This window comes from Ixodes scapularis, unplaced genomic scaffold (assembly GCF_016920785.2).
Source record: "Ixodes scapularis isolate PalLabHiFi unplaced genomic scaffold, ASM1692078v2 PGA_scaffold7__128_contigs__length_106722199, whole genome shotgun sequence".
Classification (NCBI taxonomy): domain Eukaryota; kingdom Metazoa; phylum Arthropoda; class Arachnida; order Ixodida; family Ixodidae; genus Ixodes; species Ixodes scapularis.
This window is the reverse complement of record NW_024609882.1, coordinates 105,313,435-105,457,613: the sequence shown is the minus strand read 5'-3', so window position 1 is coordinate 105,457,613 and position 144,179 is coordinate 105,313,435. Positions and strand designations below refer to the sequence as shown.

Below are 144,179 nucleotides of genomic sequence, written 5' to 3'. Positions count from 1 at the left end.
ATGAGGGTGAGTGAGGGCCCTCATGAGTGAGGTTTGCCGAGGTATGCTGCTAAGTCTGTGTCCGTCACACAGTATCCTCTGCCGTTTCCAATGCCGGACCAGGCAGAAGAACTGACAGGAAATGCTGAAATGAGGCGTCATTGAGCAGTCGACTTCAGCTCATAATTCCCTCTCGTAATGGTGGAAAAGCCCAATGGTTCCATAGGCTGTGTGTTCATTTAAGAAGCCTAAATTCGGTATTGATTAATGACGATAAACCAATACCAAGTGCAGACATGGTACTCACTAAGGGGGGTAAAAATAAGTAATTCTCAAAACTAGACATAGCGAAAGGTTACGGCTTACCCGTGGCAGAATCGTCAAAAGAAACGACTGCCTCTTTCACAACTTCCGCTCTGTATCAATTCAAATGCATGCCTTTTGGTTTAAAGACGACAGCTGCCGTGCTCACAAAGTTAATGATACATGCCCTTGGGGGTGTCCCTAGCGTATACCATTACATAAATAACATATTATTAGCCACAGATCCATGGCAAGAGCACTGCCAAACGCTAAAAGAAGTGTTTGCACCTCTCAGAAGTAACCAGCCCACGGCAAAACCAAACAAATGGGAGCTGGATTAGGATTCCATAATATTCATCGGCCATAGGCTCGGTATGGGACAAAATGTTCCAAAGCCAGAGGTACTAAAAAGATACAGAAGGAATCGATGCCGGAAACAAAGACAGAAGTGAGAGCCTTCGGAAACGCTCATTCACACTGGAAGCGAATCCGCGTTCGCAAAGCGGTTGCCAACGCGGTTGTATAAAGATCCAGTACAATTGCACGCGCACTTGATGTCATCGAGTGCGCGTGCAATTGTACTGCATCTTTACACAACCGCGTTCGCAACCTCTTTGCGAACGCGGATCCGCTTCTAGTGTGAATGCGTGGTAAGTCTCGCTGGATATTACAGACATGTTGGAGAGCAAGCGCGTGCGTGGCCGAGTGGTCATTCCACTTCCGGCCGCCGTGGCGAAAGGACGTGAATCAATGAGCTCCTCCGGAGCGGCGATAACGGCCCTTGCCGGCCGTGGTGACTCGGCTGTTTTCGATTCCAACGAATACAGGATGATACTGCCCCAGCTGCCTTCAGGGGAAGCCATGAAGCGAGCCGTCGTGTTGCATGGCGATATCGCCTGTCGACCGTACAGGATTGAAGATTTTCGTCAACCGCTCGGTGAAGCAGGCGTACTAGGGGACGTAGTCAGGCTTGGGGCGTTTCAAATGTCCCACGTCTGGCTGCTTGATCTTCGGACCGACGCGGCGAAGCAGAAGCTGCTGGAGATGGGGCGGCTCACAGTCAAGGGCCGCACGTGTGTCGTCGTGGACCCCTTCCGGCAAGAGGTACGGATCAAGCTCCATTGGGTGGCTTTCGGCGTCACGAATGACACCATCCATCGGGCGTTCTCCGAGTACGGGGTCGTCAAAGAGGTGGCGCACGAGCGGTGGAGGGTACCCGGTTTCGACGGCGTCGAGTCTACCACCAGGATTGTGCGTCTAGTTCTCCGGGAGGGCGTCGCCCTTGACCGCCTGCCACACCAACTGCGGCTCGGCGGTGGCACGGTACTTGTGGTCGTGCCGGAGCGTGCCCCCATCTGCCTCCGGTGCCGCATGACGGGCCACATCCGTCGGGACTGCCGGGCCCCCAGGTGTGCCGAGTGCCACGCCTTCGGGCACGAGCGGGACGACTGCGTTCGCTCCTACGCCAGTGCCGCCGGCCGAGGGGCAAGCGACGTCAACAACGACGAGCTGATGGATGAAGAGGAGGCTGAGAAAGCGGCTGCACCCGCGGGAGCCCTGCCCGAGCAACCGAAGGAGGGGAACGACGCAACTAGGACCGTCTCAGCAGAGGTGAACGCCCCGTCGCCGCAGCAGCCGTCAGCAGCGGCTCCTGCCTCCCAACAGGTAGTTGAGCTGGTTGAACCCAAGGCGGCCATAACAACGGTCAACAACGAGGAAGGCGCGGCCACGGCTCATGACGCCGAAGAAAATATGGACGACGAAGCGGGCTCCTCCAAGCGCCCACTCGAAGATGATTCGACCGTCTCCCAGGAACATCGGCAACACCAGCATGAGAAAAAATGGAAGATGGTGGCGGGCTGGACGTGCGTGGATGGCAAGCCTCGACCTTCGGCGTCGAGGAGCCGTGACAAGCTGACACCGTGAACTGGTGTGACGGAGGGCGGCCCCGTGCGATGTCGGCCTGCGAAGGTAAGCACCGTGCGCTTGGTCTGGGTCTTTTAACCCATGGTCTCTACCGAAAAGCCTGTCCGACTAGCGACTCTCAATGTACAAGGGCTCGCGGACCGTAGGAAGCAACGGCAATTATACCGCCTTGTAGTTGAGCACGACCTCGACATTGTCACGCTTCAGGAGACCAAGGTCGATGGGGAGGACCAGACCGAGCGCATGGTGCGGCCGTTCACTACCCGTTACGACGTTTGCGTGAGCCACGCCGTAGGGACTTCGGCGGGGTGTGTCCTGTTGGTACGCCAGAGCGTAGGGGCAGTTGCACAGTCCGTCACCACCTGTGTCTCGGGACGTCTCGTGGTGTGTGATTTTTCTTTTTCTTCCCTTGAATGGCGGGTAATCTGTTTGTACGCGCCTACCCGAGTTGAGGAGAGGAGGGCATTTTTCGAGGGCGTACGATAGTATTGTAACTGCCAGCGACTAGTTATTTTACTTGGAGATTTTAATTGCGTATGCTCGGCTAGCGACAAAACAAGCCCTACACCTTATGTTGATTCAAGTACAGTATGTTTAAATAATTTAATTATTGAATTCGGCTTAGAGGATGTTGGCGACTGTTTACGCAACGGGCGAGTCGTAAATTTTACCCACTTTCAAGGGGTCAGTCACGCCCGTTTAGACCGAGCGTATCTGTCGTTAGATTTAATACCCCTTTGTCGCGATTATCGGGTATGTCCTGTATCATTCAGCGACCATTGCCTAGTTGAGTTTTCTATTCGCAGTAAAAATGAATCAAAAAAAGTGTTCATTTGGGAACTATGGAAATTAAACGCAAAGCTTCTGAAAGATGAAAACTTTATGGATCGAGTTCAAGCTGCGGTAGAACAAATTAAAAATGAAGACAAATCAGTTGCGTATGGGCATAAATGGGAAGTATTTAAGCAAGCCATCAAGATGACTGCCCTGGAAAGAGCTAGTGCAATTAAGTATGAAGAAAAGAAAAATGAGAAGTTAATGCGCTCAAACTTGCAGGCGATGGTGGAAGAGGAATGCAGATTGCCGGGTGCGTTCAAGGACGATATTTTATCTTTAAAAGGAAAACTCGGGTTGCTAGATAGGGAACGTTATCGCGGTGCCCTGATACGAGCTAGAGCCGTCAGACTGATAGCGGGTGAAGCGCCTACTAAGCGAGCCCTGGGCATGGAAAAAAAGCATGCACGTCATAATGAAATTGCAGAAATTGAAAAGGACGGGACAGTCACAAGCGACAGTGTGGAAATCGAGAGGGCTTTTTTCGATTATTACAGCACGTTATTTTCTTACAATCCCGTTAATGTTGAGGGGTATAAAAGTGAATTTTTGTTTCGCATGCCGCGTTTAGACGATACAACAAAATCAGCTTTAGAAGGTCCCATCACGTGCGAGGACGTTAAGACGGCAATAGAAGCTTTGAACCCCGGGAAGTCCCCGGGGCCGGACGGACTAAGTGCAGGGTTTTATAAAGCTTTCAAAAATATATTGTCTCCTAATGTATTCAACGAAGCATTCGACCTTAACATTCTTCCGCCTTCCTTCTTAACGTCTCATACCGTCCTCATTCCTAAAACGCAAGACGCAGATAAACTTCGGCATGTTGCATCCTATCGACCCATAAGTCTAACTAATGTTGATTACAAAATACTGATGAAGATCTTGGCCAGCAGGCTGCAAAGCGTCATAACTAAAATTGTTGGTTCTCATCAAACCTGCGGAATAAAGGGAAGAACTATTTTTACTAATATTCATAAAGCGCGGAGCGTCTTGGAGTGTTGCGATGCCATGCAGAGTTGCGTAGACATGTTGCAAGTAGATTTGGAGAAAGCTTTCGATCGGGTTCCACATGATGTACTTTTATCTGTTTTGGATCATATCAACGTCGGATCAGTTATACGGGAGGGTGTGCGCATGGCGTACAGTGGTTGTACTACTAGGCTAATAGTAAATAAGTCGGTAGGGAAGCGTGTTCATGTGCAGCGATCTGTCCGCCAAGGGTGCCCGTTATCACCATTGCTTTTCTGCATTTACATAGAATCATTTTGTTTAAGTATCATAAAAAATAGTAAAATAAGTGGCTTTAGACTACATTCATCCGAAGTCCGTGTATTGGCTTATGCGGACGATATTGCTATGTTCTGTGCCAATCTAGAAAGCGTCGTCGAAGCAGTGGACACTGTTAAGCGCTTTTGTGGTGTTAGTGGAAGTGCCGTTAACTGGAACAAATGTCTTGGTTTCTGGCATGGGGACTGGGGTGTAACACCAAGCATGTTTGCGAATATAAGGTGGATATCCACCCCTACTAAGTATTTGGGTGTACCTCTCGAATATTACCGCGATAGCGAGCCTTACTGGCGTAGTCAAGTTGGTGAACTCCGCGACAAAGCCGAGAAATGGAGGGGCTGGGGTTTTTCTATTTTCGCGCGCACCACAGTTTGCAATTTGTTTCTTGTAAGCAAGCTGTGGTACGTAAGGCAAGTGTTGCATTGTTCTAGAGTGAACGCGCAGAAACTTCACCGTGTTTTTGCAGTTTTTATTTGGGGCTCGTCGTGGGAGAAAACGAGCAGAATGAACCTTTTCCGGCGCGTCCGCGAGGGCGGACTCAGCTTGTCGCACATTTTTTTGCGTCAAGTAGTAAACCGTTTTCTTTTTTTTCGAGATGCTGGCGATCCTTTTTTACGAACTGTTTTTCAAGTAAGGCTGGGCCGGGTTTTGCCCGAGTTTGTGATTTCTTCGTCCTACTTGCCTGGGGATATTCATGGGTACTTTAAGGAAGTGGTGATGTCATTCCGTTTTTTATTAACTCGTTTTTCTCACGGATATCTGAGTGAAGTGACACGCAAAAGATTGTACAAAGATGTTTGCGACATTGTTTTTCCTGTTCCTATGTACAGAGCTCTGTACTCTGCTGGCCCGGGTCAGGATGTTTTAAAAAGGGTGAAAAGAATGCTAGTGCCACCCGGTGTTAAAACGTTTTTCTTTAAACTGCACTCCGGTACTCTACCGGTGAAGACGTGGATGGAGGATAAGGGCCTCTTAGTCCCATGGGGCTCTCACTGTTTTCTTTGTAAGAAACCGGAGACCATTGAGCATGTCTTCCTAGAGTGCTGGGATGGCGTCTTTTTGTGGGACGTCCTCCAGCGCACATTGAAAAAAGAGTTACCGCTTGAGCCCCACGGGATCAGGTATCTATCTGTGGAGAACGATGATGGCGTCCCGTTTGATCTTGTGATGCTACTGTGTCTGCACGGAATTTGGAGGTCGCGGATGGCCGTGCGCCACGCTGACAGTGACGCACGAGAAGCACAGGAGTACTTCCGTGAGAGCATTATTTATTTTCTTGAACTCGTCAAGGCTCGTGAAAGTGTTCCCGAGTGGCTTCCGCAAATTGAAGTACTCGTAACCATGCGAAAAATTTAAACCCCAGGACGCTTGCCATAGCATGGCGGGCCATTTGTTCCTCGTGTATGTTCTAGTGTGCCTATTAGTGTGTTCTTTTTCCCGGCAATAAAGAAAAAAAAAAGTGCGTGGCCGAGTGGTTACCGAGTTTGACTGTCGCGCGAAAGGTATAGGTTCGATTCCAGTCAGCACACTGTCATTTTATTTATTCTTTCAACTTAGCCTTCTCGTAAGTTCGAGAACGTTGTCGCCTGATCGTGTTCCGATTGTTCTACGCACCAAAATTTCTACGCCGAATGATCCAGAAACCAACAACGGTATATAAGGGACTCCGCAAAGTGCGCGTGGTCAGTCTCGCCCCAGCATTCGACACTGCTGTTACGCCGACTTCGACGCACGCGACGCTCTGTTATCATCTTTGATACCCTTTTATTTTGGGCACAAGTTCGCCACATTAAACATTTATTTCTTCCTGTTTAGTTATTATTATTTTGGTCACCATCCGTTAATCGTACCCCTCCAAGGACATCCCGGCCAAGCGACGTTCTCAGCCTCGGAAGGCTACCCTTCGCTGAAGACGCCGAAATCCGAAGAAGTCGTTGTACCAGAGGTCAGTCCCCTGAATTGGGTCTGCTGCCGGACAGGCCCAGGCTGAAGAAGACTACAATGGTCAACCAGTCTCAGACCCCGGCCGCTTCTGCCGTCATCTAATTGCCCGTCACAGCCCGGACTCCGACGCCTTTCCACGGGGACGGCCACGAGGACATCGCAACACTATGAACGTGTGGCCCTTCATAACCGGTTGACACCTGAGCAGTGCTTTCAGAACATCTAATTCTCGCTGGAAGGTACTGCGAGGTAGTGGCTGGAGAACCACAAGACTTTTTTAACTTTGTGGGAGGTTTACAAGCAAGAGATAAAGAAGACGTTTACCAGCCAACACCGACGCGAGAAGGCCGAAGACATCCTTCGAAAAAGGACCCATGGCCCGAAGGAAAGCACCACCAGCTTCGTCGAGAATGTTCTTCGCCTGAGCGCCGCGCCGATCCTCAGGCTACAGAGAAAAAGAAGCTGCGACACCTGATGAGGGATGTGAAAAGCGATATATTTGGAGGTTTCTTTCTCAATCCTCGGACAACTGTTGACGGGTTCGTCACGGAGGAGACGAATAAGGAACGTGGCCTACTAGCACGCGCCAGACACTACGAGCGACACACTGGCGTGACTACTCTGGCGACATCTGGATCCTACCTTGGTACCGACCTCCCAGGCATCCGTGACATCATCCGTGAATTGTTCCGGGAAGAATTCCTCAAGATGCTCCCCGCTCCGGATCGCCCGTCCACACTGTCACTCGCCGAGGTCGTGCAAGAGGAAGTTTACCGGGCCTTCCAACCCTTAGGTTCCGATCAACACGACGACGCCAGAGGAAGCGACTTTGAGTTACGCCGCCATGGCCCGACGGCCGCCGCAAGCTAACCACCAGGCCACGGCGCCACCCCAACAAGACCCTCCGATGCCGCAGTCCCGATGCCAGGAAGATGAGGTGCACGTTAACCCAGAGCAACCTGCGCCGAGGAAGACAGACGTCTGGAGGACGGTTGACCGAAGCCCGCTGTGTTACATCTTGGTTTTAACTACCAACTAGCCCAACTTTCCACCCTACCGCTGTGTTACCACTGCGGGGAAGCTGACCATGTGTACCGCCGATGCCCATACCGACGACTCGGGCTGAGCGGATTCCACCAAAACGACCCGCGCCCCCGGTATGGTGAACGCCTTCGGGAGAACGATGAGGACTTGCGACAACCCCAGTCGCCCGAGCCTGCGTCCCGCCAAGAGTTCCGGTCGACGTCGCCGCGACGTCCAGCTTAGCCGATGCACCGACCCCGACGTGAAAGCCTGTCACCCCTCGCTCCTCGCCGGGAAATCTAGGCGCGGCAACCCCTGGAGGGGGATGTGCCGAAGACGACCGACGCCAAGATCCTCCACGAACATCTGAGGGCCCCCACTCGAACGCTACCAGAGACCCAGACGACGCTCCTGCAATAATGTCCAACAGTGTTGGCCGTCGTCATCGACGGCCAACACTCATCAGCACTCGTGGACACCGGAGCAGACTACTCAGTCTTGAGTGGGAGGCTCTCTCGCCGTCTGCGAAAAGTCATGACGCCGTGGGGTGGACCCCAAATACAAACCGCCGGAGGACATCTTATCAGGCCGTGGGGAGATGCACTCCTCGCGTCGAGATCCACGGTGAAACGTGCCCTGTGAAGTTCGTCGTCCTGCAAGACTGTTCGAGAGACGTTATTCTCGGAATGGACTTTCTCTGCGACTATGGCGCCGTCATCGACCTCGGGGCAAACCAGTTGACGCTGCGAAAACCTGTTTTACCGACGGTGGAAACCAACACGACGTCAACTGCGATCCGAGTTATCGCCGACCATGTGAACCTACCGCCGCGGTCGAGTGTTTTCGTCACCGTTATAACCGACGCAGCTATGCACGGTGAAGCTCTCCTGGAAGGCAGCGTCCAACTGCTCCTAGAGAAACGAATTGGCGTCGCACGAGACGTAACGAATCTCCAAGAAGGAAGTACAACTGTTATTGTGACAAACTTCCGAGAGGAGCCGCAGCACCTAACGAAGGGTACCACCGTGGGCCACATCGAGGAGCTTCAGGCGCCAGATGTGGTAACCAGAATCTCCGAAGAAACGTCGTCGTCACAGCACGTCGCCACCGCCGATCGACATCGACCCCGAGCTCCGAGCTCCTAAGCGCCGGTAACTGGTTGATCTCGCCGAAAACAGTGACTGTTTAGCCACGTCGTCGAAAGTTCGTCAAACACCAATAACGAAACATAGCATTATTACAGACGACGACGCGCTCCCTGTCCACCAGTCCTCGTATCGAGTCTCCTAAACGGAAAGGAAGGTGATTCAAGATCAAGTACAGGAAATGCTCGACGACGACAACATTCAACCCTCAAGAAGTCCGTTGGCGTTTCCAGTCGTTCTTGTAAAGAAGAGGGACGGAACCCTGCGGTTCTGCGTGGACTATCGTCGACTGAACGCTGTGACGTGGAAGGACGTATATCCGCTCCCCCCGCATCGACGATATGTTAGACGGACTGCGCCACTCCCCGATATTTTTCGTCGATGGACCTGAAGAGTGATTACTGGCAGATCGAAGTCGACGAACGCGACCGGGAGAAAACTGCCGTCGTCGCTTCCGACGGACTGTACCAGTTCAAAGTGTTGCCGTTTGGACTTTGTACAGTGCCAGCCACCTTGTAGCGTATCATAGACACCGTGCTGGCAGTTCTGAAATGGCAGAGCTGCCTCGTCTGCCTCGACGACGTCGTTGTATTTTCACGAGATTTCGACGAGCATCTGAAACAACTTCGAGCCATTCTTCAAGCCATCAAGACCGCCGGCCTGTCACTCAAGCCAACAAAGTGTCGATTCGCCTATGGTGAACTTAGGTTCCTTGGCCCCGTCGTCAACAACAATTGTGTTTTCCTAACTTCGAGAAGACACGCGTCGTAGCCACATTTACGCCGCCGTCTGACAAGAAGGCCGAGAGAAAATTCCTCGGACTCTGTGCATACTACAGACGATTTGTTCGGGACTTCGCCAAGCTGTCCGCACCGCTGACGCACCTCACGAAGGACGATGTAAAGTTCGAATGGACAGAAGAACACCAGCGGTCATTCGAGGAGCTGAAACGAAGACTTCAGACGCCCCCGATTCTCGGTCATTTCGACCAGTTCGCTGATACAGAGATCCACACGAACGCCAGTAACACCGGACTTGGCGCAGTGCTAGTTCAAAGGCAGGACGGGGCAGAGCGAGTCATCGCATACGCGAGTCGGACGCTGTCTAAGGCGGAAAGAAACTACTCTACAACTGAAAAGGAGTGCCTTGCTGTCGTCTGCGCAATAAGAGAGTTTCGCCCATATCTGTATGGAAGTCCTTTTCGCGTGGTCACGGACCACCACTCGCTCTGCTGGCTCGCGAATCTGAAAGACCCCTCCGGAGGCCTCGCTCGGTGGAGCCTACGACTGCAGGAGTTCGACATGACCGTTGTGTACAAGTCCGGCCGGAAGCGCAATGACGCCGACTGACTGTCAAGAGCTCCTGTTGAGGCCGATCCTGCCTGTATCGAAGACAACGACGATGAGTGTTTCCTCGGCGCTTTGGACGTCAGCGACGTGGCAGCACTCCAGCGAGGCGACCCCGGACTGCGATGCGAGAGCTCATCGAGCACTTAGAGGGACAAGCGAGTATCGTTCCTCGTGCTTTCTTAACAATCCTGCATACCTTCTCCAAGCGGCAAGGGGTGCTGTACAAGGAGAACTTCGTCAACAACACAGCATGGCTGTTGGTTATTCCTGCCAGCATTCGAGATGAAATCTTCCAAGAATGCTATGACGACCCAACGGCTTGACCCCTTGGCTACAGCAGGACGCTCGCCAGGATTCGAGAAAAGTACTACTGGCCGAGGCTACTGAAGACCGTTCACCTCTACATTCCATCATGCCACGAGTGTCAGCGACGCAAGAAACCACCGGCGAAGCTGTCAGGACTTCTGCATCCAATTTCTTCCCCGTCCTGCAGATCAGAATGGATTTACTTGGCCTTTCCCGCCGTCAACGTCGGGAAACCACTGGATAATCGTCGCCACCGATTATCTCACACGGTACGCCAAGACGAAAGCCCTTCCAGCAGGCACGGCTGTTGAAGTCAACGAGTTTGTCAACGAGTCCATTGTCCTCCGGCATGGCGCCCCTGAAGTCCTAATCACAGACCATGGATCTTCGCTCATGACCCAGCTGACGCAAGAGATCCTTCGTCTCAGTGGCACCGGCCATCGTCGAACCACTGGGTACCATCCGCAGACAAATGGACTAACAGAACGGCTAAACAAAACTATCGCCGACATGCTCTCTATGCATGTCGACGTAGAGCACAAGACTTGGAACGAGGTGTCACCCTACGTCACGTTTGCTTACAACACGGCGGTACAAGAAACCGCAGGAGTAACACCGTTTCTCCTGGTGCAAGGCAGAAAGGTAACGACCATGCTCGACGCGATGCTAACCCACGGACCAGCTGACGATGGAAGCCCCGGCGCCCAGGATGTTGCTCAACGAGCCGAGGAAGTTCGCCAGCTCCGAATTCAAGATCAACAACGTGTCAACGCTACCCGGTACAACCTTCGCCGGATCGACGTTCACTGCAAACCCGGAGACCCTGTGTGGATTTGGACGCGATACGACGACGCGGCCTAAGCGAGAAACTCCTGAAGCGCTACTTCGGACCCTCCAAAGTGCGTCGTCGACTTGGCGATCTTAACTACGAGGTGATGCCCGACGGAACATGGACTTCATCACGCCGCCCTTCACGACCGGAAGTCGTCTACGTCGTGTGCCTCAAGCCGCACTACGATCGCTAGGACTGTGAATTGTGTTTTGTAATACGCTCGAAAGGATTGTGTTGCACAAGTTTACGTAGTTTGCCATCATTTTTTTTTTTTTTTTGCAGTTTTTGTTTCCTGGCACGTCACATCGAGACGATGCCCTTTTAAAGGTGGGGAGTGGGAGTAACGCCACGCACGTTGGAAAGCAAGCGCGTGCGTGGCCGAGTGGTTACCGCGCTTGACTGTCGCGCGGAAGCTATAAGTTCGATTCCAGTCAGCGGGCTGTCATTTTGTTTATTCTTTTAATTTGGCCTTCTCGTAAGCTCGAGAACGTTCTCAACTGATCGTGTTCCGATTGTTCTACGCACCGAAAGTTTATCGCCGAATGATCCAGAAACCAACGAGGGTACATAAGGGACTCCACAAGGCGAGCGGGGTCAGTCTCGCCCCAGCGTTCGACTCTGCTGTTACGCCGACTTCGACGCCCGCGACGCTCTGTTACTATCTTTTGTACCCTTTTATTTTTGGCACACGTTTGCCACATTAAACGATCATTTCTTCCTGTTTACTTATTATTATTTTAGTCACCACCCGTGAAACTATCAGGCTACTCGGAAGTAGCAGCACTGCTGACCAAGCTCACAAAACAAGGACGAAGTAATGTTGTCATGTGGACTGCAGAAAGCAATGCCAGTTTTGAAGAACTGAAGAAGTTGGAGAGCCACAAATTTTGTTGGCGCCTGATCTGTCAAAATAGTTTGTTTTGCGGACAGACGCATATGACATGCCAGCAGGAGCAGTGTACTGTAGGAACGTGAAGCTATGCTCCCTCCTGTATCATAAGCTAGTCGTAAGCTAAGTGCAAGTGAGAGAAGCTCCGCAGCCATGGAACGGGAGTGCCTTGCGCTAGTGTGGGCAGTAGGTGAATACGCCGTGTGTCTTTATGGGAAAGTGTTTTCTTGTCGAAACTGACCACCAGCCCTTATATTATTTGAACAAGGTGAAGTTAAACAACTCTAGGGTGATGACATGGAGTTTGACATTACAGGAGTTTGCATTCCACGTAAAATACATAAAATAAAAAAGTGACCCCATCTCCACGTGGTGAATGATGTTGATTGGAGCGAAGCTCTGGTGGGGCTGATGATACTGATTTTATTGTTTGTTGGTAGTGCTGATGGTGCTGATTTTTTTTTAGAGCGCAGCTCTTAGGGGCCCGTTTCCAGCCTGAGCGGCGTCGGCGTCGCCGTCGCCTTCGCCGTCGGCGTAACCGCACGTTGCATGCAACCTGTTGCATACTGTGCAACCTGTTGCATGCAGCTCAGAGAAGATGCAACAGGTTGCATGTAACCTGTTGCATCTCACAAAAAACGTCGCAACGTCGGCGTCGGCGTAACCAAGGTCACCCAAGGTCACGTGACCCCCAAGATCACCACAAGGTCACCCCAAGGTCACGTGACCCCCCAAGGTCACCCCAAGGCCACGTGATTTCCCGAGGTCACGTGACCCCCAAGGTCATGTGACACCCAAAGTCACGTGACTCCCCAAGTCACGTGACCCCCGATGACGTCATCAGTGACGTCACTGATGACGTCACCGGCATCCGCATCGTCACTGATGACGATGACGTCACCGGCATCCGCATTGTCATCGTCATCATCACTGATGACGTCACCGGCATCCGCATCGTCATCGTTACTGATGACGTCATCGGCATCGGCATCGTCACGTGACCCCCCAGGTCACGTGACCCCCCCAAGGTCACTTGACCCCCCCCCCAGTACCCTTCCCTCCTCCTCCTCAAGAGCTGCGCTCTAATTCGGCGTTACAGGCAGTTGTAAACGGCTTTCACTTTTATTGCTCTTAGGTAGTGTTGAGTTCCGGGTTGCGTTTCGACTTCATTATTGCTGCTTTAGGGTCGGTAAAATGCAGCGCCAGTGGGTCTTTTAGCAGGTCAGCTTGGATCCGCTAGAAGCCGTGGGAACGCATCTCCACCGCTTAAGTCAACGGCCCATGTCAGAAAGAGAATGTGTGTTATGGAACCGGGTTATATACGCATTTGAGCATTTGACCACAGCATCCTCTCGTCTATAAACGTTGAGCAAATGCATGCAAAGTTTAACGCGATTATATACGCATTTAACCGCAACGCCCTCTCCTGTATAGACGTTGACCGGCTACATGCAACGTTTCATCCATGATATCCCCAGCTCTTGAGTTACTACCACATCTCAGAGCCCCCTACTCGTCCCGCAGTCGTGGCCGAGTGGTTAAGGCGATGGACAAGAAATCCATTGGGGTCTCCCCGCACAGGTTCGAATCCTGCCGACTGCGCAAACATTTTTCTTTTTATGTGAGCACGGACGCCGGCCGGACGGACGGACGAACGGACGGACAAGGCGAGACCCTAAGGAGCTTCACCCCTAAAAGAGTAATATTGGGGCGGATTATCTGGGCTGGGTATAGTTAGGCATAGAGGGCAAATCAGGAGTAAAGATTCCGCAACTAATAGAATAGGTTGATTTTTGTTAATTGAAATATTAGCTTAAGGCTTTCGCTACCTCAGCGATTGTTGAGTTTGTCTTTGTTGCGCGGCAGGGAAGATGAGTGGTGTTGTTTGTGTGTGTGTGTGTGTGTGTGTGTGTGTGTGTGTGTGTGTGTGTGTGTGTGTGTGTGTGTGTGTGTGTGTGTGTGTGTGTGTGTGTGTGTGTGTGTGTGTGTGTGTGTGTGTGTGTGTGTGTGTGTGTGTGTGTGTGTGTGTGTGTGTGTGTGCGTGCGCGCGCGCGCGTAAGCTCAAGCATAAGATGTACCAAATTTCTTGGCATGCTGTTTCAAAATGTTGCCTCAGCTACTGCAATATATCTTAGTCCTAGCTCATATTTCAAAAGGGTATGTAGATGTATTAAGTGATATTGATAGTTCTGTTCCAGTACTTTATCTGATAAAAAAACCTAGTTCTTTTTTTAATAGTGTTTTCTTAATTTACTTGCGTACTCAGAGATAAATATATGTCATTAAATTTTATTTCTATGCAGGAAACCCAATGATGAAGCAACCAATACTATGCGTATATGCTATTTGGTTATCAAATTCTACCCAGCCAACAGATCCCGGAGTTTGTGACTACATCTTCCTGGACGCACTCTACCACGATAAAGATCAGGGAACGTTTTTAGACCCTACGTCAAAAGGTATGCGATGGTTCCAAAGACTGATGGCAGAGCACGCGAGCAGCAGGACTGAATTTGGACTTTTTATAGAGAACAAGTAAGTTTACAATGCTATTTTTTCTATTTCTGAGACTCAAATAACAACTTTCAAACTTCTATGTAACACGACGCCGCAATTCCCGGGCTATTAAAATAAGGTATTCTTACCCTGTACAGCGAGGCACGTAAATCAGTTTCTAAACTTAGAGCACAACTAACATAAACAATTTTAATGAACCAATTCAGCGCGCTGTCATCGTTGGGTAGTGTGCTGTGCAATGTGCTCCGAGCATGCGGAATACATTTCCACTGATGAATATAAAACGCCGCGCGTGGTTTCAGATTATCATTAGAGCATTATTTCTCCCAATCCTTCCTGTAGTCCTTGTTTGTTGGCGCTTTTTGAATCGAAGATAGACCAACTTGGTCAACCACAAATTATTTTACAAATACGTTCAGAGCACAGTCAGGCAGCATTTTTGGCCTGCGTTTTTCTTGGTGCGCAAGCAGCTAATTGTATGCGGACGACACCAAGGTTGATTAAGCGAGGCAAAACGATGACAGTTATAATAATCAACGCCACCAACCATAATTGAAGGTGCATATGTTAGCAGTAAACAAAAACACTAAAATTACCACAACCGGCATTTTAATGTAATGTATATGTAATATATAACAAAAAAAAAACAATTTCGATGCTTTGCAGCAATTTTGATAACTTAACACTTCTCGTAATAAACAGGAGAGTTTGTTGACGTAATATTCTAGAATATTTAAAGAGCGGTCATGTAGGATAGAAAACACAAGAGACACACATGACGTGCCTGTTTGCTGAACACACACAGAGACGGTGTTATGCTGTATTTTTTGTCGAACGTTCGATTAAATCGATCATGGCGTTCGACTTAAGTTCGTCCCAGCGTCTAAATCTTCAATGTCGGCGGAGGCGAAAACTTAACTTGCGGACGACGAATGGAGCAACAAGGACGGTGCCATTTTCATTTCCATACCTTTTTACCTTTTTTACTTATTTATTTTTTTGTCGCAGCCGGAGTAAAACTTTTCTTTAGAGCAAAGACACTCGGGGGGTAGTTTTGAGAAAGTCAATGCAGTTATTCTCCTAGGGTTGAAAAAATCTTTATTACTAGCATAACATCCGTCAACTGTGCTTGAGGTCAGTGTTATCTGAAGCCAACTCGAACGTTAGCACAGCTGCCGGCGGCAGCTGTGCTAACGTTCCTGATCGTGGTGCAAATTTCGAATCTGCGCGCGTGCCACGTATTTCGTTTTTTTTCTTTTTTTTTGCAAGTAAGTTGTCAATTTATTATTACTCTTTTAGTGTAGAATGTGATATGCAATTTTCAAAACTGAACGTACAATAAGAAAACAAGAAGTGCAAGTTTTGATACCCCCCCCCCCCCCCCTCCCAAAAGCTATACTATCCATTCCAAGTTTCTAGACTTGTAATGCACCCAAGACGCTCTCTTATTTTTTTTTTTATTGAATAGAAAAAGGACTTGTCTGGTTTTGTGAAGGAATGTTTTTCCTAATCAGCACGTTCACATTTTTTAATATTTATTCAAAAATAGACTTTTTTATGTGATTTTGAAGTGTCCTAACTCGGTTTTACTTAATTAGGAAGTGACGGCATTTAAGAGAATGCTTCTGGCAAATAGAGGAACTCAGCATAAAAAAAATTAAAAGTGCCACTCCACCAGTTTTTTTTTTTGTAAACATTATTTAATTGTGGTAAAATTTCAAAGAGTTCCCTTCACGCCTTCTTGGTTTCCACAGATAGCGTTCTGGCATCTGATCTAATTTGTTTTAATTGTGTGCTAGAGGTACTGGGCTGTTTCTCTGTAAGACATGGTTTTGCTGTATTTATATTCAGATTTGTTTAAAATAATTTTAAATCATGGGACTATTTTCAAGGTCGACTCTGTACGCAAGAAACCGGTTTCAGAGAAGAGGAAAACTATTGAAGCAATGATTATTTAGTTAGAGCTTTTCTTTTTCTAACTAAAATCACTTTCTTCGATTGTAATTTTTTTAAAGCATACTAATTGCCTGAAATATTAGACAGTACTTATGATGTAGCAGACGGCGCGCACTTGCGCCATCTTTTGAAAGGCGGCTGAAATTCGAGATTGAGAAGTTCAAGAAAAGTGGCGCTGATTCTGTCCCTGACGCAGAGGATTCTCGTGTGAAATATTTCCTCGCACTTCTTCCTTGTTCTTGCAGTGAATCACAGCTAGCTTTGCGAGAAAAAAAAGAAAAAAGAAAGCGAGGAGCGCTTTACAAGGGCACGAGCAAGTTCTTGAAGACATGCAGTGCCTATAAATAAGCTATTCAATGCAGCCGGCCGTGTTGCGACACCACGAAAGGTGCAAATATTGAACTACATATGATAGCAACGACGTAGGGGAATTTCTTTTTCTTCACATTAAGAATAACGAACACAATTTAGTGTAAGCCTCCAGCTTTCCAACGCGCGGGTTCTGTTTTGTCCGCCATCGAGCAGGGATTAGAAATTTTCAGTTTTAACGTTACTCTACTCTTAGATAACTTACGGAGAGTGTTATGTCGAAACCACAGTGACTGGGCCTCACGGTAAGGCAACAAACAGCTTCCCATCGGGGCTCAAATCTGAGGCTGAGAAAAAGGGTCGAATAAACTCCTTTCCCATGAAGTGCGCTATCAAAATCGTTGCACATGGGCGAAACCGTCCTTACGTCGTCTTTCTTTAAATTACACTTTATTTTAATTATTGAAGTAAGTATAATGTCAGACGATCAACTTTCATGGTGTTGGTTAAATAACGTAACGACTCCAAGCTTCCACTTTGCCCTTTACACCAACCATGACTCTTACCCTTTGCAACTAATGATAAGCAGCGAGGGCCGACATGCTAGAAACAGCGTCTCAGCTGATACCGGGGAAAAGAAAGCAGTGCCAAAGCCAGCTCACGAGCTGCGCGGGATTCAAGCCGCGTCTCAAGACACTCGCGCGCCCCACCCTTTCCAGTGCTTTCTTTCACTCAGTGTCAGCTGAGACGCTGTTCTAGCAACCCGGTCCAGGCTCACAACTCGTGAAGTTTCCTTGCGCTTCCCTTTCGTTTTTGGGAGTCCCCGCAATCAGTGTCGGGAAATAAAATCAAGCGAGATGCTCAGTGCTGCCCTGGCATGTTCTTCTATGACCGGGCTAAAGAGCGGTTTTCCTTGAGGCCTTCGCTCCCGCCTCGAAACCATGGAACTTATTTAGCCGCATTAGGGTGCGACCGTATAACATGCCCAACACCGCCTGAGCCATCCGGAACAAGCGTTTTCCGACCACTGTGATTTAAAATGTGTGCAATTATACTTGTTTAAAATAACTGTAGTGACCCAATTGAAATAAGTCTTTGTTTACGGTAATTAAATGCTTGTCAATACAAACTCCTTTCTTGAGACGAAGAGAAAGAGGTGTTCCACATAAGTCCTTGCAGGCAGCTGGCCTCATTACCTGCGGGTCTAATTACTCTCAAAACTAGCCCAACTCAACCCCAGAGCAAAGAGAAGAACACGGTGAGGAGGAGGTGCCTTTCAGAAGGAATTAAAGCGCTCTAAATGCCCTAAGGCTACAGCAACCCCTTCGAGCTGCCACAACAGGGAGCAACTACTCCCCGCGTAAAGGCCGTAAGAGATCGCGCCTGTTCATTCTAGCCCAGCCATTGTTCTTCCAACGGCTAAATGAGGCAAGCGCATGTTCATTTGGCACATTTGGCTTCAAACCTAAACACATCAGGAGAAAAACGTGGAGGGAAAACATGCGCTGCAAAACCCAGGAATCATCGACTCAAACCACGCTGCCGCCCATTTCGATCTAGATGAGCACCGTACCTGCGTGCTAAATTTCTCACCCACGTCGGAGAAACTAGGTACTTCTTAGTATAGTTTAACTTTCCACTGCCTAAACATCTAACAAAAAAAAAAACTTACGGTGTCTTTGCACAAACGTTTTCTGCACAGAAATAAGCAGACGTTATCGCGTTTCAAAGTCACGTGCGTCATATCACGAATGCTTGCTAATCTCTGTACTACTACTACATTTCGCCGAGGAGCTAAGCATTGTCTCACCGTTCCGGCGAGAAAATAATACGGCGTCGAACGAAAATTCAATGTTGCGTATAAAAAAAAAATGGTGGAAGTTTGAAGTCGTGGCCTTCTTGCACAAACAGCGAAAAGGTTGGCAATCTGATATTGGAATTTGTTTTTCCTTCATTAACCTACATAGGAGCACCGTCGGACTGTCAACTTCGGCGTTACTTCTTGAGAATGCAGCGACTTCAAGCATCCACCATGCTTTTCACAAACATCAGGAAACTTTTCGAACGCATCGTTCGACACCATCTTCCTTTACATGCCGCCGCCATGTTTCGTAACGTGCTGCCGCCATGTTCCGAAACCGCGAATGGTGCAAAGCTTGAACTACATAGGATGGCAACAACGAAGTGGAATTTATTTCCCTTCACTCTAAAATAAATAAACAGGCTTTTTTTTTTAAGATTTTAGATTTTTAACTGCGCGGGATCTGTTTTGTACGCCATCGTTCCGGGGTTTTCAACTTTCAACCTCACTCAACTCGTAGACAACTCGCAAACCGTATTATGGCTAAAACGCAGTGACTGGGCGTCACGGCAAGGCAAAGAAGCCAGCCATCGTGGCTCGAATTTGACACTCAAAAAAAGAGTGCAATAAACCGCGTTCCCGCAACGTGCGCTAGAGATAGGCCAAACGCTCATTGTGCCGTTTTCCTGCTGATTAATTTTTGTTTGTTTGATTGAAATAACATCAGCTTCCCTTTTATAACAGCAATGGCTCCGCGAGAACTTGACCCTCTAGGTCTTGCGAGCGCTGCTTGGTGTGCCCAAGAATTCAATTAAAAGAAATCTCTCGCTGTATACCTGGGTAACTAATTCAATAAACGTTTTCGGAAACTGACTCTCACAGGTATGCCGGTTTGGTGGCTCTACTAGAATAATATTTATTTGAGTTTAGAAACCTCCGCTGAAATTTAAAAAAAAGGAATGGAGTACTAGTATCTCATTATTCAAAAAAGTGTTTAAATTGCAGAATCGTTACAGCACAAGAAATGTAGTGGAGGCGTTACAAAATGTCTATAAATTGTAATTGACTGCCCGCAATCCGCACTGCGCGATCTACGAAAGGCCGCAATAGGGCCTTCTCGTAGATCCCAAACTGCGGAATGGGGGCCTAGCAAACGCGCACGTGCTCAATATGCACTCAATGTTATGGCACGAGCCTTAACTGGTCCCCGCTAGCATCGAATAGCTTCTGTGAATAGTCTAAAGATGCCTGATAGTGATTCTTCTCGGTATTTCACTTGCAAGGTCTCTCGTGCTGCAAAATAATTGTAAACGGAAACTGCGGTGCTCGACGTCGAAGCAGATCATTTCAAGCAGAATCGGATTTTGTAAATCAAACATAACAAGTTGGGGTTTTCTACCGGTTACAATGTTCAACATCACCTTGTATCTCCTGTTTACACTGAGTCAATTGAGCCTGAACCCCCGTTACGTTCATAGGTGTTTAGAGGCTTATGATTATATCATATCTGAATCATCGTTAGCACAGCGTACATATACCTTCATGTGTTCTACGGCTCTTTGTCGTTTGAAAAGAAAAGACGGTCTGCGGTGTTCTGCCTTTTGAACGAGAATGTGCAAGCGGCCATAGGAGCGTGAAGACACACTGAACTTTGGATGATTCGGGCCGCTTGGCGGTTCTCCCGTGTGTATGTTGTAAAAATACAAATAAATATACGAAACAAGCGTGCGTGAGTTGGTAATAATAAGAATCTTTATTTCCAGACATGCATGTGTCTAAAGGGATGCGGCAAAAGAACAAAAAAGAAAGTTCGGCACAGCCAGATTAGACTGCTTAGGTGTGGGCAAGCGAAAGCATTGTAGTCCCTTTGGTGAAATATTTTCGATTCATGTTTTAGACATGGCATTACAGTTCTTTCTGCTGATTCGGTGTATGACGCGCGGGAGGCAGCGCGCTCATTTTATACCCTCATGATGTGGCACCACATCCTCCCGATTGCCGGCGCCGTCACGTGCCCAATTACTCACGGAGAAGGCAACACCTTTAGACAACCAAATGGCTGCGACGTGACGTGTGCAATGGCTCAAGCACTAGGCACACCTTTAGTCATCCAGAGCCGTGGTGCCTCTGTAGCCTGGCAATAAAAAAAAAGAAAAAAAAAGAAGCCGCCGTGGCTTCGGGGAAGCGTGCCCGTCTCGCACCCCGGAAGCTCGGGTTCGATTCCCACCCTGACCGAAATGTACCAAAGCTTCTTCCCAAAGCCAATAATTCATTTTTTACAGAAACCTCCCTGAGAAATTTGACCTGAATTTGAACATTTTTTACGTATGTTGCGCTTTGCGCCGTTCTGCAATTTTGGCACCCTCGCTTGGTGACGACGCCGGCCTTCGCCGTATTGGGGCAACTAATCTTTTCGCATTAAAAAGTCTTCTGACGAGGCCATTAACCCCTTTTTACAGCAGTCAACGGTGAACAGAACCAGTGTGTTTACAAAAAGCAATTATACAAAAAATATTAAAATTTGCTTGAGCTAAGCATTGTAATCACAATAATTAATATCAAAGTCACCATAAGTTTCAATTAGAAATCATTCATGTTTACATTTTTGAAATCGTATTCATTCACACACAATGCCAGCGTTAATGTAAAATTCTCCATTTCTGTTGCATTCAAACAAAAAATATATACAAAGATACACGAAAGACATTGGCATATTTTTTTCAACACAAAACTATAAATATAATTAATTATAATAAAAAAATAACAAAAGCACTATAAAAAATACACACTTTCAAATCTGCCACCCGTTCGCTGAGCAATTTTTAAATTTAGATCACTGGGGCTAAAAAATACGTTTTTACTCTTTTCTTCAACATGCGAATTCTTCGACTTTGAAGTACTACTTCAACAATATTGAGGCGGTTAGGGATAAGGCAAGATAATTGGCAATCAAGTTTATTCACACTATCATCAAAATGATCAGTCATACAGAGCGCCTCTCTGAACACCCGTCTTGATAAAAAAATGTATTGTTTGTTTTATCATATATCAAAATGCAGTCAAAGACTACAAGGTACACAAGCGCAAGCACGCATACTAAAAGTGCGTGACCATGGTGCATGGTTGGTGCTCGATTGATTTAACCAATGACAACAAACGCACCAAAAAACGGCAATCTTTGTGACCTAGTTGTTTTTTTTTTGGTTTTTTTTTGGCTCTGCTTGATTCATTAACGTGTTATGTCGGCTGCGATTTGACTTACAGCGAAAATGAATTTAAACGTTTATGCCATGCAAAATCTATTTCGTTCACGAAACGCTGACCAGGCAACTCTATATGTTCTTTATCGTTTGATAACATTCTTCACTGATTGATTGAATATGTTTTAAATTCTTGAATAGATAAAATGATAGCTACTGGCTCGTGAGCCTCTAACGGAATCGCTTTGCCAACCATGCAGCGCGGAACAAAGCTAGTATCAACGAACAAAATTTGCCCAACTTGACACTATCGCTCGAGTAGATGAGCTAGCTGGACTCCGATTCTGGGTGAACTGGGCCCTGCTAGTATCACTGGCATGTTTGCTGGCAGATGTGTCAGCGAGAGAACGTGCTGAGCGCTGAATGTGCACGGGTGAGCTGCAGAAAGAAGGAAATTAAGGGCAGAGAAGGAACATCACTTCCACGAGCCAGTTTTCTGGCCACACGGATGAGTGCTGCCATTTAGTGGTTGAACTAATGGCTTGTTCAAGATGGCCGCCGTGGAACCGCCGCCGTAAGTCCACTGTGCACTGGGCAAAACATCAAAATAAAAAATCGGCAGCAACAACTAGAACTCTAGAAAAAACATCTTATAATAATGTATTGGCGTAAAAGAGTCTACCGTAAAGCAGTAAGACTACATGCGCATTCACATCGAAAGAAGAAAAAGAAGTGTCCTCAGAGAAAAGAGGCATGACGGCCTAGTTCTTTGTCCATATTGGGTAATCGGACGTCAAAAAATAATTTATTTTTCACTCGTGTAGTAATTTATTCCCGCATTGGACAGTGTCCGACTTGCGTAGGCGAGGACTCGCTCGGTGCTTTCTCGCCCCAAGCAGTGCGTCCTTTGCGTCCGTGTGAATTTTGGTTTGCACATCCTCATTGATCTGTTTAACAAATGAGTCTATAGTCTGCTTGTACTCCTCAAATGCGTGCTGCTGCTCCTCGGCCCATTCAAACTTCTCGGCGTCCTTCGTGAGTTTTGTGATCATTGCGAAAATACTTGCAAAATCGCGAACGAAGCGCCTTCGGACTGCCTTCTTGTCTGTTGGCGCTGGAAATGGCGCAATTGCACAAGTGTTTTCTAGGTCTGGGCTAAATCCGTCGTTGTTAACCACGTGGGCCAGGAACTTCAGCTTTTCGAAGGCAAACGAGGGCTTCGATGACTTGAGGGTGCGTCCACTCGTCTATATGGCTTGGAGAACAGCTTAGAGTCGTCTCGAGTGCATTCAAATTCGCTTGAAAACACTACGATGTCGTCAAAGAAGACGAGACCGCCCTGCGATTCAGGTTCTGCCAGTGCGGTGTCCATGACACGCTGAAGAGTTTCTGATGCCGTGCATAGCCCGATCGGCATCACCTTGAACTCCTGCAGCCTGTCCGGCGTGACGAAGGCTGTATTCTCTAAGCTACATTTGTCGACTTGATCTGCAAGTAGCCGTTTGTTAGATCCATTGATGAAAAATATCCAGAGTGGTGCAGCCGGCCGAGCGTGTAGACTATGCGGGGGGTGGTTGGGCGTTTTCCTTCGCCACCATATTCCCCTGCGGTAGTCCGCGCAGAACCTTGGCGTTCCATCCTTCTTCTTGGCCGACACGAGTGTAGATACCCAAGAACTGCTTGATAGCTGATTATGTAGTCTTCCAGCATTTCTCGCGCTTGCCTGCTGGATGACATCTCTCACTATTACGGAGACTCTCTACGGAGACCTATGCACAGGTGCCGCGCAGTCCTCGTTAACGCGGCGGTGCTTCGTAGCGGCGATTTGGCGCACCTCCGACGACGTCGCAAAACAGTCGCTGTATTGAACGAACAGGTTAATTAGCGGCCGTCGTTTCGGCGCCGGAAACTTGGAGTCAATGTTGAGCTGCTCTGGCGACGTACTTTCTTGCAGAGGAGGTGAGCATTCTCCAGCAATCTCGGTGACTTCGGCGTAGTTTCGGAGTTCTTCGACGTGGCCGACTGCGGCACCTTTTGTTACGTGTTGCGCCCCCCCCCCTCCCCCCCCCCCCCCCCCTGGCGACGCCAATTCTACTTCCCAGGAGCAATTGAATAATGCCAAAGAAAACTTCACTGGTCCCTTGCAATCGCGACGGCCGTTTTACGTGGTCGGCATTGTCTCGGACGGCGACTTACATTGTTTGTCCTTCCTCTAAAGGTGGAACAACTGTTTTTAGCGTCAATCTCTTTTCTACATGGTCGATGACGGCGCGGCATCGACACAGGAAGTCCATGCCGAGATTGACGTTTCTGGCACAGTCTTGTAGAACGACGAATTTCATAAGACACGTCTCGCAGGGAATCTCGACTCGGGCAGTGCACCTTACGACTGGCGTAATAAAATGTCCTCCGGAGGTTCGAATTTATGCTGCCCCCTCAGGGAATCGTTCTGGAGGGGGCAAAAAAGCCTCCCACTCAAGACTGAGTACTCTGCTCAGGCGTGCACGAGGGCCGATGCGTTCTGGCCGCCGATGAAAACGCACAGTTTGTTGGGCACTATTACAGGAGCGTCGTCGCGATGCGTGGAGTAGGAAAAGTGGAAGCGCTATACGCCTCGCAAGTGGGCTCATTTTCGTCTTCTGCGCATGAGAAAGGAAGTAGCGGTGACGTCAGAACACCGAGCCCTGGTTGGCTGATCGCGACCCCCTATCTCAGCGTCGTCTGCTCCTTCGCAACGTCGTCTGCGCCTGTCTTACCTTTCCTGCGACTTTCGGAAGTGCAGGTCTTTACGAGCGAGCTCGACTTCGTCTTTCAGAGAGGGCAGACGAAATAACTCGAGCGGTACGTTGTTTTTGTCTAACAACTAGCAGACGCGCATCAAGGAGAGAAATCAAAGGACTCACTGGCGAGGTGTCCCGAGGCGCCGAGGTTTGTTTGCTAAGAACCGAGAGTGAGCGTCCGCAAGTTCCCTCCCAAATACTTTTCCCCTTCTTTCGTGTGCGGCGAGACTCCTCACTCTTTAACAGCCTCGGCAGGTTGGCGCAGTTAATGTCGTCTGCTTTACGTCTGCTAATCAAAGCGATGGCTGCTTTACCTTTTTTGCGTCTGTCGGAGATTCCCTGCTTTTTCACCGGCGAGAGTCGCCGTTGCCTCGGGAAACAAGGAGATAACAAGAGGAAGAAATTGACCTCTTAATCTAAAATTGAGGTCAGCGATAAAAGTATAATACGGGAAGGGTTCACAAGGGTCGCGCGGGCATATTCCATTCAGCACGCCAGCCGGTCGTCGGCAGACGGTCGCCGAGTCGCGGAGTGCCTGCTAGGCTTAACTGCCGTGCTCGCTTGGTCGCGTTCGGTGGAATTGTGGCCGTTGGAGCTTTTCCCGGGTGTTTGTAGATCCATCGTTCTTGTTCGTCGTGGTCTGTTTCAAGTACTTTTTACTTTTTTCTTGCTGCTTGAAGTCAGGACGCGTGAGAAGCGCATGTAGAAAAATAAACGTCCGTGGGTCGTCGCGACCCCGTTGCTGTCGGCCATGCTAATTTCATCGTAAGAAGCAAGTCGTAACCTGCGCAAAACTTACGAAAATTTCGTTTCGTGAATACGAATTTGTTCTTAAGTTTTGTCTTAAGCACACTTTTGGCGTAAGATCGTTTCGTGAATCTGGCCTCTACACTTCCGAAAGTTGCAGGAAAGGTAAGACAGACGCAGATGATGTTGCGAGCAGACGACGTTGCGAAGGAGCAGACGACGCTCAGATAGGGGGTCGCGATCAGCCAATCAGGGCTCGGCGTTCTGACATCACCGCTACCCCCTGCGCAAGAAGCAGACGAACTTGCCCTCCGCATAGCGTTCTTGGGGTCAGCTTACTTCGATTGCCTTCGGCAACGCTATCTCCAGGCATTGCCGCAGTTAGTTTTCCCGGCGGCAGTGGGGTGGACACGCCTTCTAGGCGAGCCCGACGAAGGGGCGAAGCCGGATGCCATGCGCATGGCGAGCGGGCTCCCCGAGAAGAATTCTTTACCGATGTCGATGTCATTGGTCGTTCTCCCGAGCGAGGTTAAAGGTCGTTTGGCGCAAATTCTTGCAGGCCAAGCTGGTTGGGAGCACACCGGGCGTCCGTCAGCTGTGCGCCACACGTAGGTCTTTTGTGGTTTACCTTGATTTTCACAAGAAGCGTACTGCGGTACAGTGACTTCTCGCCGAGGTGCAGCTGAGTGCTGCCGGGTGACAGGAGGCTGCGGACAATGAGCAAATATGTCGTTGGTGAAATCCGGTGGTTTTGGTGCGGCGTCGCCGAGAACGTCTGGTTAAAGCGCATGATGGACATCCTCTCAAACAATCTCGGTGATCGAGAACCAAGCTGGACGTTCGTCGCCAGAGCTTCTTCAGTTCTTCACTGAAGATGCTCCGGATGACTTTGCGGATCCGCGCCATATTGAAGCTGATGGAGCAGCTGGACGGCGTGGGCGCCGCGACGCCAGGAAGTCGATGGTAGTGGGCGGCTTGCGCTTGCAGCCCGTTCAATACTGACGCGCGCGCAGCTGCTCAAGCAGGCAGCGCGCGCGTGGCCGAACGGTTATCGCGCCTTCCTCCCACGCGAAAAGCCAGGGTTCGATTCCTGGGAGCGACGCACGTTTTGTTATTCCTGCAATTTAGTTTTCTGGTAAATTCGAGAATCCTGTAGGCTTTTTCGAGGTTCGAATGTTCTACGCGTCGAACATTCTACGCCGATTATTCCAGAAGCTCACGCATGTACATAAGGGGCCCCGCGTGGCGAGCCGCAGTCAGTTTCGCCCCAGCGCTCGATTCTGCTGTAACCCCGACTTCGACGCCCGCGACGCTTTGCTTTATTCTGTTCCCTTTTCATTTCGGGGCACAAGTTCGCCCCATTAAACGTTTAGTTTCTCCAGTTATTATCGCCTTATCACTTGTCATCCGTGACAATATTGGTTGCCTCAGTCAGACACTTTTTGACAGTGGTAGGGGTACATCGCACAAGACCTCCGAAGATGTTCTCTTGGACACCGCGCATCAGGATTCGCACCTTTCTTGCTTCGGGGGCTTGAACATCAGCCGGTTGCTGTGTCGAATAACTTCCTCGACAAAGCTGACGACACTTTCGTTTGGGGCGAGTCTTTTCAGCACGTTCGCGTTGCTTCTGGGTTGCGAAGGAGCGTCAGAGCTCTTCCTTGAGATGTTCCCCCGACCTGATCAAGGCCTCATGGTTTGTGTAGCAGTGCCGAACCGTTCCTTTAGGGGAAAAGTGGACGTTTTGAAAATTTTGTTAGACGTCCAACGATTGTGTCAGGAAACTCGCTCGAACTGATCGATTCAGTCCTCGACGTCTCGTAGACGTCGTCGTGGGAGAGAAAGGCATACGAGGTGCAAACGGGCATAACCAGGATGGATGGGCGGTCGAAGCCGGAGGCGTCAACATCTTGCTCTTTTTGGGCTTGTCCAGGAGAAGTTCAAATTGGACGGTTGGTGCTTGGTGCGGCGGCTTCCTCGGGTCTCGGTAATCTCCACGTGCGGCATTTTTGTGCGTCGCACTTTGCTTGCGCTGCGAGGCCTCGTAGGGGAATGCTTCATGGACAGCGTCACCCCGAACTTGCACCAAAATCTCACGAATGACGTGGTAATGACAAAAGAATAACTCAGAAAACTGTAACGTTTAATGTGGCAAACTTGTGCCCAACCAAAAAAATAAAACAAAAGGTAACAGCAGTGCGTTCCGGGCTTCGAAGTCGGCGTAGCAGTAGGTTCGAACGCAAGAGCGAGACTAAACGCGGACCCCGCCACATAGAGCACCTTGTGTACCCGCGTTCGGCTCGCTAAAAATTCGTACCTCGATCAGACGGAAAAATCGTCAAACTTACAAAAACGCAGGAAAAAAAAAAAAAAACGTCCGCTTTTGGTACTTGAACCTGAGGCGTCCGCAGAAGTCAAGCACAGTAACGGTTCGGGCACGTACGAGCACGCTCTCCGACGCTCGTCGCATAACACTCTCTGGGGGAGAGTGCTTTCAGCGGTACCTTGAAAATGATTTTATGCAGTCTCCATTCACCAAACTCAGAAAAATTTTTGATCTTTGAGATCCTGGAGGTGAAATCAAGAAGATGAAAATGTGTTTCCTCAAATACAAAACCGCTTCAGCTTCCCTTTAACTATCATATTGTGTTCCTTAAGCTTTAATTAGTGAAAATAGACCCACGATTATAACTAGAAACTTGCTGAGCATTATCGATAAGCACTAAATCAATTCTTTTTGTGAAGATATAAGACAGGAGCAGCATTATACGGCGTTCTAAAAAATGCTCAGTTTGGACGCGTTTCCAGACTTCGGTTCCTTACCAGAGTGCATCTCTGCGCCCCCGATCCTGCTGCCTGGTGGCCGCAGTGCGAAGCCACCCCCTCGCCTCCCTCGTAGGATGGAGGGAAGCAAGGCGCACGTGTGCTGCGCGTCTAAGCCAGAGTGCATCTCTGCGCCCCCGATCCTGCTGCCTGGTGGCCGCAGTGCGAAGCCACCCCCTCGCCTCCCTCGTAGGATGGAGGGAAGCAAGGTGCACGTGTGCTGCGCGTCTAAGCCAGAGTGCATCTCTGCGCCCCCGATCCTGCTGCCTGGTGGCCGCAGTGCGAAGCCACCCCCTCGCCTCCCTCGTAGGATGGAGGGAAGCAAGGCGCACGTGTGCTGCGCGTCTAAACCAGAGTGCATCTCTGCGCCCCCGATCCTGCTGCCTGGTGGCCGCAGTGCGAAGCCACCCCCTCGCCTCCCTCGTAGGATGGAGGGAAGCAAGGCGCACGTGTGCTGCGCGTCTAAGCCAGAGTGCATCTCTGCGCCCCCGATCCTGCTGCCTGGTGGCCGCAGTGCGAAGCCACCCCCTCGCCTCCCTCGTAGGATGGAGGGAAGCAAGGCGCACGTGTGCTGCGCGTCCAAGCCCCTGGGGATCGTGGGCGCAGAGAGGCGCTCCTATAAGAAACCGAAATCCAGGCACTCGTCCAAATTAAGCGTTTTTACAAAAGCTGTAAAATGCTACCCCTGCCTTATATCCTAATAAAAAAGTTGATCATTTCGATGACTCTCGGCAAGTTTCTAATTATAACCATATGCTCATTTATAGTAATAAAAAGTTAATTAACAAAATTTTTTTTTATCTCTAAGCTTACTCCCGTGTAGTACGTACCCATGTCCGTATAACTCACCTGGACAAACCGCATAAGTGTAGATTTCACAACCTTTTTAAACAAATATGTAAAGCTTAAAAAAAAAAAGAAAAAAAGAACGCGCCCTATATAAGAGTGAAAAGGCAATACCAGCATGGTGGAGTCATGTGAGTAAATTCTCCCACATTGCTCCACCATGCTGGTATCTCCTTTTCGCTGCTATAGGATGTCCCATATTACGTTATGCCTCTATGGTTCCGCTCGACTATATGGTTTCGTGCGCCTGCATGATTCCGCCATAATCCACTACGCTGGTATTGGATGTCCCCTAATACGACACGCTTGTGTGGTTCCGTCCGCCTGGATCGTTCCGCCTTAATCTACTTTGTTGGAGCCGCTTTTTCGCTGGTATAGGATAGCGGTTACGCTCGTATGAGGCTTTTTTCATCATTTTTACATCATCACGATTTTCAAACAAGGTATAAAGGGGACACACAAACACGCTCGGCTGCGACGAAATGAGATTTACATCGAATGCTACCACCGAATTGGGATTCAATAAAAAAAACAGCGTTTTATAGTCAAAACTCGGTCTCCAGCCTGTCCGTCTCCCATCCCTTAACCCCTTACATTCAACATGCGTTCCTAGTGCAAATTGTGCACTTTGCAACTGCTCTGAAGTATAGAAAACAACGGTTCTCACGTCAAGCAAATGTGGTCTCCATATTTTTTCAATGACCTCATGTGAAATTAAAGAAAGCTGAACGCTTTCATGAAAGTATGGTGGTTGCTTGCTGTATCTTGAGATATATGTTATCCGTCCTTCTGTTTGCTTTTCTCTGATCGTGAGTCTTCATTGTGAACCTTAAGTATCACCTTTGGGAGAAATTTATGTGGTGAAAAGGAAAAATTTTGTATTTTGATTCATAAAATGAATTTCCACGGTCAATGCGGCTATCCAAGCAAGCTGGTTAAGAACAGGCGTAACCCAGGAGGACAAGGAGGGACAGCCCAAGAAAACTCTGAGCACAGCGGAACCTTTACAAATGTGATCTCCCTTCTCATGCTCAGGTGTTACAATGCCCGACGCGCATAGTTTATGGGATGAATAAGAATAAATGATAATAGTAATTTATCCACCTGTACTGTACCATGCAACTCTCAAAATACCTTTGATTGTCAGTGGACCAGAATATATCCTTGATTGCAAACCCTCTTACCACCAATTAACCACTAAGCGAACAACACTTGTATCCGTCACTCGCTACAGTGAGGCTTTGTTAAAGACCTTTCGGTAATATTCAAGAGATATTGAGTAAGCCTTTAATGGAAGAGAAGCTCTTTCCTCGAGTAAGCATCGCTCTATTTATTCCAGAGAAGCAGAGGGAGCCGAAAGAGATCTCAAGTCGCCAAAGGGCCAAGAAGAATTTCAAAAACTCTGGCAATCAGGAGTTCATCATTATGGCGTGTCTCAGATCACAATGAGGGATGCCTATATTCCAAATATAACCACACTCCTCAAAAGCTTTGATTTGATGAAGGTAGGTTATGCACAATACGTGTAAACCGCTACATTTTGGCTTAAAGCAATCCAAGTGTGCAGAATCACTTGCCAAAATATTGGCGTCGTTATAGTAGCGGAGAGCTTCCTATAACATTTCAGAAGTGAAGAGTGGGCACGTACAGCTCTCATTGGCGGTCATGACGCACAAGCATAGTTACGGCTATGAGATTTGCATTAGCAACAAAAACATTACCGCGAGAGCAGTTTGTATTTGTGTTTAGATTGTATTCAGCAAACCTAACGTGCACAAAATATTAATATATCCACCAATATTTGATATAAAATTTGTTTCATTCGGTGTTCTATGTATGAACTTGTTATTATCCGAAACGCACGTTTACGACTTTATCAGCTGGGATGAAAAAGCACACGGGTGTGGTAGTGATTATTATCCCCTCTGTCTGGGCCCTTACCCTGGTCGTACCCGCCGCATCCGCCTCCTGTGACGTCTGACAAACTGGGACACATACCGCGTCTGCTCGGTGCTTTTTTGCCTTCCAGTTTCCAGGAAACGCCTGGGCCCGTTTGCTCGAAGCGTTAAAAGTTAGCCGCAGTACCTAGGAGAGGGGTTTTGAAATCACGTGACTGGTTTCGGTAAGGGGGATGCGGGGAAGCATGGCGGTACCCCGGTGAGTTAGTGCTGCTCGCTTTAAAACTAATATGTCGTTGTAGCTGCAATATCGGACCCGTCACTCAGCAACGAAAGGTGCAGGAGGCTTTCGCTTTGCCCAACCTCACTTAAATCGCGAAGCATGAGCAATGACGCCGCACTTTTTAGATGGTATTTCGATTCTGGCCATTCCTAAGCCTAAATGAACGCGATCATTTTCGGCATGGCAACGCCTCCGGAAAGTGGATTGCCTTGACTCAATCGGCCGGGTATTGATAGCACACAAAAGCAAAGAGCGTTCCAATAGTACCGAGGTGCATGCTACAAGCGTAGTTACACGCGTTCCACGTGCTGGCGTCCGGAGCAGTAATTGTTCTAAAGCAAAAAGTCCAAAAACGAACTTTGCCTTGCACGCGCGTTCGTCAAAGCCTTATTACGATTATTTACTTCCAATCTTTGATAAGAGGAAGGCCAGTGCGCGCGGACCGTAAAATTACACTTCCAGCGTTCTCCTCGGTGCTTGGAAAATTTAGAAAAAGGCCTATTGCGACGCTGTCTGCTTTTTTGTGCTATCAATATTGAGTAAAGGCAATCCGCTTTCCAAAGGCGTAGCCATATCGACAATTATCGCGTTCATTTAGGCTTAGGTATGGCCTAAATAGAAACACTATCTAAGAAATGCGGCGAGGTCATTGCTCATGCTTTGCGATTTAAGTGAGTTTAGGCAAAGCGAAAGCCTCCTGCACCTTTCGTTGCTGACTAACGCGTCCGATATTGCAGCTACAACGACATGTTGGTTTTAAAGCGACCGGCGCTCACTCACCGCGGTACCGCCATGTTTCCCCGCATCCCCAATACCGAGCACAGTCAAGTGTTTTCAAAATCACTCTCCTAGGTGGAGCGGCTAACTTTAGCCGCGGTTAGCGCTTCGAGCAAACGGGCCCTGGTGGCCACCTGGCGCTTATACGAACCGTGTTTTCTGGCTCTAATGCGTACCCTTCGATGAAAGAGGCTTTCCTGGCACCAGGCCTCTAGCTTATTTGTCTATGAGATAAGCGTGGCCGGGCGGACCCGTAGTACATGAATGCTCATCCTTAGAGGTCTGTTCCGGCTGATGTTCAAAAGCCCAACCTCGCCTGGGCCGCTGCCTCCACGACCTGGGGCCACTTGCTGCCTGCTATTTATTTCCGATAGCCGGCGCGGCGGTGCTAGGTCTTCCTGAAGGACGTCGTGCAACCGCCCACGTAATCTAGCGAAGTCACGGACCCGAAATAATTGTTAACTTGTCCAAATAATTCATATAAAACTAGGAAGTACATGAGTTGGTCGTGCCCGCAACACACGCGTAACCATCCGACGCAATACGTAACCAAGCTCAAGAAATCATGGCCCGCGTATTGTGCATCCGCGACACATTTTGTGCTGTCCGCGTTAAAAAAAATTACCATGAGAAAAAAACATTGTTGGCTTGCATTTATTACAGACTATTCGAACGCAGCTAGACAAGCACCAAAATCCAAGTTCCTCGGGATACCTCGTTCTGGGGATGGATTTTTATGCGCCTAGATCCGGAAGACTCTACACAACAATGCTGGACCAACTAAGGCACGTTTCTTGCTTTTAAGCCCTATGTGATGAACATGTTTAATATACTTATAATAGGATTTTGAGCGCAACAAAAAAATTATGTATCTAGAGATTGACCGAATGCATAGCGTTAGAAAATGAGAAGACTCATAAACGAAGACTGTTTTCTTCCTTCGAAATAATAAATACAAAAATCAAACCCATGTCAGAATTAGTAGCTCAAAAGTAAAATTTGCTCGTGTGTCTTGATCGCATTTGGAGCGCTATTTACAGAACAAATCACGTTAATATAAAAGCTGTGAAGTCGTGGCTCGAATATGGAATGTTGGTGTTTTAATTCATATTTAATGGGGCATGTACTAAAACAAATCTCTACTGTATGAATAAAAATACAGAATTCATAAACAGCTTGTAGAAAATGCACCTGAAAGAAAACGTTAAGAGACTGTTACTTCAAGTACTATCATAGTCTTCATCCCAATCAACGACCCCATTATCACACCTAGCGCCTTGCTGAATCAGTGTTTGTATCCGACCCTTAGCTCTCGTAGTACTCTGATTAAATTCTATATTTTTATAATAATATTGCAATTAATGCAAAGTGGAAGCGAAATAAACAATACTAAATATCACAATCCTGAAGAAGAGAACAAGTGGAACGGAGGACAAACAGAAATCTCCGAACACGGCTAAGTGATTGATGCGCGACTGCAAAAATCCGCCTTGTTCTGGTATCAAACCATGGTCATCTCCATTTCCACTGGAGCGCTGTACCAACAGAGCTGAACTGTAGTTAGTCGTCAGTACAGCAAACTTATTTTAACAGCTACTATCTGTGTAACACCAACAAGGGCCAACGACCTGCATTTTAGGGTTTTGTGATAATTGTAATATTGCACAAGTGCAAGTGAGCGGGTAATATTAACGAGCGCGTGACAAAGTGAGCCAGCGAGCGAAAACATGTTCTTTAATAGGTGTATGTCTCTCTTGCTTAATGGCATCTGGTGAAGGGGAAGAGTGCTATGCGGTGTCCTGGAGACCCACCTTGCGCAAGTACACAAGAAATGAATCCAAGACCGCTTTACGGTGTGCTTACTCGCGTTTTTTTTTTTTTTTTTGTGTCATCGGAGAGCTGAGACCAGGCACAATTCCGATGCCCTTGCAGCGTCAGGCACCTCCCAAGGCGGTGCTGGAGGTTGGCAGTTGAAATCTCATTCTGCTCCTGAACACGCATTGAAATTTTTGGTTTTCGTTTTGAAGAGCGCTTGTTTGCCTAAGGTGTGTTCGCCGCCGATCCGTGTCCTCCGGCCCACCGACTGTAGCCATGCGAGGCTGGGCCCTCCCCCTCCGAAATCAGAAGCCGGAACGCTTGGCGCCGTTCCTTCCTCGCAAACTCTATCGCCTCCTCATCTCAGAGTCGTAGTGTTCTTCCAAGCCGACCAGTTTTGTGCTGTTTTCAAGGATATGATTCTAAGCTTTCCGGGCTCTGCTGTAGGCCAGCTCATTGACCTGCAAGACACGATGGCCAGAAATGCCCTTGATTGTAAATTTATGAAAATCTCGTCGAAGTTCCCGTGCAATTGCACGAATCATTCAGACTAGGGTGCCTTCATGTGCGCTTGAAGGCACCCTAATTCAGACAGACCTGCGTCCGGTAAACTACTTGCCAAAATTTCACTGGCACCCCGAATCAGATCAGCAGCGGACGTTATATTTTCATGTTTTATTGAGCAAGCGTCTCTGAACTTATCAATAAACAAACAGTAATGCCTGAGGCTCCGCTTTCTACACTTTAGGGTTGTCGGGAACTCTAAGCTTCGCTGTCGACTCAGTCATTTCGCAGTACCTTGTGATTGCAGAGTGGTCGACCAGTGATGCAGCATTAGTACGTGAACTACGCGTCGTTCCGTCGCTCACCATCACTTTTACTTATAATTATGCTAGCATGCATTTTCGTGGTGCATGCGGCACTCTTTTGCTCCAACTTGACTGGTTTGAACTGGACTTAACTGTACGCGTTTCCAACCGTGCTCTTTTGCTCCTTGCGTGTGCTAGTTAAGTCCCCTTTCCAACTTTAGTTAGGAGGAGAGAAAGTCTCGGACGCTTTTAATGAGGCATCGCTGTTGACGCGCACTACTCTTACAATGTCTCCGTGGCGTAACCAGGAGGTTTTGTTTCCTTAGTGCACACAACATACGCGACAACCTAAGTCCTAAGCGCATCGACGAAGCTGTTTGCGCGAAACCGCCGACACCCAGTAGAGAAGATCGATTCCTGAAAGGAAACAGCATGCGGACCGTAGGCCGCGATCAAGACAAGCCGTGGTTGCTACATCCAAAAGTGCCGACGCCCGTACATACAAAGTGATTCTCAAAAAAAAAAGAAACTGCAAGAACACCGTGGGCGGTGATCAGGAGAGGCGCGGTGGCAGCAGTCGAAAGCGCCGACGCCAAAGGAAACAGACAGCTTCTGCAAAGACATTGAAACCCTTGGCAAGACGCTTACGAATTTTGTCGAAAAAGCGCAAAACACAGGCAATTTAGACGTATTTTTTCGTGTATCAGCACGAGGACTGTCAGCCTTAGTAGTATAACATCAGCGGCGCCATTTGCGCGCAGGAGTATTGCATGGTGTGCAGACTTACCGTCTCCTGGTCTTCATTCCAGCGCGACAATGTCAGCCCGCGAGCGCGTTGTTCGATGTCAGGACGGAGTAGTTTTCGTACTTTTGATATACAAAAGCCTACCCACGTCCAGCGCTCCTGTGTTTGTTTTATCAGCTTATACGACCCGTGTGACGTTTTAGAAGATTTTATTAAACTATGACTATTCAGTGTAAAGACAACGACAGTAACTCTGCGAAATGTTTTTTTGAGTATTTCAGCTTACGATGCTTTTGCGTTTCCTGAAGATGTGGTTACCACAACGGAACGACATGCACCAGTTTTAATAATTTATGAAGTCACTATAATATGCCATTTTCTCTCCTTTGTATATCAGGATGCTCTTGGTCTGCTGGCAGATCAAGCTCGTCTTACTTAGGATAAGGTGAACAAGGCTAAATTTTAGCAAATGAAAATGAAACTGGGCTGTTAATCTCTATATCCAGTGTAAGACACGTGAGCAATGACAGGGACCTCGCCCATATGGTGTAGCGTGGAGCTCCTGCGATCCTATGTTAATTAGAAACGACTGAAGCAGTGCGTATTTCACGCTGGCTGCAACGCCTGGTATCCATGAAATATGGCTTGGTTAGGGGTCGCAACTCTCTTGTAGAAACCTGTGCACACCTGCTCTGTCCACATTGCGATATATGCAGCTCACGATTTCTGCCTCCCGAGCATACTATAGTAGAAAGCAGTGCAGACATATTCTTGCTTTAAACATGAATTCATAGTTTTTATTTATTATCGAAATGGTTTATTCGTCTCATTTTTTTAAAATACTTCTCCATAATGTAGCCATTAACAATGAGGAATGTAGACTACTTTTTGCAATAAAACTAACAGTTTTGTTTTTAATTCCAGCTCTTTCCACGTTGACGGAATTATAATTCGGACACACCTAGGGGTTTCAATCGACAAATACATAGATTGCAAAATGACTGGACCGACCATATATGAAGGAAGTGGGAACATCTACGAGGTTTCAATTGTGAGTAGAAGTCCTATTCAATATTTTAAACGCTAAATCAACGTAGGAAAGTCGAAAGTAGGTCAATGGTTAGCGTGCCCGAATTTCACGCAGGAGTGCCGAGTTCGAATCGCAGCCGTGGTTCTTTTTTTATTAATATTTACTTAGTTTCTGGAAATATACAGGAAAAAAACTCACTAGGGTGTTACCTTTATGTTCCGCTTATGCATAATATTATTCTAGTATTTTGTGGTTGGTACGCGATGTAGCTACCATTTCTTATAAACAGTATGGCTGCAGAGGGGCAGTTTTCGCCAGCGCTCTACCCAGCAGTCACGCAGCCATCGACGACCCCGACCCCTGTACCTCCGGTTTTGTTTTGAGCAGAAGTTCGCCCTAATAAACTCTTAGTACTCTACTACATTAGCCGTCTGTTTAAGTGTAATTCCTCAGAATATTTCCCCGCAGGGGGCACCTGTGAAAGCAGGTGTTTGGAGAGTGGCGTCTCCACGGACCCCGAGCCATGCGGGTTCGCCCGCCCACGTCTGACTGTGCGTGGCTTTCCCGTGTCTGGGGAAAAGGGCATCCTGGTGGTTGAGCCGAGCCCGGGGCAGGGTTGGACCCTTCGGGGCCCCCCGGGCGAGGCAATACACCACTTCGGCCCCCGCTTCTCATAGACGGGAGTCCTGGTAAGGCCCGGCCAGGATGATTCAGTCTAGTCGCCACATCTTCTACTATCCCCTCCCTTCTTTCACCCTTGTCTTCTCCTTCTTTTCACTCTTCTCATTTCTCTTCTTTCCTTCTTCAACTCTTTTGGCGGCAAGGGCTAACCTTGGGTGGCGACAGACCCCTTGTCCAGACCCACACATGGTTATAGTTCTGTTGTTGTTGTTGTTTGCGGTTTTTATGGCGCAACAGCAACGGAGGTCATACTGCGCCAGACTAAATTAACTGATGAAACTCCTATAGTTACTTCATTACAAAAAGATGATCCTGAAACAACTGGGATTAGATCTGGTGTATAAGGCCAGTACTAGTAATATATGATAAAACTCGATCAAGAGGAACGAGAGGGTGCTTTCCCAGCAAAAGAGCGGGATGAAATGGAATACAAGATCTAAAAAACTCAGGAAAATGAGCGCGTCGTTCAGTGTCGAATTCCGGGCAGATCCACAAAATATGAAGAATAGTAAGATTGTCTCCACAGTGCTCACAAACTGGTGGATCCTCCCCACAAAGGAGATATCTGTGTGTAAGGAAGGAGTGCCCGATTCGAAGCCGGCACAATACAACTTCGTGAAAGCGGTTCTTAAGTGAGGACCTCTCCCAAGACCCAAGGACTGGTTTGCTTACATGGAGCTTGTTATTAGTCTCCATGGCCCACTCTGTCTGCCACAAACTAAAAGTGATGACTTAATTAATGATTTGATATCCTGATAGGGCAAGCTTGCTTGATATTTAGAGAAGTTACCTGAAGATGCAGCGAGCCTGTCTGCCTCCTCATTACCCTTTATACCCATATGACTCGGAACCCAGCAGAATTTTATAATGTGACACTTACGTAAAGCTCCGTTAAGTTTACCTGGTTATAGTTCCTGGGCAGTGCTAATAGCATAACGTCTCCAGCAAAGCCCTTTTTGTTATGGTGCGTTATCATTCCCATGTTGGGCTCCGTGGTGGGCGGCACACCACAGGTTCCGAAAAAACTTCGCCTCTTATGGCAGCCCCCCAAACCAAAACCCCCAGTTCTGGACGTGCCGCTAAGAGGCATCGTCCCGAACGAATGGTCATAGTAAAAGATAAAGAAGACGAAACTTTTTCAAGATTTATGGTGATCCACTCCGAGGTCCCTGACAATCCTCTCTCAAAGATGTCACCGTTCCTTGTAGCGAAAGTTCTTGACAATCAGATAGGTGGTGATTACAAAGCGAAGAAACTGCATTCTGGTGATCTGCTCGTTGAAGTTGCAAAAAAATCCCAGAGCACTACTCTTCTAAAATTGACATCGCTAGGTGACGTGCCGGTAACAGTTAGCACCCACAGAACCCTCAACACCATTCGAGGGGTGATTTCAGAAGACGATTTTACCAGCAGTGAAGACGAGATCTTGGAAGGCCTGCGGGCATCTAGAGTAGTGGCCTTGAAACGCATTATGACGAGGCGTGACGGCGCAGAGGTGAAAACTAAACACCTTATCCTGACTTTTGAACGTCACACGCTTCCTGCACTCGTCAAAGCTGGCTACCTGAATTGCCGTGTCAGACCATACGTCCCGAACCCACAGCGATGCTTCCGTTGCCAGCGTTTTGGTCACGGGTCGCGCAGCTGTCGGGGGAGGGAGACGTGTGCAAAGTGTGCGAGCTACGACCATGTGGCCGACGTCTGTGAAGGTTCCGTTGCCTGCGCGAACTGCAAGGGTCCTCACCCTGCTTACTCTCGGTCCTGCCCGCTGTGGCGACAAGAAAAAGAGATCCTTACCTTACGAGCCAAAAAGAACTTATCGTACCCTGAAGCAAAACAAAGGTTTTACTTCATTTCCAAAGGTACCTACTCCGACGCGGTGCGCAGGGGCCCTGCACCACGTACGGAGTCCAGGGCCACTCAGTTCTCTTTTGAGGACTTAGCAGGCCCCTCTCAGGCCCCGAAACAACCTGCGGGGAAGCAGGGTGCCCCGGGTAACGCTGGGAGCACACAGCCACCCCAGTTGATTCAGGCACGACCTCCGGCTGACCGGCAGCCTCGTGCCAGTAGTTCTTTTCAGGATGGGGAGCGAGGCCGTCGTTCCAATTCCTCGGAGGCGGCCCGCCTTGTTACGGAGCAACAGGGTCCACCTGCTGCTCCATCAACGTCAAAAGACGGAAGCACAAATGTGGGAGGGTCCCGGCGTAGTACGTCGAAGCCTTCTTCGGCGGGGTCTGGCCGTGGCCGAAAACTCGTGGCTCAGGCCTCCGACCAGGTCGGAACTGGCAAACCTGCGTCCAAGGTTCAGGATGCAGTGGGAGCTGTTGACATTGCTGACTCCTCCGGTCCTTCCTCGGATCAGGAGGACATGGAATGGCAAACTGCTAAATCAAAACAGAAAGGAAAAAAGCCGGTGGTTCCTCCTTAGTGCATAGCACATGCAGAATTGCTCTAATTCAATTATGAAATTTTTTATCTTTTAAAATGGGCTCTGTAATTCTTCAGTGGAACTGCCGTGGCTTATTCACTAACCTTGCAGATGTTGAGTTCCTTTTAGAAGAGTATAAGGCATCTGCCTTATGCTTGCAGGAGACACACTTGAATACATCTCACACTAACTTTCTGAGACGCTACAGTGTGTTTCGTAAAGACCGCCCTAGCACGTCCATTTCTTGTGGCGGCGTTGCGGTGGTGCTTCCAAAACATATTCCGTGTTCAGAGGTTCCGCTTCAGACGCCACTCGAAGCTATCGCTGCTCGTCTCTTGTTGCATAAAGCCATAACTGTGTGTTCAGTGTATTTTCCACCTTCTCTTTCTCTGAAGCGACAAGATCTCGACTCTCTTTTAAGCCAGCTTCCAGAGCCCTTTCTTTTACTCGGTGATTTTAACGCACATAGTACCCTCTGGGGAAGTGATCATACAGATACGCGTGGAAAGATAATAGAATCCATATTATTTTCACAGTCATTATGCATTTTTAATACTGGCCATCCTACATATTTTAGTCCTTCATCCTTGTCATTTACATGCATCGATCTTTCTATTGGCAGTGCAAATCTGCTACCCGATTTTTCATGGACTGTTGATCAGAATCCTCATGGAAGTGACCACTTCCCCATTATCTTAAAATGTAACGACACTCCGCAGTCTTCACCTACGCGCCATCCACGCTGGAAGTTTGAAAAAGCAGACTGGAGCCTTTTTAAGCAGTCGTCACTCCTGGCCTGTTCTCGCCTCGATCAGCTTTCGATTGATGAGCTCAGCCATCTTTTAACATCCCATATTCTCACTGCAGCGTCACTCTCAATCCCTCGGTCATCTGGACAGCTCCCTAGACGACCGAAGCCATGGTGGAATGAAGACTGTAAAGAGAGTCGCAAACAGCAAAACAAAGCTTGGAGTGTTCTAAGACGTTATCCAACTCGGGATAACCTGATATCTTTCCGAAAAATGAAAGCTCGTGCTAGGTACATTCGTCGGAAAGCGAAACGCGAGAGCTGGCAAAAATATGCGTCCTCTATCAATAGTAGTACTTCTTCCAAGGAAGTGTGGGACAGGATTCATAAAATAAATGGCTCATATCATACTTTCACTATTCCACTTCTTTCCAGGAATGGAAAATGCCCAAGCAATCTTGAAGAACAGGGCAACATCCTTGGCGAGCATTTTGAATTCATTTCCAGCTCGCAGCATTACTCGCCTGCTTTTCTGCAACATAAAAGGAAAGCTGAAAGTATGGTACTGAAAACATCCGGTGGTGAACGCGAAGCTTATAATACCCCCTTTACTTTACACGAACTGAACATAGTGCTCCAAAACTCTATCGGCTCCTGGTCCAGATGGTATTCATTATTATATGCTTCAACATCTCCATCCTTCCACAGTTGATATTGTTTTATACCTTTTTAATCGTATTTGGTTTGAGGGCTACTTTCCATTGGACTGGAGAATGGCAACAATCATACCCATACTCAAGCCCGGTAAGGATCCATCCTGTGCAGCTAGTTATAGGCCTATCGCTTTGACTAGCTGCTTTGGAAAGACTCTTGAACGAATAATTAATAGAAGACTGATGCATTTTCTTGAAGTAAACAAACATCTAGATGTGAACCAGTGTGGCTATCGTTCGTCTCGGTCCACTCTTGACCATTTAGTACGGCTGGAGACAGTCGTGCGTGAGGCCTTCGTTCATAGACAACATTGCCTATCTGTATTTTTTGACCTCGAAAAAGCCTACGATACAGCCTGGCGTTTTGGTACACTGAGGGACTTGTATGATATGGGTATCCGTGGTCGAATGCTTCGTACCATTGAGAGCTACCTCAGCAGGCGCACCTTTCGTGTTCAGATAGGAACAGCTTTATCTAAAGTGTTTGTCCAGGAAAATGGTGTTCCTCAGGGAGGCGTTCTTAGTGTCACTTTGTTTATTGTCAAAATGAACTCCCTTGCATTGGCTATCCCCCCATCGGTGCAGTATTCACTCTATGTAGACGACCTTCAGATCTCTGTGTCGTCTTGCAATCTGTCACTGTGTGAGCGACGAGTTCAGCTGACTATCAATAAGCTATCAACCTGGGCGAATCAAAATGGGTTTCAGTTTTCCTCAGATAAAACAGTTTGTGTGTGCTTTTCTCGGAAACGCGGACTACTTCCAGAACCTGTTCTTGCTCTAAACAATTCCACAGTTTCTGTGAAGCCTGAGCACAAGTTTCTGGGTCTTACATTTGACAGCAAACTAACCTTTGGTGCCCATATTAAAAATCTAAGATTAAAAGCTCACAAATCACTTAATATTCTTAAAGTCCTGTCCCACCGATCCTGGGGCTCTGACCGGACGTGCCTTTTGAGGATATATCGTTCGATAGTGCGATCACGACTGGACTATGGCAGTATTGTTTACGGTTCCGCTAGGCTTTCCATTCTAAAAATGCTCGACCCTATTCATCATCTTGGGTTGCGATTGGCGACGGGTGCCTTTCGCACGTCTCCTGTGCCAAGTCTGTATGCAGAGGCCAACGAGCTGTCTCTTGAGAAGAGAAGATTTTCACTGGGCTTTATGTATTCCCTGAGAGTCAGGTCCATCTCTGATCACCCTGCGCGAATGGCTGTGGAAGACATGCGCTCTGAAAGGGTGTTTCAAAACAAAGCCACAATTGTGCCTCCCTTCTCTTTGAGATTGAAAAGTGCCAGTGAGAACATGGGACTCGATTGGAGGACCCCGGTAGTGCAGTCTACTGTTGCGGGAGCACCTTGGGAGCACCCTGTCATTAAGTGTGACCTTTCACTCACGCGATACAAGAAAGCTGATACTCCAAATGGTGTGTTTCTTCAAGAATTCTTAGCACTGCAAAGTCAGTACTCCGAATATGTAAGCTTCTACACAGATGGTACAAAGACGGTATCTGCTGCTGGGTGTTCCATGATTGGCCCAACAGTTCAACTTGTTAGGCGAATCAATTCCTCTGCTTCTATTCTTACAGCAGAGCTCTATGGTCTTCTTCTTACAATAGGCTTCATACTTGATAAAAAGCTCTCTCGCTCCATCGTATACACAGACTCCCTCAGTGCATTGCATGCACTGTCTTCACTAACACCCCTCAAGCACTTCCTACTCCTTGAACTGCGAAATAAGGTTGTTGCTGCCTCAAGACAGGGATACGAAATTGTATTTTGCTGGATTCCCAGCCACGTGGGCATTCCGGGCAATGAGGCAGCAGATCGCGCAGCAAGTACTTGTGTAAAGCGAACAGTTGACCTCCACAGCATTCCTTATACAGACTACAAAGGCCTTCTCAGGTGTCACGTTAAGTGCAAATGGCAGGCTGAATGGGACCAAGAAATCGGCAACAAGTTGCACATGATCAAACCTCTTTTGAGCGAATGGCAGAGTGCACGCCACCAGGAACACTTTTTTGAGGTTGTCCTTTGCCGGCTCAGGATCGGTCACACTCATCTGACTCATGGCTACCTCCTTCGTGGAGAAGACGCCCCCCCTTGTGAGCAGTGTGGCAATGCCTTAAGCATTCTTCATATTCTAGTTGAATGTCCTGCTTATCATGAAGAACGGCTTTTGTATTTTTCGCAACTGTATCAAGAACAAGTCCCACTACACCCAGCTCTGCTCTTAAGTGATGATTCTCTTGTGACACATACTAATGTTTTCAAATTTTTAGAAAGTATCGGCCTTCTACACCGATTGTAGCTTTCTTAACCGACAGATCATGCCCATCACCCTTTTACCTTTTGGTACCCCGTTACCATCTTTTATCTAATCACTGGCTACTAAAGCCTCTTTTTTCTCTCCAAACCTTTTCCAGCAATAGTCTCGTTTTTGGCGCTCTATGGCCTTAGTAGCTTTTGCGCCATAAACACCAAATCAACCAACCAATCAACCAATCCTCAGAATATTTAAGTCCATGTTCAATATTTTGGATGAAGCAAAACTATATTTTACAGCAGAGCAGTTATCCTGTTGAAATTATTGCTTGAAATTTACTTTTACAAAATGTTTAGCAAAAGAATAAATCACCAAAAAATTTCGATTTAAATAAGACTATATAAAAACTCTCAGCGTCGAGTGCCATTGTATATTTCAGATGGAAAAGTCTGTGAGCATATTTGTATTTTTTACGTGAAAGAAGAAAATGTAAACTGTTCATGTGATTATTCATGAGTTCGTCCCCAAGGAAGCAAAAAAATCTACTGCAAGAACCAGTATGGTTATGAAATGCGCGAAAAGTTGGAGCCGATACGTCATCATAAGCTGCTAAACCACACCATATTTTTTTGCATATTGCTTTAATGATGAACGCAGTTAGAAGTTTCAGGTGGGCGATAAAGAAATACTGATTTTATACCATCAAAGCCCAAATTTCTTCCGTGATTAAACCTTAGACAGTTGACATGACATTTGGCTTAAAGGAATTGTAAGGTCGAAACCGGAAGTACTTAAGTCTTCGCGCTCGCTACGTCGAGGGAGGCTTCATGTAGAAAAACGTAATTTTTATTCTGATATATGATCTCCCGCTATTAATTAAACCTTTTATGAGCGTATGTACGAAGCTGCACTCCGAATTTTGCCAGTTTCAATGGCTGACATCCGTAGCTGCTGCGTTACGTCACAAAACGCAAAGGTTTGTCGGATGGTCGAGATAACAAACGTTCGTCGAAGGATGTCTTGTATTTTGTTTCGAATTATATAGTCTCCTAGGCCGTACCCTACTGAAATACGGTTCTTTTAATGCAGTTCCCAAGCGTGTGCAAAAAAGTCCCGCCTTTTAGCACGATATTACTCGAAAACAGTCATAAGCTTCGAGCAAACGTATGCCGTTTCGCGCAAACACAACTGCGACGGCCACCGATCGAACTAGGAGCGCTTGCAAAGCAAAGGATACAGATTTCGCCTCTGAAGCGGCACTTAGGTACACGAAGCGGAATCTGGGTACACATTTCAGCGGATTTACTGGATCGGTGATGAGGCTGCGGGTCGTTCCCTCAGAGGCGATGTCCGCGGGTCAATGGCAAACGGCGAATCGTTCAAATGCATGTCGTCACTTGACTTGGACGAGCTTGGTGAATCGTAGCCACGCTCCATTTTCACACGCGGGTCAAACAGAATCGGGCTGCACACGTGATAAATACAACCTCTGGTATCGTTTCCAGATGGTCTCCCTTTTGGTTTCGGTTTCGCTGCATAATCAAATTGATTGATCCAATTTGGACGAGGAGTGGATGAACGTAGTTTAATATCGTTGGCACACCATCACACCTCAGCTTACGAGCCTTCTCTCCGCTTAGAGCTCAGCTCGTTCGTAGCTGTCTTCTGTGAGATGATTGCTGCATAAGCGGGATATCTATCTTGACGGAAACCCAGTCCCCACGCCACGGCGACGATCCATTTTACTCGTCACTGCAAGTCTCGCGGAAAAGTGTAGAACGTCATGTCTTGGCTTGCATATGCTGCCCGGTGCTTGTGGCACCCAACCGCGCAACGAAAATCTCACCCAACCACGAAACAAGTCGAGCACAACAACAAATACGAAGCACGCTGAGGCGTTTACTCGCAGGTAAACTACGAGACAGGAATGCTCGCACTGTCTTGTGTGACGTCAGAGCTCCAATGTTGCCACCGAAAGCAGCGTTTACGCTAGAATGCGATCGGAGCTGTATAAATTCAATAACTCATGCAGAGGGGTGTATAAAGTTCAGATATTGCACGTACGATGCGTCTCAAGGCAATAACAACAATATTCAATTGTTTTCTTGAATACAAAATTTCACCGGACAATCCCTTTAAGAGTGATCCTGGTTTACTCTAAGGGTGCTTTTGTAAGCTCGGTTTAAGATTACTACTAGCCTACATTTGATACATCTATGACTCTCTTGAAAAAAGAAAATACTAAGTAGTGACACATTCGTTCAAGCCAGTACCAATAAGATCACCGAAGAAAGGATAAAAAAAGAAACACTCAAAGATCCTGTTTAACACATAATCTAGCCTAGTCGTCCGGACACATCCTAAAGGGATGCTGAAAAAAACATTTCAGTGTCTATGATAAGTGGTTCACGATCTTTCCCCGAGCCAGCAGCCGCCGGTGTGCTCGAGCACACGCAAAGAAATTGATGTCATGCTACCCCGTTTACACTTAAGATGACAGCGAAATGTGTTGGCTCCAGGGAAAAAGAGAATAAAGACAGGCTTTTTATCTACACATTGGGGTCTGGTGTAAAAGGAAAGCGATTAATTGGTCTAGTAAGCGCGTAGCTTTCACTTGTGGAGATGAAAATCCCGTCTTTATTCTCCTTTGGCCCAAAGCCCATACCTTTCACTGTCATCTTAAAGGGGCGGTGCAACGATATTCGTTTTGAGCGTTTTTCTTTTTCTATGAGCTTACTGGCACGAGTCGGACCCAAGTACACTCGCACGCAACGCCGTTGACCAAGAAACCTCTTTGTTGCGGTGTAATTTCAAGGAGAAAAGCGAGCGTTTTCTTTCAATCTCTCCTACGCAAATTTTGATGACGTACCCTGGTGGTAGCAGCATCCTCCAGGGACGATGTTTGAAAGCGACTCATAGATTGGACCCGAGCAATGCATGAGCACTCGATTTGGGCTTGTCATAATTGATAGCTGGAGAACCATTCGGGTAGTGGCCCCTGTCCAATCCCTGCGATGACGACAATAGCCGAGGCATACAATGTCTAGAACTGAGCGCGTCTCCAGTGGCTTGCCAACCCCAGCGCGTGGCTACCGTTAACATTCGCGGCATATAATCGGCTCTAGATCAGGCGGCCGCTTGTTCTGGCTGGGAGTTGAGGAGGTGAACGCTGCTCGTTTTTCTTTAATTTTTACTGCGACTGATCCTGCGCGTGGTGAAAACGATCGCGTGTTGCATAGTTCATTGGCGTCAGGGATTCGTCCTGAACGGTATTTGCGCAAAGTACGAAAATCGCTGCATTGCCCCTTTAAGTGCGAATGGAATACTATGACGTTAATATTGTTGCGTGTGCTCGCGCACATTGGCGGCTGCTGGCTCGTCGAAAGAACGTGCGCCACTTATTATGGGTATTACACTTTTTGGTTTAGTATCCCTTTAACTCTTGTACTTCGGAAAAACAAAGAACACGGGGCGTCGGATCCATGTTGACCTCTGTCACGCGGAGTATCCAGTTTTCTTGTATATGGGTTGGTGTTTCGTTATATTATTTGGGTAGCTTTGTAGAATGTATGGGTTGAAAGTTGCCTGACATTCCGTCGTCTTCTGTTCCCCTCACTGCCGTCCCCCAAGGTTGATACACTTACGTGATCTTTAAGGGCATGCTGTCGTTTTCTTCAAATTGAGCTTCCATCTTTCGTGCATACATGGCAGGAACAGGGTCTCACATAATTTTTAACTTGCTCATATCAACACACACTACAGCGCACTATTCCAAACGCACACTCACTCCTTGGGCACGAAAAAGAAAGCAAAAATTCAAACGAACCACGCTGACTGACAACTCGTTTTGAATACTTTGTCTTCTTCTACCTCTTGCACTAACGAATTTCCCAAATCACGCGCACCAATCTCCTAGACACCTAAACATTGTTTTTTCTGCCAGGTTTAAAAGTGGCGTACTGATACAGTTTTCATAATTCCTGGCGATGTGTTCGGCTTCAATAATTTCTCTAGTTAATCGATTACTCTTCCTACCTAAATTTGTACAAGATGGCAGGTGGACCTCGCACCCACAATCACGGCAGTGTATGCCCAGGTGGCCAGAGTTAGCGGTGGTGCTATTGCTTTCGTGTTCACGGAGCCTATCATTATAAGGCATCGTCCTTAATGTGTTAATATGAGCAACCAATTCGCCCAAGCTGCTACGTTAACAAGATATTTTAACTTGCGCTTCGTACTCTATCCACGGGTTAGCTGTGTATTTATAATTAGATATTCTATCGCCGTGAAAGTATTACGGCATGCTCATTTCAGAAACCAGAAGTGTCTCAATATCTGGCTGTCGTAACCGGAGTCTCCTTCCCAGTCATTTTGTAACTGCTCAGTCCGGTAATAGAACAAGCCTTTTTAAGAACATTCCTTTATGTACTTAGTGTGTTCTAACAGCCACTAAACAACCCAAGCTCCTTTGGTAGCAAGACTTTCAAACCTTCTAATAACTATTGCTGAAAGCCACGCGAACAGGGTCACATTTACATGCATTATTTATACGATACGTGAAGCAAACTGGCGTCGTTCTTCTTAGACATAGTGACAGGAATGTTGGGCAGGGAATATTATAATTGTTTTTAATTATTAGAATGCGTTAGTTTAATGTTTCGTTTTCATCTGAATTCTTTGAGTATGCATAATAAAGAAACAGATACGTCATAGATGCATACCCGCACGGGTCCAAACAGATTTGTGCCCCCAAATGAAAACATAGTTTCTTTTTTTTTTTTTTTTAAGACGTTTGGAATGTTTTTTACGCACTGTCATGCAGCACATCTTTTTTTTTTATCCTGACTACCTGCTATCAACTCAAACCAAGCTATCAGAAGCTGTGCTGTGGCTTTATATTTATTGTTAATCAACATGTGCCCCTTACACGGACGTCGGAGCACGCTCTTTCTCGCTTATCTTGGTTTGTAGCAATTAAGATGTCTATTTGATTTCTTAGTGCATGATCACCTTGGCTCATAGGGGCACGACCTTCATCAGCGTTGTCGTTAGTTTCTTGATATTCAAGCACTTCTCACAGCTTGTATTCTGCCCTTCTGTTCTCTTTTATATATTTCCTTAGGTGACATGTTTTGAGACCGTTTGTAGAAAGAACGGCAACGTTACACTCTTCGCCTGCTTAGTAGACGTTACTGGAAAGATATTTCTGAAGCAGTGCTTAGGGAAAAAGGGTCTTATGTGCCTTGAACAAGCTGCAGGACAGTGTGGAATTGATTGAGTCCACAGAAATCCTTTGAATGTAGGTGGCGAATGGGTTAGGCTATTAAAAGATGCCGCAAGTAGCGGCTGGCTGTCCGTTTCAACAACCACTTACGCGACGGATCAATTCTGGCACATAACCGCCACCGAAAATAAACAAAAATATGATGTTTTCATGATTCTCTAGACTTTGTGAACTTGTGTAGCTCCATTTATTAGTATTCTGCAATTCTCTTTAAGCAAAGGCGCGTAATGAAGTTTCACGAAGGTAAAAAAAAACAATTCTAGGTAACCAACTTAGCTGGCACTTTCTGTCAAAATTGAGCTCTTTCACAGACATGTCACGAAAATGTTACACTTATCAAGTGGATAAAAAAAATTTTGTGTGTGTGTGTGTGTGTTTTTTTTTGCCAGGCTTATTACAGAACTAATCTTGATTTCTCATATAATTGCTACAAACTCTAGGTGATATAGAGTTGCTTGATATTCGCATAGCTTATACGAAATGCTGAAGTTACATCGGGTATGCTTAATTTTTTTTTTTTTTTTGTAATACAACTTGTTAAGCCACTCAAGCTACCTAAGTACCTTTCTTAATATAAGTGATATTGACGCACCCGATGGAGACCGTTGCTTACTTGAGCAATATGATTAATATTGTGGAAAATGAAACTGCTACTTTTCATAGAGAGAACTTGAATAAAAAATCGTCTACTCAAGGAATCTAGCAAAAAAAGGAGTCGTGCAGAACTCAGGCATTTTAGTCGTCATATGATTGTCAGCCAGTTCTAATAGTAGGCTTTAAAATGGAAAAAAAAACGTGGTCTAAACAAATCTACACAAATATTGACCAACATTTGTGCAAAACCTCGATTTCAACATTCCCCCATAGTATTTTCTTCAATCAAATCTAGAAAATATTTGAGATTGTTCGGAGCCACCTCGCTGGCCCCGAGGCGAGAGCGTCGGCCTACGGATCCCCATGTGGCGGGTTCGAATCCCGGCCGAGGTGCCCGCAATCTGACGGAGGCTTATTGCGGAGAAGGCGCCGTGTAACCGAGCTTTCGGTTGCACGTCAAAAGATCCCCAGGTGGTTGAAATTAATCCTCAGTTCTCCGCTGGGGCGTGCCAGATGCCCGTTGTTCGTTTGGCACGTTAAACCCCCAAATTTGACTTTGAGATTGTTCGGCAGATTATCAAAATTGTCCTACCTGATTATTGTCACCTAGGTGAAGTTTCCAATAGTCTGCCGTTTTTTGCTAAGTGGGATAGAATGTGCTCATCTATACTTCGTTTCAACTTGAGTCCGGACTCAGCCGACACTTTGATTTGATGGGACAAGTTATTGTGAAAACGCAATTCAGTGGGGCTTTCCTGTACATGAGATTAGTTGAGCAATCATAAGACACGTACAGAAGACAAAGAGCAAGTTAGTATACTTTTGACGCTATGTTGTCGGCCTCTGCACCTCGTAGCGTCGGCTGCGTCCACACTTAAAGTGAAATAAAATATAGTGCGGCATACAAAGAAACAACTAATTACGGCAAATTTATAAGCAATTTTGTGGTGTATACAAGAAATATTCGTGCATCAGAAACAACCGCGATATTTTGGCTTTCCAGCGCAGGCTACGTTCAAGGCGCTTTTGATCGAATAGTTTAACACGTAAAATATGCCCACTTGTGAGCTCTTCCTTTAATGAAGCGATGCTACCGCTACTCGAGAAAATAAACCTGTCAATATTCTAGAGCATTCTATGCTAAATTCCCGTCTGGTCCCATGACTTCCACGTTAACCAGCGTAAAGCACCTATCTTACCTGTGAACCAATGAGAGTCGAGCCGGGCGGCTATGTTTTTTCTTAGGTTTCAGAAAATGCCCAACACGTAGAGATAAAACGTTTCACATGAATATAATAAAGATAAAAATATTTTATTTGCAACCAATTAATTTTATTGCCATTTAAAGCCTCACGCAAGAAGTTTCGAATTTAAATTTTACTACGAGGTCGCAATATAAGCCTAACTGCCCTTTTTGTTCCGTCGACGTTCTTATTGCTGGCCTCGTTCGTCCCCTCATGGCCGTCTCAGCCTCTACTGGACACGTGCTCCAGGCATAGTCTTTTGCCAGACACTCCTCACAGGTCTCCCTTTCTTGAAACGTGATTCATGGAGGAGTAGATTTCGAACTGGCTCGTGGTATGGTGTCACCTAGTCCGCCTGAGCTACGTGCCGGTTTCGCCAAGTAACTGGGTCTTTAAGCACAACGTCTTTAGCACCCAGGAATTGAACCACATGGAAGGGCCCTGTGCGCCGTGGAACGAACTTTGCTGTAATGCCCTTGTTCAAATCGCTAAAGATGTGTGCATCAAAAAGGACACGGTCGCTTTGGAGTATTGTTGCAGGCTTCCTTATTACCCAAATAATTTGTCCCTTATCAACAAAAGGATCTTGCTGCATCTAGTTATGGAGCGCAGGGGCCCTAAAATATCACCTCTTAACTCCTCCATCACTTAACGCGCCCATTGGCTGCTCATCGGTTCTTCGGTCTTCTGGCGCTGGGCTTTTAATGCGTTGGCACACTTGAGACCAAAGAACATGCCTAGTCAAGTCAGCTCTCATTCCCAACCAGAAAAAACGGGTCAAGACGGGTTTTAGTTTAAAAACAAAGAAAAAAAAACTGCGTGAGCGCGTGTAGGGATATCTTGAGTGTCATTTGTAGGAGGTGGGTAGGCAGCCAGCCAAGGCACCTTTCATTCCCCGCGAAGTTGAACAAGCAAAGTTTTGGACTTTATTTTGTTTTTTTTCGACGAGTCTGCCAGCAGGCGTCGGCCAGGGTCATCATCAGGAAGCTTCATGCTTTGTTTCGCTCTGAGGAACCTCAACAGAAAGGTGTCCAGTTTTGGCTCCTCAGTCAATATCGCTCTGTTGTTGAAGCAGGTGACATCGTCGATACAATACACTTCTGCAGCTGCCTCAAAGGTTATGAGGCTCGGACTCCAGTGTAGAGATAGGGAACAAAGACTTTGGCAGGCTCTGATCAGGTATTCCACGTTGCTGGAGAGGTGCCCTATTGAGGGCGTCTGTTTTGGTTTTTTGCAACACCTCTCCAGTGCCTTATTTTGCAAAGCCCTAGAGTCGAAGCACCCAACGCTGGACTCTTGTTTAGGCCTGGTCGGAGCTGAACGAGGACAGTCAGAAGTGATCGTAGTGAATTTCAAACTCGGTAAACTGGAAGTAATGTCTGAACTTGTCCGCTGCCGAGACCACTGCGAGAGACTCCTGCTCCTCGACGGTGTAACGTCGCTCAGTTTCCCTAAGTACCCTTCAGGTGAAGGACACCTGTTGCAGCTGACTGGGACCTTCCTGTAAAAGCACTGCAGCTATGCCCACTCGGATGATATTTATTTCCATCACAAAGGGCTGATTCATGCCCTGCAAACTCATCGCCGCGTCGTGAGCCAGTGCTTCCGTCAGCAGGGTGAAAGCTGGCTCTTGCTGGTGATTCCATATCCACATTTGATCTTCTCCCAAAAGATCGGAAAGGGGGCAGGGAAGTAAAAAAAAAGTCTTATAGAGTTCCGGTAATACCATTTTTTTAGACCACCTGAGACTGGGTGGAAGAAACACGACGACGTCTCAGGTGGTCTAAAGAAATGGTAAACTTACACCAGCTCGCCTGCGCCCTAACTGTTTTTTCATTAATCCGGTAATAGACAGCCAATCACAGAAAGACGTCCAGCTGCCTGATTGTGGGGGGTCAAGGGCAGTTAAGTACCGCCAACCACCTTCCCGTCGTTCGGCCTACATTCTCGAAGGCTTATTACATGGTTCAACAAGTTGAGCGACTGGCAGCACACCTGAACCTTGTCGGGGTTGATGTCCTGTTGATCTGATGCGATCTAGGGCATCTCGGACATGTGCGACATTGCTGCCCAACGTCTTTGAATGCACAAGGACATCGCCCATAAATGCCATAGCAAATTGGTGGTTCATTCCAATCAAGACTTTATTCATTAGCGTCTTAAAGGAAGATGGACCCCCTGCGACACCAAACGGCATCCTTGTAAACTCGAAGGTGCCCTGCTGGTATATGAATGCCGTCTTCGAGTTGCAACCTTCTCGCATGTAGTAATTGGCAAAAAGCCTGCGAAAGTTCAAAGGTAATGAACGGCTCTGCTCCCCCGAGTTGTGCCAGCAGCAAGTCGGTTCGGGGCCACGGACACACAGGTATGCTGGTGCGTGAGTTGAGCTGCCGATTAGCCTATTGCCTGATGAAAGCCTTCGGACTTTGTGGCCACCAGAACAGGCGCACTGGCCCACTGACAGGTGCTATGACGCACACGTTCTTGTTCCCGCAAGTCTTGAAGTCAACCGTCAGTTATCACTTATTTTTTGGAATTGACACAGTGCAACTTGCAACGAATGGTTGGACTGTCTCCTGTATCTTGTTGATCATCGGGAAGGGAAGTACAGCCGAGAGTTTCGGTTAAGATTGCATGACCACCAAAGGTCGCGTGACCCCTCCCACAGGTCACGTGAGCTCCCCCCCCCCCCCCCCGAGAACACGTGACCCTCAGTACCCTATTCTTCTCCTCCTCAAGAGCTGAACGTCTAATTCGACATTACAGGGAGTTGTAAACGGCTTTCATGTTTTTGTAGTCGGGGACCTCTTCCCCTTTTTTCTAGAAACGTTTGGCGATAATTGTAAATGAATTTCGTGAGGCTCTTTTCGGGGGCGCTGGGTGTGGTGGGGTAAACTCAGCTTTTAGACGTCGTTTGGCAACGATTGGCGCAAACTCGGCATGAATTGCAGCCGCGAATTCATGTCAACTTCCGAATTTTCCAATAAAACGCAACCATAATATGGCGTCCTCTTGCCATGCAGCCGGAATGATCTGCCTTTGGCAGTATTCAGTGGCGACTCCCGTAATTAAGCCAAGGTTTTCGAGCATTTTGATGGATGCTTTGGGCAACTTTCGATCACTGAAGCCTGTAAATTTCGGCAACTGCGCAGCAATTCTTTACAGAGGTCCACCAGACGGGTGGATTGCAGCCATGGTTACCTCGGGTTCGTTGGCGGAGGCACTGCAGTTGTCAGAACGAGTAGGCGCACTTGAGTAGAAGCTTGTTCCCGCTACATCGTGGATCTGTAGGTTTCTCTTAGAAGGTGGACTATGAATTCATTCGCTACTTGCACGTTGTCTATCCTCAATCTCGGACAAGCCCTACTTGTTAGGATGGAACCTTTACTAACCGATCGCAATCCAAACGTAAATGTTCATTTTGGTCCGTCGTCGTCCTTTTTTGCTATCTCGTTTTTGCCCCCGTGGCCATCTCGGACTACACGGGGAGAGTGAGCCTGGCATGGCCATATTGGCCTCTACGGGCACGTGCGTCTGACATAGTCTTTTGCAAGACACTTCTTACAACGTAACTGCAACCCCTTGTATTTTTAAAGTGCCAGAAAGGTGTTGTGCTTCAAGACGAATTTGTTGAACTGACATTTTGTAATATGTTTCAATGAAATAGCGTTCAATGAAGCATAGTTTAGGAAAATGTCGGGGCTCAATATGAAACAGTCCACACGGCCTACTCTCGCACCATCTTGGGCAATCTTGATGTCGTCTCAAGAAGGAAAAATAATGAAGGATAGAGCGACGCGGCGACTTTTTGAAAAAGTGCAGGGGGCCGGTGCAAGAATACAGATATTTAACACGAGCGTCTGTTGCGTTCTCATTTGATGCAAATCAGTTTACTATGGTTCAAGTAATAAATTCAAATATAGTGGCCATTTTTTTACATTTACATATGCTCAACCAGCTGTGAACTAAACTTTTTCTAGACGCTATGGGCTGCGGTATCTCACCTAGGAAAAAAAAAATAACCGTTTTGTATGAATGGTTTCTAACATTAGTGCTGAAGATGCAAATGTTTTCTAATCAAATATTTATCTACCGCCGAACATCTAAGTATAAAAAAGTAAAATCCTCGACCCCCCCCCCCCCCAATTGCGTAGAAGCATGGTGTATGCACTCTTTTAGTGCTTTCGTCACGTATCTGTATGTGATCAAGATAGATACGGTAAGCGGTCACTAATCTAAACCATAGATTGTTTAGACTTCTCAAGTGTGGCTAAGAGCTTTAGTTCTCCATAGGTAGAAGAATATAAAAGTTGTCTTGGGCCGGATCCGGCCTCTCGCTTTTGTGTTCGGCACATCTGTACTAATGTGTTTTGCAACTGTATTGATATATACTTTTTTTTATTAGGTGGATGCTCTAAACTACACCAGTTTACACAAAAAGGTGTTCAACAAATCGTCGCTGATGATATCCTTTTCAATGCATGTGTACTTTTTCACCAGAAGAAATGTTACTCAAGGCTTTGGCATTGGTACACCATGCTTCAGAGGCTTCAGGGGTGAAATGTCCACGGTATGTACACGGGATAGGATGAGACTCTTTAAACTATATACTACAACACCTCGAGTCTGTTCAAAGGAGCTGGCGGCTGACGGTACAAAAGCTACCACATGGTACAGCGCTCCCGTTGCCTGCCAGAGAAATGACAGTAATAAAAGAGCGTACAGGACTATTCTAGAAACGCGTGTCAAATCGTTCTTGCAACACGTACGCTTCTCACAGGGAAACAGTGAATATCGTTTTGATTCCTACTAAAATGGCTACTTGTGAAAATTATCAACGTTTGATATAACCAGTTTATTACTGTTTTTTTATGATTATAGTTTTTCTTGAAAAAACCTAAATTATGGTTTCAATTAGAAACTAGCGTTTTTTCGAGTTCAGTTGGCCTTAAGTGAATTATGAACCAACTAGCTCAGCTCAAGCCTGTTAGAAACTAGCGGGGCATACTCGTAAAAGGACATATCGAGTCATTTTAGCAATATAAAAAGTACGTACAATATTTTACGGTGGTTCAGTGAAACACTAAATTTGAAAGCCTTTCTTGGTTTCTTTTTTCTGATGCAATGATGCAACGAACATTTGCGTCGCCGGTCACGCCACCATGGCGGAGGCACGGAACGCACTTGTGCCACACTTTATTCTTTCTGCGAGGCAGGACATTCGCTAGATGTATGGAAGGAGGAGACGTCCACAGACCGCAATTATATGTATTTCATATATACACTTCAAAATACATTCAGTGGTGCAGCATTCTTCTCACGTTTAAGTGATGATGGTTAGGGAAGAAAATTCAAAGAAGAGTAACAGCAGCGCCTTCGAGAAAGTCAAACGCGAGGGCGGAGCACGGCAGGAACCAAACACGGCAGTCCGAACACGACGCACTGTTACCGCCAGTTCTCCGAGGAGGATGAGCCGCAACGCTCGGCAATGGCCGCTCTGTCAGTGCGTCCACCACGCGTTTCTACGACAAACATCCCCCGAAGAAGCGCGCTGCACCGGCATTCATATAATTCCATCGAGTGACGATGGTCCGCAAAGCGCCGGGAAAGTAAAAGCGACAACTGAAACGGAATCATTTATAATCGTGACTCTAATGCAGACTTGTGCTTATCTTAATTAGTTTGCTCGAGATGTATTTAAAATACGTTTGGTAGTACTTTGGTATCTTGCATACATATTCACTACGGAGAATTAGCTACTCTATCTTAATTTTATTTATCACTATCTTGCATTCATTATCTCAAATACATTTTTAAAACTCGAAAATATCTGCCGTCGGAACAATCTACGAAACTATGAATCGCGATCCCTAGGGGGAAAGCTGTACCGATTGCCGATTTGTAGGCGAGCGACTAAATTTCGTTTAAAATTATTCAATTATATTACGTAATTACTTCAGAGAAACAGTAATTAGACATTACTTCCAAAACGAATTGTTACATTTTCAAATATTTTTCTCTCATTAAAAAATTTGCGCCATTATCCCTTATAACATTGAGAAAATCGGGTGAAATAATATAGCTCACCCCTCGAAAACAAATATCTGCATGAAACTAAATAGAGATATGAATATAAGTACAAACTCCGCTCCAAGATATTACACAAAGCTTATTGACGAGTTTCTTCCAGGTTTGAAAACGTGCGTATTGTTGAAGAAACACAAGACTCTTCATCGTCTCTATCTACCCTTCCCAAATGCTAAAATTGAGGTTTATTATTATTATTTTTTTACGTGGGTGAGGCACCAGCGAGCGCAAATATTATTTTGATGTAAGAACGCAGATTCGGTTAGCTCTACTGTGCTACGGCGACCTAGATTCATCTCCGTAAAAATTCCTTTTGTACTCATTGCGACGTGTTTTTTTTTTCTTCCAGATATGTACAAATAAGCTTCTTCTCTCTCCTATTGGCGCCACTTCTGCCAAAAGTAGTGTATTCTTGTGGAAAACCAAGTGCTTAACACACATTGGCAGAAAGCTGCGTTCTTTTCACACCTTAGCATTTGCACTATCAGGATTTAGTTATCTTTTGAATAGACGAGTGTAATATGCTTTGAGACGGATTCGGATAGAAGAGTACAAAAAGAAAAAGATTCTATATTAACCATGGGACTTTCCAGTAGAAGCGTTTGTAGAGAACTCAAACTTGAACATCTGAGCCCGATACCCAGCAATTTACTTTGTGAACTGCCCAGACAAGAGCCTGTTTCTATTATTAGAGCTCGGTAACAATGTATTTATATTTCTTTACGGTTTCCAGCGTTTAAAACCGATAAAGTGAACTTATCGCTGCAGGTTTAGCTCGGTATAATGACTACATGTTTAAGTCGTCGTAGAGTAGAAATCCGAAGAAACTGGGGATTAGTAGCGGTCATAAATAGTTTATTACTTTCAAAAGTAATAAATTTACTCCTTCGATTACTAGATGATAAAAGCAATCCTACCAATACAAAATTTCTCCAAAATGTAATCGATTATGAGTCATTTGATTACATTTAATGAGTGTCGTACAAGTCTGCTGTGAACGCGCAAGACCCAATTCAGTGCAAGGACATCGCTTATTTTAAGCTCGATTTTTTTTAAGTCGATGTAATTTTAACGAACCCACAAAAACTCAACGTTCACATCATCGTCCCTAATAGGAGCACAGTTCTGATAACTTTTGAGGGTACAACGAGGCCAATACAAGCGCGCTTGTGCAGGCTTACATGCGGTGTGCACGAGCAACGCCCTAACACTACCATATTCTTCAAATGCCGCCACATCGAACACCGCACTGACATATTCCCCAGCGAGAAGTGCTACAACGGGATCTGTACCCAGCAACACGAAGAAGATGAAGAGGGCACCAGGCCACAAAAGAGCAGGAACTGCGTCGGAAAATATCCAGCCATAAAGAGATTGTGTTCAAAAAGAGCAATTCCACTCTAGATGTATAAGACATTACCACCCAAGAAGTGTAACAGGAGACAACAACCAGCAAAGGACAAAGAACATGAGTGACCTTAGCTGCCTCAGAAGGGCAAGGAACAAAAACAAGCACCCAAAAACTGCCTATGTGTTGGCCTAGCGACCGGAAAACAACAGGTCATGATCACCCTGGAAAATCTCGTCATAATGGGAATCTTCCAAGCAATATTAGCATGATGTCAATCCACCAAGGCCAAAATCCACGAAGTAAAAACAATAGTGACCCAGGTCATCAAGTGTGTTGACTGTTCGACCGAAACGGCCCAACTCAACTATAGAGGGTGGTAGTGAGAATTACTGTAAACAAGAGAAGAATCTCGAACCCCGCAAGGATCTTAAAATGGAACTGCAGGGGGATAAAGATAAGAAGAGCGGAAATCAGACTTAGGTTGGAGCGTCTATAGAAGAACGCACATATTGTCATTGTTCTGCAGAAGGTTGACACGCGACATCTCAAGCTGCCAGGATAGAGGTCATACAAGCACGCCACCATCATCCCCAAAATGGGCATTGTAGGGCAAGCCACGCCGTGGAGGGTACCGGGCAACGTGCGTCCGGAATGACATGACCAAGACTCATATTGACGTTTTGCGCTTCTGCACGGAGTCCCGACACGTCACCGCGGCTCAGAGCAACATCAAAAAGAAACCATATATGTTAGCCAACACCTCCACTAGAACAGCCTACAGTGGAGTGGACGACACGGGTTCGATCTTCCTGCTAGCCCCAGAGAAACGCCGCAAGAAGCAACTCACCATATCGGAAGACCTTAACACTTGGGGCAGGCCGCCATTTTCCACTGAAATTTTTAGAAAATCACTTATAACTTTTAATTAAGTTATCGGATCCATAGATTTATTATAATGTACGCTAGAGGTTCATCTGGCGCTAGTGTCTATGCGACTTCCGGGAGCCAAATTGAAGCAGACAGCAACCAGTCTACTTTTGCGGTGCTCCTGTGCATTCCTATAAGAAAACGCGTGTGAAATTTGTCTCTTCGCCGGAAAATAACATAACTTTTATTATTTCGGTTGTACCGGATAGTATGTACATTTATTAATATTGTAAAAGTGTAATTGCTTTAATTACACCATTTTTCTTTACCACCGAACGATGTTAAGCTTCGCTATATTTCAGGCCCAAACCTATGTTCCATGGCAGGTATGTAAAAACGAGCGACGATTCTAAGCAAACTAACGATCGAAAAGAATGTAGAATGTGTTCAAGGTTCGCTAGCATTGCAGTGGCGCTTATATATTGCTATTATGCCCGCCCTGTCACTCTATGAAAATGGCTCCTTCGTGCTTCTTTACGACGGTTAAAACATTTGAATGTAAGAAATAAAGTGCGTGGACTACGAAAGGTGCGCCTTTTTATTATTTCCTATGTCGGGCAGTTTCTATCGGGCACCTATTCTCTGACTTCTCCCTATTTGCAAAGATTTGGAGCGTGCGGTTGATGATTTGAGCCCAGAACATGCATCTTCGCACATATTCATGAGCAGAAAGAATAAAGCAGTACTTATTTATTGCAAATAGGACTATATTACGTGGCTTTCAATTTATTTTGATCGCCTGCATGCACAAAGATTTACTTGTCCTGTGTTACTGCTTAGTTCTTGCCGTCTCTCTTGGTTTTCCATATGTCCTTCGTTCGTTTGACACGTATATCCCCCATGGCGGAAAGCGCCGATGCCGTATGCGCGCTAATAGTGTCCGACAGTGTACATAAATACATGTACGAAGCGGTTTTAGCACCGTTTTTTATACCACGAATTTCAAGTGAAAACGCCGTAACTGACCAATTATTTCGTCCGCGTGAATGAGAAATGTTCCAATGTGCCAGTACGTACGAAATATTCGTGATATTTGCTCTTATAATCGAGCGCAGCGAGAAAATGCACTCGCTTTTTCCCATAGAAATGCATTACCGGAAGTCAATTTCGGACTGGTTGCTGTCTGCTTCAATTTGCAGCAGCACACTAGCGCCAGTTGAACCTCTAGCGTACATTATAATAACTCTATGATCGGATCGGGCTGAAACTTTGGCATCTGGTTGTGACCTCCTCTAGCGCTACCTTTGGGCGGAAAATGAGCGTTCGGCGATGCCTAGTTTATTTTTGCGGTAAAAAAGACCGTGTAATTTTTTTTTTTTGTGACACCCTGTACATCACTCTGGTTCAGTAGTTGTTCTATTTCATCCTCTGTTAGAATTTTCTTAAAGGCCGGCCCGCAAGCAGAGAGAAGGAACCCGACCCTCACTTTCCTTCTCGCCACTGTGAAAGGAGGAAATCGCCTCTCATTTCCTCCTCGCCATTTTCCGATTTTTCTTTTTTTACCGGCTGCGTTCTTTTTTTTTACAAGTTTGGGGTGGAGGAAATGAAAGCTTCAAGGATTTGAAAAGATTATCCAGAAGCCAGCCGGCACACCTGCGACAAGGACCTGAACCAACCGAGTAGCTGTTTTGAGCGAGCTTGGCACTTGCTCTTCCCAACGAGTTGCATTGGCTCTTTTTTTAGCATTGGTTTGGAAGACAATTCTTTGCTGTTGTGAGAGCACAAATGCCTTGTTCTGCTCAAAGAAGTAGTCGTTGAAGTATCAATTTTAATATAAATATCTGATTTGGCATCTTTTGTTGTTTAGGCGGATTCATGGCGACAACGGGAAATACGAGCGGTGTTTTCTGTATATCAGGGATGGCGCTCCATAGACCAGTGGTTCTGAATCATCATGGTTCGTAAACCGGCAGAGGTGACAGAGAATCCCATCCGCAGTGGGTCTAGCACTTTTCGGTGTAGAGCGTTTTGCTGTAGGGCATTTCGGTGCGGACTTTTTGGTGCACAGACATTTCAGTGTACGGACTTTTTGCTGCAAAGACTTTTCGGTTTTGGACTTTCCGGTGAGCGGATATTTCGGTGCACGGACATTTTGATGCATGGACATTCGACGCTATGGTTTGCTCGCCAGTATCTCTTTTCCAACGTACGCAGACACGCTTCACATCGTGTTTGCGCGTTGAGTTGATAGAAATAGTCTCCTCTATAAGGTGTTGACTTTATTATTGGTCCTGAGTGTAGGAAACGACCCAAACAGCAAGACGTTTGAAGTTGTTTGTGTATTCAGAACAATTTTGAATATCTTCAAATGCGCCTCCTCCGCGTAATCGCATAGCTCGGATTGTTGATAATAAATTGTGATGACCTCGCACGACAAAAAAAAATACAAAAAACAATGTAATTATTACTTGTAACTCATTAGGGAATAAAGTAGGCGTGTGTGGGTACAAAATAAGTGTAATCAAATCAAATATCGATTTGAATCAAGTAAACAAGCCGAATTTGGTGAATGCTAAATCTATTTTATTTGGTATCAAATGTTTGCTCATTCTCGTACGAAAAAAAAAACAGTGACCACAGATCATACACAGAGTATGATCTGTGGTCAACGTCTCCTTCCATGCCGTAATGATGTCGCCGGACGTAAAGAACTGCCTTACAATCGTGCTTATACAGGGCGATTTTTTTTAACGACTAGACATTTTTCTAAAAAAGACGTCAGAGTTACGCAATTGCGGTTTGTGCCTTATCTATAGTCATCAAAAACACCAAATCATTCATTTTCAAAGAGATGTGGACGTGAAGTGGCTCACGGCGTCCTAAAAAGCCTAATTTGGACGCGAATCGTGTTACCGCAATCTTTTCGGCCACCGCACTCCTCGCCCCTTCTACAGTGGCGTTGTCACAGCGATGCGTATGATTTGTCGCTTTAGCGTCATGGCGTTAGGCTGTGCCACGCGGAGATGGAGCCTACATAAAATCAGAACTATATTTTCGCGCCCAAATTAGGAGGACACCGTACGCGCGTTACATCTTTTTAAGAATGGACGATTTGGTGGGTTGCGATTATGGCCAACAACTTTCTAAATACAAGATGCCGTTTTCTTTTCTAATTAAAAGGTTAATTAACGAATTTTAGGCAATCGGTCGGTTTTAGTTGCGTTCGTTATTGAACCTAATCCTCGCCTGGCCGTATAGCTCACCTACACAAACCGCAATGGCGCTAATTTTCACTGGACAATTTGGTGGCTTTCGATTACGCCCAACAACTTTATAAATCAACTATCCCGTTTTCTTTTATAATCAAAAAGTTTATTAACAAATGTTAGGTAATCAGTCGGTTTTTGTTGCGTTCTTTCTTGAACCCAATCTTCGCCTGGCCGTTTAGCTCACATCCACAAAACGTTAATTTCCACGTTTTTTTCTAATATCTAGTAGGTGAAAAAAAAAAAAAAAATAAACGTTGTATATAAAATAGAGGGCAGTTCTTTTCTGATATAAATAAAGCGTGGGGCACGCGTCTTGCATGCATCTTTTTTTTTTTTTTTTTCCGGCCTATGAAAACAAATCCCGGGACATTCGAAATTGAGTTTATGATGGGGCGGGCGCATTATCACGGGGTATTTTGTCATGTTTCATAAGCTTTATTACTAGTCAGAAGGAAGCCACGCGAGCCGCATCACGTTGCAAACAGCTAATTCGGGAGTTTCTCAAGCAGCTCTAGAACTTTCCAATTGACATTTTGGTTCTTAATACATCTAAAAAAGTTTGGTACTTAGTCCTAAACATTTAATTTATTAGGCATAATTAAAAATACTGCAACTCTCGCAAGACGTCTACCCAAAACATAAAGTTGGCTTCATTGGCGTAAAGTGGCTGCGTCTTTCATTTTTATGCTTGGTCTTTAAAGATTCGTGAAAAGCATTCGCGACCTTATCTGTCAAGGCGCGTACGCGGACAGCGCGGCCTCCTCGGCAAGTTGTTCCCTCATCGAAGACGACAATGAATAAAAGGTGCGATAAAAATCTTAATGCCTGAAAAAAGCGCAAGTTTAAAATACTTCTAAGAATGTCAGTTGATTTTATTTCTACTATATTCAAATTTCAACACTCGTCGCGGGCAGCATGAAAAGAAGCACTGCACTCTTGGCGCAAACCAGTGCCCAGTCAACGGTTCTACACTCAAACACGCATCACCACCCGACCTGTTTGAAAAATAAATAATTTTCAGTACTTTTGGTAGAAAAGGCGAATTTTCTACTGAGCGTGATATTTTGTGCACCCAAAAGTCCTGTAGCCGGGATCGGTAGTTAATAGCTTCAGGAAGACGAAGAACGACGGATGCATTATTTCCCGCGGAAGTACTGTTTTGAATTTGAATTCCACATAAAATTGTATATGCACAAATTGTGGCACGATACCGAACTTGCTTGATTACTTTTCTTTTAAAGACAACATAACCAGGCATAATCTACAGATATTGCCGAATTCATTTTAATTGGCGTACAGCGCGAAAGACAAGTATGGACATAAAGAACACAATAGAGCTATGCATCTCTACTGCATTTCTTTCCGTACTTGTGGACAGTTACTCCGCATGACTATATTCAAAAACTGCGAAATCGTTTAAGCCTACCCCTTTTTATAATTTTTTTCGTAGATGAATTGTGGCGAATCCCGGCTGGGTTCGGGTAAAGATCTCGCACGTGTTCAAGGACACATTTCGGCATGATTTCCCGCTTGGTGACGACGTTGAGCTGACCGCTGTTCCACTCCTTTTCTAAGTAGGCGGGGAACGCCAGACGCCTAAATTATCCAAGCAGCTCCAAAACTTGCGGTAGTACACCTTCCGAACTCCTGGTTTTTTTTGGAGATGGCCTTCGCCCACCCTGACAAAGCCCTAAACAATTATGTAAGGGCTGCAGAGGCTATCTGGGCATTCCGTTTCTTCATCAGCGAACAAATGCGAAGAGAAGAGAATGAAAACTTCGTAATACCTGCTGTCTTTTAATAAATGGCATAATATTGCTAGTGACATAATATTGCTAGTTGCACTATTTTACGCGAAGAAAATTGTGATTTTGCGGTTCTATCTCCGTGTTTCCCGTTCTCTTTGCTGATACGCAAGATATTTGTCGGGTGTCAAGTTTTCAGTTACATTTGTCGACAGAAACTAAATGCACGTTTGGCCACGAAGAAATTTTTTTCAAAGGCTGAAGATAGATGAAATATACCATAAACCGTTTCAGTTTTTATGGAAGTTTGTTTTTACTCTTCTTAGTAGCTTCAACGAGGCGGCCGTCACTCTAGAAAACACCTGTAGTACGAACCTATATATTATGCCCCAGGAATGGTCAGACTGGGTCCCTCTGACTGCAATATCTTTGACTTGTAATTACTTATGATTATTACTTTGTACAAAAAAAAAACAAAAAAACAACACAATAGTGATATAATCACTCTTGAGTGTGCCGTTTTTAGAACGACAAATTTTCAACTCTCTGGGTAGAGCTCAAAGTTTGGATAAAAATACCCATCTTTTTTCCTTCTGCTGTGATGTTCAAGTTCCGTTCACTCGAGATAAATATGCGGTGGTGTAGCGTGTGTGGCCGCATGCGAAAGTATCTGAATGTAAAAGAACTTGTTGTTGGGCTAGTTGGTGTTGACTATCTGAGTGTGTTTTAGAACTGCAAAAAAAGAGCAAAAAAAAAAAAAAGAAAAAAAAGAAGAAAAGCGAGTTAGCCCGAACCCTTCCGAGCTCATTTCCAGCCTGCCTAACTAATCCCTGGTTTTTGGGATTGAAGCAGAGAACCTTGAAGGGTTACAGAGATTTTGTCGGGGGGCCGGTAAGCCCATTAGCACTCGTGCGAGAAGGCCGTAAAAAGCGAGGAGGAAAATAAAGGAGGAATTGGGCGGAGGAAAAAAAGAAAAGAGGGGGAATTTTCTGCCACGCTGAAGAAAAGTTTGAGCCCCCGCCTTTAAACAAAAATATAATCGAGTGAGGCAAGTTTGTGCAGTTTTCACATTCAATAATCTTTTTTTTTTTGAAGCCGAGTCGTGACTTGGTGTATTAAACTGAATACCTCAATAATGAACCTATGATATCTCAAACATAGAAGTGTTCAAAGTTCTACAGTTTGATGTTAGATTTGACTTTCCTGTTATGAAGCGATGTCAATACAAGGAAACAGGATTTTACGCGCGATTGTGGAGGCACTATAACTCTAGCTTACCCGCCCTGCGACGCACGTTTCCGCCGGTGGAGCTCGCCATGGCTTTACCAGCTGACAAGCATGAGCACTGCCCACTCGCGGCATCTAGCGGCAGTTTTGCAAACTGAGTGGTACTCGAAAGGGTGCGTCCGGTTTCGCGTCTATACTATTGATTACATATGCTCACGGCACATGATTTACAAATGCACCTGTTTGGATACCCAAAAAATGGGCAAATAGAGTTTTCTTTTTTCTTTTTTTTTTTGTACAACGAAAATTGTGAATTTGTGCTCAATTTTTGTGTCTACAAAATGAAAATTGCTCCCTGATCATACGAAACCTATCTAAAAATTCGTGAACACTTACGCTGCACGTAAGGTGAAACACTGCGACACCTGAGGTGTGACGCCGAAGCTGCTAAGGAGTTATTTCCGAGCAAATAGACTGAATCAACGATAAACGCACGACCGCGCACCATCGAGTGCGCATAGGTTTTCTGTATTACATCGAACAACACACCGGACAAAAATTCCTTACCGCTTTGGAACCCATGGGGGTGTAATAAGTAGAGAACATTTCGAGAGCCTGTTCAACGGTTTTATTGAACACAACTCAGGGCTGCCCTATGATCATTGTAGAAGACTTCGAAAATCGCGTGCCCAAGTTTTTAAATCCAGGGAACGAGGAAACTGCATGTGTATACCAGTCGTGGTGTGGCTCCCTGAACGTTTTATGGAAAGTTATTGGTCATAAACTAACACCGACCCACGTTTCCTGGAGAACGCTTCAAAAATTGAGGACTCAAGCATCAAGCACGTAGCTCTAAACCTCCCGCCTGTGGTATCGCTGACTTAACGCCGACCTAGTTCTATTGATTTTTATTGACCGAGAACTTTTCTGACATAATTAGCGAAAACGCTTCGTTTCTGATCGTTTCCGTTATCACCAGTCTTATGTTTACGTTTCTACGTACCTTTATGGTGTCACGTGACGACCTATTGTCACGTGACGAGAGTGTCAAGTGACGTCATGACATCACGTGACTCACGCTGTCATCTGACGTCATTAAGTCGCGTGACGTCACTGTGCAACGTGTCTTGACATGATAGTGTCACGTGATGGTGTCAGCTGACGCAGGTAACAGGGCAAGTGATTCGCGGTGTGACTTCAGTGTCGTGGCGAGCGGCGTGACGTTTATGTGGAATCTTACGGCAAAGTGCCGAAAAGGGCCCACGTTTGATGCGAAGCGACGTATTCAGCGCGATGCCCGCAGAGTTCCCCACTAACTGTTGCGGTACTAAAAAAAGAACTTGCGTCAAATCGCTCCCCTTGTGCTAGGGATGAGCCAAGTTTTTCCTTCACTATATTATGCTTTTTTTTAAGAACACATAGTCAACACTAAGGTATACGTACGAGTCTTCAAAACGTACAAAAGCACTCTTTTCACACTATGTAAACGTAGTTTATGCAAACGATCAAGGAAAAAAGTTAAAAGCTTTCATTCGGTACTAGAAGTGAACATGTGCGAATTGTTAATAGTATATGCAATATGAAACAAATTATATAGTTTATATTATTCTAACCACCACATTTTTCAATCTATCTCAACCGTTGCACCATAAAACAAAAGGCACCAGAAACATATTTTACTAATATACATCAAAATGAAATTCTTTTGTTCAGACTGACGATTCTCTTAACACAGGCGTGCCAATTGCCGCAGAATTACACAGGGGAGCCTACTATGGGTCCAGCGTACACAAGGCTTGGCCCTCATTATCCCTCTAATTCTGCGATGACATATGACGGCCCTGACGAAATTAAGTGGAAGGTAAGATTTTGAGACCTTTGTAATCCTTTCATTGCATTCTCCAAACAGCATTGTAAGTAGCGCAGCCAGCTGTTTTCTACTGTAGAGAAATACATAAGAAAATATAGACAAAATTGGCACACTGTAGCAATCTATAAAGATACTGACTTTGATACCGAAACTCGTGCTGCAAAATATTATGTCAAACCTTCAATTTATTTATAGTTTTGTAATAACTGAAATTTTATTTGACATGTTCATAAAACGGTTGGTTTCACCGTTCAGTCACAAAACTAGGATCAGTGATAAAATAGCGCTGAAGCAACACACGAAGGCCAATTTCAAAGTTCTAAATAACCGTGCGAACCTCCAAAACGACTTCAAGTACAAGCCTGTCTCCCATAGAAAGCATAGGAAACCGGCACAGCGACATGCTTTTACTATCCGCTTAGCGAAGGCTCATCTGGTGGCGCCGCTTGCAACCAAGGTGACAAGAAGATTTCTTGCGGCTGCAACGGGCGGCATGTGTACACGTGTATATATCGGAGGCCGTTCTTTTTTCGACAACGCGCCCCGCTTTCTCGCAGAGGACGCACGTTGAATTCGTGGAAACACCGACCTTGGCGGGTGATATTTTTGAAGCATTTGTCGATATTTACAACGGACGCTCCACGCCCTACGTCAACGGACGGCCTTGCGGGCGTGGTAAAGGCCCATTGTAGCTATGGCTCCAAACTAAAGTAATAAAGAAGTGCTCCAGGTGTAGCGATCAATTTTGCATGACTTCTTTATCTGAGGCGTAAATATTGATGACTGCAGACCATTACGAAGAAAAGGCAAGCATAAAATGCGGTGTAGAAGGCACGATTCAGAAATATAGTTTAGTAGGATACGTTGTTCGGCTAGTTGGATCATCTTAGTTAAACATATAAAAAAGCGCAAAAAAATACAAGGACAAGAAGTATTCAGGACAAGCGGTAACTTTCAACTAGTTTACTTAGGAAAAGGAAGCATATATACAACCGACAGGCGAAGCAGCACCACATAACAGTTGATTGATTGAGTATACCTATAACAGTTTATTAATTTAGTAGTGATTAATCCAGGGTACCCCCGCAGGGGGCACCTGTGAAAGCAGGTGTTTGGGCAGTGGCGTCTCCACGGACCCCGAGCCATGCGGGTTCGCCCGCCCACGTCTGGCTGTGCGTGGCTTTCCCGTGTCTGGGGAAAAGGGCATCCTGGTGGTTGAGCCGAGCCCGGGGTAGGTTTGGACCCTTCGGGGCTCCCCGGGTGAGGCAATACACAACTTCAGCCCCCGCTTCTCATAGACGGGAGTCCTGGTAAGGCCCGGCCAGGATGATTCAGTCTAGTCGCCATTTCTTCTACTATCCCCTCCGATCTTTCACTTTTACCTTTCCTGTTTCCTTTACTTCTCTCTCACTTATCTTACTCCTTTTTCACCCCTCTTTGGCGGCAAGGGCTAACCTTGGGTGGCAATGGACCTCTGTCTTGACCCACAATTGGGTATAGTTTCCCGGCAGCACTGTTAGCGTAACGTCTCCAGCCAAGCCCCTCTTGTTATGGTGCGTTACCTAACCCCTTGTTGGGCTCGGTGGTGGGCGGTGCACCGCGGATACCGAACACTCTTTGCCCTCCTATGGCGCCCCACCCCTCCAAACCCCGTTCAGGGCAAGCCTTTAAAAGGCGCTGCCTTGAACACAAAACCATTGAAAAAGAATCTAAGGAAGAAACCTTTACAAAGTTTTTTGTCGTTCATTCGCTGGATGAACAGAAACCAGTTGCAAAGCTCTCACCCTTTGTTGTAGCTAAAGTTCTTGAGCACCTTGTAAGGTTCTCCTATAAGGCAAAGAAGCTCCACTGTGGAAACGTCCTTGTGGAGGTAGAAACAAAAAAACAAAGTGAAGCACTCTCTAAGATGACCAACATTGTTGACTTGAAAGTGTCGGTGAGCCCTCACCGTACACTTAACACCTTTCGTAGTGTCCTCTCTGAGGATGACTTCCTTCATACCAGCGAGGATGACATTCTTGAGGGCCTCGAAGGCTCTGGTGTCGTCGCCGTCAAACGAATAATGTTTAAAAAGAATGGTGAAGAGATTCCCTCTAAGCATGTTATTTTGAATTTCGAGAGACACACTCTACCAGAGACAATTAAAGCAGGGTACCTTAATTGCCAGATCCGCCCTTATGTCCCCAACCCACAGCGGTGCTTCCGTTGTCAGCGTTTTGGCCACGTGTCACGCAGCTGTCGCGGAAGCGAGACATGTGCAAAGTGTGGAAGTCAAGGACACGTCTCCGACATTTGCGAGGCCGCGGCCCATTGCGCTAACTGCGGTGGACCACACCCCGCTTACTACCGCAGCTGTCCTTTCTTTCAGCAAGAAAAAGATATTCTTGCCCTGAAAGTCAAAGAAAATATTACATACGTGGAAGCAAAAAAACGCTTTTCCTTTTTGTCAAAGGTGCCTCCGAGCGCGGTGCGGTGCAGGGGCCCTGCACCGCGCTCGGAGTCAAGGGCCACCCAGGTCTCTCCCGAGATCTTGGCGGCCGACCTCAGGGCCCCAGCTCCCCGAGAGGGGCAGCAGCAGCTTCCCCCAGTCCCTGGTGGTAGCACGCGTGCTGCCCCTCCATCCAAGGACAGGCCGGCAGCAGCCGCGCCTGTCCCCTCTCCTAGGTCCACTCCTAGGAAGGAGCGAGCTTCTCGCTCCTGCTCGCTGGAGAGGGTCCCCCTACCGAAGGAGCAGCATGGTACCCATGCAGCTCCTGTGAAAGGAGGTGTCAAGACAAGCTTGGGTGACCCCTTGCCCAGTTCGTCCGCCACTCCTCCATCCGGTCGTGGCCGGGGTTTTCCCCCACTCGTGCCAGGCCGGACCAGCTCTGTCATGCTCCATCCACCAGACACTTCCCAGGACATGGAGATACCAACTGATGCTGACAGTCAGTCTACTCCTGGGTCCGACTAGGATGGTATGGAATGGGAGACAGCTTCTCTTAAATCTAAAAAGAAGCAACCTGTAGTAGCGCCCAAGTGATAGCCCCGATAGCTGTTGCATTGCGATCACATCTTCCACCTAGCTCGAGTTAGCTCTCCATAGTTTTATTTATTTTGCTAGGTTTTATCTCCTTATATTTATATATTTACACACTTTTTTAATAGATGACAAAGTTACATTTTATGCAATGCAACTGTCGCGGTATTTTAAGAAATATTGATGATGTCAATCATTTCATGGATGAGCTTCGACCCATCGCTCTTGCCTTGCAAGAAACCCATCTTCAGTCTAATTCTTTTAACATTTTAAGACGTCATCAGGTTTTTAGGAAAGACCGTCCCGCTTGCACTCCTTCTGGTGGCGTTGCAGTAGTTGTGCAGAGTGGAGTCGCTTGCTCTCAAGTTCCACTCCGCACACCTCTGGAGGCTGTTGCAGTGCGTCTCCTCGTGGACCGCTTTGTAACGCTTGTTTCTTTATACTTACCACCAAATATTCCTTTCAATCTTCAAGAGCTGCAGGGACTTGTAGGACAGCTTCCTCAACCATTTTTAATTTTGGGTGATTTTAACGCTCATCATCCCATGTGGGGCAGTACCCGTCAAGACTCCCGGGGTGGTGTTATTGAACGTCTTTTATTGTCTTCTGGGCTATGTCTTCTTAACGGGAAAGAACCAACTTTTTTAGTGCGGCTCACAACTCATTCACATCTATTGATCTTTCTATCGCTTCACCTTCATTACTTCCTTGCTTTTCATGGAAGGTTCTCCATAACCCTTTTGAAAGTGATCCCTATCCTATTGTTTTAGAAAGTACTGTTCCATTGCCTAATCTTTTAAAGCGTCCCCCTAGGTGGAAATTAGACAAGGCTGACTGGACACTTTTTAATCTTCACTCCACTTTAGATCCTTCGATTCTTTCTTCTTTGTCACCCGAGAACGCTACACTTCATGTTACTGAGCAGTTACTAAGGGTTGCTCAGCGCTCTATTCCACAAACTTCTGGTAATGTGCCAAAAAATGTAAACCTTGGTGGAACAAGGAGTGTGCCACAACCCTGGCAGATCAAGACAAGGCCTGGGAAAGATTTCGTAGATATCCCACTTCGCACAACCTTGTGGAGTTCAAACGCCGAAAAGCCAAGGCTCGTTGGACTAGGAAGCAGGCAAAACGGAAGCCTTGGATGAAGTACCTGTCTTCTGTAACTAGTTTTGTCCCTGCCAAAGAGGCCTGGGACAGATATAGGAAAGTAAATGGGGATTATAGGTGTTTTGCCATCCCAACGTTTAATGCTCCTTGTTCGTCATTAAAAGACATAGCTAACATCCTCGGAGAACATTTTTATAATTCATCCAGCTCGGCCAACTACAGTGCTAACTTCACACACTTTAAAGCCCGTGCGGAGCAACAAACGCTAGTCGTAACTGGAGGAAAGGCAGCCTCTTATAATCGGCCATTAACGCGATATGAACTTGAGATGGCCCTTAATGTAAAAAAGCTATCTGCTCCTGGGCCCGATGGGCTTCACTATGAAATGCTTCGTAACCTGTCCACGGAATCCCTTGAAAACCTCCTTCTTTTTTCTAATTCTTTATGTGAAAAGGCTTGTTTTCCTCAGACTTGGAGGCATGCACATATTATTCCCCTTCTAAAACCTAATAAAGATCCTTCACAGCCATCAAGTTACCGCCCAATCGCACTAACGAGCTGCCTCGGAAAAACGTTTGAAAGGCTGATAAACAGGCAACTGGTTTATGTATTGGAACCACAGAGGGCCTTTGATAACAACCAGTGTGGATTCCGCCGAGGTCGTTCTACTCTCGATCACTTGGTACGCTTGGAAACTGTGATACGTGAGGCATTTGTAAACCGGCAGCACTGTGTCGCAGTTTTTTTTCGATTCGGAGAAGGCATATGATACAGCGTGGAAACATGGGATTCTTCAAGATCTGTATGCATGTAATATCCGTGGCCGTATGCTGTAATGCACAAGGGAATATCTAACAAACAGGACTTTTCAAGTTCGTCTTGGCTCCAACCCATCTGATTCCTACGTGCAAGAAAATGGAGTCCCTCAAGGAGGAGTCTTGAGCGTAACTTTATTTGTGCTAAAAATGAATTCAATTGCACGACTGCTACCTCCTTCTGTTTCATATTCTCTTTACGCTGATGATATACAGTTCTCGTCTTCCTCTTGTAACCTTTCCAGCTGTGAGCGCCAATTGCAGATAGCCATAAACAAACTTTCCAAGTGGGCTGACGAGAACGGGTTTTGGTTCTCTGCATCCAAAACACTCTATGTGCCCCTTTCTTTGCGTCGTGCGCTGTCATTGGACCCATCACTGGAACTAAAGGGAAACCCTGTACCTGTCAGGAAAGAGCACAGATTTCTTAGTGCGATATTTGATAAAAAGCTTAGTTTTATTTCACACCTTGAAGCTTTAAAAACTAAATGTCTTCAGTCTATGTTTCCTTTGAAAGTTCTATCTCATAAGTCATGGGGTTCTGACAGAAAATGTATTCTACGGTGTACAATGCTCTTGTAAGATCTCGTCTTGACTGGTGCGGCAGTGTATGGATCGGCCCGGCCATTTGCCCTCAGGATGTTGGACGCAGTTCACGACCCTGGGTTGAGACTAGCAACTGGTGCTTTCCGAACATCCCCTGTCTCCAGTTTATATGCAGTTGCTAATGATCTATCACTGAACAAACGGCGTACCTATCTTAGCCTAACGTATGCTTTTAAGATTCTGGATGACTCTCAACACCCCACTTATTCCTTCCTTACAAGGTCGAGGTTTTCCCGTCTCTTTAACAACAAGCCAAGCATTGTGACACCATTAAGCTCCCGCATTGAAGAACTTTGCACTTCACTGCATCTTTCATTGGACCAGGTCGGCCTCATTCGAAATGTCGACGACCGTATTCCACCCTGGAAGACACTGCCAGTTGCCTGTGACTGGCCGCTCACAAACTTTAACAAACATGGCATTTCCCATGCTGTAATACCGCAAGAGTTTTGTGAAGTACAAAACAAGTATGATGGTTATCTTCATGTTTACACAGATGGCGCCAAGACTTCTTCTTTTGTTGGCTGGGCTGTGTATTCAGAACACTTCTCTAAAGTTAAGTGACTTAATTCGTTTGCCAGCATTTTTACTGCAGAACTCTATGCAGTATCAATGGCAATAGACTACATTCTGTCACGACCTTTCTCGAACGTGGACGAAGGGGGCCGAAGCACCCGCCGAGGAGAGACGACACGCAGCCCTGTTGTGAGGGTGGACGATGACTGGCCGGAGCGGCGTACGCTCAACGGCGTTTATTATCGCGATGACCAACGTTGCCCGCCGAGCCAGGCGGCCGCAGACGGGCGGACTGGAAGGGGGGCGCCACTAACTTGTCACACTCCTCCCCCCCCCCCCCCCCAATTTGTTTTTCCTGAAAACAAAATAACTAAATACACGACGCGCACGGCCGACACCATCTCGGCGTCTGGTCATGCAAAGTCCCGGCCTGTCGACGATGAAGGTCACCCCGGCGAGTAGCGGTCAGGTGACCTTCGCTGCCTCGTACTCCACCTGGGTACTGGTGTCGACGGGCCGGGTGTGGCAACGCCGGGTGTTACCTGAACCGGTCGCGCTCCACCCGGTTGAGCTGCAGGGACCGGATTTGGGAGTGGCACTGGTGCAACTGGTGCCACAGGAGTGACGACGCTTGTCGCCTCCGGGCTGGGTGGCGCTCCACTGGCCACGAATGGTGGTGTTCGGCCCCCTGCAGGCTGGTCCTCTGAAGCGACGGCCGAGGGTGGAAGCCAGGTCCCGAGGCGAGGCCTGACATGGTCGGCGTGCCGGTGCCAGGTGGTCCCGTCGGGCATGCGGACGAGCAGCGACGAGGCACTCGATCGCTGGTGAAACCACACGCCAGGCAGACCATGGTGGGCCAGGACGGAAGTTCCTGGCGTAGACCGACGCTCCTGGCTCCGGCAAAGGCCCGGGACGGCACCCTCGGTCAGCAGCCAGCTTCTGCTTCAGCTGCTTCAGGAGCGCCGTGGACCAGAGGTCTGGATGCAAGACGTCCAGGGGGGTCTTGACCATCCGGCCCAGCAGAAGCTCGCAGGGGGCACGGCCAATGACCTCATGCGGTGTGGTCCGGTACTGGAACAGTACCCGGGCCACCTGCGTCCGGAAATCCCCGGGCTGGCTCTTCTTGAGCTTGTCCTTGAGTGCCTGTACCACCCGCTCTCCTGCACCATTGGAAGCGGGGTGGTACGGTGGAACCAGCATCCGGCGGATCCCATTCCTCTGCAGCCAGTCCAGGTACTCGGCACTGGCGAAAGCGGGACCATTGTCAGACACCATAATGTCCGGCAATCCCTGCGCCGCGAAGACTTGCCGCAGCGCCGCAATGGTCGCGCTTGCCGAGGGACTGGTGACTGGCAGTGCCTCCACCCACTTGGAGAAGGCGTCCACCACCACCAGGAAGTAGTGGCCCTTGAAGGGTCCCGCATAACCCACGTGCAAGCGGGACCACGGCCTCTGTGGGAACGGCCAGGGGGTGATCTCCACGTGGCGCGAGGCTCGCTGGTTCTCCTGGCAAACCTGGCAGCCTTGCACTTGGTGCACAATGTCCTGGTCCAAGCCAGGCCACCAAACGTGCGACCGTGCCACCATCTTGGTCCTTTCCACGCCAGGATGCCCCGCATGCAGCCTCTGCAGCACCTTGGCCCGCAGACTTTGTGGAATCACCACCCTGGAACCCCACAGAAGGCAGCCCTGCTCCAAGCTCAGCTCGGCGGTCTTGTGGCTGTAGGCCTGGTGACGAAGCTCCTCCCCTCGGGCAACCGCCTTGACCACCTGAGACAGGACCGGGTCCCGGCTGGTCGCCTGCGCCACCGCAGTCCTGGTAAGCACCCCCGGGTAGGCCCGCTCCAGCAGGAACACGTCAGCTCGCTCTGGAACGGCAGCAGGCACCTCCGGCAGGGGCAGGCGGCTCAGGGCGTCAGCAGGTCCCAGGTCCTTCCCAGGGCGGTAGACCAGCTTGTACCTGTAGGCTGCCAGCGTCAAGGTCCAGCATACCACACGAGGCGATGCTTGCACTGGGACTGCCTTGTCAGGTCCCAGCAGCCCCAGCAGCGGCTTGTGGTCCGTGACTGCCTCGAACTGCCGGCCCCACAGGTACTGATGGAAGCGCTGGACCCCGAAGATGAGGGCCAAGCCTTCCTTGTCGAGCTGGCTGTAGCGTTGCTCCGCCGCATGGAGACGACGAGAAGCAAACGCCACAGGGCGTTCCTGACCATCCTGACCCCGGTGCGACAAGACGGCTCCTACCCCGTACGGCGACGCATCCACGGTGAGGACTACAGGCTTGGCCGGGTCGAAGTGCACAAGCACTGGAGCCTTAACGAAGAGCTCCTTGCTGCGCTGGAAGGCCAAGTCCTGCTCCTTCTTCCAGGCCCGCTGCTGCCCATCACGAAGCAGGCGATGCAGCGGCTCTAGATGCGTCGAAAGGTTGGGCAGGAACCTCCTGTAGAAGTTGATGAGGCCGACGTAGCTCTGAAGCTCCTTTTTGCTCTTGGGCTTCGGCGCCTTGAGCACGGCCTCAATCTTGCGGGGTGCCGCGGCCAGGCCAGCCTGGGAGATGACCTGTCCCAGGTACTCCACGCTGGGGGTCAGGAACACGCAGTTGTCCAGCCTCACCTTGAGACCGGCGTCCTGCAATCGTGTCAGGAGTTTGCGCAGGTTCTGCAGGTGGTCCCCGTCGTCGGTACCGGAAACCAGGATGTCGTCCAAGTACACCGCCACGTGCCTCATGCCCCTGAAGAGGTTGTCCATCTCTCTCTGGAAGATGGCTGGGGCTGAGGTCACGCCGAACGGTAGGCGCGTGTACTGGAAGAGTCCCATGGTAGTCGAAATGGTGACATACTTCCGGGCGGCATCCTGGAGCACCAGCTGCTGGTAGGCATCTCGAAGGTCGAGCTTGGTGAACTTCTGTGCCCCGGACAAAGCCGACCAGAGATCTTCTACCCGAGGCAGCGGGTACTTCTCAACGGTAGCAACGGGGTTGATGGTGACCTTGAAGTCCCCGCAGATCCTGACGCGGCCGTCTCGCTTGAGGACTGGCACAATCGGTGCGGCCCACTCGGAAGACTTGACGGGCACCAGGATTCCCTCTCGCTGCAGCCGTTGCAGCTCCTGGGTGATTCCGTCCTTCAGGGCGAACGGCAGCGGACGCGGCTTGAAGAACCGAGGCCGGGCTCCCTCGGGTACGTGGATGCCGACCGTCGTGCCGGCGAAGGTGCCCACCCCCGGCTGGAACAGGGACTGGAAGTCGGTCAGGAGGCTCGGGACGTCCTTCACCACGTGCAGCGCAGCCTCTTGGTACTCCGGCAGCCGAACACCCAGCGAGTGAATCCAGTTCCGGCCAAGCAGCGTCGGCGACGACCCCTTGGTTAAGTAAAGGGGAAGGATTGCCTCCCTGTCGCCAAGGCGAACGCTGACTTGGGCCCGACCCTGGACCTGGGAAAGCTGCCCGGAGTAGCTGCGCAGCATGACGTCAGACGCCTCAATGGACACACCGGGGAAGGTCCGCGTGAACAGCTTCCCGGGCATGACCGACACATTGGCCCCTGTGTCCAGCTCCATGGTGATGGGGTGGCCGCAGATTTCAACTGACACCAAGTAAGGCGGCACAGACGATAGTTTATTCGTATGCCACACGTCGAAGATCTGCGGCTCCTCGGCCACGACGTGGACCCTGGCTGACGACAAACCCGGACCTCGTGCCGCTCGTCCCCGCCGCGTTCTCTTGCGACGACCACCCTGGCCGAGGGCTTGACTGGAGCCCGGGCTTGAACCAGGGTGCAGCTGCTGGCCGCCGCTCGTCCTCCCCGCTCGGCAGACACGTGCGAGGTGCCCAGTTCTCCCGCACGTGAAACATTGTGCTTGGACGAACTGGCACTGTGAGGGGGAGTGGGCAGCACCGCCGCGGCTGCAGGCACCGCTCCTTGCCGCCATCTTATTCACCGCCGCTTCCGTTGACGGTGAGCCGGCCGCACGCGCTATCTCGCTGGCGTCCTTAGCTGCGGCTTCCATCGCCAGTGCTGCCTTCACCGCGTCGTCCAGGGAGGGGTCGGGGAGCTCCAGGAGTCGCGTCTGCATGGCGGGGTTGTTGATGCCGCAGACGAACCGGTCCCGAAGTAGCGAGTCCAACTGGTCGCCGAAGGCGCAGGTGCTCGCTAACCCTCGTAGCGCAGCGACGAACTGCCCGAGGGTCTCCCCGTCCCGGCGGCTCCTGTTGTTGAAGCGGAACCGCTCCATAAGCGTGGACGGCGCCGGGCTGAAGTGCGGGCGCAACGTGGCGAGCAGCTCACCCAGCGTTTTGACGTGCGGCGTGGCCGGCTTGAGAAGGTCGAGCAGGAGGCTGAAGACGCGGGTCCCGCAGCTGGCCAAGAAGATGTTTCGTTGTTTCGCCTCGGGCGTGTCGTTCGCCCGAAAGAACACGTGGACTTGTTCTTCGTAGACTGGCCAGGCGGACCCATCTCCATCGAACGGCTCGAGCCTCCCGTACAGCGGCATGGCGACGGGAGCGGGGGGCGGTGTTGCGTCCTCGTCGCCAGTGTCACGATCTTTCTCGAACGTGGACGAAGGGGGCCGAAGCACCCGCCGAGGAGAGACGATACGCAGCCTGGTTGTGAGGGTGGACGATGACTGGCCGGAGCGGCGTACGCTCAACGGCGTTTATTATCGCAATGACCAATGTTGCCCGCCGAGCCAGGCGGCCGCAGACGGGCGGACTGGAAGGGGGGCCCCACTAACTTGTCACACATTCTACATAAGAAAATAACTAGGGCTGTTCTGTTTGTTGATTCTCAGAGTGTGATTGTTGCAGTTTGCTCCGTTAAAGACACTAAAAACATGCTTGTACAACAAATTCAGAGTAAATTCAACGCTGCTCTGCATGACGGTCAAAGCATAATATTTTGTTGGGTACCTAGTCACGTTGGCATAGAGGGCAACGAGAAGGCCGACAGGCTTGCAGGGTCTGTGGGAAACCTTGTCCAATCGTCTTTCTGTTTACCATATCAGGATATAAAGCCTTTAGTAAAGTCATCACTTTTTCGTTGTTGGCAGTTGGAATGGGACAGGGAGTGTGAAAACAAGCTCCACGTTATAAAGCCTGTTCTTGGAGCCTGGGAAAGCTCTTCATGCAAAAGTCGTCTTCATGAAACCTTGATGTGCCGTCTGAGAATTGGGCATTCTTTTATCACTCATAAGTACCTACTTTGGGGGGAAGATCCTCCTAATTGTGATCAGTGTGGTGAAACTCTTACACATATCTTGTGGTCCTGTCCCGCTCTGGAGCCCAAGCATCGTGTTTATTTTCCTGAGTTGTTTCGACAACAGATCCCGTTTCATCCGGCCCTCCTGCTGGGGGAGAATCCCAAGGTCCCTTTTAGCAGGGTAGTAGACTTTCTTACTAGCATTGGCATTTTATACCAAATATAGCTTTACCAAATCCTAGGTTGCACTTTGGTAAAACTCTCACCAAAGCATGCTGATTGTTACTATCGTTTGGCGCAGATGGCCTCGTAGCTCTTGCGCCATTAAACCCCCAAAATCATCATCATCATTAATCCAGGATACTAAATTTGTTTTAAAAGGTCGTGAAAGCTACACTTATACGGTTTGCGCAGGTGAGTTATACGGCGAGGGGGACGAAGTGTAGGGGCAAAACCTTAACCATCAGTCGTATAATTAAATACATTTTGTTAATTAACTTTTTAATTAGTGAAAATGAACAGATGGCTTCAATTAAAACTTGCTGAGAGTCATCGAAAACCACTAAATCAGCTCTTTTGGGAGGGATATAACGCAGGGGTAGCATTTTGCGCGTTCTGTAAAAACGCTTAATTTGGACGAGTGCCTGGATTTCAGTTTCTTATAGGAGCGCATTTCTGTGCCCACGATCCTGTTCCCCAGGGGCTTGGACGAGCAACACATGTGCGCCCTGCTTCCCTCCATCCTACGAGGGAGGCGAGGGGGTGGTTTCGTACTGCGGCCAACGGGCAGCAGGATCGCGGGCGCAAAGATGCGCTCTCATAAGACATCGATATCTAAGAACGTGTATAAATGAAGCATTTGTTTAAGAACGCCGTAAAATGCTGCTTCTGTCTTATATCTTCGCAAAAAGAGTTAATTTAGTGTTTTTCGCTGATGCTTTGCAAGTTTATATTGGAACCATGGGTCTAGTTTGACTAAATAAACATTTAAGGAACCTACTATACTTAATGGGAAGCTGAAGCGTTTTTATATGTGAGGAAACACACTTAAATCTTCATTTAACCCCCAGGATTTCAAACATCAAAAATTATTTCTTAATTTGGTTAATCGAAGCTGCATAGAATCATTTTTAAAGTACCGCTGAAAGTCTACTTTCTCGTAGAGTGACGTCACAAAAGGAGCTTTCGAAGTCTCCGCTCACGGATTTTCAGCGCCTATCAACTCAATGCACGCACATGCTATATTTAAAAAGGGCGAAAAAAGACGTCACGACTGGTGTCAGTCACGGAGAATACATCTAGCAAGCCGGCGATCGGACGCGCGACCCTCAAGCGACACAGGCTTAGTGGCCGATAGATCCTCTTATGACGTCGCTACTGGTCGGATGATTTTGTGCTTTCTCTTGTTTTTTTTTTTATATATTTTCAAAAAACGAATATTATATCCAGATTCACGGAACAAAATATAAGCTAAAATCAACCTATATCCAGTTTTTTTAAAGAAGTGTTCCACTTCCCTTCAATAGGCCGACTTATCATTACAATTAGCCCTCTATATCATACCCCCCCTGGCCATATAACTCACCTGCACAGACCGCGTAAGTGTAGCTTTTACGGCTTTTTTTAAATAAATCTGTAAAACAAATAGGAAATGACCCTGTAGAATGTCCCTTAATACGATACGATCGTATGGTTCCTCCCTTCCTTGCATCGTTCGAGAGAGACTCGCGGACATCCAGCGTTCCATCGGAACGCTAAATATCAGCGAGGCTTTACGTCAGCGAGTGGTTTCAAGCAAGCAGTATGTTGGCACACCAATAAGCTCCCGTACGAGACCCTCGGGGAGCACTAATAGCAGTGGCAAAATGTAGTGACCTGGTAAATTAGGCAGCAAGTATTTATTTCTAGAAAAATTGCAAACAACGAAGCTTAACTTTGCTCAAAAGATGATAATTATAAATTCAGTACTGAACAAAGGTGTCTCTTGAGCCGCCAGACCAAAGACCCCCTCTTGCCACTCAGGAGTACCTAACTTGTGCTTGGAAGATCACCACAACCAAGAGTTGTGCTGCGAACGCAACTGCGATATAAAAACTTAACTAACGTGAGATGAAACATGAAAGACGTTTACAATGCTCTGTAATGCGAAGTTAGAGCGCAGCTCTTGAGGAGTAGGATGGGCGGATACACAGGGGACTGTATGCCCCTCCTCTCCCTCCCCTCCTCCTCTTCTGCTCCTTACCATTCAGGGAAAACATTCCCTCAATGTAGCAGGAAAATTTGCATGCTAGAGTACACGGGAAAGTTTTCGCTAAATTTCACGATAACTTTACCAAGGAAACGTTCGCTAAATTTCCCCCCTAAATAAGGAATTTCCCTGCTACATTTAGCGGGGAAATTGGGGAATTGTAGTAGACCGTTCCCGAAGCCCGCTAAGCACCCGGATAGCGCTCCGTAATCCGCCACAAGACCTTGAACTATGGAGACAGTGCTGGCGGCGCGCATGCGCAGCTGCGGCGTTTTCTTCGGGGATACCGTAGCGGAGGAGAAAAACGATCTACTACAACTCCCTATTGACGTCACGTGACCTCAACACCAATTCAGTTTCCCCGCTAAATGTAGCGAGGAATATGACGTCAAATGACTTCGTGTCACGTCACTCATGAACAAAATCAGTTTTTCCGCTAGATTTAGCGGAAAAAGTTACGTCACGTAATTTCAACAATAGGGGGTTTTCGTAGATCGTTTCCGCTGTCCCGCAACGCTCTCCGCAACCAGCTACGATACTCGGACCTCTACAGTCAAGGCCATCGGCGCGCAAGCGCGGAAGCGGCTTCTTCGTTGCGGAGGGCTTAGCGGAGGGGAGAACGCGGTCTACGAAAACTCCCTATTAATTTAATTTCACGCTAAGTTTAGCGGGGCAGTTACACCGACGGCCACGCCGCAAAGCGGGGAAATGAGCGCCTAATAGCTACGCTCTAAAAAAACTGAATGCATCACATTAAATATAGAGAAAATTAGAGATACGACAAAGAAAAAAATAATCTATGATAGCGCTCTAATACCATTCCTTTTGTCCGTTCTCAAATGTTTTGACTTCAAGAAATTTTTATCTCTTTAGTTATACTCGGAGAACCACTCCCAGTTTCAGCAGGAATGCAATAAATTAGTGCAGACTAGATCTTCTAAACCATAATGCACATAAAAATGAATGTTTGCCACATTGTCAAGCATGAGTCGGTGGCTCAGATCTCTAAATACATTTGTAGCGGGGAACGTAATTGAATAAAACATCTACGGTTTGAATTTGACAGCTCAAACATCCTTAAGGAACACTGTATGCCACTGAGTTTTTGTGACGCATCAAAAATGGCACAGCACTGTCATCCTAGCATAACTAACGAGAGTTTGCAATTTTTAGCATGGCATGTGCGATTTTGATGCCCATACAACCCCCATTAACTAAATTTTCTTTGTAGAGCTTTTTATTGGTTCTTACTTAACTCGTATGACAGATTCGGTACCTTGAACTCTCACTCGGCATCTGCACATTTATATACTTATGTAATAGTGAAAAACAGGACGCATGGGCTTGAGTACAGCTTATCCAGCACATATGTGTAGAAAAGTACTGTTAAAAACTCAAATGTCAAAACAAAAATTAAACTTTTCGGTAGAATGTGGATACAATTATGCATTTGGTCATGAATACAGTTATCACATTCAATATGAAGAATATGTGTTAGATGCACCCTCTAGGAAATTTGTTGCATTTACGTTCATGCACATTACTTCAGAGAACCAAGCGCTGCAGTCTCGAGAGGGAGTTCGGTGAATGAGTCTACCGAAAATGAGTGTAGACGGAAAAAGCAGTGTGATCTGCAACAATGAGCATTACATAAGCAAGTGACGTCATTATTTTTGTTGAGATGCTTACTGTTTCTTATAGATTTAAACAAACTGTTAGCCGCGTCATTCGGTGAGTTTCCACCGTACATTACGTACATTACAAGGTTTGCCTCTCTCGAATGCTTTGCGAAAAAGTTACATAACTGGAAATATCTAGCGCAGTTCTGGAACAACTATTTTCAGAATAATATATCAGCATCCACTCCTATGGTCACCCTTGAGGACAAAGTCATGCAGGTTTTGAAATGGCGGGTACCTAATTAAGGCAAGTGATTAACATGCCCGTGTAACCCTTTTGAGCCCCAACCTGAAAGATTTCTTTTGAATATTCACATTCATCTGTAAAAACTATAAAAAACCTACTGCAATGAAAAGGCTTTTCTACCTTCATGTTCAACGAGTGTCAACTGGGGATACAACTCCAGTTTATACACTCAGTGAGCATGAGGGTAGAGTGTACCAGCAGATGGCAGGTGTCCGCATAGAAAGAATTTAGTTGGAGCACCAAGAGGCTAACCTATAAAAATGGGTACTACTATGAGCAAAATGACCAAAAAAACGCCGATTTTTTTGGCACTAAGAGTGGCACATAGTAACTATTTTACTGACTAAACGATACTCAATCATTATTTTAAACTACATAATCAAACTAAATATTCTTCCCGGCTTGCTATTAAGGGAAATCTCTAAATTTACAATAACTATCGGTACAACTGTTAAAAAAAGCAATGAAAAGAAGTGACAATCGAATTTGTTTGCTTCCTTTAGTAGCACAACATCTATGGCAGGCTGATCTGAAGAATGAGCAAGCAGTCTAAAAGACATGGTATGTCCTATGTATATTTTCTGCGTGCTGCAGAGCAAGTGCCGGAAGGAGGTTCCACGGCATCCATTATTCACAGCCAAATTACTTGCAATCTGTTGAGAAAGTGTTCGAGCAGTGAACCTGTACTCGCCACTGACAAAACGCTTCAGTGTTGGCCGTGGAGTCTCTCAAGAAACTTTGTACATAAAAAGACGGAAGACCAATTTTCATTAAAAAAATATGTAACTTTGGTAAAGAAAAGTTTCCTTCACAAAACATTATGTGTGATACAGCTTTACAGCGTCTATTCGTGTCCCTAACCAATTTTAGGCAAATCGGCGACAATGCAAAGAAAACTACCGAGTACCAAGGAAAAACAAAGGATGCACACGTACAACAGAAAAATTTAGAACTACCCACCACGGGCTGGAAACTCTGGTGATGCTCTCGAAGCGACTCTCTGCAATGGGCCTGCGCACACCACAAAACAAGTTCCAGTCACAGCTTGCAGCCATAAGGTTGTTGTTGTAGTGTGGGGTTTTTGTTTGGCGCAGCAGCATCGGGGCTATAGTGCGCCACAAACATTGTGTGAAGCACACCTACATTTTTTTTAATTAACTAAATCCTCAAAGTGAACCATACTAGAAACTGGACTTATAATGTCCGCAGAATAATAATTTATTCCAAAAAATTAAAAACTTTTGAGACTGGAACAATGGGCTCGTCACCCAGTAAAAGAGCCAAGTGAAATGGTACATCTTCCCGATAGAATATAGAAAAACAAGTTCGACGGTTCTCTTCAAAGTGCGGACAAACTATCAAAATGTGAAAAATACTTAATGGTTCAGAACAAAAGTCACAGGTCGGTTCACTTTCCCTATGCAAGAGGTAGCTATGAGTAAGGTGGGTATGTCCTATTCTCAGCCGACATAGAACTATCTCATGAAAACGCTCCCGGTGTCCGGTACTGCGCCACTCACTCAGAATGGGCTTAATTAAATGGAGTTTATTTTGTAGATGGGAATCCCATTTCCTCTGCCAGGCATATTTTATTTGCCTTTTTAGTGGTACTCGGTAATCAGTAGCAGGGATGCTGTCATATGCAATTGTCCTATCTACACATGCAGAAACTGCACGGTCAAGAAGAAACTTAGGTGTTTAATGGCACAGCGGCAACTAAGGCCATAGTGTGCCAAACACAAGGTAAGTTAAAGGCAATACTGAAAAGACCTATAGTAGGTAGTTCCATCTTAAAACTATGGAAAATGAATGATTAAAACCTTACAAAATACAGGCCTATTAAGGCCTCCAGAAATTTTAACCAATGCTCCACTAACCAGAGGCACTCTAAAGGAATTTCATTCACGCAAGGAAGTATGGAAAATGTGCCGACGATACAAGATCGCCGGCTCTCTGCCACCACTAATTTTCAGGTAAACGTAATAGAAAAGAAAACAAACTAAATTTCATAGCCGATGTAGGATGCCAATGCGATCTAAAAACTTAAAAACTTGACGGTGCGGCACAAGAGGTTCGTCACCCAATAATAATGCCGGGTGGAACGGGACGCGATTCCGGAAAAAGGTAGAGAAAGAGCGGTGCGTTCGTGATGGTACATAGGACATACGATAAGTATCTGCAAGACGCTCAAAGACTCGTTACAGTGTTCACATTTCGGAGCTGCCTCTGCCCGTAGCAGGTACCCATGCGTGAGATGGGTGTGTCCCAGTCTCAGACGACAGAGCACAACCTCAAAGAAGCGCTCCCTGTGTCAGCAACTTGCCCATTGCCGCAGGGTAGGTTTCATACAATGAAGCTTGTTGTGTTTTTCCGTGTCCCATTCTAACTGCCACTTTTTCTGGATTGCTTTTTTAAGACTGTGTTTGTAATCAGTGTACGGAATGTCCTTGATATCCACTTGCCTCTCAATGCTCGTACTGGCAGCTCTATCAGCATCCTCATTTCCCTAAATACCGACGTGACTAGGCACCCAACAGAAATTAATGTGTAAATCTGATTTTGCTGCAGTGTGCACAATGTTCCGGAGCCTAGTAACGAAGGTATTCTTTGGTACTTCCAAAGAAGAAAGTGCCTTTAAAGCGCTGAGAGAATCAGAGTAGATAACAGAATGCTGGATAGCGTTTTCTATAATGAATTCAACAGCTAAAATTAAAGCATATAATTCTGCAGTAAATATTGAGGCTCTGGCATCAAGACGCCTAACAACCTTCCATGTCTCGCTTATAACAGCACAACCAACAGCAGAGTCACTCTTAGTACCATCTGTGAAGAAACTCCTACAGTCACTGTACGTATAAGCAACCTGGGAAAACTCCTGCTGCAGGGCAGCAACAGGAGTTTGCCGCTTATTATATTTGATCAGAGTAAAATTGATTATGGGTGCTACGCGCTCCCGAGGAGCCACCGCCAGTGGAAGTTGGGCAACCAGGCTGAAACTGTCAAGGTTGTAAGCCTGTGAATATGTTTTAATTCTCTGCGTAAAAGGGAGTACGACAGATGGCTTGTTCTGCAATGTAGTTTCATAGCGAGAATCCTGAATTGCTTCCTGGATCGGATGAGGAGGGACAGAGCGAATTCTTCATGCATACTGGAAGCCTAAATAAAACCGTCTTTTTTTAAGTGAATATTCATTACTCTCAGCATATAGGCTAGGAATAGGGGACGTCCGAAAAGCACCAGTGGAAAGCCTCAGACCTTGATGGTGGATCGGGTCCAACACCTGAAGGGTAGATTGACGTGCGGATCCATACACTACGCATCCATAATCCAATTTTGAAAAAACCAAGCAGCGATAGACACGAAGGAGACATTCCCGATCGCTACCCCAAGACTCGTGTGAAGGCACCTTTAGGAGGTTCATTGACCTTGAGCATTTCTGTTTCAGGTAAAATACATGACTACGGAAATTCAACTTTTTATCAAATATCACTCCTAGAAACTTGTGTTCATTACGAACAGGAATTGCCTGCCCCTTAAGGTCAGACTAGGCTCTAGGATCATGCCCCTACGTAAAGAAAAGGTGACAGATACTGACTTCTCTGGTGAAGAACTAAACCCATTGGCATCAGCCCACCTCATCAGACTATTAATTCCCAGCTGAAGTTGTCTCTCGCAGACCGAAATGTTACACGAACAGCAAGAGATTTGCAAGTCATCCACGTAAAGAGAATAGGAAAGTGATTGTAGGATAGACTTTCCAATAGAGTTCATTTTTATTAAAAATAGCGTTACGCTAAGAACACCACCTTGTGGAACTCCATTCTCTTGAACGAAACTACGAGAGAAGGTTGTACCAAGCTTGACATGAAAGTATCTGTCTCCCAAAAAGCTTTTGATGAGTGAGAGCATTCGGCCACGAATTCCGTACGACACAAGATCGTTCAAAATTCCATACCTCCATGTTGTGTCATAAGCCTTCTCTATATCAAAGAAGACAGAAACACAATGCTGTCTATTAACAAAAGCCTCACGAATAGTTTTCTCAAGTCGTACGAGGTGGTCCACCGTTGATCTGTGGGCACGGAAACCGCACTGAAACTTGTCGAGGAGGTTATTTTCCTCTAAAAAATGGACCGATCTTGAGTTTACCATTCGTTCGAAGGTTTTCTCTAAGGAACTTGTGAGGGCTATGGGCCGGTAACTTGAGGGTAATGAAGGATCTTTTTCTTGCTTGAGGAGCGGGATAACCTCAGCTCTTTTCCAAGAATCTGGGAAGACCCCTTCTCTCCAGATCTGGTTAAAAAAGCTTAAAAGCGCCTGCAGGGTATTGGAATGCAAATGCTTGAGCATACAGTAGTGAATTCGATCTGGTCCCGGGGACGTATTTTTACTTTTATTTAATGCTGCCTGTAACTCTCGCAGAGCAATTTATTCTCTTCATCTCTATAACACTTTTATACTTTAAAAATGCAGCCGAGTAATGCGATGAGCCTGATACTGATGCGAAGTGCTCCCCTAGAATATTGGCCTGCTGCTCAAGACTAGGCAGTACACCACCTGGCAGAACAAAAAGCGGTATGGAGAAGGCTCGATAATCCCCATTAATCTTGTGCACTTTTTTTCCAGACAACTTTTACACTGGTGTGACTATTAACGAAGGAGGTGTATTTCTTCCATGTCGTCTTTTTTGATTGACGACGGACATATCGAGCCTTCGCCCGAGCCTGTTTGAAGGCTAAAACATTTGGAGGGGTCGGGTACCGGCGTAGCACATCCCATGAACAATTTTGTTTTTTTCGAGTCTCACTGCACTCCTTAGTCCACCAAGGTTTTGGCTTAGCAGGAAGCCGTTTAGAAGACTGCGGAATAGCTTTATGAGCTGCCTCAATTATAGAGGCAGTAAGGCATTTGCAGGCATCATTTACATCAAAGCCAACTAAAGTGTCAGGGTTAATCTCAGATGCACTTTCAAACATGGCCCAGTCTGCCTGGTGTACTTTCCAGCGTGGTGAACGTGTCATGAGAGAGCATGAAGGAGCAGTGCACTTTAAAATAATGGGGAAATGGTCGCTACCATATGCGTTAGGATGCACATGCCATGAGAAGTTAGGGAAAAGTGTGGCAGTCCCAATGGAGAGATCAATGCATGATGAAGAAAGGTGTTGACAGCTAAAAAAGGTAGGCTCACCAGTGTTAAAAAGACAAAGTGTTCGAGAGAATAACACAGACTCAATAATTTTTCCTCGGATGTCACGACGTGTACTCCCCCATAGAGGGTTGTGACAATTAAAATCACCCATCAAAAGGAATGGCTCAGGAAGCTGGTCTAAAAACGAATTAAAATCTGAGGATTTCAAAGTAAAGGATGGTGGTAGATACAAAAAGCACGCTGTCAGAGCTTTGTGAAGCATGAACCGTACAGCCACTGCTTCCAGTGAAGTAGACAGTGGGACCTGTACGCAGGGCACTACTCTCGGGAGAACCACCGCAACTCCTCCAGAAGAACTGACAGAGCACGGCCGATCCTTTCGAAATATCTGGTACCGTCTGAGGAAGTTGGTATGGCTGGGATTTAAATGAGTCTCCTGTAAGCAAAGCACACGTGGCTTGTGTTCCTCCAGCAAAAACTCCACATCATCCAGGTTATGTAGTAGCCCTCGACAGTTCCACTGCATTAGCACTGAAACCATTATTAAGATATGAATTTATAAGCACACGGAAGAACAGTAAAAAAAAAATCATCCCTTCGGTGGTATCACAGGTTTTTTAGTTTCTTGCTTGGTTTTCGGATTCTGCCACTCCATCTCCTCCTGGTCAGACTCAGGGGTAGATGGGGACGTGGATAGGGCAGGAGCACCGCTCTCCTGAGCTCCGCAAGCAGGCTTGCCTGCCGACTTGGGAGGGTCGGAGCTGCGAGATCCTAACTTGCGGCCACGACCAGAACCTGACGGGAGGGTGGCAGATGTACTGGGGAGGGATTCAACCCCGTCCATCTTCTCCACCTCCTTCTGTGTTACAGAAGCTGCATGAGGGCCATGCAGCTCCTTGGTTGCAGGCGGTCTCTCCAGGGAGTGAGGCCGAGGGCCTCGCTTTTTCTCCCTGGTAGGAGACCGTGCAGACTGTACAGACGCAGCAGGCGCTGGCCTGTCTTGGGATGTGGGAGCAGCCCGCGAACCCTATCCGCGAAGAGAGGGAGCCTGCTGTCCCTGGGTAGGCTTTGGGGTCCTGAGGGCGGCAGCCAGGTCTTCGAGCAAGACCTGGGTTGCCCTCGACTCCATACGCGGCGCAGGACCCCAGCGCGCCACGTCGGCATACGAGCCTTGTGCAAGGAATGACCAGCGTTTCTTGGCCTCAAGGTATGTAATGTTCTCTTTAGCCTTAAAACTCAGTATCTCCTTTTCCTGCTTCCACAGGGGACAGGCACGGGAGTACGCTGCATGGGTGCCTTTGCAGTTGGAGCAGCACACAGTGCTTTCACAGACGTCTGCGACATGTTCGTTGCTGCCACACTTGGCGCAGATCTCTCTTCCACGGCAGCTCCTGGACCTATGCCCGAACCTTTGGCACCTGAAACACCTTTGGGGGTTCGGCACATAAGCACGGACACGGCAGTTCAGATAGCCTGCCTTTACTGTTGCTGGGAGACAGTTCCGTTCAAAAGAAAGAATAAGATGTTTTGAGGGAATCTCCTGACCCTCGCGGCGAAGTATAATCCGCTTTACTGCAATGACACCCGAGTTTCGTAGGCCTTCAAGGATCTCATCCTCACTTACATCTAGCAGGTCCTCTTCGGAGATGACACCACGCACAGTGTTTAAAGTCCTGTGCGGTGTTACCGTGACTGAGGTCTCCACGATGCTCTTCATCTTCTGAATGGCCACACTTTGCTCTTGTGTGGTGACCTCAACAAGGAGGTCCCCAGAATGCAACTTTTTTGCTTGGTAGGAGTGTCCGATCAAATGCTCAAGAACCTTGGCAACAATGAACGGAAACAGCTTGGCGGCAGGGCGTTGATTGTCTTCAGAGTGAACTACAAAAAATTTAACAAAGTGTTCTGTTTCTGGTGCTTTGGCGATGACTTGTTCCGGACAGGGCCGTTTGGATGCCTGCCTGGAACTGGGTTTAGAGAGAGAGGGAGCCATAAGAGGCGGAAAGTGTTCAGAACCTGTGGTGTGCCGCCCACCACGGAGCCCAACAAGGGAATAGTTAACGGATCATAACAAAAAGGGCTTTGCTGGAACCGTTAGACTATTAGCACTGCCCAGGTACTATAACCAAGTGTGGTTTTGGACGAGGAGTCTGTCGCCACCCAAGGTTAGCCCTTGCCGCCAAAGGAAATGAAAAAAGGAAAGAAGAGAAAATGAGAAGAGTGAAAAGAAGGAGAAGACAAAGGCAAAAGAAGGGAGGGGATAGTAGAAGTGGCGACTGACTGAATCATCCTGGTCGGGCCAAGCCAGGACACCCGTCTACGGGAAGCGGGGGCCAAAGTGGTGTATTGCCTCACCCGGGGGGCCCCGAAGGGTCCAAACCTACCCCGGGTTCGACTCACCCACCAGGATGCCATTTTCCCCGGACACGGGAAAGCCACGCACAGCCAGACGTGGGCGGGCAAACCCGCATGGCTCGGGGTCCGTGGAGACGCCACTCTCCAAACACCTGTTTTCACAGGTGCCCCCTGCGGGGGCTGCACGGTCAGCTAGCTCGTTGCCTTGAATGCCAATATGGCTAGGGACTCAGCAGAATCTGTATTTTTTTTTACCAGTGCTTGTGTAAGTGCATTACAAAGTTCCACAAGCAGAGGGTGCTTCCAAGAAGTTGGAGAGTTAAGTGCTTTGAGTGAGTTCAGAGAGTCAGAGAAAATAACAGATTTTCTATATCGATGTTTCACAATGCGGTCAACTGCATGCAGTTATCAAGCCATACAGCTCGGCAGTAAAAATTGAGGCATTTTGGTTTAGCCTTTTTACAGATTTGTAGCCCTCGCCGATAGCCGATAACGAAGTCTGTGGTTTTTGATCCGTCGGTATAAAAGTGCTTGTAGCCATTGTAAGAGGTATAGAGCCCTAAGAATTCTAGCCTGAGAGCACTAGGGTCTATTGTATTTTTTCTGAGCTAAGCCATAGAAAAATTAGGATGGGTATCGGCAAGTTTCCAAGGTGCAGTTCCTTGTTGGATTTCAAGAGCAGAAGAAAGAGCGTCAAAATTGTATTGTTCGGTGGCAAGTTTTACACGTAGTGCAAAAGGAAAGGTTACGGATAGTTTGTGCTGAAACAAGCGCGCGTAGTTTATGTTTTTGACGATTTCAAAAGCAGGATTTTGCGGAAACGAACGGAGCCTTAGGAAGTACTGAAAACCGAGAAAAAATCTACGCTTGTCGAGTAAGCACTCATGCAATTTAGCATACAGGCTGAGTACCTGTGACGTACGGAATGCCCCCGTTGCCAAGCGGATACCCTGGTGGTGAATGGCGTCAAGCATTTTGAGGGTGGATGGTTTCGCAGATCCATAAACAAGGCTTGTATAATCCAGTGTAGAGCGCACTACAGCTCTGTAGATCCGTAAAAGACATACCCTGTCTGAGCCCCAGGTGCAATGTGAAAGAACTTTTCAAATGTTTAGTTTCTGCTGGCATTTCAGCTTCAGTGCCTTGATATGGGGGCCGAAAGGCATCTTGCTGTCAAACGTCACACTGAGAAATCTGTGTTCCGGTCGGACGGGAAGGGGTGTGCCACTTATAAGAAGCGATGGTTCGGGAAACATTCCCCTCCTCCGGGGGAAGCAAACAGCCTCGGCCTATCAGCAGAGAACTTGAAACCATTCTCATCAGCCCATCTACTCATTTTGTTAATGGTTACTTGAATTTAGCGCTCGCAGAGAGCTAAATTAGATTACGAAAAGCAAACCTGGACGTCATCAACATAAAGCGAGTAGGAGACCGAAGATGGTATTGTTCGGGACAGAGAGTTTATTTCCATAAAAAAAAGGTAACGCCCAGGATACGTCCCTGTGGGACACCATTTTCCTGAATTAAAGATGACGAAAGGGTTCTTCCCAATCGCACATGAAAGTTGCAATCCTACAGAACATCTGCAGTGCAATTGAACATATTCCCACCTATATTCATTGTGATAAGATCTTGGAGGATACCATACCGCCAAGGGGTATCGTAAGTCTTTTCAATGTAAAAAAATACTGAAAGCAAAAACTGGTTCTTTATAAAGGCCTCTCCGATGGCTGTTTCCAATCGTACGAGGTGGTCGGCACCCAACGAGGTATAGGACATTAGAGTGATAAACTGGCAGCTGAAAGTGACCCCCAATTGACCGCCGCCATGTTGTACAATTTTGACCACTAGACACGTGACCAGGCCAAATCTATGACGTAACCAGACCAAATCTCTGGCGTCAACGAAAAGATGGCAGCGCCCAGTGCGTGTCGGAAGCGTTGTGGGCGTTGATCGGAGTGTGTGGATTTCGTGTGCGGAATTCGGTTTTTCAGAGTTTTGTATGCTCCCCGCGTAGGAATAACGTGAAGTAGGAGGGAATGAGGCTTTTCTTTTTTATTTAATTCAGAGTAAGCCAGATTCGGTCCCGTGCTTCTCGTACGGGCTCGGATCACTACCTCGGACATCGCTCGGTCGTTCGAGTTTAATTAAAATATCCGCAATCGTTAACCACGGGAGCTCCTCCATAATCGCTGAGTCGAAGGATACGTCGAACCCATCCGGAACGCGGAGTCTAAAGGTATGTAGGACGTAACCAGAACGCGGAGTTCTAACGGTACGGCGGACGTGCCCGGGCAATTTTCTTAGCTCGACCGTCAAGATTCGCATTTGAAGCAGCGAGTGAAGTGTTGAAATCTCCGAACTGCTCGGTGCTGAGCTAACTACGGACCACTTCACTATGTGATCCGTAGTGACGTGAAAAAGACCGACGGCGGTCACTCCGGGTGGACGGCGGCTCCCGGCCGCCTGCCGGGTGCCTTCTGTGAAGGGGCGACAGTCGTGTAAGCAGTACTGTACCAGCTTCTCTTATAGCTATGTTGTTCTCGAGCAGCTTCCCGATCACTAAACCCCGCAATCGCGCGCCGAAATTTCAAAAGGTGTCTGCCAACCTGGAAAGCCTTGAACTCCCAGGGAATTTCGGATCATCTGGGAAAGTCGGGGAATCATTCAAAAAGTGGGCTAAATAAGGGAAGACGACTAGTGAAAGCGGCATGGCGGTTGCTCGTCGGCACGGCCATGCTGAATGACATTGCCGAAATGTAATCCTTCAACTCAAAAGCTCAAGGAATTTGATCAAAATAATCAGGGAAAAACATGAAAAAGTCGGGGAATTTGAAATCAGTAGTTTGTTAGACACAATGTTTGATTTTCTTGGCACTCCACGCGTTTTTACACACGACAGGCACACGCCCGTGTATCACACGGCAGCCACGCCAGGCGGCTGCCAGCCACTTATGCAAGGTCGATAAGACGCAAGCGTGGAACGCTTTCGGACTGCTGTAAATACACCAGCGGGAGCGTCCGGCCGCAGTCCGACTGCCCATGCTAGGACACCCGACACAGACTCTGCGTCCTGGGTACGTCTGACGTATCTTTAGATTTTGCATCCTAGGTACGTCAGACTTATCTTTAGACACAGCGCCTGATAATAGTAGTGAATAGGGTCACGTTCAGTGCGCAAGTCACTTTATTACACTCGGAGAGCGGAATTCCATTCCCGTTGCGCAGGTAGTTCCCGAGCTAGGCATGCACTTGAAGACTATGTTTCACTCTTTCATAAAGCAAGCTTTGCGGGACCCCTCCGCCCTTGTGCACCCATTTGCAGGTCGTGTCGCCTTTCCTCACGTAACTCCCGCAGGTTCAGTGAGTTGCCGAGCCACTGCAGCCCTGGCATCGCTCGGTACATACAAGAGGCGGCTCACGTCGGTCGTCCAGCAGCGTACTGGAGGGACGCAAAGCTAGCAGCCTCCTTGGTGCACGCAAGACGAGGCTGAGCAGAGCTCCAAGCTCTTCTGACGCACATGTGCACTCCAATGAGACCGGTGTCGCACCCCGATTCCTAGAGATGTGGTCGCACTGGCAGTCTTGTTGGTCCCTGGGGGCCGTCGAGGAGTGCCAGAAAGCAAAATTCCATCCTTCTTGCGCAGGTAGTTCCCCAGCTAGTCACTTCCTTGACGACGTCGCACCCTCTCTGAAAGCAAGCTTCGGGATGCTCTTGTGCACCCATTTGCAGGTCGTGTCGCCTTCGCTCACCTAACTCCCGCAGGTCCAGCGAGTTGCCGAGCCGCTGTAGCCCCGGCGTCGCTGGTCGTGCATCCTGGTCCTGGTCGTGCATCAACCACCGCTGCCCATTTCCGCTGAGTGCTTGGGTGTGGTAGCTTGACGTGCTTTCGCAGAAAGCTGTATGCCTTTGCCGAGTAAAAATGGAGCGTGAGGGCAAACTTGCGCACATCCTCTGTACATGCGTTTTTGTTGCGCCTGACTCTTTTTAAGACGAGGTTGCGCATTGTGTTGGTGAATGCATTGTCAAGTATGTCAACTGCTGGCTTAGGAAGTCGTTTCCTCAGTTCACGGAGCAGCGTGTTCAGCTTCCTAATCCTGGCCGTCTTCCGATTGATCTTCTTCTTTGCCTGTTTCAACAGTTTCCTCGCCTTCTGCAGCTTTTGCCTACTCGTGGCCAGGACCCTGTGCAGTCGTGGTGACACAGCTGCGTACGAGTGGTCACCGAAGGAAGTGTTGCGTCGCTTGAACACAGCTTCAGGGGGAGTCTCTGACGTCGTAGCCTGAGAGGGGGAAGTAACCAGCTTTACATTGCTTCCAGAACCAGCAGCAGCTTGGGCCTCTCCTGGGGTTGGCTGATCAGTCGTCGATCCAGGCTGCCTCTCTGGAGGGTGAGACCTGTCAGCAGAACAACGAGCGGTGACATTCAAGACTGCCTGTATTCCACAAGACTGTGTGCCAGGGCATGCATTCTTGGCAGGTTATACTGTGTAGTGTGATATGTGACCACACCTTTTATGCGCCCCCTGAAGCTGTGTTCAAGCGACGCAACACTTCCTTCGGTGACCACTCGTACGCAGCTGTGTCACCACGACTGCACAGGGTCCTGGCCACGAGTAGGCAAAAGCTGCAGAAGGCGAGGAAACTGTTGAAACAGGCAAAGAAGAAGATCAATCGGAAGACGGCCAGGATTAGGAAGCTGAACACGCTGCTCCGTGAACTGAGGAAACGACTTCCTAAGCCAGCAGTTGACATACTTGACAATGCATTCACCAACACAATGCGCAACCTCGTCTTAAAAAGAGTCAGGCGCAACAAAAACGCATGTACAGAGGATGTGCGCAAGTTTGCCCTCACGCTCCATTTTTACTCGGCAAAGGCATACAGCTTTCTGCGAAAGCACGTCCAGCTACCACACCCAAGCACTCAGCGGAAATGGGCAGCGGTGGTTGATGCACGACCAGGACCAGGATGCACGACCAGCGACGCCGGGGCTACAGCGGCTCGGCAACTCGCTGGACCTGCGGGAGTTACGTGAGCAAAGGCGACACGACCTGCAAATGGGTGCACAAGAGCATCCCGAAGCTTGCTTCCAGAGAGGGTGCGACGTCGTCAAGGAAGTGACTAGCTGGGGAACTACCTGCGCAAGAAGGATGGAATTTTGCTTTCTGGCACTCCTCGACGGCCCCCAGGGACCAACAAGACTGCCAGTGCGACCACATCTCTAGGAATCGGGGTGCGACACCGGTCTCATTGGAGTGCACATGTGCGTCAGAAGAGCTTGGAGCTCTGCTCAGCCTCGTCTTGCGTGCACCAAGGAGGCTGCTAGCTTTGCGTCCCTCCAGTACGCTGCTGGACGACCGACGTGAGCCGCCTCTTGTATGTACCGAGCGATGCCAGGGCTGCAGTGGCTCGGCAACTCACTGAACCTGCGGGAGTTACGTGAGGAAAGGCGACACGACCTGCAAATGGGTGCACAAGGGCGGAGGGGTCCCGCAAAGCTTGCTTTATGAAAGAGTGAAACATAGTCTTCAAGTGCATGCCTAGCTCGGGAACTACCTGCGCAACGGGAATGGAATTCCGCTCTCCGAGTGTAATAAAGTGACTTGCGCACTGAACGTGACCCTATTCACTACTATTATCAGGCGCTGTGTCTAAAGATAGGTCTGACGTACCTAGGATGCAAAATCTAAAGATACGTCAGACGTACCCAGGACGCAGAGTCTGTGTCGGGTGTCCTAGCATGGGCAGTCGGACTGCGGCCGGACGCTGCCGCTGGTGTATTTACAGCAGTCCGAAAGCGTTCCACGCTTGCGTCTTATCGACCTTGCATAAGTGGCTGGCAGCCGCCTGGCCTGGCTGCCGTGTGATACACGGGCGTGTGCCTGTCGTGTGTAAAAACGCGTGGAGTGCCAAGAAAATCAAACATTGTGTCTAACAAACTACTGATTTCAAATTCCCCGACTTTTTCATGTTTTTCCCTGACTATTTTGATCAAATTCCTTGAGCTTTTGAGTTGAAGGATTACATTTCGGCAATGTCATTCAGCATGGCCGTGCCGACGAGCAACCGCCATGCCGCTTTCACTAGTCGTCTTCCCTTATTTAGCCCACTTTTTGAATGATTCCCCGACTTTCCCAGATGAACCGAAATTCCCTGGGAGTTCAAGGCTTTCCAGGTTGGCAGACACCTTTTGAAATTTCGGCGCGCGTTTGCGGGGTTTAGTGATCGGGAAGCTGCTCGAGAACAACATAGCTATAAGAGAAGCTGGTACAGTACTGCTTACACGACTGTCGCCCCTTCACAGAAGGCACCCGGCAGGCGGCCGGGAGCCGCCGTCCACCCGGAGTGACCGCCGTCGGTCTTTTTCACGTCACTACGGATCACATAGTGAAGTGGTCCGTAGTTAGCTCAGCACCGAGCAGTTCGGAGATTTCAACACTTCACTCGCTGCTTCAAATGCGAATCTTGACGGTCGAGCTAAGAAAATTGCCCGGGCACGTCCGCCGTACCGTTAGAACTCCGCGTTCTGGTTACGTCCTACATACCTTTAGACTCCGCGTTCCGGATGGGTTCGACGTATCCTTCGACTCAGCGATTATGGAGGAGCTCCCGTGGTTAACGATTGCGGATATTTTAATTAAACTCGAACGACCGAGCTATGTCCGAGGTAGTGATCCGAGCCCGTACGAGAAGCACGGGACCGAATCTGGCTTACTCTGAATTAAATAAAAAAGAAAAGCCTCATTCCCTCCTACTTCACGTTATTCCTACGCGGGGAGCATACAAAACTCTGAAAAACCGAATTCCGCACACGAAATCCACACACTCCGATCAACGCCCACAACGCTTCCGACACGCACTGGGCGCTGCCATCTTTTCGTTGACGCCAGAGATTTGGTCTGGTTACGTCATAGATTTGGCCTGGTCACGTGTCTAGTGGTCAAAATTGTACAACATGGCGGCGGCCAATCGGGGGTCACTTTTGCCTGATGAACGGTATACTAGTTTATCACTCTAAGGCCCTCTACCTCGTTGTCGGCACCGGACCTGGTAGCACGAAAGCCACACTGCAAATTGCTTAAAAGATAGTTTCGTTCCACAATGAAGATAAGCCTATTGTTAAACAGCCGCTCGAATGTCTTACCCAGACAGCTAGTCAGGGCTATAGGCCTGTAGCTGGAGGCTTTACTTCTGTCCTTTACGGGTTTGAAGATAGGGATGCCAATATCCCTTTTCCACACACTCGGCAGCTACCCCTCTGCACACACTCTATTCAAAAACTGGAGGAGAATGACGAGGAATGCTTCAGGTAGGTAGGAAATCATAGTGTAATGAATGTCATCAACCCCAGGAGATGTAGCTTTTGCTGTGGCAATGACTCGACGCAGCTCAGCGAGAGTAAAGAGCCGGTCACATTTTACGGCACACATCGACGGACTGGGACCTTCTCAGCTTTGGTTTTAAAGCGTAAAAATGTTTTTGTATAATTCTCAGAGCTGGAGACCTGCGCAAAATGTCTACTCAGTGCATCGGCCTGTTCCTGCAAAGCTGAAAATGCCTCTCCATCGTCGGCTGACAGCAGGGGCATTGAAAAGTGGGAGTAATCACCATCCATTCGCCTTGCCCTGTGCCACACAATCTTTGCTGTAGCAAACCTATTAATGGAGGAAGCATACGAGTGAAAGGAACGGCGTTTCGCCTGTCTCCTGACGCGGCGGGCTTCTGCTTGCAGGCGCTTGAATGCGAGAAGGTTGGTGGGAGTGGGATACAGCCGAAACTTTGCCGAAGCGCAATTCTGGTGATTTCTGGACTTTCGGCACTCACTATCCCACCAAGGTTTTGGACGCTTCGGTAGCTTACTCGATGTTTATGGAATAGCAGCACGAGCTGCGTTAACAATGGCAGTTGTGATGATTTCATTTTCTTCTTCAACAGAGTGTGCTACAGGCAGGACGAACGACGTTACACATTCCCAGAAAAGTTCCCAGTTTGCTATAGAAAGTTTCCACCGAGCAGGACAGCAGGGGGGAATAGGTGGGGGCTCTGAGGGGATGAGATGGATAGGGAAGTGGTCACTGCCACGTGGGTCGTTCAGGATAGTCCAGGTAAAATTTGTGAACATGGATGAAGAAACAATGGATAGGTTAATGCAGGAAAACGAGTGGTGAGTCGAGCTGAAATATGTGGCCTCATCAGTATTTAGGAGATTGGCAGCTTTTCGGGAGAGAAACCTTTCTATAACAGATCCTCGTCTGTCAACCCGTTGGCTTCCCCAGAGCGGATTGTGGGCATTAAAATCTCCTAGGAGAACATAGGGTTCTCGAAGCTGGTCTGCAAGGTGTTCAAGATCAGACAGCGTCAGGGAATATGATGGGGGTACGTAGAGGGAGCATATGCTAATAAGGTGATCTCACATCAACCGTACTGCGACAGCCTCCAGAGAAGTGTTCAAGGAGATTGCAACCGCTGGCACCGTGCCATCGACGACAATGGCAACACCTCCGGAACTGCCAGACGTTGTTATGCGATCTTTGAGAAAGACTTGAAATTATCGCAGAAAATTAGTATTCGACGGTCCCAAATATGACTCCTGGAGGCAAACTGCAGAGGGTGTGTACTCCTGAAGCAAGGAGTAAGCATCATCCAGGTTGCGGAAAAGTCCTCTGCAATTCCACTGTAAAAAGCCTCCTGCCATAAACATGTGTGAAGCTAAAAGGTCGTTGAAATGAAGACAAAATTTTAGAAAACCGCTAAAAATTAATAATGGAATTAATATTAAAAAGCCAGGTTATTCTGCCCTGAAACTATTTATCACAATGCAATACACATAAAAAAGTAGACAATGTGAAATTGGAGAGCTCCACGATTAAAATATATGGTATATATACATAAGGAAAAATGCATGGGGTAAAATTAAACGCGTTGGGTAGAGAGTTCATTTAGGAGGCTTAACAGGTGTTTTTGCTTTGTGCTTGGATTTCGGGGTCTGCCAATCCGTGCCGTCCAGGTCAGACAGGTTTGTGGGTGGATCAGCAGCCTCAGCTGCCACTTCCATCTCCAGAGTTTTGCAGGCAGGCTTCGGTTGGTCGGGTATTCGAGAGGACAGTAGCCGCTCTCGGCCCGATCCACAGGGAGTAGTGGAGGAGGAGCTGGGCGAACTGTCCTGCTCCATCAGTTCTACTCCGTTAGAGCCAGGGCCGGTGCGACAGCGACACAGCTCCCTAGGAGAAGAGCCCTTCTCAAGTGATTTGGAGCGAGAGCTTCGCTCCTTCTCCCTCGGGGAGGGCCCAGGAGAGACAGTGGGCACGGCTTCCGCCGTCCAACTCTGTAAGGGGGCAGCGTCCATGCTCCCTCGGGTTGTCTAAGGGGGCTGCTGCCTGTGTTCTGGGGTTGGAGCCTTGAGGGTCACCGCCAGCATCTCCGGGGAGACCTGGGTGGCCCTCGACTCCGAGCGTGGTGCAGGGCCCCTGCGCACCACCTCGGCATGGCCTTCCTTTGACAGGAATGAGGACCTTTACTTGGCCTCTGGGTATGAAATATTTTCCTTGGCTTTTAATGAAAAAATGTCCTTTTTTGTCGCCACACGGGAAAGGTGCGGGAGTAGGCTGGGTGGGGTCCACTGTAATTACTGCAGCGGGCCACCCCGTCCCAGATGTCAGCGACGTGATCTTAACTCAGCACTTAGCACAGGCCTCTCTTCCCCTGCAACTCCGTGATCCGTGGCCAAATCGTTGGCAGCGGAAACATCGTTGCGGGTTGGCGATGTAGGGACGAATGCGGCAGTTCTGGTAACCTGGTTTTACTGTTGCGGGGAGCACATGTTTCTCGAAAGTCAGGATGACGTGCCTTGATGGAGTTTCTTTGCCATCTTTCCCGAACATAATACGTTTTACAGCGACAACGCCGGCACTTTTAACTCCTTGTAGGAGTTCTTCACTTGCTTCCAGAAGGTCGTCCTCGGAGAGAAATCCACGGATGATGTTGAGTGTGCGGTGAGAACTCACCTCCACTCAACGAGGAGATCTCCAGAGTGCATTTTCTTGGCCGTATAAGAGAATCTGATAAGATGTTCCAGGACCTTCGGCACAACAAAAGGAGACATCGTTGCATCGGGCCTTTGTTCATCTAAAAAATGAACAACAAAGAACTTGGTGAAGTTATTCACAGGAGGGTCATTTTCTATGGTTCTGTGCTCAAGGCAGCGCCTTTTTCATGGCTGTCGTGAGCTGGGTTTAGGAGAAGGGGCAGCCATAAGAGGCGGAAAGTGCTCAGAACCTGTGGCGTGCCGCCCACCACGGAGCCCAACAAGGGAATAGTTAACGGACCATAACAAAAAGGGCTTTGCTGGAACCGTTGCACTATTAGCACTTCCCAGGTACTATAACCAAGTGTGGTTTTGGACAAGGGGTCTGTCGCCACCCAGAGTTAGCCCTTGCCACCAAAAGAGTTGAAAAAGGAAAGAAGAGAAATGAGAAGAGTGAAAAGGAGGAGAAGATAAGGGTGAAAGAAAGGAGGGGATAGCAGAAGTGGTGACTGCCTGAATCATCCTGGTGGAACCAAGCCAGGACACCCGTCTATGGGAAGCGGGGGCCGAAGTGGTGCATTGCATCACCCGGGGGCCCCGAAGGGTCCAAATCTAGCCCGGGCTCGGTTCAACCACCAGGATGTCTTTTTCCCCGGACACGGGAAAGTCACGGAGAGCCAGACGTGGGCGGGCGAACCTACATGGCTCGGGGTCCGAGGAGACGCCACTCTCCAAACACCTGCTTTCACAAGTGCTCCCTGCGGGGGCAGCCATAAGGTGCTTCATACCATAAATGTCCAGAAGCAGCTGCGATTGGAAGTAAAGTGAAGTTTATTTCTCTGCATTACAGAGAGTTTAATAGCTAGCATGCATGCATTACGTGATACTGTCATGAATGTGCTGACATTTCAATGCATCACTATATCACCAACTTGTTAACCGTACCGGGCAACACTAAATACCGGAAGCATTATTCCAAATTATCTCAGCTTAAAGTTAACCACGGCGGATGCTTCAAGCCATCCTTGCGAATGCAGTGCAGAAAGCAGGTCATGGGACCTTGTAGTTGGACGCCGCGGTACGTCAAGCTCATAATCACGTGTCACGTTGTTTTTGCTGCAATCGCTTGTTGTGCCAAAAGTGGTCCAGCTTAAAGATAAACAAAGTATAAATTAACATGATTGTAAACCTGATACTGGGCAGAAAAGAAAACACAACAGAAGGTAGAAAAAGAGGAGGCAACGTCTCAAACTCAGCTCTGCAGTTGTGAGCTGAGTTTGAGACGTTGCCTCCTCTTTTTCTACCTTCTGCTGTGTTCTCTTTCTGCCCAGTCTCAGGTTTACAATCATGTTCAACTTACATCAGCTCGCCTGCACTCTGACTATTTTTTCGTTAAAAGTATAGATGTTTGTGAGTAGGCCCCTGGCCTAGTCTTCAGATACATTGCGAGGTAGGTACTCAAGCGTTCCAACCAGGATGTTTGCTGTCCTTAGCCACACGAACAGCTTGCGCCCAGTGATTGTTCGAGCTGCGTACATTACCTCAACAGTGCGGTTGACATAAATTTGACAAGCAATTTTATGAATGTCAAAAATGACTGACTTACAGAGAGACTGCGCCTCAATGACTAGTGGCTTAGGATACCTAACTGAATACTGATATATTAATTAAATGAAAAACAATTATCTGGCAGGCATTATATTTTTCAAAAGGCTCGGTAGACTCCGCATTTCGACAAGGAGTCGATGCGTAATAGGACAACACAAACAAAAAGATGTCTCAGAATGCCTCTTGCACCCCCAAAAAGATGAGTTTTAGAAGGCAGTATACACAAGGAATTTTTAGAAAGTGCTTCAGCTATACAATTGCGTATGCAGTAACGGCACTCGCCAACTCTATATTTCTCAGCTCTGTCCATGTTAAGCCGAGTTAGAGAATATACGTTTCACGCTCACTGACAGATTAGAAAGGGAGGCAGAAGTCTCAGTTGTTCCGCCACGAACTCGTCTGCAAACTTCCACGACATTTTGACGTCTCATAAGCCTCGAGCGAGCACATCTGTTCAAAGCAGTGTCAAAAGTGCAAGCGCGTGCAGGACGACACGCAGCCTTTCTCTTTTTGTCATTGGCCATACTACGTATATGTAGGTCGACATATTTTTAAGTGAGAAAAAAATATCACAAATATGCAGTCCACCTTTGACCACGATACAGAATTATGATAAATATTACAAAAGTGTATGTGTATTGCTCTCTACCATTTTCCATATAAGTGCTCCTGCCTATCGCAACGACTACACACGTGGTGCTTGAGCGGGTTCGAGACTCAGAGGCTAGGAAACAAAGCGCTCACAAAGCTTGTCTGGCTCTTTTGACCATGCGAGTGGATTCGTTGCAAATCCCCGATTTCTAGCCAGAAGGTTTTAGAATGAGCAGATAGCAGATCTCGTCCACGCTTGAGGTCGACCACTGAATTGTGATTCCCCCAGATTGTGCTAATCCTTCTTGAAACTGCGGTACAACCTGCAAATCAACTCTCTTGTGCTACCGCACGCGTCCATTCTGCCTGTTGCAGAGGAAAAACACTGTTTGTGTTGAAGACGACATCCCACGAAGTACAGGCGAAAACGATTATTGAACTAAAATAAAATTCATAACATTCAATAGACCCAGATAGGCTCACAAAGTGACGACCCTATGATTGCTGCTGTTGGTCTTACTCCTCCATACGAACAAAACTGACCTCCTCTTTTGTCCGATACACAGTAAATCCCCTTATACTTGCGGCCCCTATTTTTTCTCGAATCCGTCACAGAGGACATAATCGCAGCCCCTAAATTTCGCGAATTTAAAGGCTGCATTGAAACTTTTGAGGACCGAAATTTCCCGGCGCCTTTTTATTTCCCGAACTTCTCGATTCGCGAAAATTGAGGGCTCGCAAACGTTAAGGGGTTTTTAGCACTTCCGTGTGCAACATAATGTTAGCATTTTAAGAAAGCTGAACGAACTGGTTTATAAAAAAATTGGCCTACGCAAAAAAAAAAAAAAAAAAATAACGCCCTCCTCTAGGTAAACGCACGCGAGGTTTTTTCGCGTTGCCTATATAATGGCAGATCTCTTATGCCATAGCTTTTGGTAAAATGGAGTCTTAAAATTAGCTATACTCGGCGCCAACTATTTTGTGCTGCATTGGAAAGGCTAGAGTAGCTTCCACAGTGCTTCAGCCCAGCACTCTTGAGAGAGCATGCCGTTTAGTGTTGCATCCCATTTGCATTGTCTAGAGAAACTAGCGCTGACAGAGTTGAAGTACTCCGGAATAATAACAGGCCGACTATAGAAGCATTGAGAGATACGCACATGCGAACTGTGCATTTCTGAAAAGAAGTGAATTCGAGCAAAGGTGAAAACAATATGTGTACTCACGGCAACCATATACTTGCCTTTGTCAAGCATGATCACTTGTCCCTCGGTACCACCATCCAGTAAGAAACAACAGCAACACGCCCGTGAGACACCGCCGACTCCTGGATTGAAGGACAACGACCCGACTCAGGTCTTGGAAGGCGATCCGAAACACTGCTCTATGCCAGATGTTCTATCCGGCGGGGCAGGAGCTAAAAGTTGAAATTAACAGATTTACCAGGAGCGATAGATTCCTATAGAATAAACTCGAGGATAGCAGTGTTTTTTTTAGGTCAGTGAGGCGTTTTAATTTTAAAAAAAAATGGTTGGTTTATATGATGAACCTGCAGCCCTCGTTTTGCAGCAATCGACAGGGTAAAAAAGTGAAAGTCGTTTACAACTCCCTGTAACGCCGAATAGGAGCACACCTCTTGAGGAGGAGGAGGGAAGGGTACTGAGGGGAGGGTAGACCCCTCCTCCTCCTCCTTCTCCTCCTCCTCCCTTTCCTTTAATATGCTCCAGGGGGGTCACCTGACCTTAGGGGGAGGGGGTCACGTGACCCCCTCCCCCCGAGGTCACGTGAGCTCCCCGAAGTCCGATACAAGTCTTGTGGGACTTCGGGAGGGGGGGGGAAGGGGGTTACATGACCTCGGGGAGGGGGCCACGTGACCTCGAGGGGGCCACGTGACCTCGAGGGGGCCACGTGACCTCGGGGGGTCACGTGACCTCGGGGGTTCACGTAAGGTCACCTTGGGGGTCACGTGTCCTTGAGGTGACCTTGGGAGGGGTCGCGTGACCTCGGAGGGTCCCGTGACCTTGGTTACGCCAACGGCGACGCCGACGCCGCTCAAGCCGGAAACGGGCGCCTAAGAGCTGCCCTCTAAAACAATCTTTAGTATCAGTAGGTCAAGAGAACACTCACGGTCTTTGAAAGCTTCGTTCGATTTACATGCTCCTCGTACACCGGTACAGAAACGTGTAGGGCGGTGTACTTCATGTAAGCGATTTGGCGAGCGACGAGACAAGCGACGGCGATCCGCTTCGCTGTCGCTCGGTCACTCGCGCGACGTGGCAAACCGCATTAAAGCGACGGGAGCGAGCGACCAAAGCGATGAGCGACGATTTCTACAAATCCAAAAACCGAGCGACGCGACGAGCGACCGTGGGAAATCTCCGTCCCACGTCGCTAACACTTTTCGCTGTCAGCGTCGCTTACTTAACCACTTGCATGCGGTTCAGCCTTGACAGGGAGAAATCTCCGTCACTCGTTGCCGGCACTCGTAGCGTGTCGCCGTCGCTCGTCTCGTTGCTCGGTAGCTTACTCACATGCAGTTCAGAAAGGCGCTCTAAGTGCCTACCGCTGCATTGGGACAAGCCTCGCATGCAGCCATAACTATATATTTTTGTAAGCCACCCAGGTAGAATTTAACATCGTACATCGTTTTCAAGCATAGCTCCTCGTTCATTGGCTCGATTTACTTTTTCGGTAAATAAAAACACCGTGATTAAACAGTTATTCTAGCTCAACATTGACACAAACACTTGGTACACATGTTTACATTGACGCGCACCCAACATAACTTAAGATTAGAGGAAAAAGGGGACGAGATTCGCTTACCGCTTCACCGGAAAGACGCCTCCGATTCCGTGACGATCCTAGGCTTAACTTCGAAGCCGCCGGCGAAACATAGATGCACACCCTAGCAACGTTTCCGCCGGAATGGCTGGGCTCGTGGAGAAAGGCGCTGCTGCCATCAACATAAGCAGCGGTTACAACGAGTTTTCGAATCTGTGGGCGTAGCGCACTCCTTCCGGCAGCGATTGCGGACGGACGGGGTACCATGTACTCCGTAGGAGTGGCGGCCATACCGGCCGGTGTCGGCCGCGGTGAATCGGTTTCGTCAGCTGATAAGGAGTACAGGATTAGCTTGCCAGAGTTACAATCAGGGAAAAGAACGAAATGTTCAGTCGTTTTGCATGAAGACATCGAGCGAACGCTATATCGCAACGAGGGCTTTCGACCTTTGCTCAAAACAGTAGGCGTCCTCAAAGAAGTGGTGGGTTTTGGGGCATAGCAAATGTCCCACGTGTGGTTGCTTAACCTGCGGACCGGAGCGGCTAAACAGAAGTTTGTCGAGCCGTGACGAATTGTCGTTAGAGCCGTACTTGCCTCGTTGTAGGCCCGGTCAAGCAGGAGCTCCGCGTGAGGCTTCAGTGAGTGGCGTGAGACGTCCCGAACGACGCGATCTTGTGGGCCTTCGCGGAATACGGTGAGGTAAATGACGTCGCCTTTGACCGCTGAAAGCGGCCTGGTTTTGATAGAGTCCAGTCGGCCACCCGGGCCGTACGCCTGGTGCTCAGGGAAGGTGTGGCGTTAGAGCAAAGGCCGCACCAGCTCCGCTTCGGCAGAATCACGGCACTCGTGGTTGTGCCCGCGCGGGCCCCCATCTGCCTCCGGTGTCACACGACAGGACATATTCGTCGGTAGTGTCGCGTGCCCCGGTGCTCCGAGTGCCGGGCCTTTGGGCACGAGCGGGACGGTTGTGTAAGCTCGTACGCCCGCACCATGGGACGAGGAGCTGCTGAGGAGCAGAGTGAACAGCTCATGGATGAGGACGAGGCAGAAAACTCGGCGGCCCCAGCAATGGAGACTCCCGCAGTGACGTCAACAGAAAAAGCGACAGCGGAGGGCAAGAATGACCTTCCGGACCATAGCTCTTCAGACGCATCGACCTCTACAGTGAAGCAACTGAAGCCTAAATCCCAGGAAAAGCATCTAGAGCAAGGGGGGACGACCGAGGTTGTGGGAGAGGGTGCAAACCCCCCATCGGCGTCTATCGACAAGCCTAGTCCAGCAGAGGGGGACTGTGAGGTGGCCTCCTTAAAGCGTCCCCACGAAGACAGTTCGAAGACCTTTCAAGAACAGCCGCTACGTTGGCTTGAGAAGCAGTGGAGGGTGCGAGATGGCTGGATGAGCCTCGGGACCCGGCCGAGGACCCAGTCACAGGAGAGGTGTGTCAAGCCGTTACAATAGGCTAACGTCTGTGCGCCCCGTCCTGCATGGTGATGACTAGCGAATGTAGACACCGTACTTTTGGCCTGGTGCTGCTCGGCGATGGTTACGCTAGATGAGCACTTGCATGTAGCGACCCTCAACGTTCGACGCCTCGCAGGCAGAAGAAAGCAAAGGCCAGTAGATCGTCTCGCCATTGAGAAGGACCTCGATGTTGTGGCGTTGCAGGAAACAAAATTCGAGAGCGAAGAGCAGACTGAGCGTATGGTACGGCTTTTTACGACCGGGTACAATGTTTGCGTGAGCCATGCGGTCGAGGCGTCGGCGGGTTGCATTATTTTGATACGGGAACGTTTAGGTGCCGTAATGCGATCGGTAACGTCTTGTGCGTCGGGCCGGTTTCTAGGTGCCACTTTTCCTGTTCGGCTGTAGACTGGCGGGTAATTTGTTTATATGCGCCTACTGGGGCAGAGGAAAGGCGGTTATTTTTTTAGGATATCCAGCCCTACTGTCAGTGTAATCGTTTGGTCATACTACTCTGCGACTTTAATTGTATGCGCGAAGCACGTGAGAAATCTAGCTCTATGCCTTATAAAAATGCCAGTATGTCAACTTAAAGCAGTGTAGAGGACGTGGGAGGATGTCTTGGTAATGAAACGGCAATACAGTATACCCACTTCCAAGGGGTGAGCCATGCTCTTCTGGACAGGGTTTATGTTTCGCACAAAAAGTCCATTCGTGTCGTGACTATTTTGTGCTACCAGTATCGTTTAGTGATCATTGTCTTGTCAAGTTCAGCACAAGTAGTAAAAAAATGTTTTTGGTTGGAAATTGAATAAATTAGATGCGAAGCTTTTAGAGGACGCAAATGTTGTAGCCCAAGTCGATTGCTTTTTAGATAAAAGCAGAATTAGCAATGAACCGTTCTACGGAGTCTGATGGGAAATTTTTGAAACAGCAGATAAAACATAGTGCTATAGAAAGAGCTGGCGCCATTTTGTACTTAAAAAGAAAGAACGAAGCATTACTACGAGCAAATTCGCAAGCAATGATCAAAGAAGAATGCAGTGCACCGGGCGCATTCAAAGATGAAATTCATTCGCTGAAGGCAGAACTCGGGACTAGGAATAAGGATTGTTATGAAGACGCACTAGTTAGAGCGAGGTCTAAACAAATGAGCGTGGGAGAGTCACCCACAACGCGATCCTTGGAAATTGAAAAACGTTACGCTCGTCGCAACGAAATAACTGAAGTTGAACATGACACAGCAGTACGAGCGATAAGAATGAGATAAAGACGGTGTTTATTTAGTATTACAGTGAGCTGTTTTTTACCAGTCCCACCAAACTGGAAAGTTTTCAAAACGAATTTCTGTCTGCCATGCCGAGATAAGAGGACGAAACTAAAGAATGGTTGGAACAGCAAATTACTAACAAGGAAGTTATAATACCAATAGACACTCTAAGTCCAGGGAAGTCTCCTGGGCCAGACGAGTTAACTGCAGCCTTTCGAAGGACGTTCAAGAGTGAAATTTCACCAATCTTAACTAAACTTTTTATTGATGTTTTCGATGTTAATGGTCTTCCATCGACGTTGCTTACGTCCAACAGAGTTTTAATTCCGAAAACAGAGGACACAGTCCGTCTTTGTCAGGTCAAATCCTATCGTCCAATAAGCCTAAAAAATGTCGATTACAAAATTGTAATGAAAATATTTGCCAGAAGGTTACAGTGTGTTATACAGGACATGTTCGGGCCTCACCAAAATTGTGGAATCAAAGAAAGGACAACACTCACAAATATTCATATAGCGCGGAGCGTTCTGGAGTGTTGTGATGCAATGTAAAGATATGTAGCTATGCTACAAATAGATCTGGAGAAAGCATTCGATCGCGATCCGCACGACGTTCTTTTAGCGGTCTTAGGTTAGAGTAATGGACCTCAGCAATACGGGAAGGGGTGCGCATAGAGGATAGCGGTTGTACGACGAGACTCATGATCAATAATGCAGTAGGAAACCGTATACCAGTGCAGCATTCCGTCCGACATGGGTGCCTTCTGTCCCCCCTTCTTTTCGCGATCTACCTAGAACCTCTATGTTTAAGTGATATTAGAGAAGGTATTATTAGAGGGTTTAAGCTGCAATCGTATGAGGCACGGGTTTTAACATAGTTGGATGATATTGCCATGGTTTGCACTTCCTACGAGGGCATAGTTCAAGTTTTAAACACAGTGAAACGTTTTTGTGCAGTAAGCGGAAGTGCAGTCAATTGGTACAAATGTCTAGATTTCTGGCAACGTCGAGTGGTGTACGACTCCAACAGTGTTTATGAACATGAAGTATGTACTCACCCGAGAAATCATTGAGGCGCGGGAAATGGGAAGATTGGGGGAAAACTGTGCCAGCACTCCTTCACTATGTTTATCAGATAAGGAATGTTCCTTTTTAGACACACAGTGACAGCGCATAACGGTGGCTAAGGGAGCACGTGGCATCCATGCCATGTATTTTATCTTTGTTTGTTTTGACGTTACAGCATTTATACTTGTTGTTAGAACGAATAAGCTGCAGTTGTAAGTCAGCGCCTTGTTCGTCTACCTTCCCGTTCTTGTCCGTGTCCTTGCGTTGTTTTAATTTTTAATCATGAAATACCATTTAGCCCAAACTTCTACTTTACTAGTAAGATGTCTTTGTCATGCGCGAGCGGACGCGGGTTCGGTCCACGGTGTCGCACGCCCATACTTTTTCCCGAACATTTTGCTTGGGTGAGGCATTTGGCGATAATTACGACATTACTTTTTTTTACGAGTAACATTAAAAAGAAGAAAAAAAAACGACTGTTGTTGAGGAAACCTCGCTGAACGAAATGACATCATGAAAGGAGACTCTATTTCCAGGGGGGAGGGGGAGGTGGGGAAGGACGAGGGTGCGAACACCGCCAACTTCGAAGGACAATCGTATGTGCAATAAACAATATCAGCATAAGCAGCAGTTACAACGAGTTTCCGGAGCAGTAGGCCCCCGTAGCAAGGAGAGGCGAGCGCAGAAGTGTGCTGGTGTAGTTCCCGCCAACAGCGACGATTCACGCCTTGGACAATTTTCTGGCAACTCAGCGCGACCAGCAGGAACAAGAATGAGCATTGTATTCGTTGTTAACCACGATCCCCAGGACTGCGCACCCTAGACGTCGATCAGAAAGACAGCGACGCGGCAGTACCTCGGACTACTCGGACCGTCGGCCACGGACGCCGCCGCCCAGCGATACGTGGCTTAGCAAGCCGCTTAGTGGCGGCGTGGCTCGCACGGCGATATGCACTATCGCCAAGCCGAAAACGGAGCCACCGGGGCCGCGAAAAAACGTCGAGTTCGCCGAGCACGAGCAACCGCCAGTTCGCCGCTGTCGACCGGTGATGCGGCATCCTCAGCCTGGTGCCGCGATCGGTTTGTTACCGCGCTTGTTGGGTTAGCTATGCGGTACGGCTGGAGCGGCTGTCGAATACTTGTGGTGCACATTATGCGAGGCAGTCGCCCCAAGACGTCGCCATGAAGAGGCAGAGGAATTTGTGTGAGCTCAACGTCAGTCTCTTCCGTTTCGACATGTATGGTATTTGTAACGACACCGGTGGTAAATGATGTACGTTTTGTTGGAAAATGACGGTGGCCTTTCTACATGTATGATTTGGTGATACTGGTGGTCTTTTGGTACGAACCTTTTGTTTTAAAGATGACGGTAGCCTACGTCATCGGACGCAAAATCATACCAGCCACACCGAATCATATCGGCAAGCAAACTGGCTGCCAGTGGAGTCAGACGCGTAGCCACGGCGGTGCAGGTTTCTCCAGTTATGCAGAACGCCAAATTAAACTAGGTGCATGCATCATAACAAAAAATTATAGTGCTTTCAAACCAGAACTGTTCAAGCAGCAGGTATGTTTTTTCTACGTTTTTTTAATAGGGCAGGAGCAATACGAAGACAATGATTTAAGTAATACAGAAACCTATTACGAGACCGCAAGAGGGTTAGAGTACAATATAATAATGATGCATATATGGTTCGACATATAAACAGATTTTTATTGTAAGTATCATATCATATGCAGCTAGAGTCAAACTGGAAGCGGTGTTTCAAAAGATCTTATTTTCTTAACAATTTGTTTTTCAACTCAAGGCGTTAAGCACCATAAGACAACACAAGCACCGGAAATATTTTTGAGTTACCTCTTTTGGTAGATTGACATAATCATTTTGTTTTTCATATTTGCTCATACAACACGCAACCCTCTTAATAAAATACGACTCCAACGAGGTACTGAAGATGGGTGAAAAGAATGCATATAAAAAAAGTCGAGGACCAATAACTCAGTTACGTGGAGCAATTAAAAAAAAAACTTTGGAAATCTGTAGAATCTACGGCACTGTATTCTGTTCTGCCGCAAAACAAATTCGTGCTCCCATGAACGTTCTTAACCAATTTCGAATGAACGAGCACGTGCAACAAACATTTCGTTGGTACAAGTTTACATGCTTTTAAAAAGGAAAAAAACGCAACGTCAACCCGAGAACGAATGTATATCAAAACGTGAATGTCATGTACGAAGCCTACAAAATTAGTTTCACATAAATGCACCTTTAGAAATCTATATTGGGGACTCCAAGTTGGACAGTATTTCTGTACGAAGCGCTTGAGCTTTGAATGTTCTGTCCGAGCATTTTGGAAGCTATTCAAGTAGTTGATAACGGCCGTAAGCTTAAAGGGGAATTTAGATTATGTAGAAGGGGGGGAACTATTTTGCCGACCTTCCAGCCAGTGAGTGGTTGTGGAATATTTTAGTAGTGACAGTTGTTGTTGTTTACGGTTTTAATGGCGCAAGAGCAACGATGGCCATACTGCGCCAAACAAGGTGAATCAATAAAAAAGGGTCAGTTGAACTAAACTATGGGGGAATAGTTCTATATTTTGTTTAAAAATACAGTATTTTCAAGAAAATCAAAAATACATTTGAATGAAATCAGTGGTCGCTCACCAAGTAACAAGGCAGGGTGAAATGAAATGCGATATTTGAAAAGATCCGGAAAAAAATAATTTGTGCTGCTGCCGAAGACTAGGACAAAGAAATAAAAATTAAGAACAGACAAAGGTTCACCGCAGCGCTCACAGGATGGAGGTACTCCACCAGTAAGTAGGTGGCTATGAGTGAGGTAGGTGAGGCCGATTCTCAGGCGGCATAAGAGGACCTCGTGGAACCTATTTTTGTCAAAAGATGTTTCCCCAACACCAAGGTCTGGCTTGATGGTGTGAAGCTTATTGTTCACCTCTGAATCCCACTCGGACTGCCACGATCGCAAGACTGCAAGTCTTGTAGGCATTTTTCAGTCTTGGTGGGGGGTGCGTACATGTGACACTGGAAGATTTTGCGAGGAGACGGCCAGTGTATCTGCAGCCTCGTTGCCAGCAATGCCCAAATGGCTAGGAATGCAGCAAAACCTAATATCGTGCCCATCCTGTAGGCCCTGCTGCACCTTAACACGCACAGTTAGGGTCAGCCGATTCTTTGTTGATAGAACAGAACACACAGCCCTAACAACACTCTGGGAATCTACAAAAATGACGGCTTTCCTTGTTTTACTCTGAATAATATAGTCAAGCGCCATCATGACCCCGTATAGCTCGGCAGTAAAAATACTGGCAAGAGTGTAGACGAGTGACTTTGGAAAAACGAGAAGAGTATACAGCTGCACCAACAAACGTTGACGATTTTGCACCATCAGGGTAAAAATGATTATAATTTTTGTATTTTTCCTCCAATGCAAAGAATTCCTGCTGTAAAATTAAAGGTGAGACTCTTTGCTTCCTGAATTTTGTGAAGCACCATTTACAAAAAATGGGTTTGATATTTCATGGGGCAGTATGGTGTGAACAATTCAAAAGATTAAAATCACGAGTCAGATTGAGGAAGGAGCGAAGACTCTTGACACGAAGACTCAAAGGCCGCACAACAGTTGGCTTATTGTTAAAGAGGCGAGAAAACCTAGAGTTTTGAATGCAACTATAAGTGGGAGAGCTGGGTTCCGACAAAATTTTGTAAGCATAGGTGAAGCTAAGCAGCTGTCGCCTTTTTTCAAGTGACATTTCATAACAGTCAACATACAAGCTAACCACAGGGGAGGTGCGAAAAGCACCAGATGCCAAACGCAGCCCAAGGTGATGTACTGGATGTCACGATCCTTCTAGAACGTGGACGAAGGGGGCCGAGCACCCGCCGAGAAGAGATGACACGCAGCATGGTTTTGAGGGTGAACGGTGACTGACCGGGGCGGCGTGCGCTCCACGGCGTTTATTGGTGCGGTGACCAATGTTGTCCGCCGAGCCTGGCGGCCACAGACGGGCAGACTGGAGGGGGCGCTACCTACTTGTTACACTCCTCCCCCCAGTTTGTTTTTCTAAAAACAAAATAAATAAATACACATAGCACACATCCGATACCAACTAGGCATCTCGTGCAAAGTCCTGGCCGGTCGACGATGAAGGTCACCCCGGCGAGTAGCGGTCAGGTGGTAGCGGCGAGTAGCGGTCAACGCTGCATCGTACTCCGCTTGGGTACTGGTGTCGCCGGGCCAGGTGTGGCAACGCCGGGCGCTACCTGAACCGGTCGCGCTCCACCTGCTGGAGCTGCAGGGACCGTATTTGTGTGTGGCACCGGTCCAACTGGTGCCACAGGAGTGGCGACGCTTGTCGCCTCAGTGCTGTTTGGCGCTCCACTGGCCGTAACTGGTCCTGTCGTTGGTCCCCCTGCGGGCTGGTGCTCCGAAGTGACCTCCGAGGGTGCAAGCCAGGTCCCGGAGCGAGGCCTGACATGGTCGGCGTGCCGGTACCAGGTGGTCCCGTCGGGCATGCGGGCGAGCAGCGACGAGGCCCTCGCTGGTGAAACCACATGTCCGGCAGACCAGGGTGGGCCAGCAGGGAAGTTCCTGGCGTAGACCGACGCTCCTGGCTCCGGCAAAGGCCCGGGACGCCAATCTCGGTCAGCAGCCAACTTCTGCTTCAGCTGCTTCAGGAGCGCCGTGGACCGGAGGTCTGGATGCAAGACGTCCAGGGGGGTCTTGACCATCCGGCCCAGCAGAAGCTCGCAGGGGGCACGGCCAGTGACCTCATGGGGTGTGGTCCGGTACTGGAACAGTGCCGGGCCACCTGAGTCCGGAAATCCCCGGGCTGGCTCTTCTTGAGCTTGTCCTTGATGGTCTGGACCACCCGCTCGGCTGCACCATTAGAAGCAGGGTGGTACGGCGGAACCAGCATCCGGCGGATTCCATTCTTCTGCAGCCAGTCCAGGTACTCGGCACTCATCAATGGCCTCAGTTTCCTGAGGCGAGGCTTTTCCTGCAGGTTTCTTTGGGTCTGGGGAACGGGGCGCCATGCGCCGTCCTCGACCAGACCCAGTCAAAGAGCAGAGGAGGTGCTGGGCGACGCGTCGCCCAAGTCCACCCGTTCCTGTCCCTTAGGCGCTGCAGCTGCGGCACGAGAGCCATGCCGCTCCTTCAATGATGCTCTCTCCAGGGAGTGTGGGCGAGAGTGTCGACCCTTCTCCCTGGAAGGAGGTCGCGGAGAAGGGACGGTTGCGGCAGCCACCGGCCCCTCCCGAGTTTGGGAAACAGCCTGAGAAGACCCAGGCTATTGCCCTGTTGGAGCGGGAGGGTTCGCACTCTGGCTTGGAGGGTCCGTAGACCGCCCAGCCGAGATAACATGCCCCGGGAGCTGAATCTTCAGCTGGGGCTTGGGGACTGCCGTGGCTTTCCGTAGTCCAGAAAGGACGTTTGGGTCGCCACTGCTACCATCAGTGGTGCAGGTCCCCGCTGCACCACTTGCGAATAGCTGCCCTTGCGGAAGAATGCGAAGCGACGGCGTGCCTCTGGGTACGAGAGATTTTCTTTCATTTTAAGATTAAGTACTTCCTTTTCTTCTTTCCACGTTTTGCAGGATCGAGAGTATGCAGGGTGGGGATCACCGCAGTTTACACAGTGTGGGTCGTTGGTACAGGACTCTGCGGGGTGGTCGGATTTGGCACATTTCGCACACGTGGCCTTTCCCTGGCAATGCTGGGAGCCGTGGCCAAACCTCTGGCATTTGAAACATCTTCGAGGATAAGGCACGTAGGGCCTAACCCTGCAGTGGAGATAGCCAGCCCTAACAGCATCGGGGAGTGTGGTGGAGTCAAAAGTTAGAACTCTGTGTTTCCTTTTCCCCTCTTGACCATCCCGACGCAGGGAGATGCACCTTGCAGCTACAACTGCTTGATCAGAGAGCCTTTCAAGTATTTCAGGGTCGGAACTCTCGATCAGGTCGTCCTCAGAAATAACGCCCTGAATCGTATTGAGTGTACGATGGGGTGAAACGGTCACTTTGTGATCAGACACGGAGTTCAACGCCAGGAGTGCTGTACTCTGCTGTCTGGATTCAATTTCCACAAGTAGGTCACCTGAGGGCATCTTTTTGGCTTTAAAGTTCTTACCGACCGCACTTTCTAGCACTTTCGCAACAAGAAAGGGGGACATCTTGGAGAGTGGAGTGTCATCTTCGGAGTGCATAACCAAAAATTTGGGGAATGCAGGAGGAGATGGGGTCGTGTCTTTTCTGGGGACTTCGGTGCGGACCCTTTTCAGGGCCCGATCAGAGGGAGGTTTAGCTTGAGAACCCATAAAGGTGTGAGAAAGATTCAGTGCCCGGGTGCACCGCCCACCACGGAGCCCAACAATGGGGTAGGTAATGTGCCATAACAAGGTTGGCCCTTGCCGCCTAAGAAGGTGAAAACGGAAGGAAGAGAGAGTAGAAGAAAAGAGAAAGAGGTGGGAGGAAAAGTGAAAGAAGGAAGAAGATGGTAGAAGAGGCGACTGCCTGAATCATCCTGGTAGGGTCAAGCCAAGACACCCGTCTACGAGAAGCAGGGGCCGAAGCGGTGTATTGCCTCGCCCGGGGGGCCCCGAAGGGTCCAAACATTCCCCGGGTTCAGCTCAACCACCAGGGTCCCCTTTACCCCGGACACGAATACGCCACGCACAGCCAGACGTGGGTGGGCGAACCCACATGGCTCGGGGTTCGTAGTGACGCCACTCACCAAGCACCTACTAAAGTAGGTACCCCCTGCGTGCGGGTATGGTGGCCCACGTGGCTGGGGCTCGTGGTGACGCTACTCACCAAGCACCTAGCACACAAGGTGCAGGCGCCCCCTGCGGGGCTCGGGGTCCGTGGAGACGCCACTCTCCAAAGACCTGCTTTCACAGGTGCCCCCTGCGGGGAGTAGTGACAGTAAACAGATCAACAACATTATACTGTAGATATGGTTTCTGTTGACAAGTAGCTTGGACTTAATTTGATCATTGTCACGCAAAAAAAAAAGTTTTAGATTTTTGTTTTGTTTTAGCACTTTGGACAAGTTTATTACAATATTTTCCTTTTGATGGTTCTTATAGGATGAAAATAAAGAAAAAGGATCGCTTTCCCGTACAAAAAGAGGAAACTGTATAAAAAGTGCATGATAAAGAAAGTGGCACATTCAATGTCAGACAGTAAAGACCCGGATGTGTAAGATAAATTGAGATCATTGAACGCTTGAGGATCAACTGTAGACCATAATGTGCCAGGCTTTGTGTGTGCCGTATTTGGAAGGAGCGTGCCGAGGTAAAAGTTTCTAGAAACATAGATTTCTCGTTTTATTTAGATTCAAACGCATAGTATAGAAAATGAATCGATATATTCCAATCCCGGATCCTTGCGGCAAACAGATCATTTTCATCAGTAGGTATTTTTTTAGCCGCAGTGCTCAGGTTCCGTTCGCGCAAGCTTTGCGCCGCGGAAAAAGCTTGCGGAATTCGTAAGAACTTTAAATTCCGTCGTAATAATGACGGACACATTAAGATCGCGCGACTCGTCGGAATTGCTTTCGGACGAGTAGGCGGCGACAGGTGCCACTTGGAAGCGAACAATGAGAGAGCCTGTATTACAGAGAGTTTCCAACTGCTCGATGGGGTCACGTGGTTCATTGGCCGCGTTGGCAATAAGTGCTACAGGGATGAGTGCGTTTGTCGTCCTCGAGCGTCTCCTGCTTTCGACCTATTCCTTCTAGCCACGTGATAGCGCAGCGCATGCGCAACTGCGGCCAATCTCCGATGGAGGCGTCAGCCATTAAGGTGCAAACGCTCCCCATGGTTTCAATTGGACCCTCTTTACAATCTAGGCTCTCTACGAACGATAGGCGAAAATGGCGACGACGCGGACGTCCTCGTTTCTTATCTCTGTCAGTTCAAGGAACAGTCACATACTTTGGCTTGATTATTTCCTTCAATATGACACTAACATCGCTTTTTACTCGGAGTTCATTATCGAGTAGCATTATGATGATTGTGCTTTCGGCGCCATCATTTGGTAGCGCAAGAAAACTCAAATGTCTGGCACCTCGGCCGGCATGTACTACATGCATGGAACGATGCTGGTGTTTCTTTTCCTACGCCCGATTTAATCGGGATAATTCAAATGTAATGAGCGACGATGGCAGAACCTTAACCAGCGTCTTTCAGCACGAGCCTTCGCCATATTCAACTTCGCCATGCCAAATTACGAGACCTTGGAAGTGTTCGAATGGCAACCAGAACACTGATGAGGGCACATGGAACGCACCGCGCTGTTTTTCGAAGCGAACATAATTCCTACTGGAAAGGGAAGGTCAGCCTTTATTGCGTCCCTCTGACGCTTAGACGTACTCAATCTTTCAAAGCATTCTGAGCCCCAAAGCTCCTAATGAAGTGATCATAGAGGCGATATTCGGTGCTTTCATCAATCATTTCACTCCGAAACCCTCCATGGAAGTCAACTTTTGATAGTTTAACAGCCGATGTCGGCATGCGGGAGAATTAGTCAAGGACTTTAATTCCGCACTCAAGAACACTTCGAACATTGTTACCACGGAAGCTTCTGGAACGACCAGTTTTGCGACAGACTCGCCTGGGAATGAATGACTCCGAAATGCAGACACGTTCGCTTGAAGAGCACCATTTCACGTTCGAGGCACCGATCCAGCTTTCACTTACAATGGGAACCGCGAAGTACGATTCAAGCTTACTGATAAAACAAAAAGGATGGCATGTAGCGGCCGAATATCTTAACGTAGCCAAACAAACGCCATTAAAAAGCATCGCATGCTATCGCTGTGGACATCCTTGTGATTCGTCTGGTTTCAAGCACTTGAAAACTAAATGCAACGCTTAAAGGGGTACTCCCGCGATTTCTTCATGGTCCCCGATTTGCTTGAAATTTTGCTAAACTCACGAACAAACATCGCTAAAATAATATCCAAAATAATAAGTTAACATATTGTTTTTGTTAAGGTATTGAATTTACAATTTTGGTCCTCACCGTGTTTTTTCAACTGAAAGTCTCTACTGGCAACAACGAAAAAGTGACGTCAGCGTGAGGCATGGGTGAACTCCTTGGACCGTATAATTGTTTTCCCAACTCATTCGAAGCAGTTTCATGGTGTCATATGAAGACCTTGGTGTCACGATCTTTCTAGAACGTGGACGAAGGGGGCCGAAGCACCCGCCGAGAAGAGACGACACGCAGTTTGGTTGTGAGGGTGGACGATGACTGGCCGGAGCGGCTGCGCTCTACGGCGCTTGTTGGGCGAGGTGATCCATGTTGCCCGCCGAGCCTGGCGGCCGCAGACGGGCGGACTGGAGGGGGGCGCTACATACTTGTTACATCCCTCCCCCCAGTTTGTTTTTCCTAAAACAAAATAAATGAAATAACACACACAACCGACACCACATGGCGTCTGGTCGTGCCAAGTCCTGGCCGGTCGATGGTGAAGATCACCCCGGCGAGTAGCGGTCAGGTGGCCTTCGCTGCCGCGTACTCCGCCTGGGCACTGGAGTCGATGGGCCAGGTGGGGCAACGCCGGGCGCTGCCTGAACTGGTCGCGCTCCACCCGGTGGAGCTGCAGGGACCGGATTGGGGATTGGCACCGGTCCAACTGGTGCCGCAGGACTGGAGACTCTTGTTGCCTCCGTGGTGGGTGGCGCTCCGCTGGCCACGACTGGTGCTGTTGGGCCCCCTGCAGGCTGGTCCTCTGAAGCGACGGCCGAGGGTGCAAGCCAGGTCCCGGAGCGAGGCCTGACGTGGTCGGCGTGCCGGTGCCAGGTGGTCCCGTCGGGCATGCGGACGAGTAGCGACGAGGCACTCGCTGGTGAAACCACATGTCCGGCAGACCAGGGTGGGCCAGGACGGAAGTTCCTGGCGTACACCGACGCTCCCGGCTCCGGCAAAGGCCCGGACGGCACCCTCGGTCAGCAGCCAGCTTCTGCTTCAGCTGCTTCAGGAGCGCCGTGGACCGGAGGTCTGGATGCAAGACGTCCACGGGGGTCTTGACCATCCGGCCCAGCAGAAGCTCGCAGGGGGCACGGCCAGTGACCTCATGGGGTGTGGTCCGGTACTGAAACAGTACCCGGGCCACCTGCGTCCGGAAATCCCCGGGCTGGCTCCTTTTGAGCTTGTCCTTGAGTGTCTGTACCACCCGCTCTGCTGCACCATTGGAAGCGGGGTGGTACGGTGGAACCAGCATCCGGCGGATACCATTCCTCTGCAGCCAGTCCAGGTACTCGGCGCTAGCGAAAGTGGGACCATTGTCAGACAAGATAATGTCCGGCAATCTCTGCGGCGCGAAGACTTGCCGCAGCGCCGCAATGGTCGCGCTCGCCGATGGACTGGTGACTGGCAGTGCCTCCACCCACTTGGAGAAGGCGTCCACTACCACCAGAAAGTAGTGGCCCTTGAAGGGTCCCGCATAGTCCACGTGTAAGCGGGACCACGGCCTCTGTGGGAACGGCCAGGGGGTGATCTCCACGTGGCGCGAGGCTCGCTGGTTCTCCAGGCAGACCTGGCAGCCTTGCACCTGGTGCACGATGTCCTGGTCCGAGCCAGGCCACCAAACGTGCGACCGTGCCACCATCTTGGTCTTTTCAATGCCAGGATGCCCTGCATGCAGCAACTGCAGCACCTTGGCCCGCAGATTTTGTGGAATCACCACCCTGGAACCCCACAGCAGGCAGCCCTGCTCCAAGCTCAGCTCGGCGGTCTTGTGGCTGTAGGCCTGGTGACGCAGCTCCTCCCCTCGGGCAACCGCCTTGACCACCTGGGACAGGACCGGGTCCCGGCTGGTCGCCTGCGCTACCGCAGTCCTGGGGAGCACCCCCGGGTAGGCCCGCTCCAGCAGGAACACGTCGGCTGGCTCTGGAACAGCAGCAGGCACCTCCGGCAGGGGCAGGCGGCTCAGGGCGTCGGAGGTCCCAGGTCCTTCCCAGGGGGGTAGACCAACTTGTACCTGTAGGCTGCCAGCGACGAAGCCCAGCCTACCACACGAGGCGAGGCTTGCACTGGGACCGCCTTGTCAGGCCCCAGCAGCCCCAGCAGCGGCTTGTGGTCCGTGACCGCCTCGAATTGCCGGCCCCACAGGTACTGTTGGAAGCGCTGAACCCCGAAGATGAGGGCCAAGTCTTCCTTGTCGAGCTGGCTGTAGTGTTGCTCCGCCGCATGAAGCCGACGAGAAGCAAACGCCACAGGGTGTTCCTGACCATCCTGACCCCGATGCGACAGGACGGCTCCTACCCCATACGGCGACGCATCCACGGTGAGGACCACAGGCTTGGCCGGATCGAAGTGCACCAGCACTGGAGCCTTAACGACGAGCTCCTTGCTGCGCTGGAAGGCCAAGTCCTGCTCCTTCTTCCAGGCCCACTGCTGACCATCGCGGAGCAGGCGATGCAGCGGCTCCAGATGCGTCGAGAGGTTGGGCAGGAACCTCCTGTAGAAGTTGATAAAGCCGAGGTAGCTCTGAAGCCCCTTCTTGCACTTGGGCTTCGGCGCCTTGAGCACGGCCTCAATCTGGCGGGGAGCCGGGGCCAGGCCAGCCTGGGAGATGATGTGTTCCAGGTACTCCACGCTGGGGGTCAGGAACACGCACTTGTCCAGCCTCAGCTTGAGACCGGCGTCCTGTAGTCGTGTCAGGACTTTGCGCAGGTTCTGCAGGTGGTCCCCGTCGTCGGTACTGGTAACCAGGATGTCGTCCAAGTACACCGCCACGTGCCTCATGCCCCTGAAAAGGTTGTCCATCTCCCTCTGGAAGATGGCTGGGGCTGAGGCCACGCCGAACGGTGGCGCGTGTACTGGAAGAGTCCCATGGTAGTCGAAATGGTGACATACTTCCGGGCGGCATCCTGGAGCACCAGCTGCGGGTAGGCATCTCGAAGGTCGAGCTTAGTGAACTTCTGTCCCCCGGACAGAGCCGACCAGAGATCTTCTACCCGAGGCAGCGGGTACTTCTCGACGGTAGCGACGGGGTTGATGGTGACCTTGAAGTCCCCGCTGATCCTGACGCGGCCGTCTCGCTTGAGGACTGGGACAATTGGTGCAGCCCACTCGGAGGTCTTGACGGGCACCAGAATACCCTCTCGCTGCAGCCGTTGCAGCTCCTTGGTGACCCCGTCCTTCAGGGCGAACGGCAGCGGACGCGGCTTGAAGAATCGAGGCCGGGCCCCCTCGGGTACGTGGATGCCGACCGTCGTGCCGGCAAAAGTGCCCACCCCCGGCTGGAACAGGGACTGGAAGTCGGTCAGGAGGCTCGGAACGTCCTTCACCACGTGCAGCGCAGCTTCTTGGTACTCCGGCAGCCGAACACCCAGCGAATGAATCCAGTTCCGGCCCAGCAGCGTCGGCGACGACCCCTTGGTTAAGTAAAGGGGAAGGATTGCCTCCCTGTCGCCAAGGCGAACGCTGACTTGGGCCCGACCCTGGACCTGGGAAAGCTGCCCGGAGTAGCTGCGCAGCATGACGTCAGACGCCTCGATGGACACGCCGGGGAAGGTCCGCTTGAAGAGCTTCCCGGGCATGACCGACACGCTGGCCCCTGTGTCCAGCTCCATGGTGATGGGGTGGCCGCAGATTTCAACAGACACCAAGTAAGGTGGCACAGACGAATGTTTATTCGTATGCCACACGTCGAAGATCTGCGGCTCCTCGGCCACGACGTGGACCCTGGCCGAGGAGGTACCCGGACCTGGTGCCGCTCGTCCCCGCCGCGTTCTCTTGCGACGACCACCCTGGCCACGGGCTTGGCTGGAACCCGGGCTTCAACCAGGCTGCTGCTGCTGCTGGCCGCCGCTCGTCCTCCCCCCTCGGCAGACACGTGAGAGGTGCCCAGTTCTCCCGCACGTGAAACATTGTGCTTGGACGAACTGGCACTGTGAGGGGGAGTGGGCAGCACCGCTCCTTGCCGCCATCTTGTGCACCGCCGCTTTCGTCGACGGTGAGCCGGCCGCACGCGCTATCTCGCTGGCGTCCTTAGCTGCGGCTTCCATCGCCTGCGCTGCTTTCACCGCGTCGTCCAGCGAGGGGTCGGGGAGCTCCAGGAGTCGCGTCTGCGTGGCGGGGTTGTTGATGCCGCAGACGAACCGGTCCCGGAGTAGCGAGTCCAACTGGTCGCCGAAGGCTCAGGTGCTCGCTAACCCTCGTAGCGCAGCGACGAACTGCCCGAGGGTCTCCCCGTCCTGGCGGCTCCGGTTGTTGGAGCGGAAACGCTCCATAAGCGTGGACGGCGCCGGGCTGAAGTGCGAGCGCAGCGTGGCGAGCAGCTCACCCAGCGTTTTGACGTGCGGCGTGGCCGGCTTGAGGAGGTCGAGCAGGAGGCTGAAGACGCGGGTCCCGCAGCTGACCAGGGAGATGTCCCGTTTTTTCGCCTCCGGCGTGTCGTTCGCCCGGAAGAACATGTGGACTTGTTCTTCGTAGACTGGCCAGGCGGACCCATCTCCCTCGAACGGCTCGAGCCTCCCGTACAGCGGCATGGCGACAGGAGCGGGGGGCGATGTTGCGACTCTCTCGGCGGCGTGGGCCGAACCGTGCACGTTGGTGGCCTCCAGTGCCACGGTTCCTCGTCGCCAGTGTCACGATCTTTCTAGAACGTGGACGAAGGGGGCCGAAGTACCCGCCGAGAAGAGACGACACGCAGCCTGGTTGTGAGGGTGGACGATGACTGGCCGGAGCGGCTGCGCTCTACGGCGTTTATTGGGCGAGGTGATCAATGTTGCCCGCCAAGCCTGGCGGCCGCAGACGGGCGGACTGGAGGGGGGCGCTACATACTTGTTACACTTGGAACCTCCCTCCAGTAGCCCCGCTCCAGCACGGAACAAATGATTGGCATATTCTATTTTTAGGCTGTTCGCTCAACTGCTAAGCCTGCCTGCCACTGACGTCACGGAACTGAAAAGAGCGGGTGTATTTAAATGTTGGTTTTTGCATCTATTTCATTTGCCGATTTCACAATAACTGTTATAAATTTCGCGACACTGAATAGCGTACCGGAAAGGGTAAAGGCCTTTCCGGTACGCTATTCACCGCGATGCTCACAGACTGGGGTGTCCTCACCACAAAGAAGGTGTCGATGGGTGACAGGTGAATGTCCAATTCTCAAACGACACATTAAAACTTCATGGTGACGGTCTCTATGGTGCGAACTCTCCCATACCTCCAAACGTGGTTTGATGACATGTAGCTTATTATTTATTTCTTTGTCCCAGTCTTGCTGCGAGGCATTATGAATTGCTTTCTTAAGAACTGGTTTAAAATCTTCTTGAGGCAGCTGAACGGGTGTTTCCAGAGCATCCTTAACAGAGGCTGCTAGCATATCCGCCTTCTCATTACCCGAAATTCCCACATGGCTTGGTACCCAGCACAGCTTGATATTGTATCCCATTTGGAAAGTCAGGTTTAACTCTACCCGTACTTGTTGCACGAGCCGATTCTTAGAATCATTGAGGGAACAGAGAGAGAGGATAGCACTCTGGGAGTCCACAAACAAGATAGCTTTCCTGATGTTGTTGCCTAATATATATTCAATGACCATGAGCATACCATAAAGTTCTGCAGTAAAAATGCTAGCAACAGAGTGAAGCCGTCGAGCTTTTACAAAGTGTTCTGAATATACAGCCGAACCGACAAAGTGTGGAGTTTTTGCACCATCAGTGAAGAATTGTGCATGGTCCTTATACTTAGCTTGCAAGGTCATAAACTCTTGCTGAAGGACTAGTGGTGCAACAGTTCGCTTAATGTATTTCGCTAGTGACCAGTCACAGGTATAGTGCACCGCCTTCCAAGGAGCAATGCTTCGAACTTTTGTCATCAAGCTACGCTCAGGAAGTGCAAGCTGCAGGGATGCAGACATGCATTGAATGCGGAGGCTTAAAGGCCGTACTATACTTGGCTTATTCTCAAAAAGACGAAAAAAAGGAGATACCTGCAAACAACGGAAGGATGGGTGTTCAGGGTCAGATTTGACTTTATAACTATAGCATAGGCTGAGGAACTGTCTTCGCTTTTCTAGTGGCATTTGGTACGTCTCTGCATACAAACTCGGCACAGGCGACGTTCGGAAGGCCCCCGTGGCAAGTCGAAGTCCAAGGTGATGCACAGGATCTAGCATTTTTAAAGATGACGGTCGTGCCGAGCCATATACAACCGCACCATAGTCGAGGCGGGAACGAACCAGCGAGTTGTGGAGTCGCAGGAGGCATCTCCCGTCAGAACCCCAGGACATGTGTGCAAGCACCTTGAGAACATTGGCAGATTTAAGACACTTTCGCTTCAGTTCTTTTAGATGGGTCTGAAAAGTGAGCTTCTTATCAAAAATAACACCCAAGAATTTGTGTTCATGCCTAACGGTTACGTCAATGCCATTCATCTGCAAGCTGGGATCTGGCGACAACCCTCGACGTAATGAAAAAGGCACGCACACTGTTTTTTCTGGTGCAAATCGAAAGCTATTTTCATCGGCCCACTTACTTATCCTATTTATTGCTATCTGCAATTGGCGCTTACAAATTGACAAGTTGCATGAGGAGAAAGCGATCTGGACATCGTCTACGTACAATGAATAAAAGACTGATGGTGGTATAACTGCAGCCAGGCTGTTCATCTTAATTGCAAACAAGGTAACACTCAAGACACCTCCTTGTGGGACGCCGTTTTCCTGTGTAAAAACATCTGAGAGCGTGGATCCCAGGCGGACTTGAAAGAAACGGTCTGTCAAGAAGTCCTTTAAGCAACGCAGCATGCGACCACGAACGCCACACCTATACAGGTCCTGAAGTATTCCGTACCGCCATGCCGTATCGTAAGCTTTCTGTAAATCAAAAAAGACAGAAACGCAATGCTGCCGGTTCACAAAAGCCTCACGCACGAAAGTCTCCAACCGGACAAGGTGATCTAAGGTTGAGCGACCTCTTCTAAAACCACACTGGTTTTTATCGGAAAATTTCTTTTGTTCTAGAATGTATACTAGCCTTCTGTTAATAAGCCGTTCATAAGTTTTTCCTAGACAACTAGTCAGTGCTATAGGCCGATAACTTGCTGGTAGGGAAGGGTCTTTGCCAGGCTTCAAGATAGGAATGATGTGTGCTCGCTTCCAGCACTGTGGAAAACAAGAAGCTTCTCATAAATGATTAAAGAAAGACAACAAATTCACCAAGGATTCAGCCGACAAGTGCCTCAGCAGTTCATAATGAATCATGTCTGGACCAGGTGCTGACTGCTTCCTTACTGCAAGGGCAAATTCAAGCTCAGACATTGTGAACGGCCGGTTGTAACCAGTATCACTTCCAGAGAAATCAATGTGCTGTTTTTCTGCCAAGGACCTGAACTTTTTAAATTTGGTAGAGTAATTTGAAGAACTGGAGACTTCTCGCAAATGATCAGCAAGAATGTCAGCCTGATCTTTTAGTGATGGGGATGATGAAGGAAAAAGGGGAATGCTGAATGAGTGGTAAGTACCTCGAATTTTCTTAACACGATCCCATACCTCTTTTGCAGGAACAAAACTGTTTAAGGAGGATACATATTTCACCCATGAGGTCTTCTTGGCTTGTTTTCGTGTCCAACGAGCTTTTGCTTTACACTGTTTGAATTTGATCTTGTTCTGAACAGTCGGGTACCGCCGAAACCTTCCCCAAGCCTTATTCTGAGCTTTTATGGTGGTCGTACAGTCCTTATTCCACCAAGGCTTGCATTTCTTGGGAATATTTCCAGAGGTTCGGGGAACTGACAGAGAAGCAGCATTTATAATTTTTTCGGTAAGATAAAGAGTCGCTTCCTCAGGAGACATAGCTAAAAAAACAGCGGGATCAACCACTGCCTCCAGAGAAAATAAAGCCCAGTCGGCTTTATCTAACTTCTACTTGGGAGCACAAGCTCGAAGAGAAGGAAGGGATACTGAACTTTCTAAAATTACAGGAAAATGGTCACTACCGAAAGGATTTTCTAAAACCTTCCAAGAAAAACAAGGAAGTAAAGTAGGTGATGATATGGAAAGATCAATGGAAGTAAAAGTATTATGAGGTGCACTAAAAAAAGTTGGTTGTCTCTTGTTTAAAAGGCAAAGGCCAGATGACAATAAAAGACGTTCTATGACACCGCCACGAGAGTCTTGACGAGCACTGCCCCACATGGGGTGGTGTGCATTAAAATCTCCTAAGATTAAAAAAGGCTGTGGCAGTTGGCCCACAAGCCCTTGCAGGTCATGTAAAGGCACTGGAAAGTTTGGTGGAAGGTAAAGCGAAACAATAGTAATCAGGCGGTCAAGCAGAACACGAACTGCTACTGCCTCTAAGGGGGTTGCGAGAGGGACAGGCGCACAGGCAATACCACTCTGCACAACCACAGCTACTCCACCAGAAGAGGTGTTACAAGAAACACGGTCTTTTCTAAAAACCTGATGTCGCCGTAGTACCTGTGTATGTGTTTCATTAAGATGAGTCTCCTGTAAACAGATGGCAACAGGCTGGAGCTCATCGAAAAAAAAGTTGACATCATCAATATTACGAAAAAGACCGCGGCAGTTCCAGTACATTATACCTATATTTTTAACCATTTAAAACAAAATAAGTATAACATAAAAATTATATTAAAAAGCTATATTCCTTATGGTTTAAAATCTATTTTTACCAGCGGTGCACTTTGTTTTTTGGGAGGGTTATTCTGCCTCCGATTAGAGCCACCGGAGGCAGAGGGGGTGGACTCTGGTCTTGAGAGGAGAGCCTCCTCATCAGATCTCGACCCACCCTCGTCCATGGGCTCGTCTGCAGTTGCTGGCAGCTGGCCCTTGGAGGTCGACTGCTTTGGCACCTCCCCAGGCTTCCTCTGAGGAGCAGAGGTGTGGGGAGGTAGGCCCCAACCCCGAGAGGTCGAAGCAGCCGGTTGAGCAGGAGACGACATCTCCTGTTCTGGGGCGGATGCTGGCAAAGCAGCATTCACCTTGCGGTTCGGAGGCGGTGCCTTTGGCGCCGCTCTCGGGGGTTTAGAGGGGGACCGTGACGGGAGATGCAGGTCGTCCGGAGACGTCTGCGTTCCCATCGAAACTACTGGCCGCGCTGGTCCCCTGCGCACGGCCTCGGCATAAGACCCTTTTGATACAAAAGCAAAACGCTTCTTTGCCTCAGTGTAGGTAATGTTTTCGGTAACTTTTAATGTAAGAACTTCTTTCTCGTCTTTCCACACAGGGCAAGATCGAGAGTATGCCGGGTGGTTGCCACTACAGTTCGCACAATGAGGTTCATTATCCCACACATCTGCAACGTGTTCCTTGCTGGAGCACTTTGCACAGGTGTCCCTTCCCCGACAGTTCCGTGACCCATGGCCGAACCTCTGGCACTTAAAGCACCGTTGAGGGTTCGGCACATAAGGTCGGACCCGGCATTGAAGGTAACCTGCCTTTACAGTCTGCGGCAGAGTGGTCGAATCGAAAGTCAAAATTATATGTTTTGTCTTCCGTTCCACACCATCACGGCGGATAGTGATTCGTCGTGCATCTATAACTCCTTGACTAGAGAGGCCCTCAATTATCTCTGGCTCAGGTGAGTCAAGCAAGTCATCCTCAGAAATGACCCCTTGAACACTGTTCAGTTTGCGGTGAGGACTGACGCTTACTTTGTAGTCAGAGACAAGGTTCAGTTTAAGGAGGGCATCACTTTGCTGCTTTGTGTTGACCTCGACAAGGAGATCATCAGATCCCATCTTCTTTGCATTGTAATTGGCGCCAATAACACCCTCAAGAACTTTGGAGACTAGAAAGGAAGAAAGTTTGCCAAGTGGCTTGTCACCTTCCGAGTGCATAACAAGGAACTTCGGGAATTTTTCCAGTACAAAAGATTGTTTCGTGTTCAGTGCTTTGGTGCGGCCCCTTTTGGGGGGCCGATCAAAAGGTTTAAGTTTGGAACCCATATGAAGGGGGAGGGTTTTCGGAAACTGTGGTGCACCGCCCACCACCGAGCCCAACAAGGGAATAGGTAACGCTTCATAACAAGAATGGCTTGGCTGAAGACGTTACGCTATTAGTGCTGCCCAGTCTCTATAACCAAGAGTGGTTTTGGACAAGGTGTCTGTCGCCACCCAAGGTTAGCCCTTGCCGCCAAAGGAGTTGAAAAGGAAAGAAGAGAAATGAGAAGAGTGAAAAGGAGGAGAAGACAAGGGTGAAAGTAGAGAGGGGATAGTAGAAGTGGCGACTAGACTGAATTATCCTGGCCGGGCCTTACCAGGACTCCCGTCTACGAGAAGCAGGGGCCGAAGTGGTCTATTGCCTCACCCGGGGGGCCCCGAAGGGTCCAAACCTACCCCGGGTTCGGCTCAACCACCAGGATGCCCTTTTCCCCGGACACGGGAAAGCCACGCACAGCCATACGTGGGCGGGCGAACCCGCATGGCTCGGGGTCCGTGGAGACGCCGCTCTCCAAACACCTGCTTTCACAGGTGCCCCCTGCGGGGATTTGAAGCAGCTTCAAAGTTACTTTAGGCTCACTTTCCCCAATTCATCCTAAATTCATCGACCGTTGTACGACCTCCTCGCTGTTAATACAACGTGACTGTCGTGTCCGTGTGGTGATGACAACTACAGCCCGAATACTTATGAGTTTAATATGACCCAGAAGAGCCTCAGTGCCTAGCTTGCGCCATCGGTAGCTCGCAGTTCCAGAGTGCGCGCTCAGGGATCGCGCGCACAGGGCAATGCCGATCTTCGTCCTTTATGCGCGAGTGGCGCCGCGCTGGACATCACACTCCTTCCCCCTCTAGATGCCGTCGCCATATCTTTGAGGAGGTCGCCTTTGACGTTGAGGTCTAGCGGAACTGTTTGATGGAACCAAGTCGGCATTGGGCTGCACTTCTGCTTGAGCCTCTGGGGCACATTGCTGTTCTGCTGGTGACGGTTCCCCAGTCGTCGGAATGGTCCACTGCGCTGGTAAACTTTGTGGGCCATTACTGGTCTTCGCTGTCGAAGATGCTTCTGTGACAAAATGTCTCGGGTGGTCTGTTACCGGGTTCCTTATGTGATCTTCGTGTCGTCGTACTGTGCCTTGGTCTGTTCTGATGATCCAAGAACGAGATCCAAGTCTTCTTATGATTGTTCCTTGGATCCACGACGGTTTGCCTGTAAAGTTCTTAACGAACACCTCTCGGTTAACAGAAAGATTTCTGGGAGACTTGGTTGTTCCTGGTGTATCCTCATCTCTTCCCCTTGCTTGCGGTTGGAGGCGAGTGATCGCCGTTGACAACTCGCGACCCAACATCAGCATGGCTGGAGTCTGTCTCGTCGCGCAACTGATGGTGGTGTGTTGCTTAAAAAGAAACCGAGCGATTCGGCACGATAAGCACCCCGTCTTATCCTTCGACACCGCTTGTTTGGTCTCGTAAACCATCCTTTCAGCTTGTCCGTTGGTCGCCGGATGGTACGGTGCACTCGTGACGTGTCGAATACCGTTATTCTTAAAGAACTGTTCGGTTTCGGCTGATACCAGTGACGTACCGTTGTCGCTGACGATCTTGCGTGGTACTCCGAATGTTGCGAATACATTACGGAGTTTCTGGATGAGTGAGCTGGAAGTGATGGTGTTCATTTGACGAACTTCCAGCCATTTGCTGAAGGCGTCAACTATTATCAGCAACATCTTGCCTTCAACGGGTCCGGCGAAGTCGATATGTAATGTATCCCATGGCGTCGTCGGTCGTTGCCATTCCGGAGAAGGTGCTTTGGGCGGTGCCCGTTGATGCTGTTGGCAATTGCTGCACGTTCTTGCCTTGGCTTCGATGTCTCTGTCTACACCAGGCCACCAAACGTAACCTCGTGCAGCTGCCTTCATGGCCACCATGCCTCGATGACCTGCGTGGAGTAGCTCGAGGACGTGAGCTCTGGCTGCACTGGGAATGACTACCCTCGTGCCTCGCGTCAAGCAACCGTTAAGTGTCGACAGTTCAGTGGCGATAATTTTGTACAGCCCGCACTCGTCCTTGCTCAACTCTCCCAGATTGCCGTGATGTATGGCCTTGTAGACGAGTGCCAAAGTTTTGTCTTGCGCTGTGAGCGCTGCAATGCGTTCTGGGCAAAGTTGAGGAATAGGCGAGCCGGCCAACATCAGTACATCTCCAGGTTGGCAGGGCTCGTCGACACAAGCAGGTAGCGGTAGCCTGCTCAGAGCGTCTGCGTTTTGATGTAATCGTCCCCGTCTGTACTTCAACTCGTAGTCGTATGCACCTAGTTTGATGCACCATCGTGTCATACGCGGGGATAGCACTTGAGGTATTGTTTTCGAGCCTCCAAGTATTCCCAGAAGTGGTTGGTGGTCCGTGTAGATGGTTACCTGTCGTCCAGCGATGTATTCATGGAAGTGACATACTGCATAGACAATGGCCAACCCTTCTTTATCCAGCTGGGAATAGTTTTTCTCTGCTGCTCCTAGCGTCCTCGACGCAAAAGCAATCGGAGCCTCACGTCCCAAGGCGTCTCTCTGAGCAAGCACTGCTCCTACGCCGTAAGGGGACGCGTCGCAGGAAAGAAGCAGGGGCTTGTTTTCGTCATAGTGGGCAAGGACCGTGGATTCCTTGACTAGTTGCTTGAGCTTTCGGAACGCTTCCTTGTGACTGTCCTTCCAGAGCCAAGGAACATTTTTCTGGAGAAGCTTGTACAGGTCTGTTGCGACTGTAGCTCTGTTCTTGAGGAAGCGGTCATAAAATGCCAACAACCCCAGAAAGGCTTGCAGCTCAGGTTTCCCGGTTGGCTCTGGAGCGTCTAGAATCGCTTGCACTTTGTCAGCGGTTGTGTGAACCCCTGAAGCATCAATTTTGTGTCCCAGGAAGGTAGCTTCGCTGACTGCAAACTTGCATTTTTCTTTTTTTAGTCTCAGACCGGTGCTGTCTAATCTGGACAGTACTTGTTCCAAACGCTCAGCATGTTCTTTCTTGCTCGCTCCACTGATGATGATGTCATCTAAATAGACACTTATTCCGTCTATGCCGGCGAGTGTTGTTTCCATCATTCGCTTTAAGATCGCTGGTGCTGCTGAAATTCCGAACGGAAGTCGTGTCACTCGGTACAATCCTTTCATCGTATTGATTTGAAGTACAGCTGCCGTCTCTTCAGTTACCTTTAGTTGCTGGTATGCTTGGCACAAGTCTAGCGTGGAGAAAGTAGTTCCGCCTCAGAGGTTCGAGAGCACTTCTCCTGTTGTTGGTAGCGGATAACTGACCTTTTTCGATGCGGCGTTTACCGCACTCCTGTAGTCGCCACAGAGTCGGATAGCTCCGCTCTTCTTGCGAACGAGTACAAGCGGCGTAGCCCACTCAGAGTGTTGAACTGGCTCAATTATCCCTTAGTTCTGCAGCTGTTGAAGCTCGTCTGTCACCGCTGATCGTAGCGCGAGAGGAACAGGGCAAGCCTTGCAAAACTTTGGCGGGGCTCCTTCCTCCAGCTCCAAGTGCACTGGAGGTCCCGTGTATCCAGCGATGTCGTCTTGGAATACCTTGGAATGTCGTTGTAGCACTGCCTCCACCTCCGGTGGCGTGGTCTGCTGCTGCATCTGATTGATTCCTTGAACTCGGATGTTTAGCGCGTCGAACCAATCTCTACCCAAAAGGCTGCAGCCGGCCCCTTTCATTACCAGAAGCGGCAGTAGGTAATCCTTGGACTTGAAGCGTACTCGAACTTGAAGCGATCCCAGAAGTTTCAGGCCTTCGCCACTCCAAGTGTAGAGCTCCAAGTCGTTCTTCGTGAGCTTTGGTGGGTTCTTGGGCCAGGTTGAGCGAAATGTGTCTTCGCTTATCAACGAACAAGCGGCTCCAGAATCGACCTCGAACTGAAGTGGTTTACCTTCAATCCGAAGGGAAACATAAAATTTCGGGAAGCACCTTCGCGTGGTCAGCTGGTTCAGCTCATGACATGTACATCTAGAAGAACACGCTGGCTGGCTCACCACTTCAGTCGCTGCTTCAACGTTGTAGTTAGCTTTCTTGTAGCCTGTTTTACCTTGTTGTTTTTTCTTTGCAATGCATGCCTTTTCAATGTGTCCTTCCTTTTTGCAGTAGTGACACTCGGTAGTCTTGAATCGGCAGGCCTGTGGGTCGTGCTGACCTGTGCAACGATAACACGGACGTCCTTTGTATGAAGCGGACTTGTTGCATGCATCCGTTGTCTTGTTGACCTGGAGATCCTCCTTGTTTTTTATACTCTGTTTTTGTTTCGAGGCACTCTCAGCACGGACGGCGATGTCTAAGGCGCTTGCGAACGTTAAGTTCTTTTCTGCGAACAGACGTTGTTGCAGAAGTTCGTCACGGATGCCGCAGACAAACCTGTCGCGCAGCATCACGTCCAGTGGCAGTTTAGTGTCCCATTATGGAGTTGCCGGTTGTGCAGCCGTAGCCACTGCATCGGGTGCTGCTTGTGACGCCGGTTGCTGCGACGCCGGTTGCCGTGCCGTTGTCGATGCCACAAGCGTAGTTGCGGAAGCTAAGATGCCGAAATTGCAGTCTCCAGCCAGCATTTTGAGTGCCGCAACGTAGCTGTTTATGGACTCGTCCGGTAGTTGGTCTCGCCTCTGGAAGTTGTACCGGCTATAGAGCTCCGAAGGTTTTGGATCGAAGTGCGCGCCGAGGATCGTCACGAGTTCTTCGAACTCGACATCCCCGGGTCCTCTGGGTGCTACCAACGCTCGTACGATGTCATATGTTTCTGGACCGCACAGCGTAAGTAGGACAGCTCGCTTCCTGTCCACGGCGCTGATGTTATTCGCCACGAAGTAGAATCCGAGGCGCTCAATCCAGGATGCCCATGACTTGCCTGAGAAGGCTTCCATTTTGCCTGACTTAGACATGGCTCGAGGTCTGAGGTTCCAGGCGTCGTAGGTCCTTGATTACTCGTCGCCAGTGTCGTGTCCGTGTGGTGATGACAACTACAGCCCGAATACTTATGAGTTTAATATGACCCAGAAGAGCCTCAGTGCCTAGCTTACGCCATCGGTAGCTCGCAGTTCCAGAGTGCGCGCTCAGGGATCGCGCGCACAGGGCAATGCCGATCTTCGTCCTTTATGCGCGAGTGGCGCCGCGCTGGACATCACAGTGACGATGGCAGCTAGAAGATCAGAATGCTTTTCAGAAGAGCAACGAGGTGTTGACTTCTGCTTGTGTGCTTCAGCTTTTTGATCCTAGCAAAGAGATCACCCTTAGCTGCGATGCATATCCATGTGGAATCGGAGCCGTTCTCGCTCATCAAGATTCAAGTGTAGAGGAACGTCCCACAGCGTTCGTGTTTGGTATGAATTATCCCGAGTAAATTGGGCGTAGGAAAAGAAAGATCAGCATCGTTTCAAGCGTGTCGTGCGAGAAGAAACGCGTCACAAATTGAATAATAATAGTGGAGTTACCACCAACCGCACCCGTATTTCTTCGTCTGTTTCTTGCCTTGCATTCAGCCCCCAAAAAACGATAATCCGCGAAATTCATACTTCAAGAGCACACCCTTCTAAAAAAGCTGACGCATTATGGCATAAGGGGCACAACTTGGCATCCAATTCATAGCTTTTTATCTGGACGATCACAATATGTAAAAATCAATGAGTATGAGTCGCAACTAATGCAAATAAATTATGGTGTGCCTCGGGGGTCGATTCTGGAACCATTATTTTGTCTGTTGTACATAAATGTCATAGTAAATATTCCGCGAAATCCAGATATTATACTTTATACGGACGACACTACGGTGTTATTTACTGAAAAGGATATCAGTGCAATAGAAGGTTTATCAACCATTTGGTTATGCGAACTTGCGCTGTGGCTAGGGTCTAGTCAAATAAAACTGAATATTAACAAAACAATCTTTTTTTTTTTCAAGCCTGTGCATAAGCAACTCTGTAGTAACTTCTCGGTACAATTTAGAAACTCGTAATTAGAAAGAGTGTCCTCCCTAAAATGTTTAGGTGTCTGGTTTGAAGAAACCTTAAGCTGGACAGATCAGATCAATCATCAAGCATATCCAGATCTATTCGAATCTTGTATAAACTTAAACATCTCCTTTCCTGTTGGTTGAAGTGCCAGCTCTACTACAGTCTTGTACAATCTCCTTTACATTATTTCTTACTAGTTTGAGAAACCACAACGAAAACAAATCTAAACAAACTGTTGGGCCTACAAAAAAAAAAAAAAAAGCTGTTCGTTGCATCGAAAACCTTCACTACACCGATCATTCAGCTCCATTTTCGTAAAATATTGAATTTCAAATATCCATCAGCTCTTTATTTTAAAACTAGCGATGATAATATACCGCGAGTACAGCAGTGATCCAAATAAATTTTGTGAGATCTACCACCCTAAAACAACAAAATATAATGTAAGAAATTAATTATTAACAAAGCTCAAAATACGAACAAATTATGGCTCCCAAGCTCTAGCATATAAAATACCACAGCTTCTGAACGATCATCCAAGTGTTTTTGAATTATTGAGGAATGCTACTCAAACGTTACACGAAACGTCATATTTTACAATAGGCAATAGCGTTTTGGTTATGCATTGGTTCGTATAGCGTATAATCAGCTCTGACCAGCGTCATTTGTGTTAAGTCGCTTGAAAGCTTCTAGCTCCTGCCAAGTTGTACTTTGCTCCTGGCGTGGTTTAATAATTCACTATTCTGTAGAAGAATTGTTTCGTGCCTACTTCGCACGGCGACACAATGTTTGATAAGATTTATAGTCGCTTTTACTTGAGTTCATTTCTAGTCTGTTTTGACTCTCTGTTGAGCAAAGCGTAGGGTGGTGGGGCCTCGTCAGATAAATCTGTTTACCTTTTGCCCCTCCACTTGAGACTCAAGGAGTCCAAACAAAGATTATTACTATTATTATTATTCTATTACACGAACCTATAGTCGGTGAAAGGTTAAAAACCGCGGAGATGCTCTTCCACCAGCGCGAGCTTTTTTGACCTTGATAGCACGCTTAAGCACGCGCAACCGAACCCCGGCGGAAGGATTCGACCGTGTACTGGAGGCGGAGTTTCTATACGCGGCGCTTAACCTGTTGCTGATTACAGAGCTTCTTTATATCCAAAGTTAAAGCTACGGGAATAATACAAAATAAAAAATAAAAAAATATGTAATTTTACTATTTCCTCAATTTATTCAAAATAACTTTGATTCAACTTACACACTTGGTAAAAATGGCACACACTATTTAGGCTTCTTTATTTACATGCATTAATTTTATGACCTATACGTTTGACTCGATAGATCTGCAGCGCAACGAGGAGATTTCCGGACGTCAAAATTGGTGTGGCTCTGTTTAACTTGCAATCGGAAGACACCAAAAAAGAATGCGAAAACACCAGATATGGAAATTTCAAATATGCGGCCGGTTACTGGCGAGTTTCTCAGGTGACAGATTATTTCCGAAAAACTCTGAAGCACCCAAATTTTATGCAGTCTGGTCCGGCGTGCTCAACGACGTAAAATGTGAAGTAACAGTTTTCAATCGAAATAAAAAGCATTTGTATTTCAAGCGTTTATTTTCTATGCACAACTTTTACTCAAATGTAGCAAGCGTTCAGACCAAAGACGTTTTGTCGTTAGGTCACTAGGTAAGTGTATTCCTCGAACTTTCTAATTAGACTGGTTCAATCTGCTAGCGATGCCTAAAGAAGTCCCTCGTTAAAATGAAATAGAAAAAAAGACTTAATAAATAAAAAATAAAAAAATACAATTCGCGTTTAATGACGCACGAGGACACAGCGCACCCGTAACAAACACTCAACGTTCACAGTCACACCAAAAGAAAGGGACACTTACACAGCGCTGACTTCAACTCTTTGTATATTCCCGCCTTTTCTCTTCTTTCACGTCTAATGCTTAACCTAGGCCTCATCTTTTTCTTTCTTTGCTAAAGGTTAACTGTAAAAGTTTTAAGCCAGAAATTGAAAATTAAAAATTAAATGGAAAAATTAAATGAAAATTGAAATTACTGTAGATCAATGATGCAAAGCTAAGTAATCCAGCTCTTTTTGTGACAGCGCTATAGATGGATTACTAATACACCTGCCGTTTTATCTGGCAATGTTCTCCGCTTCTATTATTTCCCTTGTGAGCTGGTCTCGACTCCTTGCCAACACCACACACTTGTCAAGTTCCGCTGTGCACCCACAGTCCCGAATGTGTATGCCAACATGTCCAGAGTTCTTGTTGATGGTGGACAGGTTGTGTTCTCTAAGGCGGTGGTTTAAACACCTACCCGTCTGTCCGATATATGTTCTTCCACAGGACAGGGGGAAGGAGTATACTACCTGTCCACCATCAACAAGAACTCTGGACATGTTGGCATACACATTCGGGACTGTGGGTGCACAGCGGAACTTGACAAGTGTGTGGTGTTGGCAAGGAGTCGAGACCAGCTCACAAGGGAAATAACAGAAGCGGAGAACATTGCCAGACAAAACGGCAGGTGTATTAGTAATCCATCTATAGCGCTGTCACAAAAAGAGCTGGATTACTTAGCTTTGCATCATTGATCTACAGTAATTTCAATTTTCATTTAATTTTTCCATTTAATTTTTAATTGTCAATTTCTGGCTTAAAACTTTTACAGTTAACCTTTAGCAAAGAAAGAAAAAGATGAGGCCTAGGTTAAGCATTAGACGCGAAAGAAGAGAAAAGGCGGGAATATACAAAGAGTTGAAGTCAGCGCTGTGTAAGTGTCCCTTTCTTTTGGTGTGACTGTGAACGTTGAGTGTTTGTTACGGGTGCGCTGTGTCCTCGTGCGTCATGAACTACCAACTCGCCCGAACTTCTGTTTTAACAATCGCGTTTAATGTTACAGATTCTTCGCTTCACAGATGTTGCATAATGTCAAAGTGTTTTTCCGATAATATTTTGTGCCGCAACACAAATAAAAAATATTGTCACTGCTTTTAGGAATATCTTCAGCACAATATACGAATTTTAACTAGTCTTGCGCAGGAGTAATTTAATTATAGATAGAGCCCAACTGTTCAGAGTGCACCCGCATAATACACGACATTTTTGTTGGCCACATCGGAAGCTCTCACGTGACAGCATGTAAAATGACCAACGATAACTCTTGACCGTTTTCATAGTGAAATAGCCACGTTCTGAAAACAACAAGATTGGCGGTGATCATTGTACGCACCATCTTTTTTCACGCACAATGAACCATGTGTATAAATACCGTAAATACGTGAACGCCCGCAACTCTGATGTCAACATGCCTTATGTGACGTACTGACACGCCCAGTCATGCATACTTGCGGTATTTGGCATGCAGTTGCGTAATGATATTTATCACTCATTTAAGAAAGTTTGGGGCACCTGTTACTGGAATTTTTCTGTATCAAATATGACCATATTTCAGCTAACTCAACGTGGCCAACGTAAAAAAAAACACTTGGAAACTTCAAGAATACCGCTGGACTATCCCTTTCAAGCACACCTGTAAAGAAAATTTTTTTTTTTAAATAGCCCATACGGAGAAAAAATATTATAAAACGAATTTCCAAAGGAAAAAAAATTAGAGCTATGTTTATTTCGCGAAACGAATTTGTAGTCGGCGCCCGCGGGAACCGCCGCGGGTCACATGGTAGACATGAGCATCGTCGCGCTGCGCCGCCGCCGCCTCAAAGTCACGCCCCCGCCGCACGCTGAGCGTGGAGTGCTGCCGGTTCAACACGTTTGTCCACGCCGCCGCCGCGGAAGTTCGTCTGCTCGGATCGCCGCCGCCGTCACCTGACCGGCGAACAAGTCTATCCCGTCTGCTTGTGCTTTTTCAGGAGATTCCTTTGGGCTCCAAAAGTTATGTATTAATCTTTTTTTTTTTTTTTTGCACTTCAAACGAAGACGAGTAAGAAACTTTTAGAGGCCATAGGAAGCTTTCGAAGGAGCGGAAGTAAGTTTTGACAGATAGCGGTCACTCACGTGATAAATAGCCGCAATTTTTAAGCTGCGCCCGGGGCGCCAACTACAAATTCGCATCGCGCCGTAAATATAGCTATTTTTTTTTCGCTTTAAGTTCGTTTTATGACATTCTTTTTCCAACCAAGCTGTTAACATTTTTTTTCCTTGCATGTTTCCTTTAAGATTATTCACAAATGTAAAGACACAATAAACAGAACTGCAGTAGACATTCAGAATGCGGGATAAAAATAGAAACTGTAAGTGGAGGCATCAATCGGCCTTTTAAACAACAAGTTTGAATTTATCAAAAATGTACTTCGCCAATATGACGATGACCAGACAGGCCGATGGGGACTATATAGTGCATGTATTTCCTAACAAGTACAATTGCGAGGCCTGTAGTTTGCGAATCAACTACAGTTGCGAGGAGTTCGTCTTACTTTCTTTTCGTCCTTGTTTATTTTGGCTCGTTTCCGCCTTCTAAAATCATAAACCAACTGGCCCAAAAATCCGCCTTGCTGTATTGCAGTGCTGAATGCTTATTTTATTACACAAATATTTTAAATTTTCAAGGTGGCATATTAAATATCCCCCCCCCCCCCCCCATGAGCTGCATTAGTTCCATAAAATACTTGGTAAAATTATTATTTTATGAACATTCGCTAAACTTTGCGGGCCTCTAGCTCTGATTTTCTCAAACCGTACCCACCGATGAACATGACACGGCAATACCTCGCTCTCGGCAAAATGGTTTATTCACTCACTTTTTGCCTGGGGCGTTTCGGGATCGGAGATCGGTCATCACCGACGCCGGGAGGAGGTCCGCTCCCACATCAGCTGCTCAGTGTCCCAGCGGTGGTCGTCCACACCGCTTCACAGGTACTATCGGGGAAAAATGAAATGCGAACAGAGGAGCGCGTGGCGCGCGGTACAGGCTGCGCCGCCTGGAAGTGAGCCTAGGGGCGAGGCTGCGTGGCCTACTTCGATGTGTTCACGCCCCTCGATTGGCGCTCCTCCAGCTTCGCCAGTGCGCCTCTCAGTGCGCTGAAAGCTGTCACCGCTATCTTGGCCTGCTCGGCGAGTGCGGCGAGCTTCTTTGCACCGCACGCGCTGAGCCAGCAAAGATAGCGGTGATAGCTTTCAGCGCACTAAGAGGCGCACTGTTGAAGCTTGGAGAGCGCAGAGGGAGGGGCGTGAACACGTCGGAGTAGGCCACGCACCCTCGCTCCTAGGCTCAGCCTCACTTCCAGGCGGCGCAGCCTGTACCGCGAGCCACGCGCTCCTCTGTTCGCATTTCATTTTTCCCCGATAATACGTCGTCATCCACGGTCGCTGCCCGGTCCTTCCGTCAAGTTCGCAGCTCAACGCCGCGTTCGCACTTCCCGTGCCAGCGTCCGTCTCCACCGATTCCCGTGCCAGCGCCCACCTCTCCTGTCACTGCTGAACGCTCCTTCGTGTCCGCCGCCCGAGACAGCCTTCCTTTGTCCCGCGTCCCCTTTTCAAGCCTTGGCCCCTTTGTTCTGAAAAGCCAGGCGCGTGACGTTAGTTGGCTTAGGGGAGTGGTGCAGCCGGATCCTATGATGCGCGAGGCCATCGAAGCTTCCCCGAGGCATGGCGCATCTGGGCCGGTTTTAAACCACGGTGCCTAGGAAGGAAAAAGTACCTAGGTACTGTAATAAACGGCTGGATATAGAACAACAATAATTATTTTTGATTGAGCAGTAAGATGCGCCTTCTATCGGTGAAACAAGCCAGTCATTTTGTTTGTTCTTTTTTTCCGCTGATTGTTATCGATCTAGTAAGGTATTTTAAGTCAAAATATAGTAATGTTGTACTTGAAGACCAATTTATTAGCTTCAGATGGTACGAAGAAATTTTAGCTACTATGCCAGAGTTTGTCAAAAATGCAAGAAACATGTCCTTCAGTATCTTTCGCCATAAACAACGCATAACTTTCCGTGTGCCTTCCAGTCTGGCAACGCCGGTGCTGAAGTCTCGTTTTTGTTCCTTGCGACGCACGTTTCTGCGATTCCTGCTGATTTCAACTGTTTGCCCCCTTTTCAGTTTGCCCAACCGATCCACCAGTGACGAGGAGCTAAGCTTCTCGTCACCGTAGAATTGCTGGCCACCGGGGATATGTAGAAACCTCGATGCTGTCGGCATACTGTCGGCGCACTGCGAACAACAAAAAAAAAAAAATAACAGTACAATGTCCCAGCTGTTCACCCGCAACGAAGACTTTATCGAGGATAACCCCCTTTCTTCGCAAAGTAATCGCTGCTCACGAGTTGGCGTGCATAGTGCGACAAATTAAACGTGTTAGTATAAATATGTACCAACACTCATTCGCAAAACATTTTTTTTTACTCACCATAAAAACACATGCAAGGCTTATGTACCGTCATGTCTTGGATCCCGGATTGCTGAAGAGTGATGCGTTCGCGGAATGCTACCGTCGGTTAGTTTAGTAGTCCCTCTGAACTACCGCTTTGCTTGACGTGCTAATAGGTTGATGGTGCGTCATTAATATAACAGCGGGAGCGAAATGAATGTTCAGCAGAACCAAGAACTATTAGCCCTCATTAAGCGACGTTGCGGCCATTTTGCTTGTAGGTACTGCTCCTCCCTCGGCGCCCCTGCTCTCCCAGTCACGTGACCTAGAATTCCCTCTTTTAGGGACAATAGTTAACTTTAACCCACGGTTCGCTTTCGAGAAAACGGGCCCTGGAGGCATTGAGTCCGGGTTAAGCTTCTGAAGGGCACACGACGAAGTCCGAATGGCTGATATCTCGAGCCCTGAGGCTCAGCCCGAAGAGAGGCAGCTAGACCTCTACAACTTTCATGCGATGCAACGTCAAACTTTAAAAAAGCGGTGCAAAAAAAAAAAAATGTGTATTTTGCGTAAATGTTTTTTTGTTTTTTTTTTATAATGAATCCCTTACACTGATTACCCATGAAGCACGCGTTCGTCTTTCACCTGTTGTAATAGACGATATGCCAAATTGTACGAACGTCTGGGAGAACTGTGTGCTGCCATCTTTGTTAGGTCGAGATAAATTTTCTTTTTGCCACTTTCGCACCGTTTTTGGTAACAGTTGAGGCCTACTTCTCACATTTATTGATCCTCGCATACACCTCCGAGCTAAGGGTTACTATCGTTTTACGTACTTCCTTGCGCGTTAACATGCTCGTCGTCCCGCTGGTCTTTGGGTCCTTGCTGTAACCAACATGGCGGACACACGCTTCAGCTCGAAATTTGGATTTAAGTGCCCGCAATTGCACGGGCATGAGGGACCTGGTTTTCAAAATCAATTTCACTCCGCGAGTGCTTGTGCGAGCAAAGGATTCTTCAGAACTACGTTTCCGTGCCATGGCATAAAATCCTGGTCAGAAACGCGAACGAGAAAACACCAGTGCCTTGGGTACCTCTCGCACCCACTGGCCACAGCACGCGTGATAAATTCACACTTTTGATATGAGAACGTTCGCCAACCAGGAAAGTGTGGGGTCCGCGATTAGGTCCTACATATTTATTTACACTATTGACGTCGATTAAATCTAGCGAGTAAACGGATTGTTCAGGAACCTACAGGATCGTCGGTCGAGCTTTTTTCGTTCGATTCTCGCGTGAACTCGCGCCTCAGCTCCCCCCCCCCCCCCCCCCCCCCCCCGGCTCGTCTTCTTTTCACCTACTTTTTGGCCAATCCGCGCATAAAAAAAAAAAAAAAAAAATCCCTCCCCTTCTATGCTCCCTTCAACAAGGCAGATTTACATTTTGTTTGCATTAAAATATGATAGTAGTAAACTTCATAAGACTTGGAGAAGCGGAGTGCGGAGAGAATTGTTGCCATGTGGTAGCTTGCGGTGGGTTGTGGTCATCATACGGATCGTAGAGCTACGCGCACCGGCAATCTCTGCGGCCATCGTAGAGTTTTGAAGCTTAGATGCAAACTGATTGGAGCCGTTTCATTTTTCTTTTTTTTTTTGTGATGAGCAGAGTGGGATTTGTTGGGTGCTTGTCGTGTTTGCTGATCTAACTGAGGGGATTGGTTTGAGGTGAGGCAGTGATGGTCGGCGGCCAGAAGAGTGGGAATGGCGGAAGCATGGACTGGTACCGTTCGGGTGTAGATGTAGTTCGTGATGAGCGGGTTTTAGGCGGCCAATATACACAGTTTCTTGTCGTCCATTGTAATCAATTGTGAATGTCTTGGCTCTCTTTGAGAGAACCTTGTGCGGCCCAGAGTATGGTTGCTGAAGTGATCTTTTGGAACCGTTCTCGAACAGAAATACGTGGCTGCAGTTGTCAAGTTGGTTCGAGTCCTAGACCGCAGCTCTAGTTTGCCTGCGGAACAGTGGGGGTCTGAAGTTTTGCATTGTCGATCGCAGCTGATTGGCATATGCCGTAGTATGTATCGGGAGCTGGCTCTTCCAAACCAGACGTGAAAATATTTCCGGGTAGGCGTAGGGTATTGGTTTGGTTCGGAAAGTGTTTAATGCAAAGAGTGGGTTGGGGTAAGAGGGAGTGCACCGGCGACTGCCAGGACTGGGCGCTGGTAGAGCCATGCACTAGCTCGGCTGACCTGTACCCAAGGTGTCGCTTCAAAGTTGTTTGAAGTCCGAGGAGAACGCTCTGCAAAGTCGTGTTCTATGTAGTTTAAATGGATTGTGCCATAAGTGACGCTTTAAGTTGACGATGAAAGCGTTCGAAAGAACCATTTGAGTGGGGTGGTATGCGCTAATTTCTATAGGTGTGGTGCCTAAGAAAAGTAAGCGTGTGCCGTAACTGCCGCTTTTCGAGCTTGCATCGTGACGACAAGGGTACGTATGACCATGTATGACCACATTTGACGTACGTAGCCCACAGCCAAAGTCGCGTAACAAGATTGGCTCTGGCATCACTTCACATACCCTATTATCTGCTTCATCATGCGTGCGAGCTAATGCAAGCGTGGAAGATGGAAGAACGTGCTCCGGCCTTTCAACGCCATTGTCGAACAAGCGTAATTGCGCAATGCAAACCAATGTTTGTGCAGTCGTCTTTTCGTCGCCACGTGCTTTTGCATGCTGTTTGTTTCGATTGCACGAACTTTAACAAGGTTCAAAAAAGACTCTCAAATGTAAAAAAAAAAATGGCAGTGATGCTTGTTGTGTAACGATTGCTCGACCAACGGGCAAAACGATTGGTTTTCCGCGACCACGCAGTTGCCTTCGCGATACACACTTTCGCCTATTCGTCCCGCATAAGGCATCCCGAAAGATAAGTTCGACGTACAGCCCACTGCCGTCTAACTGATGGCGCAACGTTCTCGAAGGGTTTGATAACGGTGCGATATAACTTAATAAACAGCTTAAGTAGGCATCGAAGAATACGAAAAAAAAAAAGCATTGATGTTTTGCAATAAAGCCAAAAAAAAAACATTTTTTTTGCAGACATTAACATGTAAATTAGCCATTTCCATAACTTGTACCACTCGGCTATCAAGCCGCTCGTGAAAACTGGTACCTTCGGTGCGACGTCAGCGCGCTATGTCAAACCAAAATTTTGGGGTGTCTTTTATGCGACAGCGGATGTAAGTACTACACCCCTAATTCTGAGACCGTAGACGACGACTGATTCTGGTGACGATACCGTTTGTCGAAAAGCAAAGGGCGACGACAGTGTGACCAGCTGCGCGACAAAAGACTGCGACTTTGATGACCGTCGAGCAGCAGCTACAAATCGAATCGCAATGAGATTTGTCGCAACGGGGAGGTACAAGTGCATGGTCACCACCGATGATCACATATAATACACAGTCTACGGTGATCGGAGCCGTGACGGCCGTCGCAAATGTCGTCGTCCGCAGGCTGGGAAGAGGCGGCTGGGGTGACGAAACTCCGGACGGAGGCCGCCAAGGCATGTGTGAACGAAGGCTTTCGAAACCACAACGGCAAGCTCACCGACGTCATGGGGTGCGCTGACTGCACCTAGAATCTAACTGAACGTTCGTTTCCATCATCGGTATCACGGAGACCATCATCGTTCTGAAGGCCTTCTTTCTTTTGCCGCAAATACCACTCTGCCATTAACATCATGGTCGTAAGTTGACGTTAAAGAGAAGATGAAGAGGTTCCTAAGAAAAATGAGTTGGAGAAATATGCTACAGTCTTTTTATCTCGTGAATTTTAATATCACGTTGGTTTTCTCTGGTGGAAACGTGAGAAAGCGCGAAGAACTTCCGACCAGTTGTTACGATAAAAATATATATTTCGGCCACCAAGCGCATGTGGCTCGCATGAACAGCGCGTGCATCTGCAAGCTTCCCAAGAGCAGACGCCTTCACAGTTTACAAAAATCACAGTTCACATGTGCTCTATCCCAGTCCAGCCAGAGACGTTTATACAGAGAGTTAGGTCAATGGGAGGCGCGGGCAGAGCGCGTGCACCACACGCAGAAAGAGGGCTTGACATGCTCTCTTGGCCAACTAGAAGCCGAAAACAATCCCCTAGCCGTGGTACCGAGAAGCAGTTTTGGTCGTTTTAATAAGTGCGTAAGAGTTAAATGTAGTAATTATTTCTGGTTGAAAATAGGATGCACGTGATGTTTCGATCATGATCATGCAAGAGATGTAAAAAACGAATGTGCCGCTCAACTGTGCTTTGCTCGGACAGAGTGTGACTGCTCGGATGGCAGATTCCCGGCCTTCGGCGCTTGGCATACGGGTTATGTCGGTCGTTTCGCTAGTCGCACTCTTCCACCATGATTTTGAAGGACCGTGATTGAAACATCACGTGCATCATATTTTTAGTTACCGAGAGTTACTCCGATGCATTTATCAAGTTTGTTTCTCGCGACCAGCGCCAGGGGATTATTTCCGGCTTCCGGTTGGCCACATTCCAATTTCTGAAGACGCCCTGGAACACGCCCAGCCCGCTTTCGGCCAATGGCGCCTCCTCATTTGTCTCCTATAGACCAGCACGCGGCCCTGACGTCAC

The 144,179-nt window shown here is 48.1% G+C and overlaps 1 protein-coding gene across 1 annotated transcript; it reads left to right on the top strand.

Moving 5' to 3' along the window:
- Window positions 1-36,131: 36,131 nt before the first annotated feature.
- LOC120836949 lies at window positions 36,132-134,753 on the top strand. Its single transcript, XM_040206063.2, has 4 exons — window positions 36,132-36,174; window positions 54,519-54,683; window positions 66,395-66,520; window positions 134,535-134,753. Exons 2-4 carry the CDS (start codon window positions 54,576-54,578, stop codon window positions 134,751-134,753), a joined length of 453 nt encoding a protein of 150 aa, XP_040061997.2. The 5' UTR covers window positions 36,132-36,174; window positions 54,519-54,575.
- The last annotated feature ends 9,426 nt before the right edge of the window (window positions 134,754-144,179 follow it).

Coding starts and splice junctions, on each gene's coding strand:
- LOC120836949 (XM_040206063.2), top strand. CDS start 54,576: ATGATATCCTTTTCAATGCATGTGTACTTTTTCACCAGAAGAAATGTT. Junction 54,684..66,394: donor TCAGGGGTGAAATGTCCACG/GTATGTACACGG, acceptor CTCTTAACACAG/GCGTGCCAATTGCCGCAGAA. Junction 66,521..134,534: donor CTGACGAAATTAAGTGGAAG/GTAAGATTTTGA, acceptor TTGACTCGATAG/ATCTGCAGCGCAACGAGGAG.